Here is a 140,915-nt window from a genome sequence, read left to right on the forward strand (position 1 = left end):
GATGCTGCTGTGTTTGCCCTTGGACTGGTTTCCAATCCATCACCTCTTCTAATCAAGGATATGCTAGAGATGGCTCAATACAAGCCCAGCAAGCCCATCATGTATGCACTCAGCAACATTGTCAAGAGGTGAGCGAATTGACACAATCTCATGATCAATTGCTTTTGGTTATGATGAGATTTGTATACATATTTTTTTTTTTTTCATTTGAACATGTTATAAATTCCAATTTTGCATTGTCAGGTTCTACAAGGCTGAAGGAAAGGTTATCCCTGAGATTACATCTGTTGCTGAGTTCATGGCAGATCAGTTGGGAGACTGCACTGGTGACAAGGATAAAATGTTTTTGATCTTGAGGGTGAGTACATCAATCTCATTACATCGTTTGGCAAGGAGAAATTTCATAAGATGGCAATACAAACCTGTTTCTTCTTTTTAGGTTGTTGGAAACATGGGTGCAGCCATGGGAGCTTCCAGTCCTGCACTGAAAACTGCTGTTATTCAGTGTGTGAACCTGCCCACCGCAGACACATCTGTCCAGCAGGCCGCCATTCAGGTCTTCAGACTGACTACTGTCCCTGAAGAGGTTGGTACTTTTATTACAGGTCATGATCGAAACATTTTCCCTGTTTAGTTATTTTATAACTCAAGTTCTGTTGATTTGTCACAGGGTAGGGAAGTTCTCATGCAGGTGGTCCTGAATAGTGCTAGCCCATTGCAGAAGCGCATTGCTGCCTACCTGGTTATGATGAAGGACCCCCAGCCCAGTGAACTGGCTCAGTTGGTCGCCTCTTTGCCTAATGATCAAGACCAACAGGCCAGGAGCTTTGTCATCTCTCACATTACGAACATCCTGTCATCAACTCTTCCCGAGAATAAAGAGTAAGTGGAGCGTTTTTAGCTAATTTGCTACTGAGCTACTTCCACTCAACTCAACCTCAACGTATTTGTTTTTAAGTCAACTAGTCTGAGCAGCAGGGCCTTTCAACAATAACACCATTTTGGAGCGCTCTTAATTTGCTTAATTTGCAATAGCTGAAGTACCCAACCAGTCTGCATTTTTTCCAACAGACTGAGGGAGAAGATTCTGAATGCTCTGCAGGGCAATGAGATCGGAATGATCATGGATCCCACCAAGTTCTCCGGCAATTACAGAATGGGCTCTATTCAGGGAAACATGATCTTTGAGGCAACCAGCTACCTGCCAAAGGAAGTCATGCTTGAAATGACCCTGAAAGCCTTTGGTTATGACGTCGATCTGATGGAGGTACAATAAATAATAATCACTTTGACAATACTTTTCATGTGCTTAAATATAATATTAACTGGTGGTCTTCTAATTTAGATTGGAATGGAGGGCAAAGGGTTCGAGCCAACTGTTGAAGCCCTGTTTGGAGAGAATGGATTTTTCCCTGACACAGCCCTCAGGACAATGTACTTTGTATCTGACAACATGCCCATTGGAACCACTGAAATGCTAAGGAAGATGCTGCCTGCTCTGAGGAAGGACAGGAAGAAGAGACAGGTAGGAAAACAATGCTATTAGTTACATCTCTGTAAATGTACTTTGGAAGTATGAATAACTGAGTTTGTGCATCTTTAGGCATCCCAGGGACTGATGAGGGAAATTGGGCGCAATCTCAACAAACTGGTCAGGGAACTGAAGGCTCAAAAATCCCCTGAAGCAATGGTTTACTTGAGTCTTTTGGGAAATGAGCTTGGTTACCTTAAATCCGAGGACATGGCGGATATGGCCCTCTCTGCAGCCATGATGATTGACAACATGCTCAAGATGTTCCCAAGTGATGTTAGTACATGTTGAAATATAACCCATCAACCCTATACAAAGCACCATTGGGAAAAGGAAGTTGAATGAAGCTTATTAATTTCTCTCTTCCACAGATGATGATGTCCCTTATGACCACAACTGAAAACGAAATCTTTGCCCACTACCTCTTCATGGATAATGAGTTCTTCTTGCCCACTGCCAATGGAATCCCTCTGAGAGTTGCCCTCTCTGGCACATTTACCCCAGGAATAAAGGGTGGACTTAAATTTGCCAGTGACATGGTAATTGTTTTCCATGTTCTTTCCAGTGTATGGAAGGCACATTCGGTTATATTAGTGTAACCCTAATATATGTTATGTTTCTTAAGATAAAAGCTATTCTCTTGTTTTATCCATAGAGCGCCGTCAGCTTCATGCCCTCTGCTGGCCTTGAGTTTGAGTCTCTGATCGGTTACCACTTCCCTGAGTATGTCAACTCTGGACTCGAGATGCATACCACACTTTACCACGAGAGTGGGCTACAGGCCAAGATCTCCATGGGAGCTGACAGTATTAAGATGAGCATGCCTGCTCCCCAGGGCCCCACCACCGTCCTCAGCATTACGTAAGCATTAGATAACTATTCCAATGACCAAACTAGTAAAGGGTGGTGATTGGTGTCAGGCTAACAATCTCGATGTTGTCTAGAGATTAGTATGTGATGCAATTTCAGCAGCGGCACTGGAGCCTTTGATAATGGTACCAATTTCAACCAATATGAAGCCTAACCCTTTTATCCAATCATTACAGCAACAAACTGGTGGCAGTGACCGGTGCAGAGTTCAAGACTCTCCCACCGACCGTGACAGACAAAGTTGATACTAATGACTGCAATGTCTTCTTCGCTGGTATGAAGTACTGCATCGCCATGCAGTATACCGATGCTTTCTCTCAGAAGACATCCCCATATTTCCCCATCACTGGAGACAGCAAGTAAATGAGCCGTTATAAACCACAACAAGAATAGACAATTAAATACACAATTCAGTTTCAGTTAGTTATAGTAATGTTGTGGTTCATGAATTAATTATACTGTTCTTCAAGGTTTGCTGTTGAAATCCACCCTACTGGTGATGTGAATGAGTACACAGCCACCATTGCCTATGAACTCTTAAAGGAGGGCGAAGAGGGCCGCCAGAAGGTCGATGCTGTGACGGTGACCCTGAGAGCCGAAGGTATTTTAGAAAGGAAAAATAAATATTAAGTTTTAATTAACATGGAATCATTAGACATTTTTTCGGGTTTGAGTTTTTGAATTTGACTGTATTGTAAAAACAGGTGACGAGCCAGTGGAGGCCAGAGCTACTGTTAAGTACAACAGGAGGAAGAATGTCCTGACCACCGACATCCAGGTTCCTGACTATGATGTGGAGGCTGGATTCAGGCTGGGGGTCGCTGACGGTAGCGCTAAGAGCAAAGGAACTTACGCCATCACCCTTGACCTCATCAACAAGAACGTCCCACAACTCTCTCTGCTTGCCAGTGCCAAGTAAGAAAAAAATCTTATCCCCAGGACATGAAATTAACTATGCAATGTACCATGACTAAATTGTGTTTATTTTATTTTATTTTAAGTCAAAAGGCCATGAAGGAAGGTGTGCTGAAAGTCCAGCTTATTATCCCCTCAATCAAGGCTGATGCCACCCTCACAGCCATTATGAAACGCGGCGAAGAGATGGAATGTGAGCTTAAGAGTGACATTAAGTTCCTCGAGAGCACCTCAGAACAAAAACTTTCTCTTAAATATGGTAAGGTTTTTTGTACATTTAAGTAACCTTTGACAAAAGAAGTGACTTGGTGCAGCAGAGCTTTCCCACCGATTTCCCTTTTTGCTAATTTAGTTTGCACATTTTTTTCAGATGGAAGCAGAATTGAAGCTGGTGTCGAGTCGGACATGAATTCTGAGATAATTAAAATTCTTCCCAATGCTGACAAGATTAAAGAGTATGTCAATGCCATTCTCGATTCAAGTGTGATGGAGTCGGACATGAAGATCCGTCAAATACTCACCAAGTCTGTGGAGGTAACTAAAGTTACATAACAAATGGGCAGGTGATAATTTCATTTTAAGGATAAGCAAAAATCAACATTATTTATATTCCTCTAGGCAACCAACAACTACATGGAGAAGTATGCTTCAGATATCCCTTACATCATGAACATAAGAATCCCTGACATGCCTGAGATGTCTCTGCCAGAGAAACTCTTCCTGAACACGTAAGTTAAACAAAGCAAAATTCAACAACTCAAATAAATATATAATGAAAATATGTATAATTAATTGCCATTTGTTGTAATTTCAACAGTAAAGCCAAAGCAGTCTACAACTTCAACAACGAGTACTTCACGATTGCTATTCCAGTCCCTCTTGGAGGAAAGTCAACAGAAGAACTCAACTTCCCTGCCGCCCTGACCACACCAAGCCTCTCCATGCCCCAGCTTGGCCTACAAGTTCCCTCAATGCAAATTCCAATTCCAGAGCTCTTTGTTCCTGAGACAATTACTATTTCAGTGCCTCTCTTTGGTAAAGCCGAGGTCTCAGCTATGCTGAGGAGCAACATCTACGATTTGGAAGCCTCAATCGCTGCCGGAAAAGATGTTGTGCAGACACCGAGCCATTCAGCCATGTATGACGTAAAGGGAACATCTCCATTCGATATCCTCTCATTCCGGATTGAAGGTAATTTGTCCACAATTGTTATTGAAATGCTACACATCCATTTGTAATTGTACTTCATCTAAATATCGTTTCCATTCATGATCGATTTGATTGTTTATATGTATAGGTTCTGGAATGTTTACCAACCAAGATTCCATCAAGGCCGAGATGAAAAGTACTCTGGCCCACAAGTTCCTTGAAGCCAGTTTTAACATCTTAGAGGAAACCCTCACCGACAAAGCTGGTGTCAAATCAAGCAGCAAGATTGAAGCAAAAAGTACCTTAGGCCTCAATGTTTCCATTTCTTACATTGCCACAGTTGGCATGAACACTGAAGAAATGTCTGGGGATAGTAACCTGGAGGCAATGGTAAAGGTTGGACCATTATATGGCGACATGACTTCAACCCAATTTATTGCCTTCTATCCATCAAGACAAGAAGCCAAAATTGATTCTTCTTTGAAAGTTGACTCAACATTTGTTCAGGCCCAAAACATCTTCTCTGCAGCCTTAAATAATGGAGAACTTTCTGTTACGTCAAACACCAATGTCTTTGAAGACACCTTGACCCATGTGGCTGAGCTCTCTTTCAAGGAACAAAGGTTAACCCTAAAATCTGACACCAATGCCCTTGCCCTTGGCATGAAGATCCGCAACGAGGCTCAGGGCTCCGTTGGTGCCGGTGTAGTCCTCTTCAGGGTAGAAACCAATGCTGACCGATTTGAAAATCGCTTCTACTGTCTGCAAACCGGAACTCTAGATATCAATGGTTTAGTTTACAGCAGTGAGGGCAACGCAAAGCTTTTAGAAAATGAGGCCACTCATACAGCTACCCTGAAAATGAGCAAGGATGGTTTGGAGACAAGTGGAAAAAGCACACTCAAGAGCCCCCTGATGCTGGAGAACAACTTTAGGGCAGGACTTGATGCTGCCAGAGCTTCTCTTTTCATTAACAACAAAGCTATACTGAGTGACAAGAAGTTTGATAATGCAAACACTCTCACTGTAACTCCTTCTAGCTTTGACTTCAACTCAAATGTTGAGATCATTGTCTCTGAGAATGTTTTATACACTCAAGATATCACCATTGATTTAAAGCCATACATTGCCTCCTCCAGTATGAATAACAACCTGAAAGTACTTGGGGCAAATCTTGTTAGTGAGGCTCAGTTAAAGGCAGAGCTGTACAAGATGGACCTATCTGGTAGCATGAAAGCCATTTATGATGAGCAAGAGATTAAGCACACATATGAGGTCAATTATGCTGACCTGGCTGCCAATGCTAAATGCAGTACAAGTGGAAAACTGTTTGGAACTCAGATGAGCCATAATACTGAGCTTGAAGTGGTGGGGCTTGCTGCGAAGATTTCGAATGATGCTAGCTTCAACTCACAGCCAATGCGCTTTGACCACAACGTGAGAGCTAGTGTTGTACCTTTTGACTTCAACCTTGATACCGTCTTCAATGCCGATGGGGACCTTGCCCTTTATGGTATGCCAAGTGCTCAGATCTATTTCAAAAACCTCCTAAGGGCCCAGCCCCTGGTCTTTGCCAGCTCCCATGAATACAGAGCCTCAGTGAACCAAAAGATGGATAATGGATTCTCTTTGGAGACCACTATTGACTACAAGATAGATACTCTTCTGTCTCCACAAGTGCAGGAAGCTAAATATAGACTTAAGTCCAAGTTAAATGACCATGCCTACAATGAAGACTTTAACATGTTCAACAATGCAGATAGAATTGGCGTAGAAGTTTCAAGCACTGTCTTCTCAAATGCTTTTAACATGGACAACACGGAGAACCAGGAATTCACCATCTCTAGCTTCCTTAAATATGATAAGAACACCAACAGTCAACTGATTCAGATCCCTTACATAGATGTGGCTGCTTACCTCGAGAATATCAAGGTAGTTTGTGTTAACCTTCTGGAGGCATTCCGCAGCTACGCCAACAATGAGGAAATTGCTGCTAGGCTTGGGGCTCTTCCTCAGAGTGTCAGTGACTTTGTTAAAACACTGAGTATTGAAGACAAAACAATTTACCTCAAGCAATACCTTACAGATTTTACCAAAGATTATTCCATCTCAATGGAGGACCTTGAAGCATATCTAACACAAGTAACAGAGTTTGTCACGAAAAGGCTGTCAGATCTAGGTTCTTCCCTCCAAACATTTTTTGTTATGGTGAAAGAATTGATTGTCAGTGGCACCCTTTCTGAAACCCTCATTCAGAACATTGAACAAAAGCTAGTAGAATTGAATGACATTTTTGATATCAAAATACTGGTTGTGGCAGTAATGGATAACATTATCGAATTCATTGCACAGATTGATCTTGAAAAGCTGCAGGGCAGCAGCATGGCCTACTTGCAAGACATTGATGCCAAGTTTGAAATCAAGTCTACTCTTGAAATGGTTGTTAGGGATTTGAAGCAGTATTTTGAAACCTTTGACTTGTCCCAGTGTGTTGCTAACATCAAGAGTTACATTTCTTCCATTGATTTTGAAGCTCAGATTATGGATCTGATTGCTAGATTCCCAACTGAGATTTTCTCTGAAATAACAAGAGACGTTAGAGATATTGTCCAGGAATTACAAATCCTTGAAAAAGTAAATGCATTCCATGCTAAAATAAGAGATATTATGGTCAAGATGGAGATTGACCAAAAGATGATGGCTATCATGGAACAAATTTTGGTGCTTATCCAGAAATTACAAATTGACGAAACAGTCCAAGCTGTAATGAAAAAGCTGGAGAGAATTCCTCAAAATATCTTGTTTCTAGTAGAACTTGGCACCTCATACGTAAAAGACAATCACATCATGGAAATAATTGGGAACAATTTTAGAGCACTCAATGCTATTATTCGTGACTTTGTCCAAATGCTGAATACCATTGAGTATAGCGAATATGTCGCAGGTGCAAATAGAATGAAATCATTTTTCACATCCCAGGTGAATAGAATGATCAGGGAACTAGAGCTTTCTCAGAAACTTGATGCTACAGTAGAATTCATTAACTTTGTCATATCTTCCATTCAAGGCTCCTTGGAACAACTAAGAGAAATCAAATTTTCCGAAATGGCCAAAACAGTTCTTATTCAGCTGAAGGAAATACCAGAATTCCTCAAACAGGGAATCGACGGAATTAATGTTGAAGCTGTGCTAACTCCCTACCTGCGATTTGTTAGCAAATACTATAGTAAGGTTGTCACCATCTTCACTGACATTTGGACTAATATGTTTGAGGTCATTCAGAATGTTTTTGCTGAGCAAATGATTATCAGTGAGGTTAAACAAATGATTGAAGGAGTCGTCACTGGACTGAAGACAGCTGAGTTGGAAGTACCATCCTTTACCTTCCCAGGTACTGATCTTGTTGTTCCCTCAATGAAGATTAGCATGGATAACCTTTATGAGATCAAAACGTCAACACAGCTTGAGATCCCTCAGTTCACTATCATGGGACTGTACACTATTCCAGCCAGCACTATCTCCTTTGAGGAAATCAAGCAGAGGATCATTGAACTAATTAATTACACTGTCAACTTTGAGTTCAATATGCTCAGTTTGGACGATGTTTTTGGAGATATTTCCATGAACTACTTCCCTGTCATGCCTCAGTTCACCATTCCCCAAATCAGCCTTGCTGAGCTTTCCTTCCCTGAAATCCCAGTGATGGATGTAGACAAGCTTGTTAAGACTCTCCAGATCCCTGACCTCGAGCTGCCCGCCATCCCTAGTGAGCTCATGTTGCCATGCTTTGGCAAAGTCTATGGGGAGATGAAAATCCACACTCCTATCTACACAATTAAGACCACTGCTGAGCTGGCAAACACTACAGATAACGCCTTGAACCCTCGGTTCAGTGGCATTTTTAACTCTGAGGGGAAATCTCCCAAATCGGACAATCTCAACTTCATCGTTGAATTATCAGCTAATATTGCAATCCCCAAGAGAAGCCGTGTTGTTGTGGCAGAGGCTTTCAAGTTAACCCATCTTGCTTTTGAGGTTGAACATCAGGGATCTGCAAACTTCTATGGCCGATCAGCTCAGGCCCAGTCTCAGGCCCAGACTACAGTGAAGGTTATGACTACACCATACACAGCCAATCTTATCAACAAAGCTTCTCTTTCACTGGCTCGTGGCATTACTGTCTCAATTGAGACAAAGTATGACCACATGGTGAACCTCCCAAGCATTGATTTCACAAGTGACATTGTTGTAAACCAGCAGGGAACTATTGAACAGGAAGATTTCACAATCAAAGTAAAGAATATTGGTTCAGTCCAGGACAGAGGCGACAACATCTACAAGACCAACATGTTGATGAATATCGATCCTAGGCTTGTTAAGATGTCGTTCTCCGCTGACACCATCACTGCAATGTTGAAAAGTAAACAGCAAATGACTGCTGAGTCTGCTCTCTTTCAACACATCAAATTTAATATCCGTAATGAGGCAGAGGGCCCAGCAGTAAAGAATAGTCTTTTTGTGGCATCCGGACAGTGCACCCTTAATGACCTGAAAATTGAGTTTAAGGCTAACCATGATGCAGAGCTATACGGTTTAGTCGATGGAGTCTTTTCCAACGCAATCAATTTCATGATCCGTCCCACCGAGTTTGTTTTCGACTTCCAAAACAAGGGCAATGCTAAAGTAAACTTCTTTGAGGCTTTAATTGCCAAGATTGAACTTCAGAATGATTACTCTGCGATGTTCAATGCTGGCAGCCAACAAATGAACACGATGGCTCTGGCCCGCATCAACCAGTACAAAGTCTTGTACAACTTCACGGTTAACAATAATGATAAGGAGGCTGCTATGTCTGCTGCTATAGATAGTGTCATTGACCTAGGCTTCATGGATACCCCCATCTCAATCCCTGAGTTTCCTCTACTCTTTGCTGCCTTCGACACGCCAGCCATTACAAATCTGAATTTGTATGAACAAAGTGGATTGAAAGACATCCTGACTACCACTGAGCAGAATATCAATGTTGATGCTAAGATTGTTTACGAAAAGAGCCAGGAAATGCCAATTTACTCTTTTACCGAACTGATCAGAATACCATCTGCAGGCAACCTCGTTTCAGAGCTTTCTGTGAAGTCTGCCATCATTAATTTGAATATTATTAGTGGCCTGTCCACTAGTGATGACTTGGTGATTCGCATTGGAGCAACAAGCAACTCTGTTTTTGAGTCTTTGAAGGCCAAGCTCGATGGCACATCAAGCCTGACCATCGTCAGAGGAATCAAGTTAGCCAACTCCCTGTCACTTGAGAATCAACACATTATTGTCAACCATGAGAGCTCCATTGGCATGAAAATTGAGACCTTTGAAACTAAAATGTCTGTTACCACAAATGGAAGAATTAATACCCCAATTCTTAACCTAATAGTGACCCAAAGCCTAGTTGCAGACAGCAAGGTTAGTGCCCACTCTACTTTCCAGATGAAGGGTGATTTTAATGTGCCCAAAATTGAGGCTTCTGGAAATGTAGAGGCAGACCACAGCCTGAAATTTGAAGGATCCTTTAAGCAGATCTCCATAGAATCAACCACCAAAGCTAACATTGATGGCAGAGCACTTGAGCAATATGTCATTTTGGGAATACTGGACAATGATGCCAATCTGTACTTGAATGAAGAAGGTCTGCGCTCCACATCCAAATTGATTGCTGACTACAAACTTAATAGTGACTCCACCAAAGTCATTGGCATGGATGTGAATGAAAATGCATCAATTGAAGCCTCCTTGAGCCGTGTACTTGCAGTGCTGAAGTGCACTAGCAACAACGAGGTTAATATGCCTGCCTTCAACACCAAGGGAAAATATGTTGCCCAAGCAACCATGGATCTTACACAAATTTCATCCCTGGCTGATATGGAAATCAACCTATCTCAACAAAGCTCCCTGGGTGATCTCACCTTGTTCGAGAAGATTGCAATGGACATAACTGGCACCAAGCAGAAAATGTATCATTCAGCCAAGCTTGTGACACCAGTGATCACCACAATGCTGGAATCAGAGGTCCAGGGTGAGGCTCCTGTCTTCAAAGTAACATTGAAGTCTTCTGCTACCTCTCCCATTGTCTTCCTGGAATATGACATGGATGGTGAGTTACTCAACTTTCACAAACCCTTTGCTTTATAAAGTTATCTAATGCATACAACATGTTATTTATACATCTTAAGTAATAATTTCCCTATTCCCCTATAGCTTCATCTACTACCAACTTTGAAAATGAAGCTCTGATGATGACTAATAAAGCGGTCCTGACCCACACCGACGTCACCATGGATGTCAACCATGTCATTACCCAAGCACTCAGGTATGTGTCATTTTCACAGTTGTATGTAGAAATTCATATTTCATTTAACTCAACGATTAATGTACCACTTTGTTATTTATTTCAGGAGAAAACGCCAAGTAGATGGGAGGTCAGTGTTCAAGTTAAGGTCTCTTTTCAAGGAGACAGCTTATTTCAATTTGTGACAATTATAACAGATGTACTTTACATAATTTTTGTTTTCTTTGTGTTTATTAGTATTTCTCGCCAAACCCTGAATGTGGACATCACCAGCTCTACTTTCACCGATGCAAATTTCCGCTATGCTGCGGGTAGAGATGCAATCAGTGCCTCTGTGTCAACTCCTTCCACTGGATTCTTAGGTCTTCAGGTCAACACCAGGCTCCCCTCTCTGAGTGCTAGACTGTACAGTCGCTACGCTGTAAGTATTGAAGCAATATTATATTTGTTAGTATTTATACAATCACATATTGTTTTCGGTGGTATGTTAATCCATCGTGCTACTGCCTAAATTTAAAGATAAATTTGAAAATTGAGGACCAGGAGAAAGGGACAAAAAGTTAATGGGAGTTAATGTACACAACTGACCAATGAACTATTGGAATGTATTATAAATATACAAAAAAATTATAGATACATACATCCATTTGAAATTGCTGTGAATGGGCTCGTCTTCATAAAGCATGACTATATTTTTCCTTTTTGTTTCCCCCTTTCAACAGTCTGCCCCTGAAATTGATGTTGATGTATTGGTCATCAGAACCTCTCCCAAGGGCGATGATAAGATGACGCTGCAGGTTGCATACAATATGGACGCGCCCGCAGTCATGCTCTCTGCACTCAGGGATAGGCTTGCCTCAATCACTTCTGCATTCACTATGTTTGCTGAAAAGTATCAGATCACAATGTATGCCCAGAAGCTTATGACCGCAGTAACCACATTTGTTGGAGAGACCTACGACTTTGCCACAAACTACGACATGGACGTAAGCCAGTTGTCCACCTTCTTTAGAAATGTCATCTCCCTGTACCGGAAGACTGTCCAGGCATCCCTGGATGCTGCAGTCAAGGTGCTGACAGAGACCAGGTTCAAACTGTCTGACTCTGAGGAAATGACAACACTGCCTGAGGTCCTTAAGAGGCTGACCAGCAGCATTGGTGCCATGCTAGAGAGAGCCATGCAGATTATTAATAGGGAAACGGAGGTCTATCTCAACTCTCTAGCTGAGACCATGAGCGCTGTCGAATTCCGATTCGGTAATGGTGATCCCATGACCGGAGCCCAAGTCATTAATATCGTACAGACCAATTTCAAGAGCGCATCAGATATGGTTGTTGACTTTGTCAAAAATATGGAGAGCCTCGATAAGGTGCTCGAGATGATCAGGGACACGACACAGGTGGTCATCACCAAATCTCAGGAGTTTGTTGATTCCATCAAGTCTGATTATTTGGATGCTGTGCTTAATATCACGAATAACCTCTATCGTTATCTTGTTACTGTCATGAAGGACTTATCTGACCGCCTGGCCCTTATAAACATGGATAGTTTCAACAGTACCCTTGAGTATGTGATAGAAATGATGATCAATGTGGCGACTCAGTTCCAAAGAAGCATTTCCGACATTTTGCAACAGGCTTCCGAGGAGACCAAAGCATACATGAAAGTCAGTGATAGAAGGTTGGCCCTCGACCTTCCTTTCTCCTTCACACAGTAAAGAACTCTCACTGATACGTTTTTATAAAACACAACCATCCATTTTTATTCACAACTGCATAACTTCATAACTCTTTTTAAGCTTGAAAGTGAATTTCAATAAAGACCATCTACCTTATACATTGTTTGAAAGTCTTGTTCTTTTTCAAGGGGTAATTTAATTATTTAAAAAGCATTCACACACTCGCTTATAATAAACTTGTATCATATTTTGAATGATTTCAGAAGGCCACTGACTGGATATAACCATACAATATGTTGGATAGTAATTTGCAAGAATTAAACACACCTTATTAATGCCTAACATTAAAGTGTGATACCAAGGGAATCATCTCAAATCAAATTCAACTAGCACTTTTCGTGCAATACTGCAATACAAAGTGCTTAACAAGTGAACAAGTAAAACAACATAACAGTAAACAGGATAAGGATATATTAGTTAAGAAGAACATTCCAAATGAGAGTCAAGGTACAGTAATTTGAGCAGCGGTCGGGCACTCTGTTCCCTAACACGGCACGTTTAAGACGAAGTCAGCTACGGCTCAAACATATTGGCCTTTTGGACAGTACTGCATAGCGAGCCCTGTGGCAGACCAACACAAGGCCCTTCCCCTCCCTGATATTGTGCTTCTCCATAGAAAACCTATGGAGAAGGTTACACAGGGTGTCTGACCACGTCTCCATTGAACCCACCTTTTAACAGAGATACATTTGAGAGGGAGGAAGAAACATGGACAATTCCACATTAAATGGGAAATTACTGTGGCTGTTTTATAGAAGGAAGAATGTGGAAGAATCACAGTTTGCACCATCAACTCCTTCATTGTGACAAGGATGCATATGTTGGGGAATGAAGTCATTACATGCAGAATATATGAAGTGATGGGGGAAAGTCTCAGGACATCTGGTGGGCAGGTCGAGAAAGAACACTAACCAACATAAACAAGGTGTCAGACAATGACAAGGTTGTCGTGTTGATTATAACGCAGAACACAGTTGAAACAGTACTCTCTTATAATCAGAAAAAAGCTGAGGGTGACGGTACAATTTTAAGTGATTAGGAGAATGCTAATCCGTTTATTGACCAATTTTGATTCCCTCAGTTCATCTGAAAGACTGTTGCAGAGAATCAGATAGCAGAGTCTGGAGGCAGCCCCCTGTGCAGCTCAGTCCTCTGCTCCCAAATGCCATGCCATTGCCCCAGGACCTTGTAAGGTTACTGCACTCTTGCTGGACGATGGAGATGATGGATGAGGTATCTGTCTAACATTAGTTCGGGCCTCCTTGGGTGGACTTTAAAGAGAGCACTGCAGTAATCCAGCCTGCTAGTTATAAAAGTATGCAGATGTCTCTCTGTATCTGCCTGGGAGGGAAACAGTTGCACTCTAGCAAAGCTGTAAGTAGCCAGAAGTATAACGTGGTAGGATAATATGCCTGCTGATACCTTCTGACCTTAAACTACCATTTGTGTTGAGCTGACCAGTGTGTTGAGTTTTTTTCATTCAATTTCCAGAGACAGCGCAAAGAAACTGCTATCTCATGAAGGAACATTTCTAAAATGGTCATTGCAAAGGTGATGGGAACTACCGTATGGTTAAAGATAAGATATGAGAGTTAGGGTTAGGGTAGGTAAAGAGAGACAGAAGAAAAGAGCTGAAAAGATTTTTAAAATAAATGCTCCCTCCCCCCCTACGTATCTACATGCATAAACGCAACTGGGATTTGAAGTGGGCTTTAATATCCTTGGATATTAAAGCAGGCTTTAATATCCATGGATTAGGCCAGGTGAGGCTGCTTAACCCAGCCATCACACAATCCACAAACCCAAAACACAAAATTGAGGCTTTGGACAATTCTAAATCAAATCCTGCAACCTCCCCACCCATGAAAAAGAATACTAGAAACTGGACTCTAACAAGGATGACATACCTAACTAAAACAACCGCTTTACAGGGTAACCGTACCTTAAACAGAAACTGTTTTTATTTGTAGGTTGCTGGAAACATGGCTGAGTACACTTTACAATGAGGGGGGCAGTAAGTAAGGATAAGGGACAGCGAGCTCTAAACACAGACAGGGGTCGGGGTCCTGTGGGGTTTACCTTATCCAGCTGATTACTGCTCTCTAGAAAATCTATATTTTGACACAAAATAAAAGTTTTGTTGATCAAAGCAAGGATTTGATTGAAATGATACGGTTGGAACTGCATGCGTCCAAGCAACGCACACTCAGGAGCTTTCTTAAGATGAGCCTACCCTAATATGTGTAACTATAATTATTTTTCTGTGTGTTCTCGATCTCTTTTTCTATTCGGTACTGGGGACAGTGCAGCAAGGAACCATGAATTGAAAGTTTGATGCTCTCAAAATAAATAAATTAATAGAAGAAAAAGTTATTTTTCTGAATGAGCAATTTTTTGTGACTTCTTTCTGCAGAGTGAGATGATCCAGGTCCTTTAGAGTCTATGAAAAGGAAGAGCTACATCCATAGCAACAGTCTGTTATACATAGGAGTGGTCTGCTATAAAAGATAACAAACCTCAGAATGCTGTCGTTTACCAATAAGAATTGAGCATTCAACAAAGCTGTGTGATAATTAAACACTGGCGCATTTCCACTGCAAGGTGCGGAACGGATCGGATCGCAAAGGTGCGGGTCGGATCGCGTTTCCACCGCCAAAAGTGGGCGTGACCCGGACTTTGCCGTACCCGTTCCGACCCCATTCTAGGGACTCCTCCGTTGCGGTACCCAAAACGAGACCAGACGCCTGAAAGGGTACCCTGGAATTCTAGCTACACCCCCCCTCCGTTGATTGGTTGACAGAATCGTCACTTCCGGGTGACGCGGGGATAAAAACAAACAAACAGTAGCCTCAAGGTATTATTCTTTACAATTAACATGTCGCGTAAAAAGCTTGCTTGGGCGAACAAGGAGGTGGAGACGTTCGTCTGCATTCTTGCGGAGGAAGACGTTGTTTACGATGTTTACGTAGCTGCCGCGGCGATTGACATCCGGCCTACCACCAAGGGTACTGTCGGCAGTGGAAACGCGACCTCGGAACTGAGCTGGGCTATACTGCCCCCTCCCTACCGCACCTTTGCGATCCGATCCGTTCCGCACCCTGCAGTGGAAATGGGGCATAATGCAGACAGATACCGCTAACCCTAACCCTGACCCTTTAAAAGGCCCTTTCTCAGGACATTAGGCCTTTTATTGTTCAACAAAGGCCTTTATTGTCAATAAGATATGATGGCTTTTATTCCCACATTTTTTTAATTCAGTCCACTTACATGATTAACCCTGCATATTGTGTTGAGGTATTTGTTTCTGCTACAAAGGAAATTATTGTTAGTGATACCCTGTCTTAAAATGGGATCCGGAACCTGAGGAAAATCTCTAACTAACACGGATGCTGTGATTGCAATGCACACATTTAGTTGCAAAATGTAAGGCAATCTTATGCCGCTTTTCCACCACACATGTAGCTCGACTCGACACGACTCGACGCGACACGACTCGACACGGTAGCAGCACGGGTGCTTTTCCACCGCAAATAGTACCTCCTGGACGTGGGCGGGGTCGGCTGCGCGAAAGGGCCGTGACGTATTTGTGTACGCGACGCAAACAACACATACGCAACCCACACATGGACAGAACCCACATAACAACAATGGAGGACATCGATCGCATTACTATTATTAGCTGGCATGTTGAAGAAGTTGGAGAAGTGGAACATGTTGGCTGCGGCGCTGCTATGGATGTTACCAGCATGGTTGCCATGTCGCTCTCGTGACTTCGTCACACTCTCTGGCCAATCAGTCGCCGGCCGTCTGCCGACGTCACCTTTTAGCATCGGCTCAGCTCGCTTGGAACCTAGAGCGAGTAGGTACTAGAAAAAGCAGCCACTTCAGGTACCAGATACCATGGTACCGCGGTGGAAACGCAAAAAATGCGAGCTGAGTCGAGTCGTGTCGAGTCGTGTCGAGCTGGTACCATGCAGTGGAAAAGCGGCAGTCAGGGTTATGGAACTCCTCAATCAGTTCAAAACTGAAATGAAAATATACATGTAGATGAAGATTCTGAAGGATATGGACATCCCACTCAAGGCTATTCAAGCGATGGAAGATGTCATTCCCTATATGAAAGACACAGGTCATGGAAGATGTCATCTGCTATATTTGAATGACATGGCCGGTTTAGAGAAACGGATCCACATCTGAACACCTTCTGATGAAGGTCATTATGGACATCATTTACACTTCTAAGCCTACTTCCCATGTAAAAAAAAATGTCCAAGCATTGGAGAGCATGAAAGAGTTTATGAACCTTGTTCTGTGAGGGCTCGATTGAAGGAAACCAAAGTTAGACACACTCAACTATTTGAAGAGTTTGATGGATCACAAGACCGTGCGGGATAACTGAGGCCAGTAAAGGTAGATCATTAGCATTGAGCATTAACATTATTCCCTCGTGTAGTTGAGATTATTTTTAGAATAACTGTTGATCAAAGGATTGATGACAAGCATTTGTAACCGGCCAGCAAACATCTCCAATCTTTTAGAACTTTAACCTAGAGTCCACTGTCCAGGCTTATCTCTGTTCAATGCGCATCTTGTGCTTAAAATGTTATTTAATTATATCTGCTCATGCTGTTGCCTAACTTATTGAGTCAGCTTTGGGGGGTCAAACCATCACCAGGTTTCATGTAACTTTTAATCGGCTGGCCAGTAGCCAGGCTTCATAGCTTGACTGTTGTTCTTGAAAAAGCCCTTAGATTATTATTTTTTTACTTTTTCCATTAAACATTCCTACAGAGCATTTTTAGAAGTCCTTTGAATGGAGCTTTTAACGCTAGGTGGCAGTATCCACCACCTATTATCTCCGTGTGGGACAGACGTCCAACTTCGAGACCATGGCCTAAATTGGTCTAATTCAATGCATGTTTAAATCAAAGGTGAATTTATTGCATAGTTGTTATGCCCCTGTTCCTTTGTCTTTCTTTTCTTTGTTGTGAACTATGTATTCTATGTTGATTTTTGTTTTTAATAAATGCTTGTTTGTTTTCATAACTAATATTCACATCTATATATACAAACCTAGTCCTAGTCCTACTTTGAAAATATTTCTGAACTCCTGGTTGGCACCCATAAAATGAAGTTTGCACTGATAAATGAAACCACTGTAATGCAATATGTTGCAGAGTTACAACACAAATTGATGTGTTTCATTACAGGGCTCAACAGAGATACACTGGAAAAAATGTACATAGGGTTAGGAGCAAAGAATAAGAAATAAGAAGAAATAACTGAACATTATCCCAGTTTTTTGTTTAATGCTGCTGTTGTTCATGTAATCGAGTGACACATGCTGGATAATGCTACCGAATGTCTACCCACTATTGATTTGCAGTCTCACATTTCATTTCAAACAATGACCAATCAAGTGCATTGATATTGTTTGTCATACAGAGAATTCTGGTTCATATTTCTAATGAAATCATATCTTTATAATCTACTGATATACTTTAGTTAAACTTCCTTGTGTAATTTGTGTCATGACTGCTGAAATGCTTAAATTGTGACTTTGATTTCACTTATATGTTCAATTAAAACAAACTTTCATGGCCTGTGTTGTGTTGTGTGCCACTTGTATGTACTCACTGCGATCACATTTCTCCTCTGTGAGGACATTAAAGAATAAACCTGAATCTGAATCTGAAAATGCAGAGTAAGGATCCATTGGTTTGGGGTACACAGGGCAAGAAACAACAAGTGACATGACATGTCAGGATGCTAAAGAGCAGAAGACCAGACACATCATCTGCTCATTGTTTGATTATCAGACATGACACAATTATACTATCACTGCTGGAACTCCTTTTGATAACCAGAGCTTGAGCTGTGTGTTCATGGTGATACCGTAGAGTTGTAACTATTGGCAACATTTTGGAACAATAAAAATACTATTATTAAGAATACGATAATCATTTATTGCGATTCTTGTGGTTTTTATTGCAATTGTTTTTATTTGGTTGCCTTTGTCATTGTTTTCCTACCAAAATATAATTAATTATTATTTGTATTATTATTTTTATTGTTATTATTTGATTGTATTTGTTCTTTTGATATTTAAATAAAAAATAATGAAGTTACTCCATCCGATGCTCTTTATTAAAATGTGTCCAATGCTTTTTTTGTACAATTGACCACATAGATGGGTGGTTAATTAATCAACAACCCCACAGCCATTTTCCTTTGGTTATCATGGGTTTAGACCTTGTTGTTCCTTGTGTAATGCATTCTCTTCCTGATTAACTAGTTCTTTGCATTGACAGAGTGCATGACCTCATCCTGATACAGAGGTTTCTGAGACTTCCCTAATTAGGGTAAAAGGTCAGTGGCTATGCCTGAAACCCAAAGTGCAACATTATTCCTCTCAGATTATTGATTATTTTGACTATGCCAGGACATCTTAATATAGTACTGATTTTAAGACTAAACATCAAAAATATTGTTATCTGTTTTTATTAATTTTCATTAACTATTCATCAATGTATCTATCTTGGCTTCGTGTAACATGTCTTCAGTGAGGCACCATAATAACAGTACCATCGTTTCCTCTCCTCCCTTCTATAAAACCACACACATCACTTAGTATCTGTTTTGAGAACATCAATCATGGCTTCAACATGTATGTTATAATGTCAAAGAAGTTGTTGAATGTCCTTTGAAAGTTTAAATGATTGAATGTCCAACTTTTTGTTGAGTTATAGTGTTTCGGGCCTAGGGTTCAAAAGTGATCAATTCCATTATGACCTGAGTCCCATCTCTAGATAGGTGATGTCCTTCAAGTGTTTATTATGGAAATATCTTAAACATTTCTAATACCAGTGTTACAAATCTATTTCAGCATCCGTAGAAACCCAAGTATGGAAAAATACTCAACCTGGAATAATCAACCCCATGGTTTTGAAACCGTTCTTTAATTTGATGCAATCAGCCTCATCATCACCGAGTGCTGACAGATAAGTCTTTGTGAAATGCTTTTACCTTTGGCCTGCCACAAGGACGGCTTAGACTTTGGAACCAGGGCAGCACCGTTGCTGCAACTCATGCTGATCCCATACAGTAAGGTGGGAGAAGTATAAAAGACACAGAGACAAAGCTCAGAGATCAGTCTTGACGGAAACAAGAGGACTACCCTGTAGGACCTCAAAGAGCTCCTTCTAAACCCATCATGGGGGGTATTAAGATATTCCTTTGGACCTTGCTGGGAACATACGCATTGGCCCGTGAGTACCTTTTGAAGAAAAACTAAATGATTGAGGTCTACAATGCCAATACTAAATCCTTAGTAGATTAGGATTGAGGAGATTTCTTTTTATGTTTTTGTGAAATTGTATCTGTGGGTTGATTTTACTTTGAATGGCGTTTTGAAGAATTTAATGAAGAATACGGAGTAACATTAGATTTTTACGTTTAATTTTCATGGTAAAAAATGTCCCCAAATAGGAATTCCATTGTTGTTCTTTATGATCTCTTAAGTATAATATTATGCTTATTTCTGCTAAACAAAATATTTGGGAAATTTGAACGCAAACTGTGATTTTACATAACATTTTACGTGTATTGATGGTATGTTTGGAAGAGAATCATTGTTTCCTTGCTTTCCAAATTTGCAAGCATTCTTATTTTTTGACATTTTACAGAACAAGAAGCGGGAAATCTTGATGGATCATCTTCAACATGTTTTTGTAAGTTGTACAAAGTCATCAGCAATATAAGAAATACAATCGATGCTATTAGAACAATATAGTTGTGTAGTGTTGATTAAAGTAGGCCTAGTTAGCTTTGGGATTGAAAAGACAGTTTATATTCCCTGAAGTCATTTAGTTCAGATTGACTTCATCAGCAGCTGTACGCTGCCCGTTGACCCCGTTATGATGACATCACCATCATTATCAGATCCTTTTGATACCTGAGTCAACGCTACTAACTGTTGATTAGCAATTCATGATTGTACTATAGTCCATGGTTCCTTTCTTCTTGGCATAGGATTTTAACTATTTAAAATCTGACCTCACCAAACAGATCCGCCTTTTAATTAAAATAATTATTCTTCCAACTTTTTAGTGGCCAAAAGATTCAAGAACTTCAGGAGGTTTGCGTACGACTACGAAGTGGAAACACTCAATGGCGTCAAGGGAGCGACTCCTGTCCAGAACGGCCCCAAAGTCTCCTGCAAGGTAGGCGCCAAACTCCTGCCCCTCTCCTGCCAACACAAACCATTCCCCCTCAGTGTCTGGAGAAAGACAGCATACCTAAAAAACTCCTCACATCTGTGGCACAGGTTGAGCTCGAGGTACCCCAGACGTGTAGCTTCATCCTGCGCACCACGGACTGCTCTCTGACCGAGGTCACCGGCATCGATGAGCAAGGCACCCCGGTGTTTGGACCCGCTGCCGGTTCGGAGGCCTTCAAAGCTGCCATGGAAAAGTAAGAGATCCAGCATTCGTTTGAATCCAGTTGTTGTGTGTTACATAGTGGTGATCCAGATATTGATTTGAAGATGCTCCCATATTAATTAATGCATTTATTCCTAACATTTATTCATGAAATATATTATGTAAATAAATGAAAGCACAAATAAAGCAGACCACTATATAATCATAATCGAATAAAAAACACGATAAAACAAATCAGCAAAATCGTTTTTTCTTTGGAAGCACAGGTAATGCAGATTGGCTCAGTTAACCCTTTCCTTTTACCCAGGAACGCCCTGATGTTCACGGTGGACATTGAGAATGCAGTCTCCCTGTTCCCTGAGGAGGGAGAACCCAAGAGCATCCTGAACGCCAAGAGGGGAATCGTCTCTGCCCTGATGGTGCCTGCCATGGAGGAGGACAAGAGCCGAGGAATGGTAGGCTTTGAGTGTGTGTGCTGTGCGCGTGTGATTGTGTGAAGCCGTCTGGATTTTCAAAACATAGAATTCAGGTTTGGGAGTACGATCTGTTGTTTTTTAGACCCAGATAAACAATTTGCGTAATGGCAAGATAAGCAGCCCCAAACGCAGGTGGTAAATAGCATCCTGTAACATCATGTTCTCACAAAGGCAGTCCACATGCTGGTCAAAGTCCACCACGTGCTTATCTCTATGATGACATCCACGTTGCTGTCATAACAAGTAGTCTAATCTAATCTGGAATTCAATAGGGCAAATAATCCCATTAAGTGTGGATTATCTTTAACCGTAATCGCCTTTAACAAAAGTACCTAATGTTGGTAATACTGAATGAATATTATTATGAATAATTATTAATAGCAATATTTTACTATATTTCAATAACTACTACTACTACTACTACTACTCTACTACTTAAGATAATGCATTATTATAGTTAATAATAATAATATACAAATAACCAAAACCAAGCGATTAGCACTTCATTTCTTTCACCTGTCTTTCATGTTCTCACAACAATCCATGCATTTTGTTCCCCCCAGACCACCGTGCACGGAGAATGTGGCACTGACTTCACCGTCACCTCGGGAGAGGCAACCGATGTCACCGTCAGCCGGGACCTGTCCAAATGCAGCAGCGCCTCTCCCCAGAGAGAGCCCACCAGCCCCCTGGCCCTGATCTCTGGCATGGTATGGATGGTCCATTTGTAGATATTAAACGTAGAGTTGGTTGTTTTTTTACCCAAACCTGTTATGACTCTAGTTTGTTTTTCAAGTACTTTTTATTTGGATAGCATTTAATCACAAATTAATGGTTGTCATAACACTTGTTAATATTATATTAGAGATAATCCGTTTGCAAAAAAAATCTCAAAACATTCAACAGCAGCTCTTATTTGTATTTGTGTACATTAGGTATTTGATGTATACTCGTGGTGCTTTGATGCATCGAACTCTAACTCTTTATCATGTAGTGCTCTTCATTTTTTCCATTTTTCCAAACATTAAATGTCTTCCTCAAACCCTCAGCACTACCCTCTGAGCAAGTTGATTGGCAGCACGCAGACCTGCAACTACAAGTTTGATGCCAGCAAAAAACACATGGTGTCCGCAGTCTGCACTGAGAAACATCTCTTCCTGCCTTTCTCTAGCCAGTAAGTTTTGAACAACAACACAGCTCTGCTCTATTGATTCTCGGCCCTCTATTATGGTTGTACGTGAATTTATTCACGTGTATGTTCACGTTAACATTCATGTCAACATACAGTCCAATCCGAACAGTTCGAGAATAATTTTTGAGGTACGATGCCAACTATAATGATTAATTTGCTGAAATATGGACCACCTATTACCATCAACAGAAATGAGTATGGGATGTCCACCAAGGTGAGCCAGACCTTGTTCCTGAGGGAAAGCAACAAAATCAACGACAGGATCTTCAACTACAGTGAGTAGAAAGGCTTTAGAGAGCACATTTTACTAAAAGACACACAACGCTGAAATGTCCCTGTGGCCATTGTCTAAACCTCTTCTATCTCCTCCCTCTCTGAAGACGCCGACAACCTCCGCTCATTGCACATGGAAGCCACAGAGGACAAGGCCATCATCCAGACCAAGGAGGCCGTCCTTGCCAGCCTGAGGGAACTGAGCACTCTGGCCCAGGAGACGGAAGGCCAGCGGCGCGCCAGCATCTTCCACAAGCTGGTCACCGAGCTGCGGGGCCTGAACGATGAGGTCCTGACCACCTGCACACCCGAGATGATGGAGCTGTCCAGCAGCCTGACATGGCAGGCCCTGGCCCAGTGCGGCACCCCCGAGTGCACCAGCGCCATCCTGTCCGTCCTGAGGACCTTCGAGCCCGACGCCATCGAGGTGGACGCTGTCGTCTACGCCATGGGCCTGCTGCCCAATCCATCTGCCCTGCTGCTCAAGGACATGCTGCTCATGGCTCAGTACAAGCAGAGCAAGCCAATCATGTTTGCCCTCAGCAATGTGGTCAGGAAGTAAGTGAAGAAAACAAAAGAATCCAATAACTTCAGAAAAAAATGAAACAAAGAGAATGAGAGAATTGCAGGTTGTTATATCTTATCATTTGTCTGTCGTTTCCAGACAATTCCAGGCCGACCAGCAGGTCACCCCTGCTATCACTGCTGTGGCTGAATTCATCGCATCCCTTTTGAGCTCAGACTGCCCTGGGGAAAAAGATCTCACTTACCTGACCTTGAGGGTAGGTCGCCATTAGCTTTTCTTAAATCCTATCATTCCATGAAAACGTAAAATGGTAAGCTTAATTTCAATATTAAAACAATAATTATTGTTCATTTGTTTAATTTCCTTACTCACTTTCTAGGTTGTTGGTAATATGGGAGAGGCCATGGAAGCCGCAGATCCCTCTATTAAGAGCACCCTGCTCAAGTGCATGAGACAGCCTGCCACCACCTTGTCCGTTCAGCTGGCCGCCATCCAGGCTTTCAGACGCATGCAGCTCACTGATGAGGTAAATAGCACTCCCTTGTCGTCGTGCTTATATGTCTTGCCAAGGTTATACACACAGAAGTCCTCTTGCCTCTCAAGTCACTAGGGGACACAGGTGGATCAGCTCTGTGCTCTGTGTTACCATATAGGTGCGTGCCAACCTCCAGAGGGTCGCCACATACGCCAAGGGTGCAGTGCAGAAGCGCCTGGCCGCCTACCTGATACTGATGAGGAATCCCAAGACCAGTGACCTGGAGATGGTCAAGAAGTTGTTCAAGCAGGAACAGAACCCACAGGTCAAGGCCTTTGTGACATCTCACATCTACAACATTGTGTCCTCAAAGGATCGCAACTCCAAGAAGTAAGGATACCTACATGTGTACACAGAAACAAATGTTACTTGAAGTTATTTTTCAGATTTCATTTTTGTTCCCCTTCCCAGTGACTCAGCGCAGCGTAGGACAGTCATGGCGAGAAACAAACATAATAGTGTAGGTGTAGCAATTGTTTCACCATTATAATTATGTTTGCTAAGGTTCCTTCCATATTTTTTTCCCCTTAGACTTGCCAAGAGGATTATGGAAGTCCTGCAGAACACTGATGTGCCCACTCATACCGACTACACCACTCTGTCACGCAACTACAAACTGGGAATGGCACATAAATCCATGCAGGCCAACACTAAGGGTAACATCATCTTCGACGTCAGCAGCCAGCTACCCAGAGAGGTCATGCTGGAAACTACGATGGAGGTCTTTGGTTACACCGTGGATATGTGGGAGGTACGAACAGCAACACTTCAACGCATGGGCTACGTCATTAAATGTCTGCAAGTAATGAATGTTTTCTACATTACCTGACTGTTCCAATTTGTAATCGTGTCGCTTGCTTGTAGATCGGCATGGACGGAAAGGGCTTTGAACCATCTGTCGAGGCTCTGTTCGGAAAGAACGGATTCTTCCCTGACACCATTTCAAAGACGCTCTATTGGGCAGTAGACAAAATGCCATTCACCAAGGATAATGGAAATAAGGTATACTTTTGGTCGATACATTTTTGTGAACATGAATTTCCTATAAAGAAATGTAAAACTATCTATTTGTGTTTAAATCTCAATTACCGTTTTGACCTCCATAGGTACCTGAGAACCTCGTTAAGGAGGTTGTTGCTAACTTCAACAAGCTGGTCAAGGAGCTCCAGGCCCAGGAATCCCCTGAGGCCATGGCCTACCTGAGAATCATGGGCACCGAGCTGGGCTACATCAAGGCCAGTGACCTGAAGGGCTACGCTGAATACGCTGCCATGTACTCCGATATCTTGATGAGGATCATTCCAACAGAGGTAATTATTCCTCTTCATCCTGTTGTATGTACTACCTTTTATGTTGATTATGCTCATTTGGTTTATCAAACTATTTCCCCCTTTCCCTGTTGCATCAGCAAATGCAAAAACTGATTTCCAACACAGACAACGAGTTCTTTGCTCACTACATCTTCATGGACAACAAAGCCTCTGTGGCGACCGGATCCGGATTCCCTCTGAAGGTTGCCATGGCTGGCATATTTGCTCCTGGAGCAAAGGGAGGGCTTAGCATGACACCGAACATGGTAGGTATTCTTATTTTTCCCTGTAACCTTCTTGCCCAGGTTATAGAAATAGTCTTGCAAATCAAATGATTATGTTTGTTTTCGTTCCGTACAACAGGAAGTGTCCTTCAGGCCTTCTATGGGTATTGAGTTGGTGACCAAGATGGGAGTTCATGTTCCTGAGTTTGTAGACACCGATGTTGCGATGCATACTACCATATACCACGAGAGCGCTCTGAATGCCAGGATCTCCATGGAAAACAACCAAGTCAAGCTCTCTCTCCCTGCCCCACAAGGCTCCACCCAGCTCTTCAGCGTCAGGTACCGCTAACAAACCCCTCGTGAGTCCCCGCCTATAACATACATGTATGGGAAGAGATGATTTAGAACCCCTATTTTCCTCTTCTCCCTTTGAAACAGCAATAATGTGCTACTTGTGAACAATGGCCGTGAGGAAGTGATCTCAGCCAAAGACGAAGGCAGGACAAACGTTGTACAGTGCAAACCCTTCTTTTCTGGATTGAAGTACTGCACCACAGCCCGTTACTCCGCTGGCATCAACAACGCTCCTTACTTCCCCCTGACTGGGGAGACTAAGTATGTGCGACTCCTTTATCTACTTTAAGATCGTTTCGATCTGTTATGTTGGATCGTTTTACTGTTATAGATGGGTTTGTGGGAGTTAAGCATTTGCCCTCCATAGGTTTGCTGTGGAGATCCAACCTACTGGGGATGTGACTGAGTACACTGCCACCATCGCCTACAAACTCCTCACAGAGGGCAAAGGACGCCAGGTGGACTCTTTGAAAATGACCCTAAAAGCAGAGGGTACGGATGCATTGTTTTGACATTGATCATCAATATTTAGCTCATGTATTCTATGTATGCCCAGTTTTTAAAGAGACAAATTCTAACAAACTTTAAATATTTTGCTTCCCTTTGTGACTTTAGGCGCTGCGTCAACTGAGGCCTCTGTCAACATGAAATACAACAGGAACAGGAATGTCTTCACCACCAATGTGCAAATCCCTGATTATGAGGTGGAGACCGGCATCAGAGTTGGCATGGTGGACAGCACCACAAAAGGCAGATCTCTTACCTTTGACATCACCAACCAGAACATCCCCCAGTTGTCTCTGATTGGCCGTGCCAAGTAAGTCAATACGTTACCCTCAATCAAGCACTCGATTGTCTGTCCAAAACCTTTTGACAATTTGTTAAAGACAAATGTGACACCTACTCTCTGTTGAAATGAATTCAGTTGGAAAATTGCTTAACCATTTGTGGGGGGTTCGTATATATTGCAGACTTCAGGACCAGACCGATGCGATGCTGCAGATGCAGATGATAGTGCCCTCCATGAAGACTGACGCTTCCATCACAGCCATTCTGAAAAACTCTGAGGACCTTGTCCTGGAGATCAAGAGTGATGTCAAGCTCCCAGCGACCAACTCTGTCCAGGCAGTCGTCTTCAAATATGGTATGATATATGTCAACTATTTGGGACTGTAAACCATCCAAAGACTAATGTTGTTGTGAACAGTTGCTAAAATGAGAGTATTTTTTTGATTGAAGGTAAGGATCTGGCTGAGGTTACCCTTATGTCAAACATGAATTCGGACATCAAGACGCTCCAGCCCTACACGGAGGCTCTCCAGGACTGGATGGAGCAACTTATGAATGAAGTCCTGGACCAGCAGGTGGTCAAGACGGACATGAAATTACGTCATATCTACAACAAGGCTCTTCAGGTTAGAAATAATCATTATGTGTTTCATCATTTCACAATTTTAGAAAAGAAACATATATATTTTGGAATTATCAATAAACATAGTAGACCAACCTAACACAAAACCTTTTTTTTTTTCAAAAGACTGGCAATGTCTGGATGGACAAGCTCGCCTACGATGTTCCTTATGTTCACACTCTGAAGAACAGCCTGGCCGAGTTGGAAAAACCTACCATGCCTGAGAACCTGTTCATGAATCTGTAAGTTGTGATAGATATAATATATACATGATATATAAATAAATACAATTTAAACTTTTGCATGCAATATAAAAATGTGCTCTAAAATCATTTGTTTTTGTCTTTTTACTAGTGAAAGCCAGTTCAGATACCAGTTCAACAAAGACAGTGTATCCTTCACTCTTGCACTGCCTCTCGGAGGAAAGACATCCCAGGAGCTCCGGATCCCTCCCATGCTCACCACACCGCTCATTTCTCTGCCTCAGATGGGACTTGAGGTTTCTCCCAAGGAGATCAGCATTCCCACATTCACCATCCCCTCAGACTATGACCTCACCTTGCCTCTCATGGGAATGATGGAAGTGTCTGGAAAGGTCAAGTCCAACTATTACAACTTGGAGGGAACCATCTCTGCTGGCAACAACACAGTAGAGTCGCCTAGCTATGTGGCAAAGATCAAAGTCATCGCTGACAGTCCCATGGAACTGTTCTCATTCACATCTGAGGGTAAGTTGATCTTGTTTGATATGTTCACAAATGTTATTTCAAAAATAGAATGTCTTAGGGTAAAATAACTGTATTTTTACTGATGTTGTTCTGTTTTGATTTAAAGGAGCTGCGGAAATTAGTGACACACCCCAAGATGCGATCAAGGTTATCGTCGGTGGCTCTCTGAAGCACAGATTCATTGAGACAAGTTTTGAGGTCTTGGAAAAAATTGCCATCACAGACAAAGTGTTGTCTACTAGCAGCTACAATGGGAAGGCCTTCAGCCCCCTGGGTCTAGACACATCTTTGGACATCACCTCTCAGTACGCTCTGGCTTCCAATATGCTTACTGGAGATGCTAACATGGATGGAAGTCTGACAGTTGGATCCATGTCAGCCAGCACCAGCTATTCCCAAACCTTTTCTGCTGAACCTTTGAAGAAAGAAGCAAAAACTGAAACCACACTGAGAGTAAATTCTGCGTTCCTGGAGGTTTTCAACAAAGCCACAGCCACCTTCGCTAATGAGCAACTACTGATTGAATCCAACACCAACGTAGACATTGACCCACTGAAGCACACCACTAAGTTTACCTTTGGTTACCAAGATGCCAAACTTACAATCCAGTCCAACTCTGCCACGATGGCTGATAAGAAAATGATTCGTAACCAGGTAGATTTCACTGCCACTAGAGAAGGGGCCACTATCAGGGTAGAAAATCAGGCTGATGATACAGTGAACAATGTCTACTCTCTGCTTTCTGGTTCAATTAACCCTTCCAGCATTGAGATCAATAGTGATGCCTCTCTAAACATCTTTGGAAGCCGTGCCTCTCACAAGGCAACTACGAGCCTGAACACGATTGGCCTAATCAGCAGCTGTACCACAACTGCACAGAGCAACCTGTTGACCTTTGAGAACGTTTTTGCTGGCACAGTTGACATTTCGGGAGCCACCATGACCATCAACACAAAAGGGGCCGTTAAGGAAAACACAGTGGAATTGAATGTTGATGCCAAGGCTCTCATCTCAGAGGTCTATCTCAACAGTATACTCAAGAGCAATGTCTTCGATGCCAACACCAGGAATAGGTTGAACCTCAGATTGAATAAGGAAGGCTGCTCCTTCTCCAACAACATGGTGGGATCGCTTGGTGAGATGAAGACTGACAACACCCAATCCCTGGATTTAACACTCAGATCTCTGTCATTAAGCTCCAAGACAGACAACATCCTCAATACCGGAAACTACTACAAGCATGACATCACAGTTAACGTTGAGAGTTTCACCACTTCAGTCAACGTAAAGAATGATCTGAGGATTTTGGAAGTGAACTTTGAGAATGAGGCCCAGTTCGTAGCAAAGCCATACACAATAGAGATGACTGGCATTACGACAGGATTGTTGTCTGAAGAACAGCTCAGGCACACTTATGAATTCAAATTTGTTGATATGATCCTTTCTGCCAAGTGCAACACAAATGGTCAACTCCTGGGTTCTCAAATGACACATACCAGTGACATGGAGATTGCTGATTGGACCATGAAGTTCAACAACATGGCTAACATCAATACTAAGCCTCTCCGTCTTGACAGCACTGTGAAATCTATTGTTACACCATTCAGCATGTCTATTGATGCTATTCTGAATTCAAATGGAGAAATCCAACTGTATGGAGAGCAGAGTGGTGAGCTCTACAGCAAGTTCCTGCTGAAGGCAGAGCCCCTCTCCATGGTTCAGTCATTTGAATACAGGGCTTCAACCACTCACGAGCTACAAAATGGAGCCAGCTACAAGACAAACATGGACAACAAATTCAACAGCATGATGACCCTTAAAGAGCAGAGTGTCACAGTGGGCATTGCATCTAAAATGAACAACCATGCATTTGATCATGAATTAACTGCATTCAACAAAGCTGAACAAATGGGAATGGCCATTAAGGGAGCCCTCGCCACTACCTTCTTCAATGGAGCCAGTGAGAACCATGACTACTCCATCTCTGGTTCTGTGAATTATGACAAGAGCAGCGATACCCACTTCATTCAGATTGCATTTTTAGAGTATCTGCCAGAAACTATTGAAGAATTGAAGAATCTAGTTGTGAGGCTGGTAGACAACAGCATGGACATGCTGAGGAATATCGATGCCTCCTATGAAATTACTGCCCAGATTCGTGGAAAGATGGGAGAGCTTAAAGATGCCATAGATACAATTAATCCCCAGCAGCTCATGCAAGACCTGAAAGACTTTGTTCAATCAATGGAACAGTACATGAACAACATGATGAACAAGTTCCCAACTGAGGAACTTACCAACATGCTGAAATCAATCAAGGCTGATATAATGGAATGGATCAAGAAAAACAACATTGATAACAAGATCAATCGTATTTATGTACAGATTGAAGAGTTCCTGTCCAACTATGAGGTTGAAAAGATAATTGAGAAAATCATGGATGAGGCCATTGCAATTATGAAACAGTACAGGATCAGGGAAAGGATTCAGTCTGCATTGTCTGCTCTTAAAGCAATTGATGTCCAGCCTATGTTTAACAAAATAATGGCGCCAGTGAAGGAGTTGATAAAGGACATGTATGCCTTTGACTACAAGCAAATGGTGGAGGATGTCAGCATGTATTGTATCAGAATGATTGAAAACATCAAGTCTTATGATTATGAGACATTCACCATGGAACTGAAAGACAAAGTCTCTGAGATGACCAGGATTCCTTGCTTTGGAAAACTCTCTGGAGAGTTCAAAATTGTCTCACCTAACTACCAACTCCAGACCACTGCTGATCTGGCGAACACCACCACTACAGCGGTCACTCCAGAGTTCAAAATGAACCTTAACTCAAAGGCAACCTCCACTTTTGACATCCTTGCCTACACTTTGGATACCAGCGTATATTTGGCCATGCCCGAGAGAAGCCGCCTGGCTTTCTCTGAAAACATCAAGGCTGTACACACTGCATTTACCATTGACCACCAGGGCTCAATGAGTCTAATTGGCCTATCGGCTCAGGCTTCTGCCACGACGAATGCCAAGGCTACAACTGAGCCTTACGAAGCAGAGATCGTCAGCAAGGCAGAATTGTCCATTGATAGCGAAATGTCTGCCTCTCTGGATACAACATACAAACATGGAGTCAACATGCCACTCCTCAGCCTCTCCAGTGATGCTTCTGCTAACCAGAAAATGAATGCACAGATTAAGGATGGAATTCTTACTATTAATGTTAACAACAAGGGTCAGGGAACATACGCTCTCAAGGATCTCTCAGATGATGTAGCACACAAGAGTGACATGAAGGCTGTGATCGACATCTCCACAGCCAAGGTGACTTACAACGACGAAACCAAGAGTGACCTCTTCAAGTTGATGGAAAATGTTGCTGCTGATATCCACTTTACCCGCTTTATCATCGTTGAGGGCAAGGTTGAGACAGAAAGTCCTTTCATGAAGAACAGTATGGCTGTGATGAAATTCCAGGCTAAGACTGAAGACCTAAAAATTGCTTTGGATGCTTCTTATAATGGTGAGCTGGTCGGACCAGTAGCTGGAACTCTTGCAAACTCTGTCCTGGCTGTGGTCGCCCCATATGAGCTAATGTTTGACACCAAGAACAAGGCCAATGTCAAAGTAACCCTACCCATGAAACTCATCGGAAAGACAGATTTCCAGAATGATATGGCAATCAGTGCCAATTCTGATGTGCAGCAGGCCAGTTGGACAGGTCTTGCAAGGTTCAATCAATTCAAATACTCACATTACTTGACAATGGACAATCGTGAGAGGGAAATTCAGATCTTTGCACGGGTCAATGGAGATGCCAATCTTGATGTTCTTAAACAGCCTATTACAGTTCCTGAAATAAATGTCCCATTCTTTGGTCTGACAAGCCCCAAACTGGTAGACTACTCTCTGTGGGAAGACACTGGACTGAACATGCTCCTGGCAACAACTAAGCAGACTATCGATTTGGAGGCCAAGCTCAAATTCTCTCTTGCTCAAATGCAGACGGACATACTTATCCCGGCCCTGAGTGATGCGACATACGAGTTCTCCATGAAGTCAGCATTGATCACGCTTAAAACCGATGCAAGTATTATGAACCAAGGCGATATTACCATGAAGTTGAATGCCTCCTCAATCTCCACGCTTGAACATCTGAATGGACAAATTGAAGGAACTAGCATAATGAGCCGAGTCAATGGGATCAAACTGGCATCTTTGTATTCTCTAAAGCACACAATGGTGGAGGGAAACCATGACAGCACGATCAGCTTTACCGAGGGAGCTGTGGATGCTTCCATTAAGAATTCAGCAAAGATTGAGCTACCCATATTAAAAATGGAAATCAACCAGGAGATCCTTGGAAATCCACAGGAGGGAATCATCATCTCTGTGTCCTGCCCATCAAGTGGACTTGTTGGATTCCAGTTGCAGACTCAGGTTCCACAACAAGTGAGTGGAAGAGTCTACGGCCGTTACCCGGTAAGCCATGTTTCCTTCAATTTGCTGACTGACGAGTTGTTTTTTAACCGATGTTTGACATGCTTATACTGACAATAGTATGATACTGTATTAACATATTCTTACTTTTCCAGTCTGCACCCTCCGATGATGTTGAAATCTTGGCCATGAAGATGTCTGCAATGAATTGGGAAAAGCTGAGTATCCAGACAACATGGAACACAGAGATGCCTTATGAAATGATGCTGAGATTGAAAACCGCTGTGCCTGCAACCTTTCAAATCCAGGAAATTGTCTCTATTCAAATTAGTAAGACCTACAACAAAATGACCATGCTTGCTTCAAATCTTGCTGGTCCGATTGAAGAAGTTAAGAGACAGGGTACAGTAATGGTAAAGAGGTCTTATGACAACTTGAAAGATATGGATATTTCTAAAATGTCCAGCAGGGTCTCAGATAGCACTATGTTGATTCTCAGAGAATATCAAAAGAGCATCAGAATTATCCTTGATGCAGCCATTAAATTCCTCAGAGAGACCAAATTCCAAATGCCAGGATATGCCGAGAAAATTTCTGGCCTTGAAATCTACAGCAAAATGTCCACCTTTGTTGCAGAAGTAGCCGAAGACGTAATTGTAAAAGTTCCCGAATTAGTTGCCAGAAAGTTTACCGCAGTTCTTGAAAATTTCCGAGGGCTTCAATTCAGTTTCCCTGGCTCTAGTCGCATTGTCAAAGGAAATGAAATCCTTGATGACTTAGTAGTTGCAATGAAGAGAATCAGGAGTCAAGTAATTGCAGTGATAAAGAAATTGGGGGATATTCAATTAGAAGACATTCTTAAGAGGGTGTCTGTGTTAATAAATGCTTCAGTTGAGAAAGCTGATCAACTCTTTAATTCCCTTAACACTCAAAATCTAGAAAAGGTGTCTGCTTGGGCTTCTAATGTGTATGCTGATGCCATGAATTCCAATGTCCTGGCTGATTTCACCAAGCATATTTTTGAGGCCAAAAGAATAGTAATGGACTATTTCAATATTATCAAAACCAGGTGCCAGGATGTTTTAGCTGACATGTCTGTTGAACAGCTTCAGGCTGACATCCAGGCCTGGATTGACATCATGGTAAAACGGTTGAATGCTTTCCACAACAATGTCATTCAGTATCTTAAAATGAATACAAAAACAGTTGAGCAGTATGTGCGAGTAAGTGACAGACAGATGGATATTGACATTCCATTCCCGTCGTTTGCTTAAAAGCCACTAACTTGCCAACATACAAGTTTTGTTTTACTCAATAGCATGTCTGGAGTTAAATTATTATGTAGCAACATATAAAAAGGTTTTTCAACCACACACAAGTATTGTCCATGATGCCCATACCCCTGACCCTATCATTTTGGTTTATTTTCTCTCTGTAATGTGTAATCTTGTTGAAGATACTATACTTAAATGGTGTAAATTCCCCGGTAAAAATTCATCAATAAAGAAACTGTACTGCATATATACCAGTGTATGACTATTTATTATTATATATTTTATGTATCATATAATTTACAACAGGGCTGAATATCTAGGCCTATGTCCAGCCGACACAACATCACATTATTGGCTTAAAGCAAATTATTCTGCTGTTTTCACACAGTGGAAGTAGTGAGACAGAGCTTGTAATCTCAAATGATTCAATGTACTATTAGTGATCTTCTAGTCGAAGATTTAACCAAGTCAACGTAAAAAAAAAAAGATATATTAGAGAAACTTTTATGAAATGGTAGTTTGAAAAATTGTCTCATTAGAGATGCTTGCCTTTGGCTGAAAAAGCATTGACATAGTGGTTAAAATGTTGTGGTGGAAGGGCTTCTCTAACTATTCATTCTACTTGTATTGCGCAACAAATTGACTTCATGGGTAGGACTGAATTAAATACACAATTTTGTTGTATATTTATCAAGGTGTGATTGAACAGGCATGTGAAATCAACAGGCATAAATCATGTTCATGTTGAAATATAATAGAATAATTCCAAACAATCATATCACAATATTTGTAAAAATAAACATTTATTATGAATATTAAGTCTTAAAGCCTGTGTAGTTAAAAGGGTTATTTATTTTGATTTTGTTGATTTATTTTGTTGATAGGTGTGGGCAATAATCAGGGGAATTTGGGGGATTTTTATACATTTGGGGCTTGGTTGGGTGCATGGGTGTCGAGTAGTGTGAGATAAATTTACTGCTTGCTTGAAAAGAGGACCAAAATACTTACTTTTTTATCAACAATATCATATTCCAGGGATGTATTTTAATAAATGTTTACAAATTCTCCCTGACTGGGAATGCAACTAGATACTGCCATCATATGGGTTGTGGAAGAACCAACCACAGCCTGACGGCTAAAGGAATGGATCATGTGTTGCAGAATGTTTGTTCAATACCTGGCTGGAACTATTATTGGCTTTATTTACTTTTCACATTTATATCATATATTGTTCTATTTCATCTTAATGCTGGTAAAACTGATATGAAAATTGTATACATTTCCTCTGATGACTGAATTCAATATAGTTATATATTAGTTGGAGGTGACTGGTTTGGAGCTATTCATTTCTGTTGCTATTGAGTCAGAGGTAAAAGGAGGAATGTGCATGTCATTGGCACCACATTTATACCCACAGTAAATAAACTGAAATGTCGATTTGTTGCCTAACTAAAGTTTCTCTGTTATAAAAAAATGTCAAATGGCGTATTTTGCTCAATGAATAAATAACTCTACAGGCTGAACTCAAAATCGAATTACAGATCAAGTACAATGTGAAATTACTAGATTCTAATGAATGACCTGCATTTAAAAAGGAACTCCATCTTACATATCCATGGCTAATTTGCAATTATTTGGATTTGTCATTGTTCAAAGCCTACTCTATACCCTTCTTGCTTCCTGTTGGCTGTTTGCTTCATAATTTTTTCGTAGTCCGAGATTTAGGCCTACACTTTCAGGATATGGACATGAGCTTAAGCAGTCCTCTTGTTATGATGCATGTTTTCTTTTTTAATACTAGGCCAACTGCTTTATTGTGTTGTGATAGTAGCCTACCTGTCAGACTGTTGTACTTCAAACCTTGCAGTTTGGTATTCTAGGCAGACCATTGCTCAATCACACAAATGCACATTTTACTTTACATCTGCAAATTTCCTCACAGATAGCAAACTTGGACCACCCTTAGTGCATTTGTGTTTATTATTATAAACAGGCATAAATTCAAAGGATTATTGCCATCACCATTACTCTGCCTCTGATGCGTTCTTTTTTTTAATACTGTATTTTGTCACTATGTAATCGTGTCAGAAGGATTTGAATTCCCAGAGGCAAAAAATATTTATGGACATAATAGCCATATCAGAAAGTTGCATATGAAATCTCTCATTGTGCACGTGAAACAATCGATTTGAAACTGACCTCAGGCTAGCCTTCAAACCATTTCATGTAATTTTATCGTTGATTCCAAAAATAAATCTTCCACAAAAATGTTTTTAGCCTACTCATATATTAAGGGCAGAGTACTAAAGTACATATAATAGAATCATTTAACTAAGCAACACATGTTAGGCATTCATTCATCATGTGATAATAGAGTGTGTGTGCAATAAGAGTTGAACACACTGCGGCCTTGGCCATAACAAGTCCCACTTCATCTTGACCACAGCCCCAGTGTTAAAAAGCAGCTTTTAGCAAAATGTTCCCTCACAGCAAAAGGCAGCAGTTCACACAGCCACCCGGTCGTCTTTGTTTTAAGGATGCCTTGGTTGCGGTCTCAAACACTTCCCATATACCATCTTTGGTTTTAGCAGAGCACTCCAGATAGTCATACGCCCCGATGCGCATCGCCATCGCCCGTCCATCGTCCGCCTTCACCGGCTCTTGTTTTAACCTCGACAGTTCATACTTGACGGTCTCGTCGTTACGTAGATCCTTTTTGTTGGCGACCAAAATGATTGGCACGTTGGGACAAAAATGTTTGACTTCTGGGACCCACTTTTCCGAAATGTTCTCCAGGGAGTCTGGACTGTCCACTGAGAAACACATGAGGATGACATCAGTGTCCGGGTAGGACAGCGGACGGAGGCGGTCGTAGTCCTCCTGGCCGGCGGTGTCCCACAGCGCCAGCTGGACCTGCTGGGAGTCCACCTCGATGTCCGCCACATAGGTCTCGAACACCGTGGGGACGTAGACCTCCGGGAACTCGTCCTTAGAGAACACGATCAGCAGGCAGGTCTTACCGCAGGCGCCGTCTCCCACCGCCACCAGCTTCTTCCGTATATCTGCCATTAGGTTTCAACTTCGATAGCCTAACTATAGCCTGCGTATAACATTGGGAGCACTTTATTCTTCTTCGATTACAATGTAAAAGCATGTGATACTCAGACTAACAAAATGGGACTGTCTAAAGACGACGCACTGTGTTTTGAACAGAACATTGCCAGTAACTACTGCCCTTCGTTTATAAAGCACAGGCGTTTTCTAAATATAGCAATCCAATCGGAAGGGGGGAAGTGAGATCATTTTTGGTTAAAGCGAGAGGTGATTGGATCCCAACATTTTCCCTGATGTAAAGGAGGGTCTTGTCCTCGAGGTCCCACCCGATCCAGACCCAGCTCGGATCCGCACAGTCCCGCTACGCAGGGACGTCATCATATATTTGGATTCCCATTTTTTTTTTTACGTTTTCTTTTCTCCGTTATTCACAACTGGGACGACATCCCTAAACATCACGAGGTCTAAATGGTCTAGCATTGCTTTGTTTAATATGACCAAATATGTCTGCCTTTGGTTCTGCTGAATAAGACCAGCACCATACAACAATAAAAATAGCAGTTTAAATAACGAGGCCATCAAATATAAAAGACATGATTAAACATTATAGGCCTACATGAAGTGGGACATGTTACTTACTCGATTTTATTTTATTTGTATTATTTATTATTCTGATGCTGCTACTTATTTTTTGATATTTTTATTTTTACTTTGGCCGATCTTTATTTACTTTATCTTCAATTATTGCTGCCTACGAATTATACTCTTGTGGTACTTGTACAATAAGATGTAATAAAATCATCTGACATGTGTGATAAGGATTGCAGAACTCTCCTGTTTTTCACCGCTCTCACGACCATGCAGGTCTACCTAATGTTCAACATTACAATAAGCCCTCCCACTCTAATATCAGTATAAAACTACACAGTGAACTTGAGCTGAATATTTTTTTTTCAAATCGAATTAAAGATCCATTACAATTAGTATGTGTATATTCTAATGAATGGTCTGCAATATAAAAGGGATTCCATCCTTCTCTATACACTTCTTGCTTCCTGTCGGCTGTTTGCTTCATCATGTTTTCGTAGTGCATGATTAAACACTCATACTAAACATGTGTGACAAGAATTGCAGAACTGTGCTATTTTGCAGCGCTCTCTCCACCGCGCAGGTCTACGTTGGTTCCGATACATACAGGGAGGGGGCACTGGAGGGTGGAGGCACTGGAGGAGGAGGCGGACTACAAGCGCGGAGTTCACGTTAAAGCCTGGCTCAACCACCACCGCTCTCCACGGAAACAAAACAATAAAGACAACCGGCTACACTGTGCTCAAGGAACATAGACCCCTCTCTCCACACGACAACGCGTGAGTAGTGTTTTTATTTTTTGATGAAATCGTGCAATATCCCCTTGCAATCAAGGAGTGTTTTCAGCGAGCAAGGTAGTGTGCTCGTGTGTCCCTTTTGTTGCGCGGCGCAGGCCCCTCTGTTTGGACCCGGAGGGGGGCCATGTTGTTTAGCCAGCCACTGTTAGCCTAGCCCTAGACTGTAGCTTGGATGCTAAGCTAATCAAATTATGCCTGGATTCACCTTCTGTTAAAAACGGCAAACAGCCGAGGGTTATGCTAGACGGCTTGACTGCCGTCTAGCATAACACTCGGCTCTTTGGCTGTTTTTAACAGAAGGTGACTCTTAAAGCATGTATGCGTTGAAACGAGGGGTTGGTTAACGCACATGAACGTATTTGGTTGTTTCGACTAGGTTAGCATCGGCGTCTCCTCCTAGACGTTAGCTTCCCTGCGCTAATAATAAACTGAAATGATGGGCCTGCTTTCGTTTGCACGTTTCTTACCATCGTATAAATAAACCGTGGCCATGTTCTATTTAACATTGTTGTTGTTGGACTGTTCTTGTTTTAAATTGACATTTGCGAATCATTTGCAATGGCCGTTGTGTCTGAATATTTGTTTGCGAACTAGCCCGATAGCTGCTAGGTCCACTAGCATTCCAGACTACTGGCTCCGTCAGTTTGGCCAGAAAAAAGGGTCTGATCACTCAATGCTACACGGACAACTACGTGTATTCGTTTCAACCGTTTTTATTTTCTGGTCGAAAACATGACTGGGCGAGTATTATGTACTTGTCATCCACATTGAGTGAATATTTGGTTCAATTCCGCTACATTATATCGCTAGCTAGCGTCCACATTAAAAGCTGACATAATGCTAACTGTTAGCCGGGCCGTTAGCATTCTTCGGAATCATCAACCGTCAACCTAATCTCACGTATTGAGCTCTGTTACACCTGATCTGTAACCCAAACTGGGAGAAATGTCCCTATGGGTGTTCGTACGTGTTTCAGGCCAGGTCTCGCACCAGGTTCTGTACGTGTTCGTTAAATGCAGGATTCATGGCAGGAAGTGAAGTACCAGATATTAGCCACATCCCAGCGAGATATTTTAAAACCTTTTTTAATTCATTTATGTTTGACAATGTGTATCCATCCACTGATATTATTTTACGTGTCGAACTGATTTTACCCCCCCCCCCCACCAAATTGGAATAAGTTAATCTTAACCTGCACGTTTTAATAGTTTTATTGTATAACTTGACTTGAACTAGGCCTACAACATGCAGTTTATAATTGTATAAAGTCTACGACAGCGGCGCCTAAAATGGCGAAAGGATATCCAGGCTGTCACATCTGGTCTGACCCGAGTCTTGGGCTATTTGGCAGGAAATTTCGTTTTCACTAATTAAATTGGATTGTTATCATTTGCATTGAATAGTCTTTAAAGTCACTGCTTTGACTTCTTACCCCTTTCAAATACTAAATAACACAATGTCTTGAATAGCACTCAATCATTTTGTATTCTGTTTAATTTATTCTGATTGTACTCATGTATTCAATATAAACTCTTTATTTAGGTTTCCCGTGGAATGAGCGTTCCATGCAGCATCCTAGGTATGAATGACGTGGCCTGGCAGGAGACAAGAGGTGGGATGCTGCATGCAAATGGTGCTCCTGAGACGGGGGTAGTCCGGGTTCACGGTGGCGGCCCCCTTGCCACAGTGGGCGTAGCTGGACAAGGCCCCGGAGAGCCACATCTACAAGGCATGGACAGGGCATCTAACCCCACCCCCGGTACCCCTCAGCCACCACTGAGCGGGCGGTCCCAGGATGATGCCACAGTTGGGTACTTCTTCCAGAGACAGCCAGGGGAGCAACTCGGAGGATGTGTACCAAGCAAACACCGCTGGCCCACTGGCGATGGCAACCATATTGACCAGGTACTAAACTAAAGTGGGAATGGATTGCATGCACCACCAGTTGGGGAAAATAATATGTAAAACATAGCGGATATATAGTCCTGTGCCTGTCTTAAGAACATTTGAAGACTGTAATGTAATTATCTTTTTGCCTCATTGAATGGCATGAAGTTAAGAATTGGGGTTAATGTATAGCCATCCAACCCGTAACAAAGAAATGCATCATCATTTTGGTGGGGAAGTGCCTAAATTGGTGACTTCAAATGTTGCATATTGTACATTTTTGGCCACTTTAATATATTAGAATAAAGATTGTAACAGTATCGAATTGGAGATATAAGAAGGACTACATTCATCATTGTTCAATAATTTGGTCCTTGGTGCAATCCAGTGTTTATGTGGAAAGGAGAAAATGGTTCATCAGATAAGTAAAAACCAACGTTTTAGTACAACATAGTAAAGGCTTGTTAAAGCTAGACGAGGGGATTTGACATGATGGTCAGACATTGTAAGTATTTCTAATACTGTGATTTCCATTTGTTTTGGAAACAACAATTTCAATACTAACCACCAGATCTACCAAACTCTAACCATCATCAGAAACCTCACATGATGGAAATTGCAACCATGTCTTTATAAATACCTGTTATGTAGTCGGATGTCTGGGTCAACACCAGTGGTCAAACTAGTTTAAAGAGCCAGGGAACCCCAAACTGTTTGTTTTGGTTTATGTCAATGGTATGGTGGTTGCCATGCTATGTTTTGCCATTCTCCCTAAAACACTTGGTGAACGCTCCGGTCTGCTGGGAATGCATTCCGTGTTCTTCAATGCTTTTTGGCTTGATGGCCTCAGACGTCATGACCAAGGGGAGCACTGGCGGTGTGTGTGTGTGTGTGTGTTTCCACACTTGTGGACACTAAAACAACGGTGCTAAAACGACTGTACTAAAGTGTCTGGAAGTTTTCGTGGATTGAAACCATGGGATAAAACGGCCCACTCTTTCCTTAAACACTTATTTTAATCTGTATGAATTCCAGCTGAAATTGTGGAGTCACTGGCTCTTAAAGGCACCCAGTGCAACTTTCGAGGCTTAAAAATAAACATTCAATTTCTAGTCTTTTTTACACGTAGTAAGTTTCAATAACTCCATACCAATACATACCGACATTTAAGCAGCAAAGATGAGACGTCGTTGTGTGGTGAGAACTGATACAAAATCAACAACAATGCTGCCATTTTCTTTATTTTTTGTAACCTACAATAAATAAAGCAGGCTTCCAGTCAATGGAAAAATGGCTTCTCCCCACCGGCGATTGTTGTTTACGATTTTCTATCAGTTCTCACCACACAACAACGTCTCATCTTTGCTCCTTGAATGTCGATATGTAATGGTATGGAGTTATTGAAACTTACTACGTGTAAAAAAGACTAGAAATTGAATGTTTATTTTTCATTGAATGTTTACATAAAGTTGCACTGGGTGCCTTTTAAAGAGTTGTTAATATTTATTTAAATGCCCTTTTTAGTTAAACAATTAAACCAAGAGAAACTAGTCGATTTGACCAAACTTGTGATTGCAGATTCCATCCGTAGTCTTTCTTTAACATGACTTTTTTTTTTTTGAATTGTCTGGCCCCTGAAAATCATCCTGTTGTCTAATGTAGGCCTTTCGTTCTCAGGTGCGTGCTGCAGATGAAATGAACTATGACTTTCAAGCACTGGCTTTGGAATCAAGGGGCATGGGAGAGGTAAATCACCATACTCCTCAATGCAAACATCTTGTGCAAGTGGAGCTTTTGCGTTTTTTAAATTTTCAGTGTAAAGTTTGCGTCCATTCATTCTGCTCATGGATTGCATTAAAGTATGTTTCAACTGCTACTATTATTACTTATTTATTTACTTTTAGCTCCTGCCTGCAAAAAAGCTTTGGGAGTCTGATGAATTGGCGAAGGATGGACGGAAAGGAATGTTACTAGGAGAAGAATGGCGGGATAATGCGTGGGGAACATCCCGTGAGTGTCTTGACGCATCTATATTTTATTCAGGAACGGGAATTGCTGCTACACTGGATTTTGTTAAATTGACATAACACCACTACTAGGCCTGCACGAATCGGGGAAAAATCGTAATCACGATTTTTTTTTAGCTTAGAACTTGTACCACGATTCTCTGCCACGATTTTTTTCTAACAAAATGTAATTTTTATTGCACATGAACCTTGACAAAAAAAAATGGCAGTACCAAATATAGTTCTTTGGCACCTCTAGCACGTTGCGTTTCATATGGCCCTTTTATAACTGATTAAAGTGCAGTATCAAAAACGGATTGATTTATTTTGTACAGATAGCAGCACATTGTCTTTAATTGCTGGCCTTTTATTACTACTGAACAAACTCCACACACCTGTAAATGAAGGCTAAAAGTAATTTAAAACTAAAATCCACACGGGCGAATCGAGAGCAAGATTTTATAAAGATTTATCATGCAGGCCTATCCACTACCCACGTGGTATGTCTACCAAAAATGTACTGGCCTTTACATTGGATGTATTTTTGTTTTTTAATTGTCTTAATCAACTTTTTTTCACTTATTTATTTTTATATTCAGATCATTCAGTGTCCCAACCTATCATGGTGCAACAGAGACCAGGACAGAGTTTCCACGGGAATGGGGATGCCAACTCCGTGCTGTCCCCCCGCTCCGAAGGCGGTGGGCTGGGTGTGAGCATGGTGGAGTACGTGCTCAGCTCCTCTCCCGGTGATAAGATGGACAGTCGTTACAGGAACGGCGGCTATGTATGTTTCCATCCTTTATTCTTTTTCTGTCACCATTGCATAATTTGTGTGGCTTTTTACAGAATTGTCCTTTGGTATATTTGTTAACTCTATGATACTGACAGGGTACTGGAGACGTTAACCCAGACGGCAGAGAGAAGAGTGACGTCCCAGATAAGACGTCTCCGTTTGAGGAAGATAAAAACCCAGAGTTGAAATCTGGGGAGGAGGGCGACCCTTCAAAGGCTAACGGAAGAGGCCTTCTCAATGGCATGGACAAAGACTTCAAGTACGACTTTTTTGGCTTTTTTTCCAGGCCTTACGATTGTTTTCCGTTTCTTATAAAGGCATTTATAGTTTGTTTGGGCTTGGACATGAAATTAATTAAAGCAATTTTTACCCAATGAATGTAATTCTCATCGCCAATTTTGGATGCAGAGTTTTATAGGCTACATAATCTGAAACCCAGTTAATCATAGAATTTCTTCATTGGGCTTCCATAAACATTGCTCTCTATCAACGTCATCTAAACCTTAACCTTTCCTCATGTAGTCCTACCCCTGGTAGTCGCCAGGCCTCGCCCACCGAGGCTGTGGAGAGGATGGGTCCTGGTCAGGGTGGCATGGAGATGATGGGACAACATCCGCACCAACATCAACACCAACATCAGCATCCCCACCAACATCAGCACCTGCATCAGCACCAGCACCCCCATCACGCCCACGCCATGCAGCAGCAGCAGCAGCAGCAGCAGCAACAGCAGCAGCAGCAACAGCAGCAGCAGCAGCAGCAGAACGCTGTGCAGAACAAGGGCCCCAATGAGGACTTCCAGGGCCACGACGGCCAGGGCATGGGAGGCATGGAGCAGCAGCAGCAGCAGCAGCAGCAGCAGCAGCAGGCCGGTGTGGAGTCTCTGCAGTTTGACTACGTCGGAAACCAGATCCAGGTGGACTCCTCCGGGACCCCTGTGGGACTGTTTGACTACAACTCCCAGCAGCAGGTATGTTGATGAACAGGCTATACACCGGGAGCATTCACTAAAATCACCACAGGTGGAGTTTAGTAGGTGAACTGCCAACTATCTAATGCCCCTGCCCTTCGTCCCTGCTCAGCTGTTCCAGAGATCCAACCATCTGACCGTTCAGCAGCTCACTGCTGCTCAGCAACAACAATATGCTCTAGCTGCAGCGCAGCAGCAGCATCTGGGTAGGTCGCCTCGAAGCACATATTGCCTCTCCCTGGTGGCTTTTCCTGGTACCGCGGCTCTGTGTTTTAAATGCACACGATTCCATACAGACCGGTTTTGGAGCTATTTTGTGGAAGTGTGGGTTCTGAAGCATTCCCTGTTGCTCTTCCTGCAGCTGGACTTGCCCCTGCTTTTGTGCCAAACCCGTACATCATCAACGCTGGCCCTCCTGGGACTGACCCCTACACCGCCGCAGGCCTGGCCGCCGCAGCCTCGCTCGCAGGTTAGAGACTGGTCCTCCTGGATGCTTTTGTTTGATGTAAGGCATGATCAACTTGTAATGATGTAATTAAATAACCGGTAAATGTCTTCCTCAAGGGCCAACAGTTGTCCCGCCGCAGTACTATGGTGTACCGTGGGGCGTGTACCCAGCCAACCTTTTTCAGCAACAGGCCGCAGCAAATGCCAATCACTCGGCCAATCAGCAAGCATCCAATCAGGGACCAGGTCCGGGGCAACAGGTGTGTGTGTGTGTGGTTCGACCTGCACCAGAACAATTCTCAGCCTTCTGTTTTGATGGAATGCTTTCTGATGTTCAATGTGGAAGTAGTTTGCTCTTGTTTGGCAATATCTAATGTAATATCACTGATATTATTATTATTTGTGTGTAATATCCTGTTTTGCTCTAGGTGATGCGCACAGGTAACAACCAGCGGCCCCTGACCCCAGGCCAGGGCCAGCAAAGCCAACAGGAGAGTCTGGCTGCTGCGGCGGCCGCAGCTAACCCCGCCCTGGCCTACGCCGGCATGTCAGGTCAGCCACCGCCTCTGTAGTGCCCGCCGTTACACCAACACGAGTGCTCACTATAACTGATCCAAACCAACGCTAAAGTTACACTTTACCAAAAGCAACGGACCATAGTATCTTAGCACCTTACCTTGCTATTACATAGATAATTTGGGTTAGGTCTCACCTGGTCAAACTGTTGATATTAATACTGGTTCAAATGGCCCAGGGTGCTGTACACCCTGCAGACCCCACCGGTTTGATATCTCTATTTACACCATTATTTTTTTACACCAAGCTGTCCATTCAAAGTAGGGTTTTTATTCAGTTACTATTGCCCTTTTATGTACATCCCATAATGTGACCATCTGGCCATGTTAATGTCAAGAATCATATTTCGTAAAGTTCACAATGTAGCATGTAGGAAAACAGAATGAGTCTGACATACAGGACTAGCCCCAGACTTGGTTTTACAGTACTGTTAAGCAACCATCCATCATCTAAATGTTCATGGCTTTCATGAGACTCTTTTCACACCGCTAGTATAGTAATGATGAAACTATTCCATAGTGTCATATACTAAAGGACAAATTAATCAGACTTGTACTACTTGGGGAGAGTGGGGGGGAAATCATCGATTCACATAGGAGTCGTGGTTCTTACCTTTGTGCCCTTTCATTATTGCAAGATCGCCAGATTCACACCTGAATTTTCTATTCTTGGACTGGGCTCAGAATCATTGACGCACAATCACGCGCGTTTAAATAATAATAATCATCCACACTAATGCATGTTTAGGGTTGTGTTTTTATAATGTCTGTTATAGGAATCTAGTCTCATCCAAGGTTTCCCCTCTCTCAAACACTCCAGGCTACCAGGTGTTGGCCCCTGCTGCTTACTATGACCAGAATGGTGCCCTGGTGATGGGCCCCGGGGCCCGCGGTGGTCTAGGAGGCCCCATGCGTCTTGTCCAAACTCCTCTCCTCCTGAACCCTGCCGCAGCCCAGGCCGGTGAGTTCGGAGAATATTTCTGAACACATTCCAAATGAGGGGCGTGGCTGGGGCTAAACATCATGCTCCCGTTGGTAAAATAACCCTACCGTGGGACCAAAAGAGCGGATATGCTCTGATCATTTACACAATGTTAGTTAACTGATTAATTAAATCTGCACCCAAAACCAAAGGTGTACCAGCCTTACCTGCTGAATTAATCAGTTATTGTCTATTGATTTTAAATGCATGTTTTTTGAAAACGCATTCTATAACCACTGTGTGGCTGAGGCTAAGATTTAAGGGCTATATGAGGATAATTTGTAAGAACTGGAATTGCTAGTTGAGACTATCCGTTCTTGGTTTAGCAATTGCTTCGGTGTGAGACATCTTGGATATAAAACTAAAGAATGAATAATAAATTAGGAACTAGGGATGGGCGTGAGGAATCGATTACTCGAGTACTCCTCGTTACAAATTAACTCTGTTGGTGGACAGGCAAACTCGAGTTTGCATATACACACACAAATGCATATAGGCCTAAACAAGCAAATGTTTCAATTTTCTGTGAGGCGCCACTAACGCATGCCTTGGGCACAAAGCAAATTAAATGTATCAAATTTCTGTGTGGCGCGTGCCGTGCGCAGGCACGCCAGAATTCCAAAAGTTAAGAGATGGCGGTTAAAGCAAAGCGCAGCGAAGAATTGTGTAGTACTTTAACGAAATAGGAGATCATAAGGTGAAATGTAAAATATGCCTAGCGAAATCGAGCTGCCGGAGTACTAAAAGTACTATGCGGCAACATATGCTCCTGAAACACAACGGTGAGTTTGGGAAAGCAGACCCGCAGCAACCAAGTGTGTCGGCTATTTCACCGCCGCAAGACGCAGCTGTAATCCCGGCCGTGTAGAGAAGATCACAACGCTGAGTATTTCCATAGTCCATTTGCTGCCGTTTTATTTGCAGCTTTAAATTATTTGCAATGGTTAGGCTACTTGTTTCGTTTTTGTTTTTTTTAAACCGTTACAGGCCTTGGTTCGACGTGATTTTTAAATTGTGAGACGCATATTTTTTTTTTTAAAGGAAAATGTGTTTTGAACGTTTGCAAAAATATATAATGAATACTCTGATAACTCGGACTGTTTTGATGGAGAATAAGCATTACATGTTTGGTTGGTAATATTGCCGTTCATCATTAGGCCTATTCCTGCTGCAGATGCGTTGCATTCTAAAAATAGATTTGATTAAACGAGTATTCCTTCGATCACTCGAGTTTGGAATTTACTACTCGTGTCCATCCCTATTAGGAACCCTTTCATGATTGGTTGTGGTAGTCCATCTTAGGGATGTCCCGATCCGATATTTGGATCGGATCGGCCGCCGATATTAGCAAAAAATGCATATCAATATCGGATCGGCCTGCACGGGAAAATCCCGATCCGGACTCCCGATCCAGTTTGTTTTCAAAACTCCGGTCCGTGTTTTCGAGCGCACCAATGTAGGTAATCCATTCCAGTTTTTTTCAGCTTTCCCCCCCAAATCCGGTCCGCGTTGTTCAGCACACCTAGCGCACGCCTAGTGGCCTGTCCAGCATCCCACTTGTCTGTGCATGTCCCACTAAGGATTTAAAGTTATCGATAAAAATGCCAATTCAATGTGTGTGTGGTAATTTGACTATTTTCTACTCAGGTTTTGTGTGTGTTGCTTTTATATATAATGTTATATTGTTTACAATATTGTTTACACTCTTGTTGTTCAAGAACAGAGCACTGATGCCAATTCAGTGTGTGTGGTAATTTGACTATTTATTATTTTGTCTATTTTGTGTTTATTTAACCCTGAATAAACAGGTCAGCTTCTCATTACCAACTATTGTGGATTATTCAAACTAACCTAATTAAGTTGGCTAGTTGTTCTTAAGAGTAAAACCCTTTTCAACATGAGTAGTACAACAAAATAAGTAAATATCTTTAATCTTTAATACATGCTTGGATCGGCCGGTATCGGTATCGGCCGATGCTAAAAGCTACAATATCGGTATCGGATCGGAAGTGCAAAAAGCTGGATCGGGACATCCCTAGTCCATCTTCCTTTCAAACACGGATGTATGAATTCAACAATGGGGTGGGGGAATTTTTTTCGAGATTAGTTTCAATTCATATTTCTCTAAGACTTGAGTCTTGCCTATAGCACTTTTTCTTTTTTCTATGGTGTGTTGGGCGTCAATCGTTTTGTCCTCACGCCACTACGGCATGGCATTACATCACCTTTTTCTCCCCTTACTACAGCAGCGTCTGCATCTGGCTCGGGCAACATGTCGGGCCCTCAGGGGAACGCAATGTACCGCTCCCTAACCCAGCAGCAGCAGTCTCAGGCCCAGCAGCAACAACAGGCCCAGCAGCAGCAGCAGCAGCAGCAGCAGCAACAGCAGCAGCAGCAGCAGCAGCAGCAGCAGCAGCAGCAGCAGCAGCAGCAACAGCAGGGCCTGCCCTATGCCTCGGCCTCGCTGCCCCCCACCTCCCAGAGCAGCTCCCTGTTCTCCCACGCCTCGGCCGGCCAGCCCCCCCCCAGCTCCTCGCTGGGCTTTGGCGGCGCACAGGGCTCCCTCGGCGTGGGCTTGGCCTCGGCACTCGGGGGCTTTGGCTCCTCGGGTCAGTCTCCACACGCAAATGGTTATATATTTATTTTTGTAGGCTAAAGGATTTTTTTTGTGGTTAATATTAGTTATTATTTATTTGTTAAGGGTAGCATTGTTTCATGCCAGCTTGAGCTGGCTGTTTCTTCACAGCGAGGCTCACTGTGGAAAAACATGGAATTATATTTCTCTACGCTGCTGCAATTAACCTAGATCCCTGTAGCATGTAACTGAGTGTATACATTCAGCTTTTGGAGCATGAAATGGTTGCATATCACACCTAGACACATCATCCGCGGCCCTCCTCCCTGACGCCCTCCTCCCCCCCGTCTCCAGTGTCCAGCTCCAGCAGTAGCAGTGTCTCCCGCAGAGATTCTTTGCTGGCCAACTCCGACCTCTACAAGCGCGGCGGCAGCAGCCTCACCCCCATCGGCCAGCCCTTCTACAACAGCCTGGGCTACTCGTCCTCGCCCAGCCCCATCGGCCTGACCCCTGGACACTCCCCGCTCACCCCCCCGCCCTCCCTGCCCTCCTCCCACGGCTCATCCTCCAGCCTTCACCTCGGTGAGTCGGAGTGAATTTTCCTTCATATAAATCTCCCGGCATTATATTTTTAAGACGTACCGTCCTTGCATTTCTCGTCCTCAAATACGATATAGCAATGCTAATATAAGGCCAAGCCAATGTTGTTGTTTTTTTAATCATCGCTACATCAAGCTTGCTGTATTACTATTTGGTTAACTGGAATAAGTAACATAACCCCAGGGTGAGATGGAAAGTGATTTTTAAAAAGAAAATGCAGTATCGCAATGCTGCCGTTTGTTCCACTTGTCAACCCACCACTGTAAACTAGTGATGACACGCATACTGGATGCATAAGATGCATTCAAGCGAGCATATGGTATATTATACACTGCCATCGTGCTCTTAACTTTCAAGCTGCTTGAACATATTTTACATTTATGGCCAGACATAGTGGACTTATTCATGACGATCATAGTTAAGACGCAAATATGGGACCGTGGTGGCTTATCTTTTGATGCCTCATCCTAGTGACGGTTGTGGGCAGGCTAGAGTAAGAGTGTGTGCCTCATTGGCCGGGGGCCACGTTGACTGAAGCGGTAGGTTCACGATGAGCAACATTTGAATGACCCCGTCATATTCTGTAAAAAAAAACACAGCTGCTCCTGTTTGTCCCACACTAATGAGCCATTCCCGTTTCCTCGACGCTCTCTCTCCCCGAAGGAGGTCTGACCAACGGTAGCGGGCGCTACATCTCGGCGGCCCCGGGCGCGGAGGCCAAGTACCGCAGCAGCGGCAGCGCCTCCAGCCTGTTCAACTCCAGCAGCCAGCTGTTCCCGCCGGCCCGGCCCCGCTACAGCCGCTCAGACGTCATGCCCTCCGGACGCAGCCGGCTGCTGGAGGACTTCCGCAACAACCGCTTCCCCAACCTGCAGCTGCGCGACCTGCCCGGCCACATGGTGGAGTTCTCCCAGGACCAGCACGGCTCCAGGTACGACGGGCAGTACAGGAAGAAAACATCCTATTTATGTTTTTATTTAAGTATAGATGCATCACTATAGCTTTGAATTTTTCCTAAAGAAAGACCACCATGATTTATTGCAATTATAAGCCTCCATCCACCCTCTGCCCGACCAGGTTCATCCAACAGAAGCTGGAGAGGGCCACGCCCGCCGAGAGACAGATGGTGTTTGGCGAAATCCTGCAGGCGGCGTACCAGCTGATGACGGACGTGTTTGGGAACTATGTAATCCAGAAGTTCTTTGAGGTGAGAGACGGAAAGACCCCGTTCGGCGCCAAGAGTCGTTGATTCTGTCCATCCTGCAGACAAGTTGACATGTGGGTGTAGCATAACAATGGATGTCCTCTTTGTCCCCGGGCAGTTTGGGAGCGCGGACCAGAAGCTGGCCCTGGCCACCAGGATCCGTGGCCACGTGCTGCCCCTGGCTCTGCAGATGTACGGCTGCAGGGTCATCCAGAAGGCCCTGGAGTCCATCTCCTCCGACCAGCAGGTAATTGTAAGTGGCCTTGTTTTTTTTTTCTCTCCAAATAGGAAATAATTAACGAAGTATTCATTCTAAATGTACAGATAATGAAGTATATTCTTTAGAGCTTGTTCACTAATGTCAGTGTACATTACCCCTCGCTCTTTCCGCTTGACCCCACAGAGCGACATCGTGCGTGAGCTGGACGGTCACGTGCTCAAGTGTGTGAAGGACCAGAACGGCAACCACGTGGTGCAGAAGTGCATCGAGTGTGTCCAGCCGCAGGCCCTGCAATTCATCATCGACGCCTTCCAGGGCCAGGTGAGGCCTCATGGACCTCACCAGGACTTGACACCCGTGCCATCCTGATCTGGTTAAATGATATAAAGAAAACACTGGCCACTCAAAGCGCTTTCCGATATTGCGCTGCATTCAACCATTCATACACGTATTGACACACCAGCCGTGGTGTCCACCATGCAAGGCAACAGCCAGTTTGTCAGGAGCAGTCAGGGTTAGGTGTCCTGATCAGTGAAACATCGACACTCGCTAGGAGGCGCCGGGAATCGAGCAAGCAACCGTCCAGTTAACGGTAAACCTTCTCTGACTCCTGAGCCACATGCCACCCCGTACACCTACTGGGTATAGTGGGTTCAGTATGTGCTCTACTATACTGTCATGGTTGAGCTTATGCACCTTGGGTTTCTCAAGAATACTAAGTAGATGGCTCCGATTTTAATTATTTGCAATTATCAAGAAGTTAATCCAAAAAATGTGAACACGAATGTGTAAAACGAAACGGAAAAATCATTACAGTCAGTCGGTCTCGGGGAAGTACCAAGTACTCAAACTCTCCACTGTGATTGGTCGGCAGGTATTCGTGCTGTCCACCCACCCATACGGCTGCAGGGTGATCCAGAGGATTCTGGAGCACTGCACCCAGGAGCAGACCCTGCCCATCCTGGAGGAGCTGCACCAACACTCCGAGCAGCTGGGCCAGGTGAGCCCCCCTGGACAAACGCCACGCTAGTTTGGTATCCTCTGTGTATGCGTTTGCCCCGCCTGATTTTTGTTGCTGCGTTGTTCACATTCCCATTTTATTTTCTCATCTATTTTGTGTATAGTCTATGGTCTGCTGTTGATTCATTTCCAACGGGCAATGACTTTCTGCCAGTTGCACCTTTTTTTTTTTTTGTCTTAAAATTTGACCTGTAATTATGCTGATTTTTAAACCATCCATCTTGCCCCCACCCTTCCCTCCACCTATTCCCCTCCATCTAGAAGTATCAAGGCGTATCATTGGAGATGACGCCCAAAACATATTATACAGTGTCCAGCGATGCACTGTTCAAGGTCAGAGCACTTTGCCTCCCTCTTGCGGATGCCCCTTCCTTCTAAACTACCACCTTCTGTCTGTCTCCTCCTTTTCTCTGCTTTCCCTTCCCAGAGTCTGATCTAACACGGTCGAGAGACCTTTAACCCCCCCCAAAGCCCTTTCCCTCTCTGGACAGAGCTCACCCTCTAACCCACACCAGCCTCTCCAGCTGCTGCCTGTTCCTTTTCCTCCTCCTAATTTAACTCTACGTCCCCCTGTGCTCCCGTCGCCGTCCTTACCCACCCTGCTTCGGTGTCCCGCTCTCTTGCTATGGCTTTTTGAAAGGGTTGGGGAGGGGGGGCTCAATTCTCTCCTCTTTCTCTTAGGCCAAAGGTGTCTGCTGACTACCCCTTTTTTTTTTTTCTCTCCCCCTACTTGCAATTATCCTGCTTTCATTTCAGTTGCTTTGTAGAAGTGCCCTGGGGGCAGATTGACTCATAAAGTCAGGGCAACACAAACATGCTACAATATTCACTTTTGAGCACGGTCTTATTTTGTATGGAAATTGCCTTTTCTAGGCTATTTATAGCATTATGGCCAACTGAAAGGGCACACTTAAGGGAAGGCAATTTGAGCGCTGTGTTTTTCACCGGTCCAGGTGAGTTGCGGCGCCCATGTCGCTGCCCATCTGCTTCCAGGTGTAGGCTCCACAGCCAAAACCACACTACCTGCCACTTGATATCTGAAGAGCCAACGGTGCTTCTGGCCGCTCCCTGGGCTGCCAGCAGCACCTGTTGGGTCTGACCCCCTGTAGTGATGACATTATGGTCTTTGTTGTATACTGCAACATGGGGAGGGTGGGGGGTGTTGCCCATTTATCCATTCCTTAGTTAACTTCCCTTGCAGAAATGCATGATTCTATCACGTTCCAATACGAGATCAGTAAGAAAAGTAGTGCATGAAGATTCTTTTTTTTTTTTCTCTTTTCTTTCTGCAAGTCAATTTTATTTTTTCTTGTATGAATGACCAATTGTGTGCCTCTTGAATACCCCCCTCAGGACCAGTACGGTAACTATGTGATTCAGCACGTCCTGGAGCACGGCAGACCTGAGGACAAGAGCAAAATCGTGGCCGAGGTGCGCGGGAAGGTCCTTGTCCTGAGTCAGCATAAATTTGCAAGGTAAGCACGACGATACGTAAGTGATGTCAAATCCAATGCATGCTGAGCTTGACCAAGAGCCAACCTTGATTTGGTATAATTAGGAAAACGGTGACAAACAATATCCACAGCACGTTTTATGTTTTCAAGCGGATTATTAACACACAGTTTAGAAATGGTGAGTGAAACAGTTTAGCCATGATGCCAGAGGCCGTGTTCAATCGAGGCCCCTGCCTTGTTCCCCGGTCCTTAGCAACGTGGTGGAGAAGTGTGTGATCCACTCGTCTCGTGCCGAGAGGGCCCTGCTCATCGACGAGGTGTGCTGCCAGAAGGACGGCCCCCACAGCGCCTTGTACACCATGATGAAGGACCAGTACGCCAACTACGTTGTCCAGAGGATGATCGACATGGCAGAGCCTGCCCAACGCAAGATCATCATGCACAAGGTTGGTTCACTCATGGGGTGTGGTGGCTTTCACTTGTTACCAAAAAGTATAACAGTTAAATTGCCTGCACAGTGTTGGATGGTAGACTTGTGACTGGACTAAAAGTGTTTGCCAAAATGGGAGGGACAGGGGTAATGCAAAGGGGGAGCAGGCAGACCAGATGGATGGGTGAATCTAAGTTTTAGTTACGGGGGAAAAAATGAGGTTGGCAGGTTTTGGGAACCAATGGACTAGTCTGTCATGAGACTCAGGATGGCCCTCTTATTAGATCTAGCTCAAAGCTAAAGCACATCCAACCTTGCCTGGAGTAAGGGGATAAAATAAAAAAAAGCTTTGTGTCAAAGTTTCTGCAGAACAGTAACTGGTTAAAGATCGCCCCCTTCTGGCCGGCCAGGGGCAAGTTGATTCCAATTGTAGACAAGATGGCTACTATAAAGAGCGACATGACACCCAATGTTGATTTTCAGTATTTGTTAAAAATTGCATGTCAATGAAAGACTTGGACCAGGGCTTGTCTTAAAGATGAGAAAAGGACGTGCTTCCAATGTCTACCGAGCTTGCTTGTGTTGTACTTGCCCCAATGAAAATATAAAGGTAATTGTCAATGCAAACACTTAAAGGCTTTGTGTGGTTTTGCATCAAATTGTTCTCCCTCCCACTAGATCCGGCCTCACATCGCCACCTTGCGCAAGTACACCTACGGCAAGCACATCCTGGCCAAGCTGGAGAAGTACTACATGAAGAGTGGCGCCGACCTAGGGCCCATCGGGGGCCCCACAAACGGCCTCATGTAGATGCCTGTTGATTAACCCTGAAGCCCATAGAGGCCAGAGAAGGAGCCCTCCTAACCTATGACCCACTCCCTTGATTCATTTTAATGTTATTATTGGAATTGGAAAAAATCTATGATTACGCTTCGCCCAAGAATACTGTGATGTTAACCCAGCCCCCCTTCCCCACACGCACACACTCACACCCTTGTGGACGCACAGCCAGGCTGACAACTGGGGTCAAAGCACAACAAGCCTGTTGATGAAATTGCTGTATCTGACTGGTTTTCATATAATCTTGTAAATTTAGGTTTTAATTTTTACCTTGTAAATTCTCTGTAGAAAAAAGTTGTATACATTTACTGACATTTACAATTCTTACAATTACACCAGCACGTGACTTTGAATGGCCCATCTGATGGTTCCTTTAAATCGTATGGTTTTTTTTTTTTAATACCAAGACTAATGACGTCAGCCATTCCGATTTAAAAATATATTTAAACAGCTCTCCCAGGCTAAATGGACCCAAGGTGTCCGAAGTCGACCATGTTGACTGTTTTTGATTTCATTTGAAATTAGCATTGATATAAGAATAGTAAGGAGGAGGAACTCTTAAAGTCAACAGATTACACCATGTACCTCGCATCATGTTGGGTCACCCAAGGCCTTTTTGAAGACCCCCTTCGTGTGTGTGTGTGTGTGTGTGTGTGTGTGTGAGAAACTGCTTGTGTTTGGAGAGCTCTAATCCTAACATTTGGGGCAGTGTCTCGACATGCTGTTTTTTTTTTTTTTTTTTAACTGGTTGGGGGGTGGGGGATATTAGTTGGCTGAATACATGACTTCAACTATTGTGAGTTTCGGTACGAGATCCATTGATTTAAGCCAGTATTCTCTGTAGCTGAGCCTTCTCGCTCCTCTTCAGCTGGTACTTTTAAGGGATCCTTCCATGACGAGAGAAAGGCCATTGTCGTTCTTTTTTTTTTTTTAAGCTGCCCATAACATAATTAAAATGGTGGCGCATGAGCTGTGGTTGTACTGGTGTAATCTTAACATTAAATAAGCGGGGGGGGGGGGGGGGGGTTATGCATTAGCATGCAGTGACCTGTGACCAGGTTATGCATTAGCATGCAGTGACCTGTGACCAGGTTTTTTTTTTTTTTTTAATGCTTAGAATATATATTTTCTCTTCCTACGGTAAGATGTCACACAGAACCTGGTAGGAGATCCTCTTATTTTGGTTTTGTGCGACATCGTACTGATCTTGTAGTTTAAGATAAACACTGCCCTAGGAAACTTTTTTTTCTTCTTTCGTGTACTGAATATCACCTTGTCATAGAAGTAGTTTAGCGACGTATAGCATCTTTTATATATTCAAGTAACTTGTTGCTTAAGGTTGAAGGGTTGCGGGCTTGAAGCAAAGATGGTACCCATGAAGCCTGATGTTGGGAGAAGTTGGTCTGTTGTGTCTATAGGAAGGGGCGCATATCCCAACCGTGTACCTTTTTTGAAAGGAATAGGATACGTTTGGGCAAAGGAACATTTCTGGAACCTCTTGTTCAGATTTATTTTCTTTATTTATCTTTTGTCAGTTTTTTACGTTGGGAGCGCAAGTTGTGCTAATGGAGGCTAGTGGGGGGGGGGGGGGGGGGGGGGGCCAGGCCATCAGAAGCTGCTATATAACTCAACTGCAACGCTAGTCGTGATGGCTTTTTCCTGTTTTGTTTCTTCCGCTTCTTCATATGAATAATTGTAGATGACATGTAGTATATGTGCAGGTAATAAGTGTAAGTTTATTAGTTTAATTGAAATGTCTAGTTGTGTCTTGATGGGCCTTGCTGAATTTGTAGTGATGCTTTTACTTTGTCTGTACAGTTGTACATTTGTAAACGTTGATGCTGTAAATGGGATGTCTTTTACACTTCTAGGGGAAAGCAAAAAAAAATGCATTTTGATTTGTGTATATTCATCACTCCTTTCCCCTTTTGAATATAATGTATACAGTTTTATTTGATCAAGCGTTATTTTAAACAAAATACTTTTTACGGCTTCCCAAACTTTTTTTTTGGTGTATTCTACTATGGGATAATCCAGCCTCTTTGTACTGGAGCTGTAAAGTCCACTGTTAGTCTTTTTGACGTAATGACAGTTTAGGAGAGAAATACAAAACGCCACCAATGCTCTGTACTTAAAACATGAGGCTGCATTTAGTCCTCTGCTAACATGGAAACTTCACAGGAGATAACAATTATTTTTGTACAGAAAAGTGCTGTATTTTGAAACAGCCGCTACCTTGTAAGCAAAAAACCAATGTAAAATATTGTCAATTATATAAATATGAACATATGAGTTTTGTCACACTGTCAAAGTCATGTACATTTTCAGGTGGCCTTATGTACATTTCCTGATGTTGGATGAAGAAAAAAAACTCATTTTTGGAAGCAAAATTGTGACTATGATTAAACTGTTCTAACATATGTGTTTTTGTTTTATTATTTGAATGAAGCCTTTAGATTACATTGAATGGGTACAAAATTAACATTTGCTTAGCTCATGTTATCTAACTAGTTCTGTAAGTCTAGAAGGAGCAATGGGATCGCGTAGGCCTGTGACCATAACAACGGGTGTATGTGCTCTTCCGTAATCAGGGAATGTTATCCACCTGCTCCTGGAGATGGGTTGACAAACACGATCATGAGTGTCGTGCGCAACCTGGGCGTGTCTCAGGTGCGCCATGCCAATCGGACTCGAATTCCATCGAAGTGGGGAAATAAACAGGAATACTTCCTGCAACTCTGGGTAATGTTGCTCCTCTGGAATATATGGTTGTTTATGGCTATATGTCGAATACCTCCAAGTTTGTCTGTAAGTACCTCCTTTTGGAATTATTTCAAGGAAAAACAGGATCTATCCCTGTTGAGCTTTTGTTCTTGTCCATGTTGTTAACCATTGGTTTTTGAATGGCTGAGTGAATTTCAATACCTGCTTAGGGTTCTCAATCTTATGTCACACAAATAGCTTAATTAATTGAAGGCAGGTTAAGCTTCCATGTTTTTCTTTTTAAAGAAACACAGTGCCTTGTATCCTGATAAGCATGCACTGATATCCGAAAAAACAATTCGACCATTCTCTCATGTATGTAGTCCAAGTCAGCGGACATTTTGTACTTGATCTTGCCAAACAAGTCTGATAGTAAGTTGTATTGCACTCCGCATTCTGCTATAGATTAGATCTGCCACAGGGAATCTGATTTGACGTCATGATCGTGACGAAGGCAATGGAATACATTATTCATTGCAATCTAGTAGCAGGCTGTCATTTCAGCTGTCTAGGCAACATACCTTATGTGGGATTCCTCCATTTGGCACAGTAGAGTTCTATGACATAATTCATCAAACGTCTTGGAAGTTATTACCACAAAGTAAACAAAACCTCCTAGCACTTCCATGTGTGTGCCTTAGATGCCATATTGGTAGGAATTCGTAGAAAATCTGCTGACCAAAGACAATTTGCTTATCAAGTCCGGGAGTAAGTTGCTTGAGAGGACCTGTACATTATTATACGGTACAGTTCCCTTGTTTTAACGGAGCACGTCATGAGTGGTCTACAGATTATCTACACATTTGTTTGATTACTTATCGGGCAATTCAAAGACAATCTTCAATGTTTGGTAAAACGTATTGTGTTTTTGGGGCTATACACATAACATAAACCATTGTGAAAATATACTGTGACCACTCTTTATATCTACCTTGTTTCCCAACAGGACTATTTCGATTTGACAGTTAATTTGGAAAGTGCACACAGATCCTAATATTGTCGTCCGTTCCCCCCCCCACACACACACACACACACACACACACACACACACACACACACACACACACACACACACACACACACACACAGGACGACTCTGGAGGGTCTGGTGATTACCAGGGAGGATCTGGTTTAGATTCATTGGATCTCTCAGAGGGTAATATGGTCTCTCGAGCGAAGTGGGCCATATAGTATGCCCATATTTGTTTATATTTATCGAAACTATTTGTTTATTACATAATTATATATTTCCTTCTTTAAAACAGTGTGTGATGACGACAATCCAAAGAAGATGACAACTTTAAATATGAGCGATGACAGCAAAGCCAAAGTTGGAATCGTACCTCAAAATGGAGGGGACGCCAGGTTTATAATTCCTGTACGACAGCGGACTTTAAAATCGTGTGTTATCTTCAGCTTATCGAGCATGTGAGAATGCATAAGTTGTGATTGTGTCTGTGTTTCTTCTGCTCTTTATGCCAGGGTGATTCAGACCTGATCATTGACTATGCGTCAGGGCATGGGCCTACCGTTTTTTTTAGTGAGGAAAAGTTGAAGACCCTTCTGAGGAGCAAAGAGGTGGTTGCAGGTACAGCACAGTATATCACCAATGGGACTGCAATACTTACCTTGATCATGTGGTTAAGTTATTAATGTGTATTTTGTTTAGGTGCCATTGCAGGAGCAGCAATGGGTTTGATACTTGCCCTGGGTGTGGCCGCTGTGATGCTCTATAAGAGGAGGATGGAAGATGTTCGAAAAGGAACACTATAGTACATGAGCCGTATGGCATACATTGCTTAACTGCTGACCCTGTCAAAACCCCTCCCGGTTAAACAGTGCTTATACTCTTAAGTCTCTTATTATTTATTACTGCATGGATCAGTGTTGACCATCATCACTCATGAAGAAAACATACATGCCTGCTATTATTTTTTTGTGTTATTTTGAAATATGATTATAGTAGCCTAGGTTCAAATGCAATGTATAAGGGCCTTCTAATCAAGTGTCAAGTGGGGTCTGTTCTCAACAAATGTGTACATTTGTTTATTGCACTTTGGCAAAAGGTTCACAGTGTTGTGATCTCAAAGGTATTTGAATATGTACAGAGCAACACATTTGATGTAGCTTTTTCCATTCTTTCTGCTTAACTTCCATTTGCACAACTCAATAAGCAAATGAGGGCTACACGAGGGCTAAATGAGGGATCACATTTTTCATTGTATGATGCATATACTGTTTTCACGTTGTAGCCGAATCTAGCAATAAAACTTGATCGACAAGGAATGATGCCATTCGAGTACAGCTAATGGCTTCCGGTCCTGTCTGTCTTACTGGACACGCCTCCTTTTCAAAATAAATAATCCAAATGATATAAGTAAATGATCATAAAAATGTATATGCAATTCTTAATGTTTCAAGTATAAACAACAACTCAACTACATATGTATACAACGCTATACAAATAATACGGAGCGTCAGTGTGCATTAAATTACTTTTAATATCAAGTAAGCAAATGTAGAAAAAAAATGTATTTTGTCATATTATTACATCTCCACTTTACTAAACAGAATAGTGCATTCAAATTCGAGTACAGCTAATGGCTTCCGGTTCTGTCTTACTGGACACGCCTCCTTTTCAAAATAAATAATCCAAATGATATAAGTAAATGATGTTGAAAAGTATATAATCATACAAATGTATATGCAATTCTTAATGTTTCAAGTATAAACAACAACTCAACTACATATGTATACAACGCTATACAAATAATAATACGGAGCGTCAGTGTTATGTGCATTAAATTACTTTTAATATCAAGTAAGCAAATGTAGAAAAAAACATGTATTTTGTCATATTATTACATCTCAACTTTACTAAACAGAATAGTGCATTCAAATCAAAAGCTGTAAAGGCCTTTTGTTTTACCGGAGGCCTGAGCAACGTGTGACGCTCCGCTTGGAAATAAGGGGGCGTCCTCCTCATATCCGCGGTGTTGGAGGCTGATGGTGAGGAAGTTATTATCTCCACAACCACGACTGTCCCTAGATGTATCTCCCGACGGTAGAGGACGGCATGCAGCACTTCAAGCCGAGCCGAGATAGACTCTACTCCACAAGATGCTGCGGATGTTGCCATGTGAGGACGGGGACCATTATCCTCGGGACGTGGTACATGGTAAGCTACATAAAATGGTTGTCCTGTGGAGCAGGCTAACATCAGCTAGCATTGTTATTTACCAACCCCCCCCCCCCCCCCCCCAACCAAACCAAACCAACGGTTGGCCGTGGCTGTGGCCTCGACGTGTTTGTGTCCGTGACGGCAGCTAGCTCACCTTCGACCACAAACGTTGAGTTGTGACCGTTTGACTTCGTGGCGGTAGCGACGGTCAAGCGCTGCTGTCGCTGCTCCTTCGCTTCCTCTAGCTTGTACATCGCCATTTGCCTATCACATTTCAAACAGCCAAGCAAGCGAACTTTGTTGATGCAAGTTCGCCTGTTCGGCGGTTGAAAATGTGAAAGGTTAACGGCGTTAACCGTTTTAAACAGGGCTTGGTTTGCGCTCGGGCTATCAACCGTCTTTCTGTTGAACTGTGTTCTCCCCTCGCGATCGTTCGAACGTTGGTTGCGAGCAGGTGGTTCGTTGCTTTACGCACACCGATTTCTTTTTTTACGGTTGTTCCTGTTTCAAATAAAGTTGTGCTAACTAACTACTGAAGAGTTAATCAAAAAGAGAATCGGCAAACGTCTCGTTGTAGGGGTGAATAACTCAATAGTTGATTTGTAACGTTGGTTAGTGTTTTCACACGTTCGCTCAGACACGCCGAGCATCAGTCATCCCTTGTGCGCACTCTGGCCCTCATCACCCTTAGCGCTCCGCACTAATCCCTACTTTCAGTGTCGCGTTACGTAACATAGATGCTGCTGTAATGTTAATTACGTTGGAGTACCCATGCGTCCAAAGTAATGGCCTTTTCATAGTACATCCAAAAATGATGCAAATGTTTTTACTTGTTAACACTACCAAGCTTTTATAGGGGAAATATGTTAATTGTGACTGAATGTGTTGGTTATTATCTAAAATCTCAACACACTGTTTCCTTCCCACAGGTTGTCAACCTCCTGATGGGCATCCTGCTGACCGTGGCTGTGACCCATCCGGAGAACGTGCCCACTATCGACCTCCAGTATGAGGTCATCGACCACTACTTGGCTTCAGACCGGATGTCTGGTAACCAAACACTTATACATGCGTGCAAGCCTATAAGGGCATAGATTGCAGGAAAAATGCAGATGAGGAGGTTGATAGGATGATGATAAAAAAAGATTTCCCAGAACTTCTATTAAAACGCACGGATGCTCACTGGTGGTGAAGGATGATGTAATGTGTGTTCACAAGTTGCTTGTGAGGGGCGAGGTTTAATTTGAGAAGACTTAAAATGGTGTGTAGCGGAATGAGGAACTATGCAGACGAAAGCTTGTGGTGCTGGTGGCGTAGTTACAGTTTCGCTATATCTGTTACTTGTAGAGACAGGCAATGTATTTTAGGATTATGTTCAGCCTTAATAATAATGTAATGGTGTTAAAGTAGCATAGTCAAGTAGGTTTCAAATGTTTTTTTCCTGTAAACCAACCAAATCACAATTTAATGTTTTGACACTTGTCGCTAATGCTAGCTTCCCCCAGAGAAACATTAAACGTCATTGACCACAATCCATCCATTTTCCTAAATCTGCCGACTCTAATATTGTAGTATGTTCAGCCTGTAGCTGCTCTCGTGGCACAGCTGGGTTTAACCCAGAACTAGAAGCTGTACAGACTACTGAGTAGCAGCATGCTCCTCCAGCTTCGGGTAGCTAGCCACAGTCTTTGTGGTGGTGTTATTGTTGGATTTGCGGTTCTGTCCCTGCTTATGACGCAGCAGCAGATGAGAGGGAAGAGGCCCATCTAGACTAAACCCTGTAGCAGGCCTATGCCGACTCTATGTTTGTCCTCAGCCACAGTTGATTCTGTCTCTGAGTCTGTCAGAAATGCTTTATTCAGTGATTCCCTAAGATGTTTTCCAGCAGTGGTGTGGGGTGCACTATGTTGTTGTGTGTGTGTGTGTTAGGGGTGTAACGATACATGTATTCGTATTGAACCGAATCGGTATGGACGTCACGGTTCGGCGCATGGATTTACGGTGCGTGAGTACACGGTATAAAATGAAATAAAACGGGCGTGCGAATTAATTAATGTAATGCGGAAGTAATGTTGGATACGCAAGTTCTTCAGGGACAACTAATGGCGCGTTTCCACCGGAGAGTGCGGGTCGGCTCGCGTTTCTACCGCCCAAAGTGGGCATGAGCCATATTGAGCCGTACTTGTCTCGCTGTTCCGTTGGGGTACTGAGACGCCGGAAAAGGGTGCCGGCAAGTTGGAGCTACACGCGTCGTCCGTTGATTGGTCGACAGAATCGTACTTCCGTGAGACAGGGGGATAATAACAAACATACACATTATCCGCGAGGTAATTCTGGACAACGGCGGAAGATTATTTTATTGAAGAAAATGTCGCAGAAATGTTTGCCGTCCTACATTGTTGGACGTGGAAACGCGAGCTGTAACTAACTGAGCTCTGCCGAACCGCACTTTCACTACTACACCAAACCGCACCGAACCGACCCGCACCCTCCGGTGGAAATACGCCATACTTTATACTCCAACCCCCCCACCATAAGGGTACTGTCGGCGGTGGAAACGCGAGCCGTAACTGAGCTGCGCCGAATCGCATCTTCACTACTCCACCAAGCCGCACCGAACCGGCCCGCACTCTCCGGTGGCAAATGTGCAAATTCTGTGTACTTTGCACTTTCATAAATAAGAGTATGGAGTATGGAGAGGATGTGGGGTACTTATTGTTTACTGTTTACATCTTAGATTACACAGTTCAGGCTGTTGCAGCTAGCTCAGGGGAGAGACTGTATGACACTAGATGGTACAACCTGAGACATGCACAATAAAAATTAATTGCCTTCTGCATTTTAGTTTTTTCTTTTCCCTTCATTGTACCGAACTCGTACTCGTATTTGGTGTTTTATTGGTCCTTAATGTGCAATGTAAACAATGTGTAAGACAACCCTAAACTCCAACCTAGCTAGCCTGGCTCGCTCTCGTGCATTTGTGTTCGCGCTGGTGCATGATTGCCTGCCATGTACTTGGAATGGGTGGAGTCAGATTCAGCGTTAAAGGAGAGGGGGTAGGAGCATTTGAGTTGTGTGTTTTCAAAATCTGCTGGCGTTTCGCAAATCCCATACCCAACTTTTAACTATGAACCGTGACCTCAAAACCGAGGTATTTACCGAACCGTGACCTCAAAACCGAGGTATTTACCGAACCGTGACTTTTGTGTACCGTTTCACCCCTAATTTGTAGGCTTTGTTCTATTATAAAGCCACTTGTTGTGTTAGCTTTTCTCTTTTATGCTTCCCTCATTTAGTCTAAAGCCATTCATGAGCTTATGCCATCTACAGTATCCACATTTATATCAGGGTTTTTATTCCATCTATAGCAGAACACCAAGTTCCGGTCTCCAATGACAATGTCACAATAGAGGAGGGTGCAGTAGGGGGCACCTATGTTACATCTGTTTTAAAATGAACTAATCGCTTTTGTTTTGCCCAACATCCTTTTTGTAATTATTTTATTTGTATGGCTTATTGCAGTGGTGCATGCAATCCTATCACCTCGAGGTTATGTGAAGGTGTATTTAGAAAAATGGGAAATGCAATGTATAAATATACAGAAGTGTAGAATGTTGACACTCAACACTAGTTTTTGCATTGATGCACTCTCTCTCACATCTCTCCGATCACCATCCGGTCTCCGATAGGTCAATGGCACTGAGCTGTAACACGAGCAGGCTTCAAGAAGACGTTTAATTAGTCTGTGTTTCAGTGGGTCTCTGCTGATGTTGAGTGGCTCACCGTGAGTTAGCGAGTGCTCTCCATAACACAACCGGCATTAAAGAGCAAAGCTTTAGACTTCCCATAAGGGATCAAATGCAGATATTTTACCCGTTTGCCATCACTTGTTATCGTAATGGCAGACAAAAAGAGCATTGAGCCATACTTGAATCATGCTTTCAAGCCAAATGTACAAATGCCTAAACTTCTATTAAATTCTAATACTTTGTGCAGAGAACGCCTGCTTTGGATTTGCCATCTCCCTGCTGATGCTCACCATCAGCGCCATGATGGTGTATGGAGCCATAACAGTAAGAACACACTACCTTTTTCTATAGCACTATAACAGTGCGTTATTGGCTGTGATGACTACCTTCTTCAAACTCCTGAAAAGTCATGCTAATGTTTGTCACGATATGTGTGCGTGATCACCGGCTTTCAAGATGTGAACTTGCGTAACCCTACTGAATAACCTCCCCTCTCCATTGGAGGAACACAGTTTTCCCTGTGCGCCGTGTTATAACATGTTGAATCAATGCTTTACGGCAGGAAGAATGCTGCCTCAAGCTTTGTTTCTGAACACATTCACAATGCGTTCTGGTTCACTTTATCACGATTTTCTATGGATAATTTGTTTTGCTCCCAGGCCTGTCTGATGGCATCCCACATGAAAGGCTTGACGGCCCCTTTGATGTGTAACTGCATCGTAGCTACTGGCTTATAGATCTGCTCAGTTGAGGCATGAGATGACCTACCAGTTCACGTCGTTCAAGCACGTCAGCAATGTTTTGAACGGTTCTCTCTTAATTCTGCAAGGGCACATTTCATACAATGATTCTAGATCAGCTGCCCCTAGTATCGCAGCTGTAGCATAGCTGTTGTTACAGCTGTAGTATCTTCCCTTAAGGCGTTAAAGAATACATTTGTTTATTGGCTGCACTAGAAATCCCCTAATCGGAATAGATCCCTAAATGAAAGACTTGGTAGGGAGAGTAAAATTTGGCATCATCTGGTTTATATCCCAATCCAAAGCCGGGGTAGGGATAGATTTTTTACGTTGATGTAGTTAAATGTATCTCCTTTGCCTCCTCTTTTCCTCTATTTTCTGTAGCACCGCGACGGCTGGCTCATACCCTTCTTCTGCTACCAGCTGTTTGACTTTGCCCTGAGTTGCTTGGTGGCCATCAGTCCTCTGACCTACCTGCCCAGGATTAAAGACTATCTGGATCAGCTGGTGAGTACAGCCCTCGCTCCAATATGTTCTGATGGAGGGCACTTAGGCCCATGGGTTTAATGAATGAATGTTCATTAATTTATGAATGAACATTCATAAATAAACACTAATTCCATGTTGATACTACAGTTGAAAGCAGCCATATACGGCCTCTTATTCTATAGTATTTTTTTAAGAAAACGACTTGCCTTTTGAGGGTGGTGTATGGGTTACTATTAGCTTTGACCCTGGTAAACTGAGAAATTGTGTTGGGCTCTTAAGCCCAATGTTTTCTGTACGCTGACATTGTATTTGAGTTTTAAAAATAGAGCACGCAAACTCCCTTCCTTCTCATCTCTCTCCATATACCATCACAGAGTACAAGGACAGTGCATTCAATTTAACTGCAGCGTAGAGAAACGCAATTACACCACTGTAGCTTTATCTTCGATGTGTGGTCATACAAATAACACAGCCGTGCACACAAAATAATATTGTGAGCACTTTTAATGCACTCTATGCAATAGAGACCAGTAATAAAGCCTGTGAGGAGAAAATCATTAATTGAGCGCAAACATAAAGTGAGGCATAAAGCACGCAATAACCCCGGTGCGCAGAAATACTGTCTTTATTCTCATGCTCGCATAGTGTTTTCCTGCTTGCTCTGATCTTCTTTCTGCTGGTGTGGATATCTTTTGGGACTAAGTGGTTTTGAGCCAGAAATGGCCATTGTATCCAAGAACGTGATCGTTTAATCGAGGGGTTTTCAAAGTGTGAGAGAGTGAGCCCCCCCTCAGAGAAAAAAATTCAGCTGAGCCCCCCCCCCCTCCCCAAAAAAAAAGTTCTAAATACCTGTGTTTTGAAAGCTATCTTAATTATTTTACACATTTTAAACATCTCTGATCATAATTTTAAAACATTTGAAACATATTTTTGAAACATATTTTTGAAACATATTTTAAACATATTTCTGAAACATTACAACATGCGTTTTTAAACATATTTCTTAACACAATTTGACAACTTTATCTAAGCATGTTTTAGCTTAACCTTTTTTAAATTTGAACATCTTAATCTGTGTAAACTGCCAGTTTACACAGATTCATTCAGGGTCCCCGACTCTGAATTTTCAGAGTCGAATCAGATCTGCCTTTTCAGTCCAGAGATTCGACTATTCGGCGGGGTTTGTTTACCGGCGTTGCTATGGTGACCTCAATTATTATAAGCAACTGAAAACGATGCCGGTTTGAAACTAAAACTGTGATTCTGAAAAAAATATAAATGCTAGAAAAATTCTGTTTAGATAGTATTGAAGATACAAGTGTGTAGATTTGTTTAATGGTTTGAACGATGGTAAACGGTTGAAAAATGAATGAGTTACGATGTCTAGAAGTAGGTGTATCAGAATGGGCGTCTTCAATGAAAACAGCTGAAAACGAAGCGGTATGAAACTAAAACTGTGATTCTGAAGAAATTTTAAATGATATCAAAATTCTGTTTAAATATTATTGAAGATACAAGTGTGTAGATTTGTTAAATGGTTTGCACGAAGATAAACGGTTGAAAATTGATTTAGTTATGTTACTTCTACAGTTGAAGTACGACTTTCAGGTTTTTTTTCGTTTTTGTTTTTTTTCTCACGTCGCGCCCCCCCTGAAGAACTCTGGCGCCCCCCAGTTTGAAAACCACTGGTTTAATCTAACCCAGTGTTTTTCAACCACTGTGCCGTGAGAGATGGACAGGTGTGCCGTGAAAAATGATGCAAATTCACTTCATTGGTTAAAAAATATATATTTTGGTCTACTCCGTGTAAGCCAGTCTGAGCCGAGTGTGCGTGGTCGCGCTGTTGGTGGTATGCAACGTAAATACTCCCATATGCCTGTTGGTGGCGGTAGGCAGCGCAATTTATTGACAGATATGCAAACAATAAATAACAGATGAAGTGATTGATGTACACGTGTGTAACGCAACGCAAACATGGATAAATATTTGAAAAGAAAAGAACCCACTCCTGATCAAAGTGCCCCCATAACCAATCCAGTTGACGAGCCCACAACAAGTGGGGTTCAAAAGAAAGCAAAAACGGTGAGCTCAAGGCTGTGCAGTGACATGTATCTGCCATTTGTTTTTTCCTTTACTGGGGATCCTGTTGCACCAGGTCCGTGTAGTATGTAGGGAGAAGCTATCAAACAGTGCCATGAGCTCTAGCAAGCTTAAGCGACACCTGCAAACCAAATACCCATCCCTCCAAAATAAGCCTTCGGACTATTTTGTTCGTTTGTGTGACAGCGCTGGGTAACAGGCAACTTTGATGAGGAAAGCGACAAAGGTGTCCGAGAAAGCCCTCCATGCTAGCCATTTAGTAGCTGAACTAAATCAAAAAAGCCACACACTTTCGGGGAAACATTAATATTACCAGCCTGCAAAGCCATTGTCAATGCCCTTCTAGGCCCAGATGCAGAGAAAGAAGTGGCTAAAGTCCCCCTCTCAGATAACACCATAGTGAGACGATTGATGATAAGTCTGCAGCCATAGAGTGTGGTTTTGGAGAAGATACGTTGTAGTGAGAAATATGCTTTGCAACTGGAGGAATCCGCAGATATCAGTGGCCATGCGCAACTAATGGCCAACATGCGCTTTGTGGATGGAGAGACTATCCGCGAGAATTTCCTTTTTTGCAAAGCAATGCCTGATAAAACCACAGGAGAGGAAATCTTTCGGGTCACATCAGAGTACCTTGAACAAGGAGGACTTCAGTGGTTGTGTTGTGTAAGTGTGTGCACTGACGGAGCTGCAGCCATGGTCGGGCGCATCAAAGGCTTTGTGAGCAGAGTTCGAGAGAAGAACCCTAATGTTGTTGTCATGCATCGCGAGGCACTTGTTGCCAAAACTTTGCCAACGGAGCTGGCCAGCGTGTTGGATAACGTTGTGAGCATGGTGAACTACATTAAAACTAGACCCCTGAAAAGCAGACTGTTTGTCCGGTGGTTGTCCCGGGGTAAAGTTCTGGCCCGCGTATACGAATTGCGGGAGGAATTACAATTATCTTTGACTGAAGAGAAGAGGTTCGATGACGCAAAGCTGCTTGCAAGTGATGAATGTTGTGCGCGGCTTGCATACATGGCAGATACGTGCATATCTGAATGAACTCAATGCGCGAATGCAAGGTCGAAATGAAAACCTTCTTTCAAGCACGGACAAAATAAACTGATTCCGTTCATGGATCTCCGTCTGGCGACAGCATTTGGAAAGGGGTGACACTCTCGAAATGTTCCCCCTCGCCCAAAAATGGCAAGAACAGGTCAACACTTCAGCCCTGCGAGAATTGATCAGAAAACACCTGAAAACACTTATTTTCCCTCAGCCAACACCAACTCATTTGACTGGGTCAGGGACCCGTATAGGTCTGTGGTTGATAAAGACACAAATTTGACTTTCCAGGAGCAAGAACAACTAATTGAACTGAAAGAAGATCGCACATTAAAACTCTTCCATGCAGACCTACAGCTGGATAGTTTTTGGTTGACTGCTGCCAAAGAATACCCAATCGTGGCAAACAAGGCTATCTCAACATTGCTCCCTTTCCCCACAACATACTTCTGCGAGCTTGGCTTTTCAAGTCTAACTGCAATAAAGACTAAAAACAGAACGTCTGCGATCATCATGAATATTTGTACTGCTCCTGCTGCATAGACTAAAATGTAATTGTGGGCATCGATGAAAATAAATCTTTGTCCAATATGCAATGAAATATCTGAAATGAATAAAGTACCCTGTGTAAAATGTAAATGTAAATGCTCCTCTCCAGCCGGACTTCCCCTACAAAGACAACCTGCTGTCCATGGACTCCAGCTGCCTGCTGCTGTTTGTGCTGCTCTTCTTCGCCTTCCTCATCATTCTCAAGGTTAAGCCCTGCCTACACTTATGTGCTACACACCTGTATTTCAAAATCTTTCATCCAAAGGTTAGACCGCAGAGGGACTCTACGTTAAGTGGCAGAACTTGTTCCTTTTCAATGGTCCACTTAAAGTCTTATCTGAGGTATTGATTTAATTTGACCTATTTAATGTAATGAAGTATCCTGGGATCTGGACATGTTTTTGTTGATCATGACTTGGGCAAGCTGACGTTGGGTCGTTAATATTTCTAATGTCTCCAGGCTTACCTGATGAACTGTGTGTGGAACTGCTACAAGTACATCAACAACCGGAACATGCCAGAGATCGCTGTCTATCCCGCCTTCGAGGCCCCGCCACAGGTACCCCCAGATCCCCAGATTATTCACACACTTATTACAGACACAGAAACATTTGCGTAATGCTACCATCCACTGCCTCTGCATTTCCTTCTGGGTTTTGCAATGGATCGACTTTAAAGATGGCCAGGAGGTGGCGTCTTTCATATATTCGTAGTGTTCTTGTTTTCCAATATCTTCAACTTGGAAACTGTTCTTCTACTTGTCTCTCATTCCGGTGAGAAGCTTTGACCTTAAAACCATCAAAATATGAGGCTTCAATGGTCCGACAGTGAGGCCCAGCCATATTTAGTCCATTACCATACTTGAAAGATTGAAGTACATGAGCAACATGTGCAAATACTACCTATAGATGTCTTGTAAAATTCTTCCAGCACTACCTAAAATACTTTCTCTTTTATTTCCTCATCAGTACATCCTGCCCACGTACGAGATGGCAATGAAGATGCCAGACAAAGAAGCCCCTCCCCCCTACATGCCAGCTTAGATTACCCCCACAGACCACACCTCCTCCCAAGACAGTGTTAGTACATCTATTCACATTTAGTTGTTTGGCCTTGCCTGTGTGTGGGTATGTTGAGTGTACAAGTGGAACAGTCTGAAGAGTCTGTACGTGAGTGCTTGCAACGTGGCCCCAACCTCTGTCCTTTTCTTTTTGTTGCTAAGTGTCTTAGTAAAAAGGATTCTTGTGAACGAATCGACTCGCTTGAAATGCTCTCATCGATTCAGCACCACCATCACACCCTTTTAAAGAGTGATATGTAAAATAACAATGTTAGGACAATCCACAAATTATAAATATGATCTTAATGTTGAATTTGGCTGTTATTTAATTTCACCATTTTATTAAAAATCTAGTTTTTATTCCATTCTCCAGTTTTTTGGATGAGTACCTTTTCAGTGTTCTGTTTTAGTTTCAAGCATTGCTTTAGGCCTGTCCATCACCATGTGCGTTCTATTTAGTTTAAAGCATTGCTTTATGCCTTTCCATTACCCTGTGTGCCAAGCACATCTCTATCCATGGCCCTGTTGTGGTACGATGAGTGACCTCTCCTTTTTCAATGTGCAGCCTAAATTCAGAGCAACAGATTGCTCATCTGTAGTCGCATGCTGCTTTATTCCTCAACACCGCTCTTTACTTTTCATGACATGTTGACCCTGTTGTATAACATATTGGCTTCAATAAACGTTTCAAGAAAAATGATTGTCTCGTTGAACTCTATCCGAGTCTTGCACGATAAAAAGAACCCTATAACTGTTGATGAAGACTACTAATATATGATATGAGGCTATGTGTTTCTGCTTCTAAAATATGATTTAAGAATTAAGACAAACAATTTTGTCACCTAAATGTCATGCCATATAATTTATTTAAATCCACACGATCTTTACAATTAATCGAATAACCATTATTTTACATCTATCAATCACGGCTGTATCAAACATGGATGGCAGAACGACCCAGGGTTAGAAGTATTATACTCAATCCAACTAAAATGGATAGTACGTATGTAGCGAATGGGCCTTTTTCTCAAATTGAACCCATCAAAGTCGGACAACAAATTATTATGCACATGGTCTGTGATAATCCATCTATTTACTACTTCTTTTTTTCCACTCCACTCATTTCAATTATGAAGGTAGTTATTCTGGTAACATTATTTTCGTGATATTGTCTTAACCTTAATTTATATTAAATAAATCTGTCTACTTTTGATCATCCTTATCATTTGTTTGCTTTAAGCCCTTCATTTGTTGGGCGATTTGTGGGCAATTGTCACACTGTTACAATTTACGGCCACAACATCCAAATTGTTCTGAAATTAATAACCATTATTAGTTATGAATTGTTTGTATATTTGTTTATATAATTAATTAAACTAGAAAAAAATGTTGATTGGAGATACAATTGTTTTACTTTTTCATTAGAAATAGCTTTTATATATTTTTATAAATAAACAGTTCAAGAAGTTTTTGAGTAATGCCATGAAAAACATTTGGGTACCCCGAGGTGTCCCTTCTATGTTTGTTCTTCATTCTTAGCACCGTGCTAACAGGCAGGTTCTGGAGGAGCGCTTCACAGGACATGACATGACAGGGAAAAAACTAAGTAGAAATAAAAGACACCAGGGGGAGACATTGCAACTACAAAAGGACTCCAAGCAATGCATGGTATAAGTTGAGTTTTCGTTTCTTATTTGATGAATGTTCAAGGCCTATTTTCACATTCTTTGGAAAAAATAAATAAGCCAAAGTCCCATGTCCTCGCTACAGTGTGTGTGTGTGTGTGTGTGTGTGTGTGTGTGTGTGTGTGTGTGTGTGTGTGTGTGTGTGTGTGTGTGTGTGTGCGCGCGCGCGTGTGACGTTAGGGTGGTGCCTGCGCATCCCTGGAGCGAGGCGCACCTGGATTGGACCACATGTTCTGGTGGTCTGAGGTCACGACTACTTAAATCTAGACCCAACGCTAAAGCAGAACAGCTCTCCCAAACGTCCAGTTGGCACAGGAAAGGGTTGGAAAATCCATTGCCACGATAATGTCTTATTTTTCGTGCGTTTACTGCGTTTTGCTGTTGCTATCTGGGGTTTTGGGCACATACCCGCCGAGCGGACTGGATCTCCACCACATAACTGCGCAAAGTTATGCACAGACTAGAAATATAGCCCGACCACCGCATAGAACGCTGAATCCATCAAGTAAGTCTACATATTCATTCTCTAATAGGTTGTTTCTTTTTTTATTATAATCAAGTGTTAGAATTAAAAACCGTTAATTATTTGTATGATATGAATATTGTCTCGTATTAGGCCTAGGTTTGTCTTATACGTAAGCCTGTAATTCCTTTTATATATATATATATATATATATATATATATACACACAAGTAAGAAGGAAAATACTTTTTCTAGGTAAAGGCCTAATGTTCTGAAACAACTTAACTAAAAAGTTAGTTGAGTTAAGAGTTATTCAGCAAATTGTAATTTCATCTTTTAATATTTCCGGCTAACCAATAAGTGAAGCCTAACATTTCACGACACTTTTCAAAACATGATGTGCATGATATCTTCAATATGCCTACTGCAAAGTCCCTAAACATGTTTTAAACGGTTTAAGTGACTGTAACTACTCATGCTTTAACTAATAATTTGTTCCTGCTTGAACAAAACAAACAAATAATTTCACTCTATACAACTCGTATAAAGAAAACTTACACTACACTTTTAATTCTCCTTTCAAGCTGTTAATGTGCCCTAACGCTTCTCCTATCTGGTGGCCCATAGTTCACGGAAGTGATTACAGGTATAGAGGCTATCACTACCATCACCAGCCACCCAGGATCCCACCGCCGGTAGTGTATCATCCCATCCCTCTATCTCCCCCAGTGACTTACCACCACAGACACTCGTTCCCCATGCCACCCCCCTACCACCACTTCAATGGTGCCGTAGCCCCCCAGTGGCACAACATCCACAGAGCCCACTCACCCCCTGTAGTCCACCATCACAGGGCTCACCACCCCTTCCCCGCAGCTGGCTATTACAGACACCGAGCTGTGTGTCCGTCACCCCCGCCCACAGTGCAGCCAGACCCCACAGTAGCAGCAGCCACCTCTAGCCCCACCCCAGTGGTTTACCTCCCCACCACCACCTCCCGGCAAGAGTTGCCCTCTACAACAGTGGTAAGCCAGGCCACTGTGCCCCCCACACTACCGGTGACCACCCTTCCACCTGTGACCACTTCCGCCCCCATGTTGGTGACTGAGACCACAGAGGCCCCGGTGGGGACCCCCGCTCCTGTGATGCTACCGGTCAGTACCCCAAGCGGCAGCAGCACCAGCGTCAGTCCTGTGGAGACAGGTAGAATATTCCAAGTCAGGTTTGCTTGACATAACCCACATCAATGTTACCCAATGCTTTGAAATGTAAGTTCTTGTTTGTCTTGACAAATGATGGCAAAACATTTGCAATTTGAGTTTCGTCAAACGCCAAATTTGGATTATAACATAATGTAAAAAATCTCTGTTTGGGGAGAAATATAACATTGGATGAAGAAACCACACAAATATAGTTTGGGGTTTTCAGGCTTCCACGCTCTTAACCACTGTACCACCACTGCTCAAATAAATTAGCAAAGAACTCTTTCTGACAAACATCTTGGTGAACCATTAAAAGCTGGCTACAGTATGCCCTTTAAGACAGACTGTATAATTTTAATGGAAACTCCACAAGTTCCTGTCAATTGAGCCTAGTAATTTTTCAAAACATGCTTGTTAACACTTTATTTTTTAATCTTCTGTAGGCTGTTTGCCACCCTTTAATTGTCTTTAACATAATGGTTATTTTTTGTGAAAGATGCAATGAATAAGGGGAATGTTTCACAATGTTTGCAAACACAGTTCATAATTTCAAGCAATTCAAGACAATGCCTGTGATTGGTTGCCATAGAAACCGATTCTCAGTGCAGGAGCCTTCCCCTGGATCTGGTGTTCATCATCGACAGCTCTCGCAGCGTGCGTCCCGGCGAATTTGAGAAGGTCAAGATCTTCCTGGCCGACATGGTGGACACGCTGGACGTTGGACCCGATGCCACCCGGGTGGCCGTGGTCAACTACGCCAGCACGGTCAAGATCGAGTTCTTGCTCAAGGACCACCTGAACAAACCCGACATGAAGCGCGCCATCACCCGCATCGAGCCCCTGGCCGCTGGCACCATGACGGGCCTCGCCATCAAGACGGCCATGAACGAGGCCTTCACTGAGCAGTCTGGCGCCCGCCCCCGCTCCCGCAAGATCTCCAAGGTGGCCATCATCGTCACGGACGGGAGGCCCCAGGACCAGGTGGAGGAGGTGTCGGCCGCCGCCCGGGGCTCGGGCATCGAGATCTACGCGGTGGGGGTGGACCGCGCCGACATGCGCTCCCTGCAGCTGATGGCCAGCATCCCCCTGGAGGACCACGTCTTCTACGTGGAGACCTACGGTGTCATCGAGAAGCTGACATCCAAGTTCCGGGAGACCCTGTGCGGTAGGACTGTGTAGGGGGCGGGGGGCTGGGGTACGGAGGAGACCGTTCTCCGGTTAACCTTAACGCCGTGCTTCCTGAGGCAGGCTTTACAGGGCGGTGATCCCTCGTCACGGATCATCGAGGGAACTAATAATAATTGCACCTGGGATTATACACTAACTCTGTAACTGAATGTTAACAATGGAGCTAAATGCTCAGTGACCTCATGATGTGGAGCAGGAGAAGACCACATGTTGTCACATGCACATGGAGTGCAGATGTGTGAGCTTGCACTGGTTTGTAGTTGCTAACTCAAGCCCAGCGGAAAGTATCACGGCCTTAAATGGTCCTCAACTTTCACCTTCTTTTACAACAGCAGAAAAGAAAGAATGGTACTCTGTCATTATAAACACAGAGAAAGCTTCAAAGGACCGAGCCCATCAAAGCATCTTCACCAAGGAATGCTTTAAGAATATTCTATCTTAGCATACAGTGATCTAACTCCATAGAACTTTGTATATCCAAACTAGAAATAGCTGACAATTGGAGAGACCAAAATACTCAGAAACATAGACAAAATACATTGAAGGAAACTTACAGAGTTCAAATTCCCACTGTTGATATAATATTGCAACCTATACGTTAACAGCTGTACGTGGCTAGGCAAGGTTCTACTGAGTTATTTCTTTAATAAAGCAACTGATGGGTCAGATTAATCAATGTATGTACACCGTTCCATAATGTTTTCTCTGTGTTTTAGCTTGTGTTGTCCAACACACGGTGAGCCTAATCAGTATGCAAATGAGATGTGGCTGAAATGTGGTGAAGGTTTCTATCCAGAGACAAGAAATGCACCTTCTGCCAGCCACGCTTAGACCGCTGCGTAGATAAGAGGCTTGCTTCCTAAAGATAACGCTTGATGGCATGGGAAAAAAGTCCCATAACTATGTGCATGAAGAAATATGTTATTCGAGTGCAGCTCAGTAGGAATACATCAAAATATGGATTTCTACCGAATATCAATCTTTCATGGGATGGCACCGAGGTAACCAAGGCATGCCTTATTGACATCCGTGGAACATTGGATTTGTTGATGGTTACAAATGTATCCCCAAATTTTATATTAGAAACGTCTCATCATCCACCTTAATCTCGCCAAGGCGCCCCCATCTTGGTGGCGCCTCCTAATCCTGGCTTATTCCAGGTGTGGACCCCTGCGCCATGGGACACCACTGCGATCACATATGTGTCAACAGCAACGCCTCCTATTACTGCAAGTGCCGGAACGGTTATATCTTGAACACGGACAAGAAAACATGTTCCATGAAACGTAAGAACCTAATGGGGCCCTGCTTATTGGCGCCATGTTGTAGAAATGATCATAAAAACATTGAACGACGTCCTGAACTGCTGATGTTATATTCATGCCATTTAGAGACGTGCCCATTACAGCTTTAAATAAACAACAACAATGCTTTAAATTAATATTTCATTTATTTGCCTAAATGGAATTGCGTCCCAACATCCCATCCGATTGGAGCAACACAGCTTGACTCCTTTGATTGACTGTTGTGGTTTCCCATTTGTTGGACAATAAGCCATGTGGCACTCACACGATATGTGTTAAACTTAGTTGAGAACGCATGAGAAACAGCAAGCTTTTAACAACATGTCTGTTCATCCGGGACAAAGTGCAGAATACTGATGGTGAGTTGGTAGTTACAAAGTCATTCTGGATTATACTACCGTACAGGATATATGACGGGTTATATTGTTTCGCATCTTCTTTGGAGAAAGAAAATAATAAGATGTTTATCTAAAGTATGCATTTTTGTGCTTGATCAGGCATGTGTTGTTAAAAAAAAGTACTAGTTGTATTGCTGACTGTGTGTGTGTGTGTGTGTGTGTGTGTGTGTGTGTGTGTGTGTGTGTGTGTGTGTGTGTGTGTGTGTGTGTGTGTGTGTGTGTGTGTGTGTGTGTGTGTGTGTGTTTTCGTGCTCTCGCCCTGCGTACGTGACCATTCTCTTGCATGGATGTGAAATGTGTGCTTCCCCCTACTGAAGAGGTGAAGGCTGCGGTGGTACAGGACCCCTGTAAATGTGAAGCCAGGCTGGCGTTCCAGAGGCAGACGCAGAGCGCCATCCAGCAGCTCGCTGCTAAACATATCCTTCACCCCGCTGTCCACTGGCTTATCCCACCCACCTCGGGCTCAATCCCCAAGGTCCTCAGCCGTCTGGCAGGCATCCTTGAGCAAGAAGTTTTATTTTAAAACAATCACATGATTTTAACACAATCACGCACAAGCATGGTCGCTCAACGCCCTAACTGTTCTTCAAGGACGTGTATCTGAGCTATCACTAGAAGTCGCTTTGCGTCTGTGGCTGAATAGCACTTTGTGGGAATGAATACTGTGTTGGGATAACCCCAATAAAGTCCTCTAAATTCAAAACAAGGTGAGGCAATAGGAGTAACCATAGAGCATGTTAACATCGGCATCCATTCCCATCAACATTTTTGTAACATCCCACAGAGACTGTATGATGGCCTTGACTGCTCTCACTCAGTGACGTCACAGGGAGGGTGAAGCAGCTGGAGAGCGCATTGGGTCGTGCTTAGGGGGAACGGTGAGCAAGGCTTGTTTCTCTTACGGATGATTGGTGGGCTAACAAACAAAAACAAAACAGGGCCCACGGTTTGACCTGGTGTTTATTTGACATCCACAGACCCACCAGACTGTGTGCATCCTGTCGGAGTCACAGACATGGACCATTGCAACACTGGCACGCAGTCCCTCTCACGTCCTGTGTCTATGGATGGCATGTTATACAGAGCTATTGTTTGGAAACAAAAGGCTTTTCATTATTTGCAATTTATACATTTTGTTCATTTTTGGCTATTCATAATTATTATTTTGTAATGTTGATGTGGAAATATAGATAAATAAAACGATTTGTATGGCGTTTCACTTAATCTCTTAAATACACACATATATTATGTATATATGCATACTTATAAATACATATATATATGTATATATATATTAGTTTGAAAAATAAACTAGTTTTAATAGTTACAATTGACAAAGATATATTATTTCTGCTGTTAGAATTCTTGTTCCTTTACTACAAAATTGATATACAGCCTTTTCTATTGTAAAATATATATGAATGATTTTGGTTAACGAAAATGTGGTTAACTGTTGCTTTATTTACAACTTTATAGATGTTTTTTGCATTTATTTATATTTTTATAATTGCAAGATATTATTCTCTTTCCTGTTCCCTGTTATCTTGTTTTAAAATAAGTAATTTAATATGTTGTTAATCAGCTCTTCTAAAGACATAACACTGATTGGTTTTCTGTCTTTCCTTTTTTATTGATATTCTGAAATGTTATGACATTAAACATGTTTCGTTCTTCAACTTAAACAGCAGAAGAGTTTGTTGTGTATAATTCAAGTGAACAAAACAATTATACAGTAGTCTACCAGACATTGATGTATCTATTGTTCATGGGATCCTATGTGATGGATATAATGAAACAGCTGCAGCTCCTATTTTTAACTAGTATTACTATATGCTTTAAAAAGCTCCAACTGTTATGCTCTTCAATTTCCGAGAGTTTCTATCCCATACCAAGCTGAATACCTATGTCCCTGCCATGTCTTCCTATAGCCTGAATGTCAATATTTAAAGTAAATATCCAGCTCCAGTGCAGAAGTCTGTCCTGACAACGTGTTAAAACGGACCTGGACCTCCAGTGAAACCCTCTCAGAGGGCCAGGGGTCAGGGAGACAGATCAATGTTGCTGGCGGACGACCAGAGTCTGGCCTTCTCTTCGGACCTAGGTGTCACATGGGTCTGCTTCCGATACCATGATAACACAACCGCTCCTGAGTCAAGAGCCTTTACACATGAGAGTCAAATCCAGTTATGTTTCCGACACTGAGCCCCTGCCGCACTGATCGGAGAAATCTTAACTCTTATATTCCTAAAATATGCACAAGAGGAATGTGCATGTTCATATGTGCGTTTAAACACCACAGACAACAGAACTATAACTGAACTGCCCCCCCCCCCCCCCACGCGCTTACCATCCGGACAGCGGTTTTCTGTCTGTGTGCTGGTGGCTTTATTGACTACCACACACAAAGGTTACCTCAAACCAGGGGATCGAAGAGCAATGGAAATGACGCGCCTTCACTATGGTGACAAGTGAACTCATTGACTTTATTGACTGGCATTGTCCCCTGTTTTATTGTGAGTACGCCTAGTAAAATGTTGACATTGCATGGTTTACGGTTACACAAACACTAGTGTAAAAGAATGTCTTTTCATGCAAAGGTAGATGTAAAACATGCTTCCAGTTGTAATTAAAGTGTTTTCTCCAGATGCAGGTATTATGCTTTGAGAGAACACCTTTCAGCCATACAGATACTGAATTACCATAATTAAGCTTTTTTAAAGAGGTGAGCGGTTCATATCCCACTGATATCCTCCCATATATCGGCCTCATGGAGATATAATTGGAAATATCGTAACATTCGATACAATAAATGTATCTTTTTTTAAATCTGTGTCTTTAGTGTTTGGTCAAACACAGATGGAACACTAGAAACGGGAGATTCGTACTTATTGTGGCAAGGAGACCGCATTTTGGGAAGGTATTGCGTAGAGTGCACATGTAAGTAGTGCTACTAGGGTGCCGCTATGCAGCTTTAAGTCCATAAGATGAGAGGCTGGGGGTACAGGACGTGATAATGAATGTTTGGTCACACCAGAGGACCTATCCCCTGTGTTAAGTCTCTCAGCCATCCGCAATGTTTGAACTTACAGAAGAGATGCCAACTACTGGGACTATGAGAACAAGATTCAGACGAACAAGTCATATATGCCAAATTATAAAGGTTATTTTTGCTTTTTACAATAGATACGGTTACCTAGATCTGTTTGATGGAGCATGTAAGGAGAAATCTCCATCAGCAGCTTTTTATCTGTCTGAATATGTTATGCTTTGGGATGCAGCATTAACAACATACACCTAAATGTTAGAATCTCCAATTCTGGCCTATGATATTTGCTATTAAGGAATACTTGTCTTCAAGAACCTGCATCCTTATGCAGGTGGAAAGCCTTAATTTCGTTCAGACATAATTTCAGCAATGTAACGTCTACTACAGAGAATGCAAGCCACATTCCCTCTGCGGCTCAGTGAATATAAAGGTTCCAATGTTATTCTCCCGTTTGTCCCTCTCAGTAAATAGCTTGCTGCATGGGTCGGCTGGTCTTCCTTTGATCCAGAGGGCAGTACACACGCACAAACTGATAAGATATGTGGCGGGAGGAAGTAGATCTAACCTATTGCTCCTCTCAGGGGGCATTTTCCACCAGGAAAAATTAGATACCTGAGAACAGACAGGAATTGCTTGTAAGCTTATGGAAAGGTTTCCTTCTTTTCTATTATCTGCAGTGTATCATTGAGATTTTAATTTTCTGGTGGATTTGGCGCCTTGGAATTCTTTCCATTACCTAACAGGCGCACTGTAGGTCTGAACAATGCGACAAACAGCCAAATATTTTACAGATAGACAGAAGGAATCTGCATGTTAAATGTGAAATATTTCCTTGAAAGGGAAGCTTTGGGGCCCCAGTTTTCCAACACATCACTGTTAAGATTCCCTTCCAATGTAAAGCTCAATGTTTTTTTTCAAAGGAAATGTCAAGCTAGGCTATGTCTTTAGACGTGTGTTTTGCTTGCTTTGGGGATTAATCATGGTTTAATGTAAAAAAAAAAAAAAAAAGAGACAAATATCAATGGTGAATACTGGTGAGCCATCACTCAAAGATTGGAAAAGCGACAGAGAGAGAGAGAGAGAGAGAGAGAGAGAGAGAGAGAGAGAGAGAGAGAGAGAGAGAGAGAGAGAGAGAGAGAGAGAGAGAGAGAGAGAGAGAGAGAGAGAGAGAGAGAGAGAGAGAGAGAGAGAGAGAGAGAGAGAGAGAGAGAGAGAGAGAGAGAGAGAGAGAGAGAGAGAGAGAGAGAGAGAGAGAGAGAGAGAGAGAGAGAGATTCTGCCACCATCTGGTTGTTTTTAGAAACGACATAGTAACAGGGCAAGCCATCATCATAGTTCAGATTGTTTATTTTATTGTTTGGTCCATCAATTATTGAACCTAATCAATAACCTTTATGCATGGTTTATTTAGTATTTAGGCCCATAGCGACGTTTGATTCTCAGAAATGTATAATGACGCCGACCTCTCTTACGTCACATCCGCAACGACGTGACAACACGACCAACGCGACATGGAGAGCGAAGGTGTTTATGTCGAAAATAAACCGCAAATACTTGCCAATGCTCATTCGGAGTTTGGAAAACGTAATTTTGAATTGGCAGAGGAACTTTATACAAAGTTCATTTCATCGTGTTTGCATAAGAGGTAGTATTAGTGATCGTTTTAAGCCTCCTCGGCTGTCCTGTAGTTAGAAGCTTGTATCTGGCCAAGAGAAACAGTTAATTTCCTGTGATAATAACATTGGTGTCTATTTTAAGCAATCATTGTTAAAATATTTGTTCAATGTATGACTTCAGGAGAAATTTGTTGCATTGAAATAAAGTGACAACTATTCATAATCGTACACCAATAACTCTATATACATAGCCTACTAACTCGTAGCTTTAATTTGAAGTTGGATCCCCACAGCCAAAGTCACTGTGGGGCCGCACAGTCTTACTTTAAACCAGCATCTAGGGAAGGCAAGAGTACATTAGCTCCAGTAAATAGAGCAACTTGCGAAGTCCATAGAGCAACAACCAAGTAAATTGCTTTACTTGGCTGTTTTCCGATGTACCTGCGACGAATACTGCCACCATCAAATTCAATAATACGGTGTGAATATCTGATCCATGTTTGCAGGGAATGTGCGGCAGGTGACCTAGCCGCCGCATACAACAGCCGTGGACAGATCAGATACCTGAGGGTGGACTTCACTGAGGCAATGGAGGACTACACTGAGGCCATAGGGGTCGACCCTCGTTTCGAAATACCCTTCTACAACAGAGGACTGATCCACTATAGATTAGGTATTACATCGTTAGTTCAAAAGTTGGACCATATCGTTGTTTTTGCTGATGGGGTTGTAATACTCCATGTCCAACAGTAGATGGAGCCAACGGAAAGATAATGACATGACATGTACTTTAGAATGAAATCATACATGAGCAGCAGAATAATTAAAGACTGCAGCTGTTGCTGCACGCATATGCAAATCATGCATATGAATTTTATACATGATTTGCTGAAACTTTATGGGACACTGCTGCCAACATTAATACCGGTACGCCATTTATTCATTCATGGTCATCATCATTGAGCATCGCTAAAATTTCTTATTATACAGGTTTTTTCGAAGAAGCCAAGAGAGACTTTCACCAAGTCCTGAAGATCAATCCAGACTTTGAAGAGGCCAAAGTCAGTCTCCTCCAGACGCTTCAGGACCAGCAGCACAGAATGACCCGGGGATACTGACCATGATGGATCAGCAGCATAGAATGACCCGGGGATACTGACCATGATGGACCAGCGGCACAGAAAGACCCAGTGGCTTGTTTGGCATTGTGATTTGCTTTCTCTTTTCGATGTATTTTTTGATTTGTATTAAATTATTGTCAAGTTAATGAAAATGTGTTATTATTTTAATGTTCTTTTTTGCTTGAGTATAATGTAGATATTTGATTTATCCAAATGAAGGCCTAACTTGGTGTAGAACCGATAGCTCAGTGCATCTATAAGCAAAAATATATAGGCCTAGCCTATATATAGGCACAAACATATCTACCCAAAATTGTTAATTCTGCTCAATAACCTACGAAGATGGCGTTTGGGTAGGGGGGCTATCTTTGCAATACAATAGGTCATACGCCTATTACAATAGGCTTGCATTGCTTGCCCGCCCTTTACGGCTATGGGTTTTGATTGGCTATTGTGCGGGATAATAATGAAGGGTGTTTTTATACAAACTAGTGCCAGCTTGCTGCCGGATTGGACTTAATTGATCAGTTGTTAAGCATGCGCAGCGCGTAGCCACGTGCTGATGACTGCAGGTTAAAACAGCTGTTTGAGACGCATTCTCATCACCTGTGTTTTCGTCAACAGCCTTGAACTACTTGGGGTTGTGTAGGCTTGGATTTTATTTGCCATTATGACGATACACTTGAGTTTGTAAGTATTTATTTAGACTATTATTTGTGGTTAATGTTTGGATACTTTTTCATACATTTTCATTTTCAATCCAGCGTTTTATGGATTTTGATGGCAGTAGTCGTCGCAGGTCAAGCAAACCCACATTGGAAAACGAACAATCAGCCAAGTATAACAATTTCTTGCTCCATATATTTTCTTGGCATGTTAGTCTATGGATTGGAGCTAATGTAGCCTACTCTTGGGTTCACTAGATGCTGATATAAAGTCAGACTGTGCGGGCAGCCACATGACGCTGACTTTGGACGAAGTTTTGGCTGTGGGGAACCAACTTGAAATTGAAGCTACGAGTAAGATGTCTAGAGAATTATTGATTTATTATTGGTTGTCTCATTTAAATGAACTAATTTCTACTGAATTCTTATTCTGCTAGATGGCTCCGAACATATTTTACTGACGCCAGGCTTGGCTGCTAAATGTGGATATAGCATGGAATCTGACCCATGGGGCAACACCAGAATCTATACATCCTTGTTGGGCTGCTATGTTGACAACACAGTATGTCCACATAAACTTGTGTTGAAATGCCACACTGTGGGTTACAATGACAAACTCTAAAAGTGTTTTATTTATCCCTAGGATGATAAATTTTTTAATATTGGATTAAGACTCAAAATGTATAGTGACGGGACATCGGATGTGGTTACTCGTGACGTGACCAAAACATGCAGCTACTCTGCCTGGGCCTCCCAGGAGATCGTTTGTGACAGAAACTACATGGAAGTAGGTCCCTTGTTATGTGAACAACTGTTTCTGTTTTTGAATTGGCAACCTTATATTAATCGACTTGATTAGATCTCAAAAGACCTGGGGCAGAGAGACGCAAGCCCTCACACCAAAGGACATGCTGGGAACATAAAGGATGACTTGACCAACAACGCAATGCTAAATGTATGTTAAAGTTCAATATTATTATTTTAGTTTGACCATGCTTTCATATTATCTACCTAATAATGTCTTGTCCTCAGGTCAATGACACGGCATATGGTATCTGGAAGATGACCTTTTACACCCCTGAGCCAACTGTGATGATGCTGGACGAGGTTCACGAGGCTGGCTATGGCGCTATGACTAGCCCTAATCGACTGGTTGTGCGAAGCCCATACAACACAGCACAGACCTACTCAGAAGATGTAGGCGTTGATTGGATACTCGTCACAAGATTTTGCTGAAGCCAGATTCTGTTTTTCTTAAATCCTCCTCTTGTAACTTTCAGGTGGCTGGTGTCCCAATGGAGGTTGTCAAAGTGGGCACTTACTTCACCACGCCACAGGGTCTGAGAATTGTGGATTTAACGGCTGCTTGTCCTACTGGTGAGTCTCCTGTCAGTGGTGGAACATGTTACTACCCTCATCTGGATTGTGGAAAGCACTAAAAGGCCCCACTAATGAGTTCACCATGTTCTGTCTAACAGGTGGTGTGACAGTTAATGATGGCATGATCTCATGGAACATTCCACGCTACATTACACCCCTGTTGACTGGCAGAGTGAAAATACTGGAAATGCACATGGGCATTAATGGAAAAAGGTTGGATAAAGCTCAGATGGCTTCCAGGGGCTACACGCTGTCTTCCACAGAATATCACCTAGTCATTGAGCTTCCGATTGGCTCTCCTGATGGTTACTTCAAGGTTTGGCTCGACTCTAATAAGAAATGAATCATAGCGGGTCAGTGGTGCTTTAATTAAAACTGCACAAATTATTTCAGAGCCATGCCCCAGATTACCAGTACCATCTCGCCTACACTGTGGAACCCATGCTTGAGTTGCTGTGGATTGCAAAGGATACTCAGTCTGATACAAGATATAAGGTTCTCTTCCCAATCACAACCCCTTTGATGCCCTGGTATCCAGATATTGCTGATGGTAAGTCTACAAAAACATAAAAATTAAATACTAGAACCATAATTGTATGTCTTACGCATGCCTGATCCCTTCTATCTAGAAACTATCCCAGAGGAAGGGGTGTTTAAGGTTAAGTTTGGCACTCTGCTGCATGATGTAAACTTGGTAAACATCACCTTCTCAACTGGGGTTCTATCTGCTGCGGAGTGCAATGCCAAAGGGTTCCTTCAAGAACAAAAGTACTCCAATGGCTCAAAGGTTTATTTGCTGCAAGTGCCCTTCTCTGACGACGTTGTTTTAAAACATGTAAGGTGGCTTGAAGACTTTGAAAGATTCTAAATTCATCCAGGCTGCTGTCTTAACTATCCCTTATTTCTTCAGAATCCAGAGCCCTTGCTTACTGCCTACTTCCTGCCACTGACCTACGGGTTTATGGTCATGCCGGAAGAGACACCGTTTTCCTACACTCTTGCGGTGGATGCATCACTGAACGATGTTGGTAAGCTGATAAAATAAAAAAAACTAGACCTGTGCTCTCAATTTGAAGCACTCCTTGTTATTGCAATGCTGTTGGGGTGACAATGATTTCTCTTTAGTTCTTCCCAGTGTATTTGGCACATGCGACGACTCTACATTCTTCATAACTGTGAAATATGGGAGTCAGGGACGCAACTTTGAGACGATGCTAGGTACACGGATGCTTACCCCTGAGCTCGGTAGAGTCTATGGTCAAACTGAAAATGGAACACACCTCAGCCTTTCCTTGCCATACACTTCCCTGGATGTAGCTTTTGAGGTAAGTTCAAGTGCTGTGAAGCAAGATCGCTCACTATCAATACAGTAAATACATCTGCATCAAGCTTTCATTTGTCTTCCAGTTGTTCGATACGTCTTCGGTCAAAGCGAGGCTTGACGTGCTACTGTGGGAGCCTATCAACAACTGGAGCCTCAGTGAATTATCCCTGGCCTGCAACTTTCCTTTGACCACAACAAGTAATATGTCTGCCACATTGTGTCATTGTTTAGTGTTTGTCAGGTTGACACCCAGGTGATATTTGGTTTATTTGTATTCTCAGAATGTTACTCAAATGGGACCATGACTGCCCTCAGTGTGAAGTTGGAATCTGTCCCCAATCTTGTTCCACATCAGCTCACCCTCAGAGACAAGTCGTGCAAACCATATTTCAGTGATGACCGGTTTGCACACTTCTCTTTTAATGTAAATGCCTGTGGGACTAGTAGGGTGGTAAGTAGATTGAACTCTTGACAGCATTGATGTTAAATGTTGTAATGCTAATGAGTAACAAGCTTTTTCGATCTAGTTCTTTGGAAACTACTTGCTGTATGAGAATGATATCTCCCTGGATTATTCAGCGAAGGCCTACACGTCACCAGTTGAGCCAGACTTCAGGTGGGTCGTTTACGACAAGCCATAAAGTTCCCTAACCACAAGGTTATAGGAAGCATGCCTAACCTTTATAATTGCTTCCTTGCTCTTCTGCAGGCACACTGTATCTTGTTACTACTTGGTCAATGACATGGCAACACTGGAGTTTGATAATAAACCATTAGTCAATATTCCATCAGCTGAAATTGGTACAGGACAGCTGATGGTTGAGATGAGACTAGCCCTGGGTAAGTCGTATTGCAGCAACATTTAAGAGCTATTGTAACTACTGTTAACTTTTGGCTAACCCCTTTTTTTTATCTTCACCCAGACGAATCATACGAGCTGTTCTATCAAGCACAAGATTATCCTGTGCAGAAGTACTTGAGGCAACCGGCTTATTTTGAGGTGGCACTGCTGCATTCGGCTAATCCCCAGTTGGAGCTCATCTTGGACAACTGCTGGGCCACACTACAGGAGGAGAGGACCTCTCTGCCTCGTTGGGACATTATAGTAGACGGGTAATGTTTAATTTGTAGTGTGAGCAGCACGCGTCACTGTAAGCCCGAAGGTGACTCTGTTGTGTACGCTTCCTGTTTAGCTGCGAGAACCTGGAAGACCGCTACATCACCATCTTCCACCCGGTTGTGAGTGACCAGAGGGTTGTGGTTCCGTCGCTCTTCAAACGCTTTTCCGTCAAGGTTTTCTCCTTTGTGAAGGATAAGGAAGTCTTGCAAGATGAGGTAGGCTATATGTGAGCTAGCAGATCACACCATATTCTCTATAAAGGTAACTTGTGTAACACCAGTATTGTCAACAGATTTATGTCCACTGTGATGCTGTAATCTGTGACTTGAATGCTGGCAACAGAGTCTGCAGCCAGTGCCGCGGTTCAACGGGTGTCAGACAACCAGTCGCTGCAAAAGGACAAAGGGGTATGAACAACTTCCTTGATGTAAAGGTGCATCCTTTATTGCAGCCCTTTTTTATATGATTTTAAATACCTCTTCCTCCCTCCCTTTGGTTGCAGTGCAAAGAAGTACTACTTTACACGAATGGCAAATCTCCTCTGGACCGGTGCGGATCAACTTCCTAAAATAAAAGAGTCTTCATTTTATTTAATAATTCATTTATAGTATTGTCAAATAACCCGCAAATACTTGCCAATGCTCATTCGGAGTTTGGAAAACATAATTTTGAATTGGCAGGAACTTTATACAAAGTTCATTTCATCGTGTTTGCATAAGAGGTAGTATTAGTGATCGTTTTAAGCCTACTCGGCTGTCCTGATTTTGGAAGCTTGTATCTGGCCAAGAGAAACAGTTAATTTCCTGTGATAATAACATTGGTGTCTATTTTAAGCAATCATTGTTAAAATATTTGTTCAATGTATGACTTCAGGAGAAATTTGTTGCATTGAAATAAAGTGACAACTATTCATAATCTTACACCAATAACTCTATATACATACTAACTCGTAGCTTTAATTTGAAGTTGGATCCCCACAGCCAAAGTCACTGTGGGGCCGCACAGTCTTACTTTAAACCAGCATCTAGGGAAGGCAAGAGTACATTAGCTCCAGTAAATAGAGCAACTTGCGAAGTCCATAGAGCAACAACCAAGTAAATTGCTTTACTTGGCTGCTTGCAGGGATTGTGCGGCACGGTACCTAGCCGTCACATACAACAGCCGTGGACAGATCAGATACCTGAGGGTGGACTTCACTGAGGCAATGGAGGACTACACTGAGGCCATAGGGGTCTACCCTCGTTTCGAAATACCCTTCTACAACAGAGGACTGATCCACTATAGATTAGGTATTACATCGTTGGTTCAAAAGTTGGACCATATCGTTGTTGCCGATGGGGTTGTAATACTCCATGTCCAACAGTAGATGGAGCCAACGAAAAGACAATGACATGTACTTTAGAATGAAATCATACATGAGCAGTAGAATAATTAAAGACTGCGGCTGTTGCTGCACGCATATGCAAATCATGCATATGAATTTTATACATGATTTGCTGAAACTTTATGGGACACTGCCAACATTAATACCGGTACGCCATTTATTCATTCATGGTCATCATTGAGCATCTCTGAAATGTACATCTTATTCTACAGGTTTTTTCGAAGAAGCCAAGAGACTTTCAACAAGTCCTGAAGATCAATCCAGACTTTGAAGAGGCCAAAGTCAGTCTCCTCCAGACGCTTCAGGACCAGCAGCACAGAATGACCCGGGGATACTGACCATGATGGATCAGCAGCACAGAATGACCCGGGGATACTGACCATGATGGACCAGCGGCACAGAAAGACCCAGTGGCTTGTTTGGCATTGTGATTTGCTTTCTCTTTGCGATGTATTTTTTGATTTGTATTAAATTATTGTCAAGTTAATAAAAATGTGTTATTTTTAATGTTATTTTTTGCTTGAGTATAATGTAGATATTTGATTTATCCAAATGAGACCTGTGCTCTCAATTTGGCCTAACTTGGTGTAGAACCGATAGCTCAGTGCATCTATAAGCAAAAAAAAATATATAGGCCTAGCCTATATATAGGCAAAAACATATCTACACAAATTTTTTAATTCTGCTCAATAACATACGAAGATGGCGTTTGGGTAGGGGGGCAATGGCTGTTTCCCAAAGTGAAGGCTGCAGCCTTGCTAGGACGCGTCCTTGCTAGTCGCGTCCTATGGAGATGAGACTAGAGTGCTAGCTCGAGTGCTTCCTAGCGTTTGTAACGTTCAGACTTTGGAACGACTTGGTAGTGTGGAAGCGCTTCCGCTTTTTAATACTGCGTGTCCGCTTGTAAACACGTGCGCTTATGAATAAAACATGGCAGCAAGCTGATCGATATTTATTTGACTTTTGTCTGTTATGAATGCGGTCATGTCTCCTTCGCATGGAGCCTCTTTGGGGAAGTCACAAAAGCTTTGTTGCGGTTGATAGAATCGTCTTTATCAAAAGGAAAATCCATTCAATTTTTATAAAACTAAGTGAAATTGTCTGAGAACTTAATTCATGCATCACATTTACAGTACGGTTGATTACTATTATGCAGGGGGGAAAAGACAAAGAAAGAGATGATAAACATGTATTTATTTGGATATATTATTTAACTGATCTGATTCATTCATTCATATATGCCTACAATCTACCAGTGGTTTGAACACATAAGTATATCATATAAAATACAATTATATACATTCTTAAAAATTACAAACATTGCAAATGATCGGTTGTGCATTAATTTTACAACATTGGATAGTGGCACTATCCCTTCCACCGGTAAATGTTTGCGCGCCACTCGGCGCACAAAAAGTTTGCTGGGCTGACCCTAAAAAAAACGATTCAACACAAACATAAATAGGTATACATAAATAATGTAATCATGTGAGCGAGTAAATTGACATTGGTGACAGTGGTGTTTAACACCAGCTACGTCCATGCAAAATATAGCAACGTATCATTAAGTTGCAAAAACGTTTGAAAAGTGGCACAGGTCTTTAGGCTTGATTATTTGCGTTAACATGATGAATCTATAAAAAGCAATACGGCACAAAATATTTCTGAAAACGAATATAACTTCACTTCATTGGAACGTGGACTGCGCTGCCATTTTCAAGAACCCGCCCAGTGAACGCAGAGGATTGTGGGTCGTTTTGGCTCGTCTAGGATGCAGCGATGCATCCTTGAAAAATCTCGTTCTATGACGTAGCGTCCTTAAAAGGGCGGCCGTTTAACGCCGTTGACTATGCTTCCTTGACATTGGGAAACAGCCTATCTTTGCAATACAATAGGCCATACGCCTATTACAATAGGCTTGCATTGCTTGCCCGCCCTTTACGGCTATGGGTTTTGATTGGCTATTGTGCGGGATAATAATGAAGGGTGTTTTTATACAAACTAGTGCCAGCTTGCTGCCGGATTGGATTTAATTGATCAGTTGTTAAGCATGCGCAGCGCGTAGCCACGTGCTGATGACTGCAGGTTAAAACAGCTGTTTGAGACGTATTCTCATCACCTGTGTTTTCGTCAACAGCCTTGAACTACTTGGGGTTGTGTAGGCTTGGATTTTATTTGCCATTATGACGATACACTTGAGTTTGTAAGTATTTATTTAGACTATTATTTGTGGTTAATGTTTGGATACATTTTCATACATTTTCATTTTCAATCCAGCGTTTTATGGATTTTGATGGCAGTAGTCGTCGCAGGTCAAGCAAACCCACATTGGAAAACGAACAATCAGCCAAGTATAACAATTTCTTGCTCCATATATTTTCTTGGCATGTTAGTCTATGGATTGGAGCTAATGTAGCCTACTCTTGGGTTCACTAGATGCTGATATAAAGTCAGACTGTGCGGGCAGCCACATGACGCTGACTTTGGACGAAGTTTTGGCTGTGGGGAACCAACTTGAAATTGAAGCTACGAGTAAGATGTCTAGAGAATTATTGATTTATTATTGGTTGTCTCATTTAAATGAACTAATTTCTACTGAATTCTTATTCTGCTAGATGGCTCCGAACATATTTTACTGACGCCAGGCTTGGCTGCTAAATGTGGATATAGCATGGAATCTGACCCATGGGGCAACACCAGAATCTATACATCCTTGTTGGGCTGCTATGTTGACAACACAGTATGTCCACATAAACTTGTGTTGAAATGCCACACTGTGGGTTACAATGACAAACTCTAAAAGTGTTTTATTTATCCCTAGGATGATAAATTTTTTAATATTGGATTAAGACTCAAAATGTATAGTGACGGGACATCGGATGTGGTTACTCGTGACGTGACCAAAACATGCAGCTACTCTGCCTGGGCCTCCCAGGAGATCGTTTGTGACAGAAACTACATGGAAGTAGGTCCCTTGTTATGTGAACAACTGTTTCTGTTTTTGAATTGGCAACCTTATATTAATCGACTTGATTAGATCTCAAAAGACCTGGGGCAGAGAGACGCAAGCCCTCACACCAAAGGACATGCTGGGAACATAAAGGATGACTTGACCAACAACGCAATGCTAAATGTATGTTAAAGTTCAATATTATTATTTTAGTTTGACCATGCTTTCATATTATCTACCTAATAATGTCTTGTCCTCAGGTCAATGACACGGCATATGGTATCTGGAAGATGACCTTTTACACCCCTGAGCCAACTGTGATGATGCTGGACGAGGTTCACGAGGCTGGCTATGGCGCTATGACTAGCCCTAATCGACTGGTTGTGCGAAGCCCATACAACACAGCACAGACCTACTCAGAAGATGTAGGCGTTGATTGGATACTCGTCACAAGATTTTGCTGAAGCCAGATTCTGTTTTTCTTAAATCCTCCTCTTGTAACTTTCAGGTGGCTGGTGTCCCAATGGAGGTTGTCAAAGTGGGCACTTACTTCACCACGCCACAGGGTCTGAGAATTGTGGATTTAACGGCTGCTTGTCCTACTGGTGAGTCTCCTGTCAGTGGTGGAACATGTTACTACCCTCATCTGGATTGTGGAAAGCACTAAAAGGCCCCACTAATGAGTTCACCATGTTCTGTCTAACAGGTGGTGTGACAGTTAATGATGGCATGATCTCATGGAACATTCCACGCTACATTACACCCCTGTTGACTGGCAGAGTGAAAATACTGGAAATGCACATGGGCATTAATGGAAAAAGGTTGGATAAAGCTCAGATGGCTTCCAGGGGCTACACGCTGTCTTCCACAGAATATCACCTAGTCATTGAGCTTCCGATTGGCTCTCCTGATGGTTACTTCAAGGTTTGGCTCGACTCTAATAAGAAATGAATCATAGCGGGTCAGTGGTGCTTTAATTAAAACTGCACAAATTATTTCAGAGCCATGCCCCAGATTACCAGTACCATCTCGCCTACACTGTGGAACCCATGCTTGAGTTGCTGTGGATTGCAAAGGATACTCAGTCTGATACAAGATATAAGGTTCTCTTCCCAATCACAACCCCTTTGATGCCCTGGTATCCAGATATTGCTGATGGTAAGTCTACAAAAACATAAAAATTAAATACTAGAACCATAATTGTATGTCTTACGCATGCCTGATCCCTTCTATCTAGAAACTATCCCAGAGGAAGGGGTGTTTAAGGTTAAGTTTGGCACTCTGCTGCATGATGTAAACTTGGTAAACATCACCTTCTCAACTGGGGTTCTATCTGCTGCGGAGTGCAATGCCAAAGGGTTCCTTCAAGAACAAAAGTACTCCAATGGCTCAAAGGTTTATTTGCTGCAAGTGCCCTTCTCTGACGACGTTGTTTTAAAACATGTAAGGTGGCTTGAAGACTTTGAAAGATTCTAAATTCATCCAGGCTGCTGTCTTAACTAATCCCTTATTTCTTCAGAATCCAGAGCCCTTGCTTACTGCCTACTTCCTGCCACTGACCTACGGGTTTATGGTCATGCCGGAAGAGACACCGTTTTCCTACACTCTTGCGGTGGATGCATCACTGAACGATGTTGGTAAGCTGATAAAATAAAAAAAACTAGACCTGTGCTCTCAATTTGAAGCACTCCTTGTTATTGCAATGCTGTTGGGGTGACAATGATTTCTCTTTAGTTCTTCCCAGTGTATTTGGCACATGCGACGACTCTACATTCTTCATAACTGTGAAATATGGGAGTCAGGGACGCAACTTTGAGACGATGCTAGGTACACGGATGCTTACCCCTGAGCTCGGTAGAGTCTATGGTCAAACTGAAAATGGAACACACCTCAGCCTTTCCTTGCCATACACTTCCCTGGATGTAGCTTTTGAGGTAAGTTCAAGTGCTGTGAAGCAAGATCGCTCACTATCAATACAGTAAATACATCTGCATCAAGCTTTCATTTGTCTTCCAGTTGTTCGATACGTCTTCGGTCAAAGCGAGGCTTGACGTGCTACTGTGGGAGCCTATCAACAACTGGAGCCTCAGTGAATTATCCCTGGCCTGCAACTTTCCTTTGACCACAACAAGTAATATGTCTGCCACATTGTGTCATTGTTTAGTGTTTGTCAGGTTGACACCCAGGTGATATTTGGTTTATTTGTATTCTCAGAATGTTACTCAAATGGGACCATGACTGCCCTCAGTGTGAAGTTGGAATCTGTCCCCAATCTTGTTCCACATCAGCTCACCCTCAGAGACAAGTCGTGCAAACCATATTTCAGTGATGACCGGTTTGCACACTTCTCTTTTAATGTAAATGCCTGTGGGACTAGTAGGGTGGTAAGTAGATTGAACTCTTGACAGCATTGATGTTAAATGTTGTAATGCTAATGAGTAACAAGCTTTTTCGATCTAGTTCTTTGGAAACTACTTGCTGTATGAGAATGATATCTCCCTGGATTATTCAGCGAAGGCCTACACGTCACCAGTTGAGCCAGACTTCAGGTGGGTCGTTTACGACAAGCCATAAAGTTCCCTAACCACAAGGTTATAGGAAGCATGCCTAACCTTTATAATTGCTTCCTTGCTCTTCTGCAGGCACACTGTATCTTGTTACTACTTGGTCAATGACATGGCAACACTGGAGTTTGATAATAAACCATTAGTCAATATTCCATCAGCTGAAATTGGTACAGGACAGCTGATGGTTGAGATGAGACTAGCCCTGGGTAAGTCGTATTGCAGCAACATTTAAGAGCTATTGTAACTACTGTTAACTTTTGGCTAACCCCTTTTTTTATCTTCACCCAGACGAATCATACGAGCTGTTCTATCAAGCACAAGATTATCCTGTGCAGAAGTACTTGAGGCAACCGGCTTATTTTGAGGTGGCACTGCTGCATTCGGCTAATCCCCAGTTGGAGCTCATCTTGGACAACTGCTGGGCCACACTACAGGAGGAGAGGACCTCTCTGCCTCGTTGGGACATTATAGTAGACGGGTAATGTTTAATTTGTAGTGTGAGCAGCACGCGTCACTGTAAGCCCGAAGGTGACTCTGTTGTGTACGCTTCCTGTTTAGCTGCGAGAACCTGGAAGACCGCTACATCACCATCTTCCACCCGGTTGTGAGTGACCAGAGGGTTGTGGTTCCGTCGCTCTTCAAACGCTTTTCCGTCAAGGTTTTCTCCTTTGTGAAGGATAAGGAAGTCTTGCAAGATGAGGTAGGCTATATGTGAGCTAGCAGATCACACCATATTCTCTATAAAGGTAACTTGTGTAACACCAGTATTGTCAACAGATTTATGTCCACTGTGATGCTGTAATCTGTGACTTGAATGCTGGCAACAGAGTCTGCAGCCAGTGCCGCGGTTCAACGGGTGTCAGACAACCAGTCGCTGCAAAAGGACAAAGGGGTATGAACAACTTCCTTGATGTAAAGGTGCATCCTTTATTGCAGCCCTTTTTTATATGATTTTAAATACCTCTTCCTCCCTCCCTTTGGTTGCAGTGCAAAGAAGTACTACTTTACACGAATGGCAAATCTCCTCTGGACCGGTGCGGATCAACTTCCTAAAATAAAAGCGTCTTCATTTTATTTCTGTCTTGCCTTCATGGAGCTTGTCATAGTGGAGGTATTTGTAAACAATGCAATACTTTCAATAAAACTGTAAACCCTGTATTGAGTGATTGTTGTCACATTTGTGCTGTTTCTGGGCACTTCAGCCTAACTACATTATCTCCTCACCAACCTTGTCCCTGAATGTGGATTTTCATCTCTCAGGCTGGCTGACTGAGCTTATGTGGGTTATTAAGCTTGAGATAATAAATGTACACCTTAATGCTTGAAGTAGCGGTGCAGGGTGTCTTTACTTTGAAGACTGTTACCTCTCCTTTGCCCTCCTGGATTATGATCATCTCATGCATGATGACTAGCAGTGTGGTTGAAGATGCAGAGGCAAATTGTATGTACTCGCCGTGAGTCTTCATCACTTGGAATTTCAATGTCCCCATTGTCAAATGTGCAAGAGATCCAGAATGAGAACTCGTCAAGAGGAATTCTGTGAAGATTTGGGCAAGTTATTCTACTGAAATGCACTTGGAATACATGGTACTCCTGTTTACAACAATAGTTTAATGGGATTTTATTATGCAGTATTAGTACAGTATACGGGCACTAAAAACAAAACGTTAAACTTCTCACCTCGGTGGATCTTGAATGATTATATATCCTTAAGGATTTTACTATCCAAATTCATCTTGTATGACGCATGCTTTCACTAAGTGGTGCCATCTACCTTTTGCTCGATGTACATCCATTGTGGAATCTTCCTGATCCTGGAGAAGCAGATACTGCAAGAAATTTGCCAAATTCAGTTAACCGTGTTCCACACATCAACCTGAACCATCAGTCAAAATGACCAAGTGTCCCAGGAACACTTTCTAGTGGTAGAGGGTGGAAGCAGTTTACTAGTCGGTTCTCCATACCATCACAACCTACCCAGCCAGTTCATGAAATAAAGGTAATCATATTCAATAAAAGGTTAACACATGCGTGTTCCTCACTGCGTTGTGGACAATGATTTCACAATTTCTCTTGCCCTAATATATTTTTTGCATTTTGTTTTACCATTTCTGACTAAGGACAACACTTTCAATTCTTAAAAGTTAGATGGTCTAATCCCAGCTCAAATTCCCTATAAGTGGGTGGACTATCAAACCCCTGCATTTTTCTGCTTCACACTGATTGTGATGTTTGTAGTCACTTGACTTATGGTTCAGTTTGTGTGGGGCTTTCTAACAAACACCAAACCTTGACAATTATTCCAGTTGTATTATTTAGGAATTACTTGAAATAAAGAAAATATCATTCACAAAATTATGAATGTAAATGAAAATTTGAAACTATAGTGATTTAGGAAAAACTGCTTATGGGCTTGTTTGCAGACAGTAGATATCATTCTGTCTACATTATGTATCGGAGGGACTGTGGACCATCTGTTCAGTTCTCTTGCTCACCAGTCTACACACCTGTCTTCATCACATATCTGAATTCATCACATTGAGTATGTTTTCTGGGCCAAGTGTTTACCAGGGCAAGGTGTTGAGCAGGAGACTCCTAGCTACGTCTATCTTAACCAGGAGGTCCCTCCTAGCTACTGTCTATCCTTACTATGAGGGCCCTCCTAGCTACTGTATACTTAACCAGGAGGTCTCTTCTAACTACTGTCTATCTTAACCAGGAAGGCGCTCCTAGCTGCTGTCTATCTTAACCAGGAGGGCCCTATTATCTATGGTTTAACTCTACCATGAGTGCCCTACCGTCTGGTCTATCTTTAGTAGAAGGCCGTCCTAGCTACGTTTCATCCTTACCTGAAGGGGCTGTTCTAGCTACTGTCTATTCTTACCAGGAGGGCCCTCCTAGCCACTGGCGGTTCTAGGTGCGGGGCTACAGGGGCCCTGGCCCCTGCTGAAATCTGAGTGGCCCCTGACGTTCCCCTGTTCCGACAATTAATTGACGAGAAGAACTACCGGAGAATTTAGCGATCACAGAAAGAATCAATCCATCCATCCAACTTGAAGACAATTCATGGTTAGTCACAAATCCTCGTGTTGGTTGTCTTTTTTACAAATATTTTTTTATTTGTAATCTTTTTGGATTATTTGTGTGCTTGGATGTACCCAGTACTTGGCCCACTGCTCCTAGCTATGGATTATCTTTACTAGGACCCCCCATGGTCTATCGTTACCAGAAGGGCCCTTTAATCCCTTTTCTTTTAAAGGGGAACTATGCAACTTTTTTGGCTGAATTTACCTTAACATAACAGGTTAAGAGTCATTGTGATGGTTCTATTACACTTTATGGGTCGATTGGTCGCTGTTTGTTTCGACTCCCCCTAGCGCATCTTGGCGGAAAAAAGGGAATATGCAAGTTTCTGCCGGCGACCCGCCGCCCACTCTCGCGGGAGTCTCGGGTCTCGCGAAGCACTGAATTGCTTTACGGCACTACAGACCCACAAACACAAGTAGCGAAAGGATTGTTACATTCATCATGGATCAGCCGACTAAAAAGAGACAGAGAAGCCCAATGTCGGAGAGAAAAAAGGGAGACTGATAGTGAGGCCAGACACGAGTAAACGTTGGGCGAGCTTCTCAGGAATAGCGTGAACTGAAAGAAAAAGAAGACGGCAAATCGTATGCCGACTTGCCATGGCCGTGTTGCTCTTGAAATTGTAAGTACCCTTGGGTGAACTTTGTCCTCTTTGTATTGTGGTTTCTTGATGTTGATAGTCTCTGTAAAAATGTGTTTGCTTGACCGTTTTGTTGTGAGCCCTGTATGTTTCTAGCTTGCTTGCTTGCTGGGGTGTTGGCTACTTGCTACCAAACAGTTTGTTTTCATGGTTGTTTTGCTGTTCGTCTGTCTCGTCCCGCAGATACAGGCTAAATCCCCGAATCCAGGTTCTTGTTTATTAAGATCACTAGACCGAATGATAGGTAGATTGTTTTCATTTAAAAACGAGAAAATTCGCTCATCCTTGTACAGAATGAAGAGATGCTGTACAAAAACGTAATTATAGTTTGCATTATTATTATTTTATTTTTTTAAAGCTCATAAAATATTTTTTTTGTTTTTGTTTTTGTTTTTTAGGCCCTATGACAACTCTCCTGCGGGGACTAGCGACAGCATACCGTCTCGATCTCTGAATCCATTTCCCTTTCATTCCGTACACAAGTGACGTACTTGAGCAGATACATAAATGCACGATTGCTGCCCAAATTGTTCATGCTATCGTTATTTATTATGTTGGCCAACACTCTTACACTGAAAAAAATGATGGGTTTATAGTAACACATACACCCTTTCAAAATGTATAACCTTGTCTACTCTTTATGAACATCTACCTCGGACATGACGCCACGCATTAGCCGGCTTCTTTGAAAACAAATGCACATGGCTAGCGTAGAAGTTTTTGGGGAAGGGTCGTCAACGAGTTGTTACGATAGTGTTGTGAGATATCTCCTCCGAGCTGTAGGGGGAGCTCATTGCGAGCGCAAACCAAGAAAACAGCGAGGATGTTGCCAAAGTTGCATAGTTCCCCTTTAAGGATGAGAAAAAAAGAGAGAAAAACTAAATTAAACTGTTAACTAAATCTGTTATGTATTTTATATCATGTTTATATAATAGAATAATGTATTGAATATAATAACCTTATTACATTTTATTTATTGTAATTCCGTATGATGAGTCAACACAGTCTCACTCCGAGAACGTCAAATACCGACTGTTGGCAAAGGCCCTTTAGCGTCGGTGACTGACGGGAAAGGTACCCTTTTTAGTCGGTCGGTGACGGTAAGGGCCCTTACATAGTCGACGCAACGCTACGCTTACGCGTCCAAAAGGCTACGCGACGCGACGCTTCGGCCGCCATTAAACGTCGAAGCGTAGCAAAACGCGTCCTCCAAATTTTTGATACGCGACGCGCCGATCCATGCAATACCAAGCGTAGTCGGTGGGGGCGATACTGCAAATATTGTACATTATTACTACTATAGGTTATATTTACAGAAGAACATATGAGAGGATGCGGGAACGTGATAAGAATGACTTGACCAAGTCTCTTTTACTAATTATCTGTGCCAATTTATGCGAACCCTTCCACAGGGTCAAAGTGCTATTTTGATGCGCGACATCAAACAGCTGATGCGGGATTGTGAGCCATTTTAATGATCTTCTTGTCACCCGATATTCGTTCTATTACTGGCCTTATTTGTTTTACTGTTAGCCTATTTGAATTAATTACGTAATGTTTTGTGTTCACGTTCAATTTGAAACATAAATTCAGTAGCCTCTTTGAGTGAATGAAATTTGAAAGCGTGAGTGTGTAGTGAATGAAAAATGTGTGCGTGTATGGTGGGACTATTTTCTGTATTTGATAAATAAACCCCTTTTCTCTAATAATGTTGGCTACCATATAATTTCTGTGGACATTATGCGCTATAGCTTAAAGCCTTTGGCTATAGGCCTACACTTAAATAATTCATTCATCTGTCAAGGCAATAGCTCGTTGTATAAACATTTTATATGGATATGAATTAATGAGTTTGACGTAAACCAAATTAGGTAACTTGTGTAACATAACTAATGAATCAAAAGTCATGCTTCCAAGTGACCAATGTATATACATTTATTGGTCAGTGCGCATACCCAATCGTAGCACATTGTACTGGTGGGGAAACACGCCAGCATCTGACAAAAAATAATCTGCCAGCTGCTCCCTGACAAGGGCCGGTTTTGGTGAGAGTCGGGAAGATATCGGATGACTCGCGAAAGGAGATCATCAAACTTTGGTGCCGACATCCGAAAATACTGGAAATGCCTCTCCTCGTCCATGCTTCGCATTGGAAGCACCAGAGAAACAAATTCCCCATCCTGATCTCGTGTGGTATTTAAAGGGGGCACATACCACCGCCTATCTCTGCGCTTCATCACTCTTCTTCCGTAGCCACTTTGATCGGAACGTCACCTCGAACGTCCCCCCGCGAAAACACCGGTGACTCTGCTGCCACCCATGGCGTGAGTGGTGTATTGCATGTCATGCATTGCCCGCGACGTTCGCGTATGCTGTGTAGACTAAAGGAAGCGCGACGCTCGCGTCACTCACGTCGTTTACGCGCGTCGCTCGCGTCGACTATGTAATGCCCCATTTCCACTGCAGGGTGCGGAACGGATCGGATCGCAAAGGTGCGGTAGGGAGGGGGCGGTATAGCCCAGCTCAGTTCCGAGGTCGCGTTTCCACTGCCGACAGTACCCTTGGTGGTAGCCCGGATGTCGATCGCCGCGGCAGCTACGTAAACATCGTAAACAACGTCTTCCTCCGCAAGAATGCAGACGAACGTCTCCACCTCCTTGTTCGCCCAAGCAAGCTTTTTACGCGACATGTTAATTGTAAAGAATAATACCTCGAGGCTACTGTTTGTTTGTTTTTATCCCCGCGTCACCCGGAAGTGACGATTCTGTCGACCAATCAACGGAGGGGGGGTGTAGCTAGAATTCCAGGGTACCCTTTCAGGCGTCTGGTCTCGTTTTGGGTACCGCAACGGAGGAGTCCCTAGAATGGGGTCGGAACGGGTACGGCAAAGTCCGGGTCACGCCCACTTTTGGCGGTGGAAACGCGATCCGACCCGCACCTTTGCGATCCGATCCGTTCCGCACCCTGCAGTGGAAATGCGCCATAAGGGCCCTAAAGGTACCCTTCGGCGTCTTCTGCATACGGAATGGGGGGTGCCTCACTACGTCTCTAATAGACGCTGTGAGCATCTTTCCTATGGGATAGTTTTTAGGATATTCTTCTGTGAAAATGGCGGACATACTTTTTATCCTGGGTGGAAAATATGATATTTTAGCATAGTTAAACCATTAAAAGTGTTTATGTAAACATTTTTAGCGAGAAATGTGCATTTTACTTTCATAATCGTCGTTCGGCGAATGTGAAGGATGTTTGGTTTGATAGATATGACGAAGAATATTTCATCCCGGGCTCACGAAAATAGGTGACACTGTCACGTTATTTAATCTATTGAAACGTGATCAAGTACACGTATTTTCTAAATGTTCGTGTCAAAAAGCACAATTTTCAAACTCATGCATATCAATTGGAAGTATTTGTCGTGATTTGTCACTAAGCACGACTTCCATCTAAGGTTCGGTCCGGGAGCTTTCTCCCTATTGTCCCTTAAGGAGCTCCGTACAGAACATTTATTGTTAAAAATTGTCTGTGATAACTAAGAATATGACAGCTTTTCCAGTCTCACCAATATGCGCACAGATCGCACGGTTTGACACTTTCAAAATGCGTGCAGTACATACGCCAAATGACCATTTCGTGTGCATACGATACGCACACACACACACACACACACACACACACACACACACACACACACACACACACACACACACACACACTGCATTTCGCTGCCAAATAAATAAATACTAAGGCAGAATAAAGAATAAATTAATTCATTATCATTCAACTTCAACATGCGTTATCACAGTATAGAGTGGCGAAGTCACGCCCCTTCCGGTAGGGCTCATGGGACCTATGAGATCGAAAAATATGAATGGGTGTCAATGGTCCCAGTCTTTACATGCCCTGGATTACACATATGTTGTTTATGGATTTAAATGATAATTTTTCATGCAAAGAAAACTAAAAATGTTCGTGAAGAAGTTTGATAATATTAGGTTTTATGTGAGGCCGCTTTGTGAACTACAGCTCTTCGCTGCTCTCGACGCATATGATATACGTCACCACACCCGCCCTTGGAACTCGGCACAGAGATGGCGATCTCTCTGCCCCACTTCACCGCTTTTTCCAAGGGGAGGATAAAAGCATCGAAAGAGGTGAAAACCATTATAAGTCGGGGCACGTGCAGAGTTTCAGTTATGCCGATGGGAAGATTGTCGGTCTTCTCCACGCCAGTCGCAGGGAGCGTGACGTCACATACGAGCCGTGTAGTCTTTCTCGTTGTGTTTTCTCTACAGCCTTTATCTGAACAATTGCACAATAAACGGTCGAACTCTTTGCATGAAAAATTATCCTTTAAATCCACAAACAACATATGTGTAATCCAGGGCATATAAAGACCGGGACCAGAAAATAATTATTTTCTCTCCATTGACATCCATTCATATTTTTCGATCTCAGAGGTCCCATGAGCCCTACCGGAAGGGGCGTGACTTCACCACTCTATAGTGGTGGAGGGATTACGTATGTTGGCCAACCCGGAAGTGAGCGTCGCCCTGGGTTCCCTTGACAAATAGCCAACGGGTTTTTAGGGGTCCAAGCCAACAGGTTGGAACCCTATTGTTTTTGTAAGGATTATTAGGGGTCCAAGCCAACAGGTTGGATCCCTATTGTTTTTGTAAGGATTATTATTATTTTTATACTTCCCGCCCTAAAAGTGGGCCCACAGCCCAAACCGTAAATGGTGCGGACATGCCAATAGCATGACTAGATCCAGGTCCGGCACCGCTACTCAGATAACAAAATCCAGACACGCCGGTCACTAGGTGGCGCTATACCAAGGAATACGCGTTTGGGGCTATAACTCCCACACCGAACCTCCCACAGTTAAAAACTTGTACGCACATATTCACTGGAGTCTGCTGCATCTTTTGGCATAGGCCACGCCCATTTGCGTCTATAATTTTTTTTCGCAAAATCGCGTAAAACGCAAAACTGCCTTTTCCCTACTCCTCCCACATTTCTTGACCAATCAACACCAAACTTTGCACACGGCATCTTCAGACGCACACGCAAAGAAATAATAGACAGTTTTTTGATCCGACCTTCGACGACGAAACGGTAGCGTTTTGAATATTTGTCGCTTAGCTACGTTTTAAGTCGAAAATCTAAAATCCAGAAACAAAAGATATTAGACGTCGGATCGAGTCCAAATCTTAGACACATGTTAGCGCTACCCTTTATGGCGTTCGATAAAAAATTCGGAATATTTCGCCATTAGGGGGCGCAATAAACGAGGAAATTGTATATCTTCTAATTGGCCTGAGGAATGTTCTTCAAACTCAAGGGAAACCATCAAGGGGCAATCCCGAGTCTATATAGAAAATATGGCCAAGAATTATTAATGTGGGCGGGAGTTATTTGGAAAAGGAAAATTGTCTTCGGAAATTTCGCCACAAGGCGGCGCCAAAAAACTAAGACATTGTATGTCTCCTAATTTGCCAATGGAATGTTCTGAAAACGCGTTTTGGGCTATAACTCCCACACCGAACCTCCCACAGTCAAAACCTTTATATCCACAGATTCACTGGAGTCAGCTGCAACTTTTGGCACACGCCGTGCCCATTTGTTTTGAACACATGCTTCGCGTTGTGCCGGCGAAATGCACACTTCTTGGACCCCTGCATAACTGCTTGCAGTTCTAGTTAGGGGTCCAAGCCAACAGGTTGGAACCCTATTGTTTTTGTAAGGATTTTTCCTATTATTATTCTTCCCCCCGTACTTGTTGGACTACAGCCCAAACCGTAAATGGTGCACACGCGCCAATTGCATGACTAGATCCAGGTACGGCACCGCTACTCAGATAACAAAATCCAGACACGCCGAACACTAGGTGGCGCTATACCAAGGGAAAACGCGTTTGGGGCTATAACTCCCACACCGAACCTCCCACATTCAAAAACTTGTACCCACATATTCACTGGAGTCTGCTGCATCTTTTGGCCTAGGCCACGCCCATTTGCGTCTATAATTTTTTTTCGCTAAATCGCGAAAACCGCACAACTGTTTTTTCGCTACTCCTCCCACATTTCTTGACCAATCGACACCAAACTTTGCACACGGCATCTTCAGACGCACACGCAAAGAAATAATAGACAGTTTTTTGATCCGACCTTCGACGACGAAATGGTAGCATTTTGAATATTTGTTTATTAGCTAAATTAGACGTGAAAAATCAAAAATCCAAAAATATCAAAGATTAGACATCGGATCAAGTCCAAATTTTACACACATGTTGGGGCTATCCTTACTGTCGTTCGATAAAAAAATCGGAAAATGTCGCCATTAGGGGGCGCAAGAAACGAGGAAATTGTATATCTTCTAATTGGCCAAAGGAATGTTCTTCAAACTATAAGGGAACCATCAAGGGGCAAACCCGAGTCTATATAAAAAATATGGCCAAGAATTATTAATGTGGGCGGGAGTTATTTGGCAAAGGAAAATTGTCTTTGGAAAATTTCGCCACAAGGGGGCGCAAATAAACGACGAAATAATACATCTCCTAACTGGCCAATGGAATGTTCTGAAAACGCGTTTTGGGCTATAACTCCCACACCGAAGCTCCCACAGTCAAAACCTTTATATCCACAGATTCACTGGAGTCAGCTGCATCTTTTGGCATACGCTGTTTCTCAATTTTTGAACACATGCTTCGCGTTGTGCCAGCGAAATGCACACTTCTTGTTATTCTTACCTCCTTAAAAGTGGGCCCACACCCCAAACCGTAAATGGTGCCGACACGCGAATTGCATGACTAGATCCAGGTACGGCAAAGCTACTCAGATAACCAAATCCAGACACGCCGGTCACTAGGTGGCGCTATACCAAGGAATACGCGTTTGGGGCTATAACTCCCACACTGAACCTCCCACAGTCCAAAATGTTATACACACAGATTTTACTCGTTACATCTTAAATTCCTGCAGCATAGCCTACTAGCTGCAGTATGTTCCAATAAAGGCTTTTGATAACATGCCTCTGAAGTTTGACTTTTTGCACCATTCCAATACTTACAGGGAACTAGTTATCATATCTTCCGCTCCATGAAACACATGTTAATGCTCAGTAGTACACATATTCGCATTGTTCTAATATGCATTCATTATCAATGTGTCTGAAACAGGTGCATCCCAATTTTAACATTAGTCATTAGATGGCCTTTAGAAAAATGTTTTTGGGGGTGAAGTGGCTGTGTGTGTCACAGATGGGATAAATGCAGTGACCAAATTCCTTGTATGTGGAAAAAAAGCTGATTGTAATTCTAGCTTCAGTTGATACTTCAACGGAAGTATTTTTAAACGCTAGTATCTATACTTCTACTTGAGTAATGAATGTGAATACTTTTGACACCTCTGGATGTCAATTTGTGTAAATGAAGTGTAATAAACAATATGAAATGTTTTTCATTTTTTATTCACGCTTAACACATCACTCTTAACACATCACTCTATTTACACTCCATTTACATTGTCCTCTGTTTATGTTTTCAGGGGCTTGGTAGTAGATCTGCAAAATGTAAAGAGAAAAGTATCAGTTTTCCATATTTTTTTTAAAAAAATGAGCAAAGTCATGCAGGTTACATGGACATAAAGCCTGCATGGATTTTTATAACCAATTTAAAAGAAGAAGGTGTACCTCCATTCCCGTTCTCGTCCATGATGTCATCGTTGTCTCTGGTTGAACACAATTGCGGGGTATCAGTATCTGATGGGAGGAAAGATTGTTTTGATTATTTTTCACATTTGGCTAATAGGTGTTATACATGACAAATCAAATCCATATTGGGAGGAATCAGTATCTGATGTCAAATTCATATTAACAACATGTATTGTCATACCTTGGGAGTCGGTCGTGCAGTCCAGGTCGTTCAGTTCTAGATAGGAATTAAAACAAATGTTATTAATTAGTCATTTGGACTGATCTCTAACCAAATTAAATCACATAGCCATAATATAATTATGGCTGTTTATCAATATTAAGTATTGTCATACCTTGGGAGGCGTTCGTGCAGTGGAGGTCATCAAGTTCTAGATAGGAATGAGAGTCATGTTAATATTCAGTTTGTAATCGTCATTTGGATTGGGATGCACATTTTGTAAGCTAGGTTAATAAATGAGTTGGTAAATATAGTCTAATGGGTAAAATCATAAGACTTGAAATCTCCAACCAAATTAAAACACATAGGCATAATATAAATATGTCTGAGTGTTCTGTAGTTGGGAGTTGGCTGAAGGCCTTCATGTAATTAGTTGTTTTGGTTGGTAATCTGCATTCATTTTTACCGTTTTGTGTGGCAGACAAGCTGGCCTGGGATGTCCTGAGATCCTGTCCAAGTCGTTTGACCTCCCTCCGCAGGTACTCAAGCTGCTTCCTGTGCACTTTCTCGGATTCCTTCGCCTGCTCGGTGTACCGTATGGTCTGGTTGCAGACCATCACCCCAAACGCGTAGGCGTGCTCCATTTTCTGCTCCTTTGTGTAGACGTCATCTACACAAATGTGCTATTATAAAAAAAATGCTATGTTAGTATTAAATGGAATTTTCTTCATTCAGGCTTGCAAAGACGCAAATCTTGATAACTTACATAGTTCTTGGAGGCCAGATCCCTCATGGCAATGGTATCCGGGTGATCGGAGGATGCAAAGTCTGCCGGGGACTCACGAATACCTGTTGTCATTATTCTGTTGAAAATAAAAAACATTACAATTAAATATTAACGCTAGTATACATACAAAACGGGAAGACTGAATATTACAGTTGCTTGTTTAGTTTCCGCGAAAGTTTGATAAAACCGCAATGCATGCCGGGAAAAGGGACGTGAATTCAAATAACGATGGACAAAGAGGCAGACACGGAGTTCTGCCTCTCCGTTTATTTGAATTCGTAGATGATCGCTAGGCTAGCTATTATTCACAATCCAAATCATGAAATAAGGTATTTCCGAATCCGTGTATGGTTTGTTAAATTGGAATATATAACGAACCATACACGGAGTTCTCTGCCTCTATGTCCATTGTTTGATTTGAATTCGCGGGCTTTTCCCGGCATTCATTGCGGTTGTATCACGCAAACAAAACAAACCAACTGTATTATTCAATCTTCCCGTTTTGGACATCCGCCAATTCGTTTATTTGAATTCTTACAGAAATTTCAATCTTACCTTTTTAACTGTGAGAACAAAAAAGCTGAGACGAGGCGAGTCGAGACGGGACGAGGCAAGAAGAGTGTAGGGGTGTTGTCCAGAAGATTGCTCAGGGCAAGTGAGGTTTCATATAGTAGTCTCCTGATTATATCTGTTCAGGTGTGGGCAAGGTTCAGGTGTGGGCGTGGTGTACGCCCTTCAGTGCGTGACGAGGTACACACAGTAGGCTAGCTATTATTGAAAGCCACAATCCAAATCATGAAATTAAGGTATTTCCGAATCCGTGTATGGTTTGTTAAATTGGAATATTCATATGGAATACCAACTGTATTATTCAGTCTTCCCGTTTTGGACATCCGTCAATCTTATCTTTTTTACTTTGGCGAGCAAGAAGTCAGGAGATGTTGTCCGGTATGAAGAGCAGAGAAACACATCTACAACATCTGTAGAGGTGTGGGCGTGGCATACTCCCATGGTGCTTCGCGAGTTGAATGACTATCGTCAGCGACGCACGGCACGGCTCACTCTGTTCGGATTTTCTCTGCTTGAGACATCTTTGTTCAGATTGACCCTTTTGCTCTCCTTTCCACGGATTAACATTGTGAGCGGATTCATTCGAGTACGTTCTGTCTTTCAACTTTGCGGTTCAACCAAAGAAGTTCGTTGTCAAGGTAAGTCCTTATGAAATGGATAATTATGTTTATTGTATTACGTTGGCATGGTTGCTTTGGCGGTTTGCTTTTGATGCAGTAATGGCAAGCAAAGGATTTGCGACAAAACATTAAAGCCCGTGGGTCTAGGTCGCCATTTTGCCACAGAAAAGCTTTGTGGTGGAATCTGTTGTTAGGGACGTAAGTCAGTGACGCTGTATGTATAATACAAAACACACTGAAGGCATGATATTTTGTCGCAAATCCTTTGCTATATAGTGTTCATTATTTAATTCTCGAAACGAGAAAACGTGGGATCATCTGAAATTGTTATTTATGTTTATTGCCATACGGCGGCGTCTGCGCCGCCATTTTGTCACAGAAAAGCTTTGTTGTGGAATCTGTTGTAGTGGACGTAAGTCAGTGATCTGCACAAACGCTAATACTCTTATCTCGCTGAAATCTTGACGGATTTACAAACGGTTTGGTTTCTTACAAACGCAGCTTTTCTCTTCGGCCTACATTGAAAACCTTGATAGGTTTTCAATGTAGGGTTGTAGTTGTTTTGGTAGCGGCTAAATTAGCATGTCGCGATACTACAGTGGATCACGTCTGCGCCGAGTAGATGCGCAGAGGGTTGAAACAGCGCTTGTCCGGTTTGGTTTCTTACAAACGCAGCTTTTCTCTTCGGCAGTGATGTTGATAGGTTTTCAATGTAGGGTTAGGGTTGTAGTTGTTTTGTTAGCGGCTAAATTAGCATGTCGCGATACTACAGGGGATCACGTCTGCGCCGAGTAGATGCGCAGAGGGTTGAAACGGCGGCGTCTAGGCCGCCAGCCATATTACCACAGAAAAGCTTTCTGGTGGACTCTGTCCATACAATGCAATGTGTTTAAAATGCTGCAATGTCGTGTTACATTCACTTTTTACACGCACACATCCGCCCAACAGTCTAAACTCTGTCCACCATATGCAATGTGTTTTAAATGCTGTGCTGTTGGTCATGAAACGGGAGATCGTCCGCCGTGCAACTCAAGGTGAGGTGCTGGTTAAATTTCTAATGCTGGTTGGGTTTTGACTGTATTTGCATTTTAGTTGTCCATCAATAGATTTTTTTGGAAAATGGTTAGTGTGTGTGTGTGTGTGTGTGTGTGTGTGTGTGTGTGTCTGTGTGTCTGTCTGTCTGTCTGTCTGTGTGTGTGTCTGTTCTGTGTGTTTGTGTGTGTGTCTGTGTGTGTCTGTCTGTCTCTGTGTGTCTGTGTGTGTGTGTGTCTGTCTGTATGTCTGTGTGTCTGTGTGTGTGTCTGTGTGTGTGTCTGTCTGTGTGTGTCTGTCTGTGTGTGTGTCTGTCTCTGTGTGTCTGTGTGTGTGTCTGTTCTGTGTGTTTGTGTGTCTGTCTGTGTGTGTGTGTGTGTCTGTCTGTGTGTTTGTGTGTCTGTCTGTGTGTGTGTGTGTCTGTGTGTCTGTGAGTCTGTCTGTGTGTGTCTGTGTGTCTGTCTGTCTCTGTGTGTGTGTCTGTGTGTCTGTCTGTGTGTCTGTCTGTGTGTCTGTGTGTGTGTCTGTCTGTGTGTGTGTGTGTGTCTCTGTGTCTGTCTGTCTGTCTGTCTGTGTCTGTCTGTCTGTCTGTGTGTCTGTCTGTCTCTGTGTGTCTGTGTGTCTATGTGTGTGTCTGTGTTTGTGTGTGTCTGTCTGTGTGTGTCTGTCTGTGTGTGTGTGTGTCTGTGTCTGTCTGTGTGTGTCTGTCTGTGTCTGTCTGTCTGTGTGTCTGTGTGTGTGTGTCTGTCTGTGTGTGTGTGTCTCTGTGTGTCTGTCTGTGTGTGTCTGTCTGTGTGTCTGTGTGTGTGTGTCTGTGTCTGTCTGTGTGTGTCTGTGTGTGTCTGTCTGTGTCTGTCTGTGTGTCTGTCTGTGTGTGTGTCTGTGTGTCTGTCTGTCTGTGTGTCTGTGTGTGTGTGTCTGTCTGTGTGTGTGTGTCTCTGTGTGTCTGTCTGTCTGTGTGTCTGTCTGTCTCTGTGTGTCTGTCTGTCTCTGTGTGTCTATGTGTGTGTCTGTGTGTTTGTGTGTCTGTGTGTGTCTGTCTGTGTGTGTGTGTCTGTCTGTCTGTCTGTCTGTGTGTCTGTCTGTGTGTCTGTCTGTGTGTCTGTCTGTCTCTGTGTGTGTGTCTGTCTCTGTGTGTGTGTCTGTCTGTCTCTGTGTGTGTCTGTGTGTGTGTGTGTCTCTGTCTGTCTCTGTGTGTGTCCGTGTGTGTGTGTGTCTCTGTCTGTCTCTGTGTGTGTCTGTGTGTCTGTGTGTGTCTGTCTGTGTGTGTGCCTGTCTGTGTGTGTGCCTGTCTGTGTGTGTGTCTATCTGTGTGTCTGTTTGTGTGTGTGTGTCTGTCTGTCTGTCTGTCTGTGTGTGTGCCTGTCTGTCTGTGTGTGTGTGTGTCTGTCTGTGGGGCTGTGTGGGGCTGTGTCGTGTGTGGCTGTATACTGATTTTCAGATTGTCTAAGCAAGGTAGGTTTGTTGGTCATGTGTTGAAAGGAGAAACAGGAGATCGTCCGCCGTTCAACTCAAGGTGAGGTGCTGATTTTATTACTTGGTGTTGGTTGGGTTTTGACTGATTTAGCATTTTAGTTGTCTATTAATAGATTTTTTTTGGGAAAATGGTTTCTGTACTGCCTATGTCATTCTATGCAAATATTTGGCTTTAAATTTGTCCTGGGATGAAAGCTTTATAAGTTGGCTGTGATTAGGAAATTTTAAATGCTGCAATGTCGTGTTACATTTCCTTTTTACACGCACACATCCGCCCAACAGTCTAAATTCTACCTCTGTCCACCATATGCAATGTGTTTTAAATGCTGTGCTTTAGCCCATATATTGATTTCACATGAACACCTTGTGCGTGTGTGTATTTATTGCACCTATCTGTTCTGTTTAATGTTCATTTCATATGAAAACACATGGTTATAATTACATAAATACATCTCTGTACAGGGTGGGGTTTTCAACATGCAGCCTTTCTTGATGTATATTTGTAAAGGGAAATCTTGTACCTATTTTGAAGCATTCTATTTTTCTTATTGTGAAATCATTAGATGCCTCGTGCCTCGCGCGCTTCGTCTGCAGCCAGGATGAGGATGAGGACGATTCTTCCGATGGCAACGACTCTGGCTAGCGGCTTCCTCCCTGGTATGTAGTCGTAAAGATACAATAATGTTTTCAACTCATTTATATTCCTCAGAATTCTATTGCATGAATGTGTGATGTTTGACTTTTAGATCAACAGCTCGAGATAAGTTATTCATTTTAGTTTTGCGTTGAATTTGTCTCTTTATTAGTGCGTGGCACTGGAGCACGTCACCGTGTCAAGCCGTGGCCGGTCTCTGCCCACACTGGGAAGTTCAACCGATTGGATCTCCCTCCTGAGTCTCCAGATAAGCAGGTAAACTTGTCAAATACCTTTCAGAAAATAATGTATAATTTAGCTGTGGAATATGTTTGGAGTGGAATGACAACTTTTTATTTGTCCTTATTTATAGTTTGTGCTGTTTGTGGGCGACTCGCATCTGCGTGCGTTGGTTGACCGTTACGTGAGGATGCCAGACGGTTGCCTTTCGTTTGGGTTCCTGTCTACGCCTGGGGCGTCTGCCGCTGAGCTCCGCACTGAGTTGCTGAACGCAGACATCCCCAGAACCCCCGACATCGTTTGCTTGCTGGCTCCAAGCAACAACCTCACCGCGACGCCCGGCATCGAAGCGGCTGGAGTTGCCTTCGATGGACTTCTGAGAGCTGCCCGCAGTCGATGGCCTAAGGTAGTTTTTGTGTTACAAAATAAAGTGTATTTTCAAGGCAGACTATTTAACAGAATTGTATAGTGTGTAATCCAAAACTTTTGTGCGGATCAGGTGTTTGTGCTCGATTTCCCTCCCCGGCTGGCGAGTGAATTGGCACCGCAACAATTCCTTCGAGAGGAGTTTCGTCGCGTTGCAGCAAAGAACGGTATGTAAAAATGATTAAGAGATAATGTCAGTATAGAATGTCTTTGTAGGAAAGCTTTTAGTGTATCAACACCACCTCTTGGTACCACGTGTAAAATATGTATATAGTGTATGGTTTAATATTTGTTTTCTTCTGCAGATGTAAAGTACTGCGTCACAGCTGACCGCTTTCCGCTGGACTCACGTGCCTTGTGGAGTCGTGATGGGGTAAGTCGTGTTATAACTTGGCACGTGAGAAATTCATGTAATGTCATTTTTATATGGCAAAAGCAGTTTATTTCAATAATAACCCGTGCTTCTCATTATAATAGATCCACCTGAGTGACGATCGGGGGATGCCGCTTCTCGCGAAGCTTCTGTGGCACTTCTCCTTTCGGCAGCTACAGTCACCTCTGCCTGTTACACCTCCGCCTGTGTCTCCTCCCAAGTCACCCCCGACTGTGAGACCCTTTGCTACCACCGTGGTTGTGAAGGGAGAGGTTTCCCGTCCACGTCCCCTTGACCCCTTCAAGGAAACTGTCGTCGGACGTCGCGGAAAGGTAAAAGTTATACAATTTTGAAGAGCTTTAGTTTTAGTTAGGCCACATTTATTGAATACTAATTCCCCCTATGTGTTTATAGCGCAGCCAACCTGAGTCCTGGGATGTGCCTGAGGACTGGGATCAGTCTTCCGTGCGGATCCTTCCTCATGAGGTTTGTACATTGGTATGATAGCTGATAGGAAATTAAACCGTAATGATGCGTACATTTGTTTCATTTAAATGCTATTCCTATAAGACAGGGCAAATGGTCAATGGCTCAATTCTGTTTTTTATTTCTAGGTTTGTGTGCCTCCTCTGGTCCTGAGGGAGTGCTTTGTCGTGCTAAACCCTATCCGGTTTAGCACTGACAAGTTGGCTGCAATGGATCGCATTGTTCCATCCAACCTTGACGTCCCCATGGGGAATCGCTCAAAGGTAATTTGTGTGATTTTAATATTAACCGTTTGTGAGTGCATACATATTAATAGCGCCTGTATGACAAGCAATATGACAAGCTTTACATTGTATGGTACAGATAGTTGCATTGATAACAAATGTGTTATATTTCATTAACTGTTATCATTTCTGTTCTCTTCCATTATGATAGAAACGGAAGGTGGCACATGGAACCACGGCTGTGGTCTCCAAAGGAAAGAAGGCCCGCCTTGAGGTTGGTAATTTCTCAGTGAAATATGTACTTGTTTTTTGGTTGAAACACAGGAACAACTATTTTCTGATTTTGCCTTTAACACAAGAGATAGTCCAACATTCTCTGTGTCGGTATTGTTTTGCCAATGATTTACAATTATTTTCCAGGCACTTCCAACTCCAGCAAGGATTGCTAAACCTTCGAAGCTGGTACCTCCCCCTCGACCTGTGCCAGAAGCGGCTGTGCCAGCCACCCTGGAGGGCTGCGTCTTTGTGCCTTCGAGCAAGGTAATTTGCATACAACATGTGATGATTACACACATTCAGTGAATAGAGTGCGGTTCTCTATTCTTTTGATTATTTTTCTAAGTTCCCTTTAAGAAAGTGTAGTTTTGTGTTTCCATTTCTCAATTGTATTGTACATATAATTCTTACTATGTCATTACAGTTTGCTCAACCGGAGGGGGATGACCAGACTCTGTGTGTTGATGAGTGGCCGTTTCTTCAAACAGACTTTTGTGAGGTAAAGGAATGGGGGAAAAAAAGAGCATCTTGTAATATTTGGGTTTTGTTGTTAAATCTGTATGTAGCGCCACAAAATACAGGCGTGCACAACACTGTTTGTTACTGTTTTAAATAAACTACATTAGCAGTAAGTTCTTTGAACTGCCCACTTTTCAATTTTCATACAATTGTATCTCTCATGATAATTTTGCTCCCTTACCTCATTGTAGAAGGTGAACCAGCCAGCTGCTCGGGTTGTCTCTGGACAGAGAAAACAAGAGGAGCCAACACCTTGGGGGCCAAAAGTTGTGATGGCCCAGGCTGATAAACCAACAGCCAATGAGACCAGCTTCTTGGAATGTTCAACCAAGGTAATGACAACAATATAAAAAATGATTTGCAAATAAGCAATCAATCTGTTCCAGGATCAGTATCTAGTAACATTTAAATTTTTACTTCATAATTACAATCAACATAGTTTAACTGTTTCTAACATGTTCTTGGTAATATCTACACACTATGAATTGGAAATGTCAAGAAGGTTGGCTGATGAACTTGTTGTGCTCATTTTAATTATTTAAACTGAACTGAAAGAAAAGTTTTCTTTGTCCTTAATTCTGTTCACCACAATACACCAAATGTCCCCTTTTTTATGGCTTATGAGTTTGCATGTGGGGGTAAACCTAATTTTTTTTAACATTCGTAATGTTTGTGATTGCAGATGACACACATTGAGGACCATGAGCCGTTTGAACCAGCACCTGAGGTCACTGCGAGCAGTCAGCAGGTATGTAATTACTAGTGGAAAAATTGTATACCAACGGGAAAAGCCACAGCTTAAGAGACCCATTTTGTTTTGATGTGTTTATTCTTTTAAAACATTGATATGGTGTAAGTGTGCAGATCTGACTAATTTGCCTATACTATGTACATTTTCAAATTACTTACTGGGAACCAACATGCTTTTAAAAACACTGAATTGTCATTTCAGCAGAGCCCGCCTGAGGACAATGGCCAGCTTGAAGATCCTTATCTAACACTTGGCAATCAGAAGGTACTTATTTTTAACATGTTATTCCCTGTTCCTTGTGAGTTTTCCTGCCATTTATTAGATCTTGGAAATTAGTTAAAGTAATGTTAATATCATGTACAATTCCGTTTTCCCATTATACACAGCCATGAACTACAGCTGATTGATTCCTAGCCTTTTTTATGAATTCCTTGTTAATTTCGATATAAACTATTGGTTACACTCCTTTTTGATTGAACTTCTGTTGTGTTTTTAGGCACCCTGTGATTTTGCACCTGCCAGAGCTGCTACATCAAGTCATGTGACTTATGACAACCCTGGGTGTCTTCAAGGATCGTTTGACCAGAGCAGCCACATATTCGGGGAAAATGCAGGTAAGCAGTGTGCTACAAATGGCATAGCGGCGATTATGACCCACACCACCCATAGCGTTCTCAAATGGAAAAAAAAGAACATTCATCATATTCTAAAACAAGGTAATGGCTTGTACACATCTATGCTAGAAAATAAGGAAATCAGTGCAGCCAAAACCAGTGGGCATATTTTCATTTCCGAGTTACCCAGACACTGCAAATTAAACAATAAATTATTTAGTTTGGAATATTTTGATACACTCACTGGAAGTCTTGATCAAAAGGATGATTATGACGCTTCTTTGCAAAACATAGCCATGCCTTTAGAAGAGGCTATTCAGAAGACACTGCTGCAGACAGACACATGCTTGCTCAACATCCAAGGAAGTGTCTGTGTCGTTTTCAAGGTCGAAACTGCTTTTGCAGTTTTCGATCCTCATTCTCGTAGTACTTGGGGTTCGGTTGCACCGGATGGAACCAGCATAGTAGCGCACTATGCTACTGTGTATGAGTTATATGACCATATTGAGAACCTTGTCAATTCCTTATATCAAAATCATCCACATGCTTTTGATATCCCAAACAAGGTGTTTGAAGTCACTGGTGTGAAAGCTGTTGAGGTAAACTCACCATTTACTGCTTTAACTGCACAGCCTGAAGCCAGCACTTCGGCACATGACGGTACTTTGGACACTGACAGTGACTCTGATCTCTGTGTCCTTTCGGTAACAGATAGAAATTCCCTTGCAGTAAACGCGTCTTTTTCCCTTGAAACTGTGCAGCCTGTAGCAAACACTTCTACATGTGACACAACTGTAAACATTGACAGTGATCCTCCAATTCACACAGTGGGTGCATCAGATGTCTGTTTAATTTCTGTAACAGATAGCCCCAATATAATATTTACTGGATTGACATTAAGGGAAAAAAACAGGATCTGCAACAAACTGAATGTCGTACCAAGTTTAGATCAAAATATTGTTGTACAAACCTTCGATATGGCACAGCCTGAGCCATGCCAAACAACATCCATTGAAGGTGACGGTAATTGTTTCTTTCGTTCTCTTTCGTCTGTATTGAGTGGTTGCGAGTCACATCACACAGCCTTTCGAAAGGCTGTAGTGAATCACATCTCAAATAATCCACTTAATTACATTACTTGTCTAAGACGGCAATTTGATTCTGTGGAGCAATATCTCTGGGACTCTAAAATGAAATATGTTGGATCTTGGGCAACAGAGTTGGAAATACAAGCTTCTGCAGATTTGCTCTGTGTTGATATTTACACATACAGTCAACAGAAATGGATTACGTTTACGGCGAACATTGAGCCGATTTCAAGAAAAGCTATATATCTGAATCACTGCAATGAATGCCATTATGAACCAATTGCATGTGTCAAAGAAAAAACCTCTCTTACATGCTTTAATTTAACTAGCTTCTGTGAAACGTCGCACAAAATGTCCAATGCAGAGCTTGTTTCACCACGTAAAATTTTTACTGATAAAGTAAATAATCTAAGAAAAAAGAGAACATATGCTGAGGACAAAGAATATAGGCATGTAAAAAAGCTACAAACACAACAAAGATATAATTGTGATGAACAGTATCAAGCAAATCAGAAAACTAGCAGTATCAAAAAATATGCCAATGATGAACCGTTCAAACAACAAGTCAAAAACAGCAGTATTGAAAAATATGCCAATAATGAACCATTCAAAGAACAAGTCAAAAACAGCAGTATTGAAAAATATGCCAATAATGAACCATTCAAACAACAGGTTTTAAAAAGCGGAATTGAAAAATATGCAAACAATCCTGCCTATCGTAACCAGGTAATACAAAGTATTGTAATCAAATACAGAGAAGATCCGGCCTATAAACCCTCTGTAATTGAAAAAAACTGTCAAAAGAGACTTAATCTAACCCTTTTAAAACACAATATTGACTTTGTAATTGAGCTCTTCCAAGAAGAGGTCAAACATGGACCAGAACATGTTTGTTGTGTATGTCACAGATTATTGTTCCGTAAGCAAGTTCGATTATGTGACATAACTTCATATGAATCCAAGGCTTCAACTGTGTCAGCAATTGCAAAACAATGCATTACTACAACATATCTCCATCAATGTGATAACTCATGTTTATCGCCATGCACACCGAAACAGACAGTTGCTGGGAAATTGTGGATATGTTTCAGTTGCAACTCCAAGTTACTCAGTGGTAAGGTTCCCCAGGAGAGCGCTGTGAACAATATGGCATTGGATCCAATTCCGGACGAATTAGGCACACTGAACTCATTAGAACAACACCTGTGCGCATTGAATATTCCCTTTATGCGACTTGTGGCATTGCCACGAGGTTCTCAGAATTCTGTCCATGGGCCGGTGACTTGCGTTCCATCAAACAGCGATGTAGTCACTTCGGTTCTCCCAAGGCTAGAAAATCAAGATTTAATGATCCGAATAAAACTGAAAAGAAAACTTACTTATAAGGGGCATTATCAGTATCAATATGTGCACACTCAAAAAATCCAAAATGCGATAGCATGTTTAAAGGACATGAATAAATGGTATAAGGACATAGACTTTAACGCAGAATGGGAAAATCCCTTGCCAGAAGATGCATGTTCTGTTTTGAAAGAATGCAACCCAGTTAATGACACTCCATCTGCACCTGAAAGCAGTGACATTACAACTCAATCAGACCAGGTGTCGGATGATGAAGAAGCTGACCACATATATGAAACTCAAACACACGGGTTACTCTTGGACACATGTTTGCAACCAATTGATATCGCGCAAGAAATATTTGATCAGCATTTTGAAAGTGTTTTATCGATAGCTCCAGCTGAGGGCAACAGTCCTGTTAGGCTGCTGACAGATAAGGGCAATGAAGCAAAATGTTTCCCAACTCTTTTCCCCAAAGGGACAGGTACATTCCATGATGCACGGCCCCACAGGCTCACTCTCAGTAGATACATCAACACACGCATCCTAAATGCTGATGGGAGGTTTAGCAGCAACTTGGACTACATTTTCTATGCTCAATATTTATCCGAGGTCAATCAGGTTGTTTCCAAGGTGTCCATAGCATTGAGAAAAGGTTACCATGCAGGTGAATCATTGGCTATAACTTCCGCCATGCTTTCAAACAAAGACTATGTACAAAATGTCTTAAAAACCGATCTCGGTTACAAGTTCCTTCAACCGATCCGAGGGACTCCAGTTTTTTGGCAAGGTGTACAGAAAAATCTATTTGCTATGGTTCGTCAGCTTGGTGTCCCTACTTGGTTCTGTTCATTTTCATGTGCTGATTTACGCTGGACTGAACTCATCGATGTTTTCATGAGACTACAGAAAATACAGGGAAATGTCAACGACCTGGACTGGTCACAGAGGTGCAATTTACTCAAAACTAATCCGGTTACCGCGGCAAGAATGTTCCAACACAGGTTTCAGACTTTCCTAAATGACGTCATCAAGTCACCAGCTAACCCCATTGGTAAAGTTATCGAGACATTTTTTAGAGTTGAATTCCAACAACGCGGCTCACCCCATACTCATTGTCTGTTCTGGGTGGAAAATGCACCGAAAATAGGCAAAAACACGGACCAAGAAGTCACACAATTTATTGATAAATACATCAGTTGTGAACTCCCGCCAGCAACCGACACATTGCATGAAGTTGTTTCCAGCGTTCAAAAACACAGCTCCAAGCATTCAAAGAGTTGTAGGAAAAAAGGCACAACATGCAGATTTAACTTTCCACGTCCTCCAAGCAACCACACCTTTCTTTGTAGAAGTAAAACAGACGAGAACCAGGATGTAACAGACGCTGATCCGATAGACGTCTCTATATTAGAAATGCGAAAAGAAAAAGAGGTGGCTAAAAGTGTCATGACAAGGGTCAAACATGCTCTTTCAAGTCCAGACCTAACCTTCGACACTGTGGATCAGCTGTTTGCTTCCATTAACATCACCCAGGAAATGTTTAAAGATGCCTACCGATTGACAACCAATAAAAACGCGGTTGTACACAAACGCAACCCATCAGATGTTTACGTTAATCAATACAACAAAGACCTTTTGCGTTGCTGGGATGCCAACATGGACATACAATATGTCTGCGATGCTTTTGCTTGTGTAGTATACATAATATCCTACATCTCAAAAGCAGAACAAGACATGGGCTTATTGTTACAACATACTCAAAATGAAATGAAAAAACATGGAAATTTAGATGCAAAACAAACACTCAATAAGTTGGGAAGTGTCTTTCTCCACAATCGCGAGGTCTCAGCTCAAGAAAGTGTTTATCGAGTCACAAACATGCATCTCAACGAATGCTCAAGACTGGTCACATTTATCCCTACTGGTGAAAATACCGTCAGAATGAGTTATCCTCTCAGTGTCATTCAAAGCAAAGCAGAACAGGGTGACACATCAACAGACTCGATATGGATGACGAGCATAACGGACCGCTACAAAAACCGCCCCCAGGGCGCAATTTTCCATGATATTTGTATAGCCACATTTGCTTCAAAATACAGAGTTCTGTACGGGAAAGAGCAGCACAGCCAGGGCTCTGTTAAACTGGAAAATAACACTGGCTTTGTTAAGATGAGAACTAGGGGACCTGATGCTGTTGCTAGATACGCTCGTTTCTCACAAACCAAATATCCAGAAAAACACTACCACAGTTTGCTACAATTGTTTTTGCCTCATTATTCAACAGATGAGTTAAAACCTCCACCGTACAACAGTTATGAGCAGTTTTACAGGACCGGTTCCATCACTAACAGCAGCAATACAACGCAAAGTGTTAAGGAAGTTGTAGATTTCAACAGATCCCTGTTTGAAGTAGATGCAGATGAGCTCGACAGATGCCAAGAGGTTGCAGGGCACCGCGGGGCTCACGACGAGGCATGGGCAGACCTTTGCCCTGAATCTGAGTTGGAGCGATTAGAATGTCAGGAGGAGATGTCTAACAACAACGACACAAATCCAAATGAAAGAGAAGCCATACCGGACTTGCAGTCGGACGCAAAGGCAACGCTGTCTAAAGAATTTCCCACACACTCGATACAAAGAGCTGAAGGTCTGTCCATTATGCGCACGTTAAACGAACAACAGACTCAAATTTTTTACAAAATCCGCGCATGGTGCCTTGACAAAATCAATGGCAAAAACCCAGACCCGTTTCGCGTATTCATTTCAGGGGGAGCAGGCACGGGAAAGTCCCACCTGATTAAAGCTGTGTACTACGAGTCATGCAGACTCTTTGCAAGAATGTCCATTAATCCAGACGACACTCATGTTTTGCTAGCTGCTCCTACAGGAGTAGCAGCATATAACATCAACGGAAGCACCATACACAGCACCTTTGCTATTACTACCACTGCCAAACTGCCATATCAACCTCTAGGAGATGAAAGAATCAATTCGTTAAGAGCCACCATGAAAGACTTACAAATACTCATTTTGGACGAGGTGAGTATGGTTGATCATAAAATCCTGACGTATGTCCATGGCAGACTACGACAAATAAAGCAACAAGGAGATTATGCATTGTTTGGGAATGTATCAATCATGGCAGTTGGTGACTTCTTCCAGCTCGGCCCTGTAAAGGGAACACCTCTTTACCACGAGCAATTGGTGACCGATCTGTGGAACAATCATTTCACTCACATTGAGTTGACCAAGATAATGCGACAAAAAAACAAAGAGTTTGCTGAAACCTTGAATCGTCTTAGAAAACACAGAAAAGGAGACAATCTTTACCAGCGAGATGAAGTCTTGCTAAGACAACGCGAGACCGGCGAGGGGGAACTGACACAGGACCTTCACATTTTCGCCACAAACGATGAAGTGGCAGCCCATAACATCGCCATGTTACACAAGACGTGTACGGATTTGGTGCAAATTAAAGCTCAAGATAGTCAGAGAAACCCTACCACAGGACAAGTAACAAGAAAAAATAATCCGAAATTTGATAGTCAGACATGTTTAAGCAGAACGTTAATCGTTGGTCCATCAGCTCGCGTAATGCTCATCAAAAATATAGATCTGTCAGATGGATTGGTCAATGGTGTATTCGGTACCGTTTGCAAAATCACCTTTGAAGGGAACGTTCAGTTTCCCAAAACCATTTTGGTTAAGTTTGACAATGACACAATCGGCAGGAAACTGAGGAGTAGGTCTATATGCTTTGAGCCTCAATTTCAACAAGCAACACCCATAGATGCTGTGGAAGACAAAGTAATGACTGGTGGATCTAGACGCCAATTCCCGTTACGCCTAGCATGGGCCTGTACCATACACAAAGTTCAAGGTTTAACTTTAGAAAGAGCTGTAGTGTCCCTTAAAAGGATATTTGCAGCTGGCCAAGCATATGTAGCATTAAGCCGAGTAACGTGTGAGGAAAACCTTATCATTCAAGACTACGCAGCCAAAGCCTTCTATTCGAAACCAGACATCGACATTTCCCTGCAAAAAATGGAACCATTCATTGCAACTCCACCAGCAGAAAGAACTTCAACCCTCAAAATATGCCTCCACAACATTCAAGGTCTATGTCAACACATGGAAGACCTTAAACATGACCAGAGAATCTTGAGTGCTGACATCATTTGCGTGACAGAAACATGGCTGGAACAAAGCACATCAGTCAGTTCCATTGAAATGCCAGGTTGGACTTTTAATCACAAACTCCGGTCCCAATCCTACCATAACATGACCCAATTCCAAGACTTGGTAAACAAACGGCACGGTGGTGTGGGCTACTATCACAAAGACCACATCACTTGTAACATTATACACATGCCGTGCAGTGACTTGGAAGCCATCATGTTTAATGTTCAGCCTTTGAATTACAATTTCATTGTGCTGTACAAACCGCCATCATATCAACTCGCCTTATTCAAACAAAATCTCGCTTTGGTAATGCAACAATTTAACCAACTTTCAGGAGGAAAGGTAATTATGGGTGACTTCAACGACAATGCCCTTGTTTCTAAATCTGCAGAAAATTTCATGCAACAACAAGGTTACACCCAAATTGTCTCTTCGCCAACAACAGAAAACGACACAACAATTGATCACGTTTACATTCGTGACATTAGTCCCACTGATATCAAAGTGCAAATTCTGTCCACCTACTACTCCGATCATGAGTGCCTCTGTTTAGATTTCCTTCGGTAACTGGTTAGCTCGTTTAGCTCGCAGGTTTTAGCACTACCCAATATTTTAAATGTTTTGTCTGTCTTTTCTATTAATTCAAATAAATAATAAATATTAAATATTATATATTTTTTATTTTTTTACATTTTCTATTTTTTCTTATAAATCATGAATTTTCTCCCCATTATTTTTTTATGGATTTGCCCCTCTAATGAAAGCCATAGATATGTTTTTATTTTTTAGCACTACCCAATGATTTAAATGTTTTGTCTTTGTCTTTTCTATTTTTTCTAATCAATAATAAATATTATCAATTTTTACCTTTTTTTTTCAATTTTTTCTAATAAATAATACATATTAACCATTTTTTACTTTTTGGATTTTAACTTTACATTTTCTCCCCATTTTTTTTTATTTGCCCCTCTAATAAAAGCCATAGCTATTTTGGCCCTTTTCAGCATTTTTTTCCCTATTCATCTATAACTTACAATTTACAATAAGGGTACATAGATAAGCTATTTGTTAATGCTTAGTTAATAACTCATAGCTAACTAACCATTTCTAAATACTTGTGTAATGCTTGATTAGCATTAACTAAGTCAAACTAACTGTTATCCTTAGTTAATGCTAATCTAAGCATCAACCAAGTGAAATTAACTGTAATGCTTAGTTAATACTTATCTTAGCATTAACTAAGCATTACAGTTACTTTTACTTAGTTAATACTTATCTTAGCATTAACTAAGTAAAACTAACTGTTAGGCTTAGTTAATACTATGGTAAGTATAGTTAACTAAGCATACTTAATGCCTAACCAATCATTACTTCACATTAAATAGTGTTAAATACGCATTAACAAACCATTGATAACATTACGTAAGTATTAGTCCACATATATATGATGTACCCTCATTGTAGTATGTTAACCATGGATTTAGGTTTCCTTTTTATTCAATCTTTAAAATACCATTTGAATTTTTTTGATTTTTCCAAATTTATTTGCCTCTCAAAACCCAACCCCTCGTCCACGTCGTGAGAGGCGGAAACAGTGTGTCTGTATTCCAGGTCCATCCAAGACGCTGTCTGGATGGACCTGGAAACATGCTGGCCAACGGGGCTCTGGTAATGCAAACCAATCAAAACGGTAGCGGACAAGGCGTTTGGGGCTACAACTCCCACACCGAACCTCTCACAGTCAAAACCTTTATATCCACAGGTTCACGGTAGCGTTTTGAACACATGCTTCGCGTTGTGCCGGCGAAACGCACATTTCTTGTCGCGTTGTGCCGGCGAAATGCACACTTCTTGGACCCCTGCATAACTGCTTGCAGTTCTAGTTATACTTACCTCCTTGAAAGTGGTACCACAGCCCATACCGTAAATGGTGCACACACGCCAATTGCATGACTAGATCCAGATCCGTGTAGACTACGCAGACGACAAAATCCAGACATGCCGGCCACTAGGTGGCGCTATAACTAGAAAATCGCGTTTGGGGCTATAACTCCCACACCGAACCTCCCAGAGTCCAAAAACTTGTACACACAGATGCACTGGAGTCTGCTGCATCTTTTGGCCTAGGCCACGCCCATTTGCGTCTATGAATATTTTTCGCTAAATCGCGAAAACCGCAAAACTGTTTTTTCCCTACTCCTCCCACATTTCTTGACCAATTGACACAGAACTTTGCCCACGGCATCGTCAGACGCACACAAAAAATAAAATTCGAACACTTTTTTGATCCGACCTTCGACGACGAAACGGTAGCGTTTGGAATATTAGTATATTAGCTAAATTAGACGTGGAAAATCCAAAATCCAAAAAAATCTAAAAGTACACATCGGATCGAGTCCAAATTTTACACACATGTCGGTGCTAACCTTAATGTCGTTCCATAAAAAAATCGGAAAATTTCGCCATTAGGGGGCGCAATAAACGAGGAAATTGTATATCTTCTACAAAATTTCGCCGCGAAAACGCTACACTGACTTCTCGCTACTCCTACCACAGTCAAATCCTTTGTATCCACAGGTTCAGGGTAGAGTTTTGAACACATGCTTCGCGTTGTGCCGGCGAAATGCACATTTCTTGTCGCGTAGTGCCGGCGAAATGCACACTTCTTGGACCCCTGCATAACTGCTTGCAGTTCTAGTTATTATTATGATTCCTACCAAGAAAGTGGTACCACAGCCCAGACCGTAAATGGTGCCGACATGCCAATTGCATGACTAGATCCAGGTCCGTGAAGACTATTCAGACGACAAAATCCAGACACGCCGGCCACTAGGTGGCGCTATACCAAGGAATACGCGTTTGGGGCTATAACTCCCACACCGAACCTCCCACAGTCAAAAACTTGTACCCACATATTCACTGGAGTCTGCTGCATCTTTTGGCCTAGGCCACGCCCATTTGCGTCAATAATTTCTTTTCGCAAAATCGCGAAAACCGCAAAACTGTCTTTTCGCTACTCCTCCCACATTTCTTGACCAATTGACACGAAATTTTGCACACGACATCTTCAGACGCACACGCAAAGAAATGATAGACACTTTTTTGATCCGACCTTCGACGACGAAACGGTAGCGTTTTGAATATTGGTTTATGAGCAAAATTAGACGTGGAAAATCAAAAATCAAAAAAGATCCAAAATTAAACATCGGATCGAGTCCAAATTGTACATGCATGTTGGTGCTACCCTTAATGGCGTTCAATAAAAATATCGGAAAATTACGCCCTAAGGGGGCGCAATAAACGAGGAAATTGTATATCTTCTAATTGGCCAGAGGAATGTTCTTCAAACTATAAGGGAACCATCAAGGGGCCAACCCGAGTCTATATAAAAAATATGGCCAAGAATTATGAATGTGGGCGGGAGTTATTTGGCAAAGGAAAATTGTCTTTGGAAAATTTCGCCACAAGGGGGCGCAAAAAAACGACGAAATAATATATCTCCTAATTGGCCAATGGAATGTTCTGACGGGTTTTGGGCTATAACTCCCACACCGAACCTCCCACAGTCAAAACCTTTATATCCACAGATTCACTGGAGTCAGCTGCATCTTTTGGCACACGCCGTGCCCATTTGTTTTGAACACATGCTTCGCGTTGTGCCGGCGAAATGCACACTTCTTGGACCCCTGCATAACTGCTTGCAGTTCTAGTTCCATTTGATTTTGGATTATTGCAGAAGCACCTTGAAGCACCTCCTCAAAAACTGAAAATAAATAAAAATAACTGTGCTCCAAAGAAAGAAATGTAAACCAATGCATTCCGAATGGGAGTGTTTCTCCGATTTTTCCATGCTACACAAAACGAAATGTAAACCCATGCAAATAAAGACTTCATGGTCATAATCATTTAAATATCATTAATCTCCTGAGGGTGGTATTCTATTTTTTTCAACGGGGCTGAATCCAGTCACTTGACCGTCATGGTTGCTATGGTGGTTGCTATCCACCAGCCCCTCTCATCCTTACATGGCTCTAAAAACCACGCGGCAAATGAGCTGCCGTAAATTGTGTTGTTTTTGTCGTAAACTAGGGTCCGATGGTTAAAAAATAGACGGATATTCCAAGGTATCCTTAAAAGGCAGCTTGGATGTTTTTATTTTCTGCAGTTTAGACTTCTTCTATAACCTATTTTTGAAAGCAAAACACCAAGCTCATTGATTTAACGAGGCAGGGTTATTTGAAACAATTTATTAAATAAATATTTATGAGAGGTCATTCCTTCTCCTGAGTTTTCTTCCTATTTATGTCTAGTGTACAACCCTACTGTCCACAAGCATCAACCCCCCCCCTCCCCATATGGATTTGGAGAATTGTTGCCACGTCCCAGTGGTGGAGGTATCATATATATGAAAGAGGGCATTCAATTATACTGCAATGATCAATTAGGATGCCGAAGCCCTAAAGGAAGTGATGCAATAGGTGACTGGGTCGACGACATTTAAGTAAGCTTTACTTTGAGGTCTCTTATATATCAAAGGGGGTCTCAAAGGACGCATACGCTTCAACCTGTGGCTCCAGCCCTACAGGAAATGACTCGGCAAGTGCTCCATCTCGTTGCACCTGCACCCAGCGGCTCGCTTGCAAGATTTTGGCCTGAAGTTATTCCCAGACCTACACCGTAGCCATCCAACCTGCATATCTGAGAATCAGGCCTCTCTTTAATAATGACAAAATGTATGAGAGAAATACACATTAACTTTTGACTCATAAGCGGCGTGGTGCCGGCTCCTTTTGACCTTTTGACCCCAGACTTCTGGGGGAATAGCTGAATCAATTCATTAGTCAATCAAAAGCATTTAAATATCTTCCCGGTGGCGTCCTTTAACATCTACGCTTCCAGGCGATTGCAACGGTGCCACACATGAGCATATTCAAACATGTTTAATGGTAGTAATTAGCTGTCGAAATTGGAGGCCTTAATCAATAATGAGCAGCTATTGATTTGCTTCCCGATAGAAATTTGTGACAAATGACATGTTATTTAGCCTCTACACGTTGAGTTGAGTCCAATGACACCAAGCATGACACTCTAGAAAATGGTAACATGTATTTTACATGGTACACCTAGGTCTAGGACATGATCTCGGTGTAGCAAGTGGGCGAGCTTGATCTCATTGGACTCAGCTTAACGTGTAGATGCTAAATAATTTGTCAAAAATCTCCATCGGGAAGCAAATCTATAGCTGGTCATTATTGATAAAGGCCTCCAAAATCGACAGCTAATTACTACCCCGAAACATATTCAAATATGATCATGTGTGGCACTGTTGCAATCGCCTCGAAACGTAGATGTCAAAGGACACCTTGTTTGCCCCGTTACGTAACCGGGAAGATATTTTCATACTTCTAATGAATTGATTCATATTTTAAGGTTCTCGGAGTAAGACTTTAAGCGGCTGCAGCAGAAGTGTTGAGACGAAAGATGATATCAAGACATTTATAGAATATTCCCATTCACATTATGATTCTTCGTCATAACATCCGACCAAACATCCTTTACAGTCACCAAGCGAGGATTATGAAAGTCCAGGCCCCTTCCGGCACTCGGGGTCCGACTGGGCCAAGTTTAGGGCAGGAAGGGCCCCCCATTCCGGCCCTCGGGGTCCGACCGGGCCAAGTTTCGGTGCAGGGGTCCCAGTTAGGCCTTAGAATAAGGTACTCAAATTTCAGGGCGGTAGGACCTTCCTATCTCAAAAACTGTTTTTCCACCACATTCTGAACCATTAGGTCTTGCAGGTAACACTTCGGAGGGGCTTTGTCCAAATGACGGTCCATTTGGGAAAACTTTTTTTCTCTAAGGGCTAGAACTCCAAATCTCGGATATGTCGTTCTCGGGGCCCCGGGAAATGTGTGTAAACATTTTAGCATCCCTAGCTATCTCGAAAAGGCCGGAAAAGGGGCGTGACCTCCCACAGTACAGTAAATGTACATAAGACAGAGGTTAGTTTCTAGTCCCCATTTTTTGTGGGATGGAGGTGTACATTTGTGGCTTAAGGTGTGTAGTCACAGCTGGCCTGTGGCCACGTTTTTGAAGTCTGGGGTCAAAAGGAGCCGGCACCACGCCGCTTATGAGTCAAAAGTTAATGTGTATTTCTCTCATACATTTTGTCATTATTAAAGAGAGGCCTGATTCTCAGATATGCAGGTTGGATGGCTACGGTGTAGGTCTGGGAATAACTTCAGGCCAAAATCTTGCAAGCGAGCCGCTGGGTGCAGGTGCAACGAGATGGAGCACTTGCCGAGTCATTTCCTGTAGGGCTGGAGCCACAGGTTGAAGCGTATGCGTCCTTTGAGACCCCCTTTGATATATAAGAGACCTCAAAGTAAAGCTTACTTAAATGTCGTCGACCCAGTCACCTATTGCATCACTTCCTTTAGGGCTTCGGCATCCTAATTGATCATTGCAGTATAATTGAATGCCCTCTTTCATATATATGATACCTCCACCACTGGGACGTGGCAACAATTCTCCAAATCCATATGGGGAGGGGGGGGGTTGATGCTTGTGGACAGTAGGGTTGTACACTAGACATAAATAGGAAGAAAACTCAGGAGAAGGAATGACCTCTCATAAATATTTATTTAATAAATTGTTTCAAATAACCCTGCCTCGTTAAATCAATGAGCTTGGTGTTTTGCTTTCAAAAATAGGTTATAGAAGAAGTCTAAACTGCAGAAAATAAAAACATCCAAGCTGCCTTTTAAGGATACCTTGGAATATCCGTCTATTTTTTAACCATCGGACCCTAGTTTACGACAAAAACAACACAATTTACGGCAGCTCATTTGCCGCGTGGTTTTTAGAGCCATGTAAGGATGAGAGGGGCTGGTGGATAGCAACCACCATAGCAACCATGACGGTCAAGTGACTGGATTCAGCCCCGTTGAAAAAAATAGAATACCACCCTCAGGAGATTAATGATATTTAAATGATTATGACCATGAAGTCTTTATTTGCATGGGTTTACATTTCGTTTTGTGTAGCATGGAAAAATCGGAGAAACACTCCCATTCGGAATGCATTGGTTTACATTTCTTTCTTTGGAGCACAGTTATTTTTATTTATTTTCAGTTTTTGAGGAGGTGCTTCAAGGTGCTTCTGCAATAATCCAAAATCAAATGGAAAAACCCGTTGGCTATTTGTCAAGGGAACCCAGGGCGACGCTCACTTCCGGGTTGGCCAACATACGTAATCCCTCCACCACTATGTAAGGAATAATCACCGAGAGGCCGGGCAATAAACAGTTTGATATGCCCGGCTCGTGGACGGCTTACCGCCCGAGACGTAGTCGAGGGCGGTAAACGCTAAAAATGTTTACATAAACACTTTTAATGGTTTAACTATGCTAAAATATCATATTTTCCACCCAGGATAAAAAGTATGTCCGCCATTTTCACAGAAGAATATCCTAAAAACTATCCAATAGGAAAGATGCTCACAGCGTCTATTAGAGACGTAGTGGGGCACCCCCCATTCCGTATGCAGAAGACGCCGAAGGGTACCTTTACCGTCACCGACCGACTAAAAAGGGTACCTTTCCCGTCAGTCACCGACGCTAAAGGGCCTTTGCCAACAGTCGGTATTTGACGTTCTCGGAGTGAGACTGTGTTGGATGAGTATAATGGAAAGAAATCCTACCCATATGAAATGGATTTTTATTGGCTGTAGAGCTTGTACATCATGATGTCACATCTAAATGTTATTGGTAGTTATGGTGTTTTGGCCAGTATTTTAGCCTATTCAATATGCACAGAAACTAAATGTTGAAATATTGGTAATGTCTATTCCAACCATTTCTTCTTCAACTCTTCTTTCTTGGCCAAAAGATGCAACGTTCATATGTTTTCGCCCCAAATAGAACAGGAACAAACTTTTTCTGCATGTTCTGCCGAGATGTCGCCTGGCCGCAAAATCAATACTGTCTTCCCGTGGGCCGTCGCAAGCCAAGATGGGCGAGGCCATGAATACTAATTAATGAAATCATTTGGTGAGGCTTTTCTGATTCGCTCGTTTATGTGTCTATTTTCTTTCATTTGATAATGCAGGCAATTGAGGTAGAAGAACATTTTCACGTTCAGCATGCATATGCAACTCAGAGTTGATGTAATACACTCCTCGATGTCAAATTTCGTATTTAATGACAAAGATGAATAAGCCCTGCAGCAATACACAAAATAACAACAAAAGCTACAACCAGTAATTCCTACATGAACATGTCTAACATAAATATCTTCAGGAACTTAACCGACCTTGACAATGACAATACCCCTGTTGACTGGCAGAATGAAAATACTGGAAATGCACATGGGCATTAACAGCTAAAGGTTGACTAGAGCGCAGATGGCTTCCAGGGGCTACACGCTGTCTTCAACAGAATATCACCTAATCATTGAGCTCCCAATTGGCTCTGTCACGTTAAAATTGTACCGGGGGCGAAAATTGTACCGGCCTACGTCATCGTTTGTTTACATCCTGACAACCTGCCCGGCAACAGACTACGCGATGCAGAAAACATGTTTCCAAACGACGAAATAACATAATACAGATAGCGGATCGCTATCTGTATTATGATAGATAGCGATAACAATTGTTTTTACTTTATATTTGTATTGTATTTAATTGTTTAATCGAAACAATAAAAAAATTTGCCCGCGAAACGGCCGAACGCGTCAAATGACAAATGTTTTGCCCGCAAAACGGGCGATCACGTCAAATGACGTAGGAAGGTTCTTGAAACATAATACAGATAACGGATCGCTAGATAACACTTGTTTTTACTTTATTTACTAGCTAAATTCGATTAAACAATTCAATACAATACAAATATAAAGTAAAAACAAGTGTTATCTAGCGATCCGTTATCTGTATTATGTTTCAAGAACCTTCCTACGTCATTTGACGCGATCGCCCGTTTCGCGGGCAAAACATTTGTCATTTGACGCGTTCGGCAGTTTCGCGGGCAATTTTTTTTATTGTTTCGATTAAACAATTAAATACAATACAAATATAAAGTAAAAACAATTGTTATCGCTATCTATCATAATACAGATATCGATCCGCTATCTGTATTATGTTATTTCGTCGTTTGGAAACATGTTTTCTGCATCGCGTAGTCTGTTGCCGGGCAGGTTGTCAGGATGTAAACAAACGATGACGTAGGCCGGTACAATTTTCGCCCCCGGTACAATTTTAACGTGACAGCTCCCCCGATGGTTACTTCAAGGTTTAACTCTTTACTGCTATGAGAAATGCTTCATAGTGGGTCACGGGTCATTGGTGTTTAATTTGAAACTGCATGAATTTTGATAGGTACACAGATGCTTACACCTGAGCTTGGTAGAGTCTATGGTCAAACTGAAAATGGAACATGGGATGTGAAGCAAGATCCCTCGCTATCACTACACTAACTAAATCTGCATCAAGCTTTGCATTTGTCTTCCAGTTGTTCGATACGTCTTCGGTCAAAGCAAGGCTTGACGTGCTACTGTGGGAGCCTATCAACAACTGGAGCTAGTGGAGGATTCATTGATACTTTTCCTTGAGTCAGTTCGCCAAGAAGTGTCGTTTAGAATCGTTCATTCGTTCGTTCGTTCGTTCGTTCAGTCGAGTTTCCGGTAGCGGTGAATCGAATCATGGAATGTCAGGTGAGTCAGTCAGACTCAGCTCCTCCCTCGTTCTCATTCTCAAACGATTGTGGAAGTCGGTCATCAATCAATGCTACAACCAAACGCAGCGGGATGGGGGGGGGGGGGGGGGGGGGGGGCGGGGGGGTGTAGGTGATTATTGGATGTTTAACATATCAGCAAGTTAATATATTTGATAAAGCAATGATGGTGGGGGTCCCGGGTGGAGAACGAACCATGAAAGAATGAGACAGATTAAAGACACATGCAAATATTTCATTAATCTGGCATGACACAGAAAGTACAAAGAGAGCATGCATTTATCATTTCACTGATTGAATCACTATGCACTATTGATCGTATTATCGTATAGTTCGCTCACTAAGCCTCTTCCCTCTTCACCACTCACAGTCAGTGAACGAACAGCGAGTCAGAGACTAGTGGGTCTGGAGGAGTCGAGTCTGAGAATGAACGAGTCGAACAAGAGAGAAGAATCAGTTTGATTCGTTCGTGTTAAAGATTTGTTCATTTGAACTGATTCGGCCGCGAACGACTCATCACTAACTGGAGCCTCAATGATTTCTCCCTGGCCTGAAACTTTCCTTTGACTACAACAAGTAATATGTTCGCCACATGGTGTCATGGTTTAGCGTTTGTCAAGTTGACACACTGGTGATATTTGGTTTATTTGTATTCTCAGAATGTTACTCAAATGGGACCATGACTGCCCTGAGTGTTAAGGTGGAATCTGTCCCCAATCTTGTTCTACATCAACTGACCCTCAGAGACAAGTCGTGCAAACCATATTTCAGTGACGACCGATTTGCACACTTCTCTTGTAATGTATTTCCTGTGGGACTAGTAGGGTGGGAAGTAAATAACCTCTTGACAGCATTGATGGTAAATGTTGTAATGCTAATGAGTAACAAGCTAGTTCGATCTAGTTCTTTGGAAACTACTTGCTCTATGAGAATGATATCTCCCTGGATTATTCAGCGAAGGCCTTCACGTCACCAGTTGAGCCAAACTTTAGGTGGGTAGTGTACGACAAGCCATAAACTTCCATAACCACAAGGTTTTAGGAAACATGCCTAACCTTTATAATTGCTTCCTTGCCCTTCTGTAGGCACACTGTATCTTGTTACTACTTGGTCAATGAAACAGAAACACTGGAGTTTGACCACCAACCGTTGGTCAATATTCCTCCATTGGTAATTGGTACAGGACAGCTGATGGTTGAAATGAGCCTGCGGCAACCGGCTTACTTTTAGTCGGCGCTGCTGCATTCGGCTAATCCCCAGTTGGAGCTCATCTTGGACAACTGCTGGGCCGCACTACAGGGGGAGCGGACCTCTCTGCCTCGTCGGGACATTATAGTAGACAGGTAATGTTAGATAGTGTGACAGCAGAATGCGTCAATGTGAGCCTGAAGGTGACGCCGTTGTGTACCCCTCCTGTTTAGCTGTGAGAACCTTGAGGACCGCTACGTCACCACCTTCCACCCAGTTGTGAGTGACCAGAGGGTTGTGGTTCCCTCGCTCTGTGACTTGAAAGCTAGGGATGGCAGCGGCAAAAGCCAGAGGCATTAAAAAGCCACGCATCATGAAAGGACACAAGGATACGGGCCCACTGTTCATGTTTTAACATGTAGCTGTTGACACAGCTTTGATGCACTTTACATCTTTATTTTTTTGGTTACAGTGCAAAATGCCAATACAAACCAAGGGCAGACCTGCTCCGGACCAATTCTGTTAAAAAAATAAATGTATCTCTGAAATGAAATGACGCTAGACGTGTCTAGCCAGACCATTTTGCTGAGCTCCTTGAAGGGGATCCACACATCATTGCCTTTTCTGGCGTAAACAATAAAATGTTTCCTTTATCGGAAATCTTGCTGTGTAAATGTTTTTAGTTCATGTTGCCAAGAGCGGCTTTTAGTCTTGGGTGGGCTTATACAGTGTTTAAATACTCAACCCTTTGGCTCACTTCAAATTTGGCCATTCAAATCTGAAGTTCACAAAGTGGAGCCGTTGGCTGACAACTGTGCATTAGTTAAACTACAAAATGCTGGCATGCCTTCAGACTGGGGGGAAAAGGCCTCTCGTTTGCACCAATGTAATGGCGCCAGCTTCAACAGAACTTCTCGGTTTCACATGCATTTTATTTTAAGACAACATTGCTGCTGCAGACTGAACAGTTTCAAACCCTCCACTATAGACTTGTACGATGAACTTATTCTTTCACAAAATAACTTATGGAGAGTGCTGTAAGGGTCCCTGTTCTAAATGGGCTCTCAATAGACCCCAAAACAGGTTGCTTATAAAACTATGTACCAGAGCTCTGGTAAAACCCTTTGAAGCCTGGGGACCATCCTGATCATGTGACTGTATTGTACATAGATCTGTCTGGACCTCTCGCTGCCCACATCAATTTCCTGAAATGGCAATGTTGACGCGTTGTGGGCGCCTGCTCTGTGATGCACAACAGAGGAATAACCAATCGGAACAGAAACAGGCAGAAACAGGGTTTGCGGTGAAATCAAACTTGTGGCATTTATTTATAAAGGTGCGGGGGAAAGGGCAGGGGGCAAAAGGCAACTTAAATCTTCACCGGGTCAACAGCTGACGTCAGGGTGCTCTGTCTGGCTCTTCCTGTGATGGGGGGCAGAGATAGAGAGAGACAGAGACAGGCCAAGCTTAGTGGGGTCTGTGATCCCACTCTTCGCCCTGGCTCTTCGCCCTGGCTCGGCTTTGGGTTCCTCTTGGGAGTTTTGGGGGTTCCTCTTCAGCTGCAAGCCTTCTCTCTTGCAGCTGAATTTACACATGTCAAAGAAACAGTTCTTCGGTCCACTTAGACATAATTCCACTTTAAGGGTTCAGTTGGGTCAAGAGGGTTTGCCACAGGCCTCTTACCAGGAGACTGGCCTAGTGCGTGTCTGGACTTCACACGCTCCTCCAGCCAGTCTGGCTTCAGCTTGTTCTGGTGGATTCAAAAGGCCTCCTGATTGCCAGGCTAAAGGCCCATTCACACCCTATGGTAAATACGGATATGGACCGTTTCATCCGGTCCCGGCGGTGTTTCGTCCGGCAATGGGTCCGTCGCCTCTGAGCTTACGAATCCGGAGTGCTCCGGGAGAAACGGAGCAATACCACCGGAAATCGAGGTGAAAGTATAGAGTCAGAAGTCAGACCATTCGCGAAAATAGATAAAGTAGTATAATATCTGATATGTATATGTATTGTATTTCAGATTCAGATTCAGATTCAGAAAACTTTATTGTCTGTCGTAACAGAAAATCATCTTTGACGTGGCTCGACATACAAACATGAAAATGTACTGATAGGCATTCATACAACAACATTGATCTCTGAGAGCACATACAGTGTGTATAGATCTTAAAACAAGTATAAATATTAAAAACTGTAAAAATAACTAAATAAAAGCTGTGGATATGTGTAAAGTGTAAAGTGACAGTGCGTCAGAGTTCCTTTGTCCATAGTTCATTGTTTATTTAAGCTGTTTATGGCAATGGGTATGAATTAGTTTTTGTGTATGTTTTTCTTAGATAGGGGTACTCTATACCGGCGGCCTGATGGCAGAAGTTGGAAGGACTTGTGCAGGGGGTGGGTGGGATCCTGTGTAATGAGGTGGGCTTTCCTTTTAACTGCCTGGCTGTGGAGTACTGATAATTGAATTTGAGTTTTGCCAGTTATTTTGCTTCCTTGATTGACGATCCGGGAAAGCTTTGATTTGTTTTTGACAGAGGTGAGGGTGAACCAGGATGTGATTTGATTTAACGTTTTATACTTATATCATACTATATACCTGACCTTTTTATTTTATTGTCCCCCTGCTTTGGCAATGAGTTGTAACTGGTCATTTAAAAATGGCGCAACATTTTGAGGAGATAATCTGAGGGTTGGTGAGGGGTGTCACATGCCACCGCTGCCTAGGCCTACACTTTTTGCACTTTTTTTTGCCGATTTCAGATGGCACAAAGCAAAATCATCTCCTCTACAGATGCCATGTTTGCGATTGTTGATGGCGTTATTTGTGACACGACAGTCACGGCCCTCTAGAGGATGTATTGCGTAACATCCATAACAACGCTGAAACCGGACAGAGTTATGAAGGGTAGTCCTGGAGACAACGTTTGGTACGGATGGATGAATTTTGTCCGGTTCCGGAGGAATGAATCGGCCTTAACTCAGCACACCTATGAGTGATAGGTAAGACACCTGAGTAGGGTGGCCTCTCTATGACACAGCTTTTAGGGTAGTACCTCCCATTCAACACAACACCCATTGGCTGCCTTTGCCTTCCTTTGTGGCCACCATTTGGCCATGTGGGGCACTGCACACCGGCTGGGCCATCACAGTGTCCACGGCCTGTAATTGTATAATGCAGGCCTCTGCAGGCAAAACTAATAGTATCTCTTGAAGCACCAATGGTAATGTTAATATTTGTAGAGTCACAGCCGTAAGTGCGTTTTTTGCAAAAATTGATAGACGAGAGCATGAACTTGCAGAATATATTTTTGCCATTCTGGGGTTTGTTTCCCAAAGGCATAGGTGCTAACTTCCTCCCCTATCCTAACCTCTAAGGTTCCCCTATCCTGCCTATGGTCCTCCAGTAGCTAGAAATGGCGTTAGGTGTAAAACGAGCACTAGGTATCCTGCTCTGCCTTTGAAAAAACAAAGCTCAGACGCGCCGATTTGGAATTTCCCTGTATTTCGTCATACGGGGACATGTTACCTCCCCTTTCTCTGCTTTTCCCACTAAGAGAATTTGGCCGGCCAATGAGACAATGAGGTACGACTGTGCGAGCGCCACGTATGTGTGAGTGTGTGTGAATACACTGTAATGTAGTCTGGCTGAGTGGAAATGGACAGCGTCTCTAGTGCTAATGTCGGATTCCACCGCTACTCCTCCCCTTGCTGTTGCTGGCTTTCCCGTATTGTGCTCCCCCTCAAACTCGGAAGCTAGTCAGTATGGCGAGTTTTGCAGAGGACTTTGATCGCGCTGTAAAGCTAGCATGTTTGGCTCTTTCCGTCGAAAAATTGCAAAGAACTTCAAAAGATTTGCTTACAGCATTTGCTGAGGAAGAAAGATCGTCTTGCACTATTTCGGATGGACACCGCTGCTGCTTCCCGGGGTTTGCCCCGCCCTAGACGATTGTGATTGGTTTAAAGAAATAAAAACAGGCCAGCCCAGTTTCCCCCCAGATAGACGTCTCTAAATAGCGTGGTTCCAGACCATTCTACTTGCTGTCGTTTGGTCTGCTAGACTACTGTAATGTTACGCAATTAAGCGTTGTACACTTTTTTATATGGATAAACGTTCTGCTGTTGGTATTATGGCGCATAACACGTCGGGTTCTCAGAAATCTCTGGTATTTCCTCAACGAGACTGATTATCTCAGCCATGGTTGAGAAGAAATTGGGGAAAAGGAAATTTGGCTTTGACTCCCTGTAGTACATGAAACCCGACGTGGTGGAGAAAGGAATCTCAAACGACTGCGTCATTTGAGATCCATAATATTGTCTGGAGGCGCACACAGCTTTTGGCCATGATAATATACGTTATTTGATATAGATATCTATGTATAATATGATATTATTTAGATATAGAACTCCAGGATTCCCGCTGGAGCATCCGGAGTGCTGTAGAATATTTACAGAACACGGCCAAAAGATGTGTGCGCCTCGCCATTGCGATACATCCACTGTAAACTAGTGTTGGCTCGTTCGTTCGCGAACCGGTTCGAATGAACGAGTCTTTGGGACGAACGAACCGAACCGGTTCGTCTCTCTCGTTCGTTCGGTCGTCTCGTTCACCATTCAATTCACCGGAAACTCGACTGAACGAACGAACAAATTTCCGGTAGCACTGAGTCTGACTGACTCAGCTGAGAACCGTGCAATGGCGTGCATTCCATGATGCGATTCACCGTTACCGGAAACTAGGCTGAATCGCAAACCACTCCTCCACGTTCAGTCGAGTTTCCGGTGAATCGATTCACCGGAAACTCGAATGAACTGGAAGGAGTCGTTCACGAATCGTATGTTCGTTCAGCCTGGTTTCCGGTAGCGGTAAATCGCATCATGGAATGGACCCCATTGCACGGTTCTCACCTGAGTCAGTCAGACTCAGTGGAGTTAGTGCTATCGGAAACTCGACTGAACGAACGAACGAACGAACGAACGATTCGCGAACGACTCCTCGTGGCAAACTGAATCACGCGAACTGGGTGACGGAAACGAATCATTAAATCCACCACTACTGTAAACACGAGCATGTACCAGGGCCACACCCCCAGCCTCCACCTTGACCCGCCTCTAAAAAACGTCACCTTTGTGGAAAGCTCATTGTGGGATTGGCTCGTAGTGGCTGTAATTCTACACCAAGACGTCTTCAAGTACTGTATTAGGGGACCACTAACAGCTATATAAAAGCATTCATAAAGTAGCATGCCGTGGGATCTTTGAACTCCATAATACTAGGTAAGGTAAGGCTTCCTGACTGTTTCCCAACATAGTCTGGCTGAGTCCTTATTACTCACATGGTAAAAAGGCCAATTATTTACAACGGGTCTAGAGCTGTTGGTCCATATTATACCACATGCTAACTGGATATTCATGGTCACATGACCGATTTCAGTCTTGTCTCTTTTGCACAATTAGCATTCCAAGTTAGTCCAGTAACCGCCTCCAAATGTTAGGGTGTGGAGGCGCATCGCTGGATATAAAATGGCTCACAAATATTTTCATAAACAACCCTGTTACTTTCACATGTGTGATAAGATTTAAAATAATTTAAATTTAAAATTAAATTAAAAAATAGGCTAGGCTTGTACCACACTTTAGGTATAGCATTTATTCACACACAGGGAGGGGCTTCTGTCCGATAAGTGCCATAAAGGATGTCTTCCAATCCAAATACTTTAAAGGGTCACGGACCGGTAAATGTGGAGGGTTCTGGTACAGGCAGACGATTAAGAATAAGTGAGCTTGCAAGTGCTTGGGTTAGACTCACCTCCTCTTGATTTCTCAACATCTCAGGGGATTTATGATGAAATTGAAATGGCAGGGCTCTTGGATTTAGTGGAGTTTGAAGGTCAGTATTTTGGTAGTCGGGCAGTATTATGTTGTCGATCTTTTGATTGCAACTTTCAACATTATCAAAGGCATTGTATGCTTTCACTCGTGCTGCTGCTACCTTGACTTCCTTTGTCGCTTGTAGCCATTGTAGCTTTGTTTTCTCCTCCTCTTGTCTTGATTGAACCTCTGCCTCTTTAAGCTTCCATTCACTCTCCAGCCTAGTGAGTTTTGTTTGTTGTTCATGCATTTCTTCCATTGCATTGGCCTGTTCTAGCTCAGCTGCAAGATCTGCTTCTGCGTCTGCACGTTTACTTGAAGACCTGACTGGAGGTGGCTTTCGAGTTTTTGTCTGAGCTTTCTGAGGGGGATGAAATGAATGTTTCTGTTTTTCCAAAGACAGGCTCATACTCAGTCTTATTTAGCGTCATCCTCACTCTTTCCTTTTCCTAACTTTCATTAAATGTATTTTATTTGTTCAGATGTTTGTTTATGAGCTCAAACATTTAGTCTGTTAGAGTGCCACGTGCATCCATTCTTTGAACAATAACTGGGTGATAGTATGGTTGCGGCGAATTGGCTCATAATGTTGTTGCACTATGGCGTGTTCAGCTTTAACGTCCCTTTTCGATTGTATCAAGATCTTCAGGTGAGCAGAGAGCCTTTAATTTTACTCTTGTTTCTCTTGCCAACTGCTTCCACGAGTAATAGGCTTTGTTGAATGCTTTTTCGTTTTTCTTTGCTTCCTGTTCTTGCATCTCTAGGCCCTAGAGATGCAAGAACTTATTTCTTGTGAGCTGGACCTCACCTCCTTGTCTTCTGGGGGGCAGTCTGGTTCTTCAGCAGGTGATAACATTTTGATGGTCTGATATATTAGTTTGCTCCTTTAAGTGTTTTAATGTCTTGACTGAAATTTGGATGAGTGGTGGATTTAACTTTACGTAAGTACTACTAAACAACACTCAAACTTAGACATTTACACCTTATAAACACCTCAAGATTAGCAAACAATATGCACAAAATGGGAAAAATGTTATGGATGAAAATACTGCTGGTACTTCACAATCAGACAATTTGACCCTTGAATAATGACTTTCAACAGTTAAGGTTTCATGAGATAACAATTATTTCGGACTTGCTCATGGACATTAAAGCCTTCAAATTAACAACATTCAAACCACGCATTTAACCTTTACAATGAAGTTGGTGGTTTAACCGGCCTTAAACTCTCAGGTTGCCAGAGTGTGTTTTTTAAGTCCTCTTACCACATCACCTTTGATCATGTGTACAGTGTATGTTATTCTCTTGATACAGCTGAGGCGCCTGAATCGGCACACTCGGGACTGTTCGTGACGAGAATCACGGAAACTTGACTTCACTCGCTCGTTCTGGACACATCAGTACAGCTGACTAGCCACACCATGCACCGCCTTGACAGAACCAGCAGCTCTCTTAAGAAGAGGGGAGGAGGTTTGTGTATTTACATTCATCAAGGCTGGTGTACGGACTACGGACAGCAGAGTTATAAACACCGACTGCTCTTCCGAACTGGAGACAATGACTGTTCTGTGCAGAACCTGAGGAGAGGGATCAAAGCAGCCAAAGGGGACTACAAGAGGAAGGTGGAGAACCATCTGGCTGACAACAACCCGAGGAAAGTGTGGCGGGGTTTACAACACCTGACAAACTACAAGGGCACCCCATCGGAGGCAGTAACTGCTGACACTTCGCTGGTGGAAGAGCTGTACAACTTTTTAGACCGCTTTGAAGTTCAAAAACCCCACCTTGCTCCTGCTCCTCCTCCTCTTCCTCCTCCTCTGTCCACCCAGCCCCTGAGCACCCACCAGCTTGAGCTGCAGGAACATCAGGTGAGAAGAGTCCTGAAAGCCGTAAACCCACGCAAAGCAGCAGGACCAGACGTAGTACTGGGAAAAGTACTGAAGGCCTGCGCGGACCAACTGTCAGGGGTCCTAACAAGGATATTCAACACCTCCCTGGAACAGGCTACGGTCCCACCCTGCCTCAAAGCAGCCACCATTGTCCCAGTTCCAAAGAAATCCACCATAGGAAGTGCTTCGAGAAGCTCGTCCTCCACCACCTTAAGTCCTGCATCCCTCAAAACTTTGACCAGCATCAGTTTGCTTATAAAGCGAACAGGTCAACAGCTGATGCCATCGCCACTGTCCACCACACTGCAGTGTGTCACCTGGACAAACAGGGGAACTATGTCAGGATGCTTTTTGTTGACTTTAGTTCGGCGTTTAACACAATCTTGCCGAACATTCTCATCAGGAAGCTGACTGACCTGGATTTCCCTGCCCCAACCTGTGAATGGATTTACAGCTTCCTGACGGACCGTTCACAGACAGTGAGGATGGGGACACAAACATCTTCTACCCTGACACTCAGCACGGGCTCCCCTCAGGGCTGTGTGCTGAGCCCCTTCCTGTATTCTCTTTACACGCATGACTGCGTCCCCGCCCATCACTCAAATATCATCGTCCAATTTGCAGATGACACTACAGTGATGGGTCTCATCTCCAACGGTGACGAGACAGCATATAGGGAGGAAGTCCAGAGGCTCACAGCCTGGTGTTCGGCTAATAACGCCAGCAAAACCAAGGAGATGATATTTGACTGGAGCAGGACGAGAGGTGAACTCGCCCCAATCCAGATAGACAGGGTCTGCTTTGAGAGGGTCAACTCCTTCAAGTTTCTGGGGGTGCAGGTCAGTAAGGACCTAACCTGGCACACCAACACGGCTGCGGTGGTCGGAAAGGCTCAGCAGAGGCTATATTTTCTAAGATTGTTGAGGAAATGCCAGGTGGGGACAAAGCTGCTGCAGACCTTTTACCACTCTGCTGTTGAAAGTGTACTGGTGTATGGCATTACGGTGTGGTACGCAAACTGCACAGCCAAAGTCAGGAAAACCCTGCAGGGGGTTATTAAGATGGCAGGAAAAATCATCGGCTGCCCCCTGCCCTTCCTGGAGGACATTGCAACCTCCCGGGGGCTGAATAGGGCAAAAATAATTATGAGTGACCCATCAGACCCCGGCCATGGCCTCTTCCAACTCCTCCCTTCGGATAGGAGATACAGGTCCCTTGGGAGCCTGACAAATAGGCTGAGGAATACCTTCTCCCCCTGGGCAATTCGTGTACTTAACGCCTGATCCCCCCCCCCCCCCCCCCCCCCCATGGACATGTGGAATCCTCTACCGTACTTTTTAAAAGACACTTATATTTTATCTTTGCATATTTATTGTGCCTATTGCTGTTGTTTGTGTTTGCATTTTGCACTGCTTTATTTTGCACCGTTGTACAAGTTTGCACGATGGCAGATGGCAATAAAGTCTGACATCTGTGGGTATGTGAGCAGGACATCGAGCGATGCCTTATTTACAGTATTGAAGATGCCCGCACATCGAAGGTGGACGTCCAGATGCAGCGTTGAGGGTCCGTGGAAGAGGATTCGTCATGGCCTAGTTTCACTGTAGCAGCCCTTGACATCAAAATTACCGAGAAGGGTCCATCTGCAGGCTTGGGAGTTTCCGTCTTGCTAACGAACGCCCTTTAGGCGTTCCTGGTAGCGTTTCATCAACCAATCACGAGGTGTTTCGAAAGGCATACT

The 140,915-nt window shown here is 42.7% G+C and overlaps 12 protein-coding genes across 28 annotated transcripts in view; 11 read left to right on the plus strand and 1 right to left on the minus strand.

The window, feature by feature from the left end:
- Nucleotides 1-12,637, plus strand: part of apobb.1 (apolipoprotein Bb, tandem duplicate 1) — a 16,340-nt gene extending 3,703 nt beyond the window's left edge. Inside the window, exons 9-29 of the mRNA XM_060041442.1 lie at nt 1-128; nt 244-358; nt 440-586; nt 671-882; nt 1,072-1,267; nt 1,346-1,525; nt 1,604-1,807; nt 1,903-2,070; nt 2,187-2,392; nt 2,578-2,760; nt 2,872-3,002; nt 3,106-3,316; nt 3,403-3,575; nt 3,687-3,850; nt 3,935-4,044; nt 4,134-4,507; nt 4,614-10,607; nt 10,712-10,823; nt 10,909-10,932; nt 11,040-11,223; nt 11,525-12,637. The exon at nt 1-128 is cut by the window's left edge and continues 320 nt beyond it. Coding sequence (XP_059897425.1) covers nt 1-128; nt 244-358; nt 440-586; nt 671-882; nt 1,072-1,267; nt 1,346-1,525; nt 1,604-1,807; nt 1,903-2,070; nt 2,187-2,392; nt 2,578-2,760; nt 2,872-3,002; nt 3,106-3,316; nt 3,403-3,575; nt 3,687-3,850; nt 3,935-4,044; nt 4,134-4,507; nt 4,614-10,607; nt 10,712-10,823; nt 10,909-10,932; nt 11,040-11,223; nt 11,525-12,520 — 10,212 coding nt within the window. The 3' untranslated portion in view covers nt 12,521-12,637. The remainder of the gene's footprint in view (nt 129-243; nt 359-439; nt 587-670; nt 883-1,071; nt 1,268-1,345; nt 1,526-1,603; nt 1,808-1,902; nt 2,071-2,186; nt 2,393-2,577; nt 2,761-2,871; nt 3,003-3,105; nt 3,317-3,402; nt 3,576-3,686; nt 3,851-3,934; nt 4,045-4,133; nt 4,508-4,613; nt 10,608-10,711; nt 10,824-10,908; nt 10,933-11,039; nt 11,224-11,524) is intronic.
- Nucleotides 12,638-19,649: 7,012 nt separating this feature from the next.
- LOC132449591 (apolipoprotein B-100-like) lies at nt 19,650-33,977 on the plus strand. Its single transcript, XM_060041299.1, has 26 exons — nt 19,650-19,809; nt 20,227-20,271; nt 20,651-20,763; nt 20,868-21,013; nt 21,290-21,437; nt 22,022-22,168; nt 22,508-22,632; nt 22,840-22,925; nt 23,031-23,481; nt 23,588-23,705; nt 23,829-23,975; nt 24,103-24,314; nt 24,516-24,735; nt 24,849-24,986; nt 25,091-25,294; nt 25,393-25,560; nt 25,658-25,860; nt 25,960-26,136; nt 26,243-26,367; nt 26,491-26,692; nt 26,847-27,019; nt 27,115-27,290; nt 27,413-27,528; nt 27,641-28,014; nt 28,121-32,496; nt 32,610-33,977. Exons 1-26 carry the CDS (start codon nt 19,755-19,757, stop codon nt 33,726-33,728), a joined length of 9,564 nt encoding a protein of 3,187 aa, XP_059897282.1. The 5' UTR covers nt 19,650-19,754; the 3' UTR covers nt 33,729-33,977.
- A 1,712-nt stretch (nt 33,978-35,689) lies between these two features.
- On the minus strand, nt 35,690-36,980 carry LOC132449594 (rho-related GTP-binding protein RhoB-like). Its single transcript, XM_060041313.1, has one exon. The coding sequence runs from the start codon at nt 36,795-36,797 to the stop codon at nt 36,213-36,215; it is 585 nt and encodes a 194-aa protein (XP_059897296.1). The 5' UTR covers nt 36,798-36,980; the 3' UTR covers nt 35,690-36,212.
- Nucleotides 36,981-37,970: 990 nt separating this feature from the next.
- pum2 (pumilio RNA-binding family member 2) lies at nt 37,971-56,593 on the plus strand. 11 transcript variants are annotated; one of them, XM_060041302.1, is made up of 23 exons: nt 37,972-38,149; nt 39,710-40,072; nt 41,732-41,800; nt 41,959-42,064; nt 42,660-42,847; nt 42,952-43,115; nt 43,379-43,826; nt 43,939-44,032; nt 44,188-44,295; nt 44,391-44,533; nt 44,702-44,825; nt 45,669-45,809; nt 48,077-48,460; nt 48,760-48,987; nt 49,669-49,936; nt 50,083-50,212; nt 50,328-50,462; nt 50,613-50,750; nt 51,304-51,429; nt 51,714-51,782; nt 52,803-52,924; nt 53,157-53,349; nt 54,012-56,593. In XM_060041302.1, the coding sequence occupies exons 2-23, from the start codon at nt 39,722-39,724 to the stop codon at nt 54,141-54,143; spliced, it is 3,861 nt and encodes a 1,286-aa protein (XP_059897285.1). In that variant the 5' UTR covers nt 37,972-38,149; nt 39,710-39,721; the 3' UTR covers nt 54,144-56,593. The 11 variants fall into 11 exon arrangements, with proteins under 11 accessions (XP_059897291.1, XP_059897285.1, XP_059897286.1 ...); XM_060041303.1 differs by having other exon boundaries at nt 50,328-50,456; nt 51,711-51,782; XM_060041305.1 differs by having other exon boundaries at nt 48,077-48,439; nt 51,711-51,782.
- Nucleotides 56,594-59,905: 3,312 nt separating this feature from the next.
- Nucleotides 59,906-70,548, plus strand: laptm4a (lysosomal protein transmembrane 4 alpha). The gene is made up of 7 exons (XM_060041312.1): nt 59,906-60,114; nt 61,047-61,167; nt 64,114-64,190; nt 64,991-65,113; nt 68,901-68,996; nt 69,252-69,350; nt 69,760-70,548. The coding sequence occupies exons 1-7, from the start codon at nt 59,986-59,988 to the stop codon at nt 69,832-69,834; spliced, it is 720 nt and encodes a 239-aa protein (XP_059897295.1). The 5' UTR covers nt 59,906-59,985; the 3' UTR covers nt 69,835-70,548.
- A 1,195-nt stretch (nt 70,549-71,743) lies between these two features.
- matn3a (matrilin 3a) lies at nt 71,744-77,773 on the plus strand. Of its 6 annotated transcripts, none has more exons than XM_060041549.1 (7): nt 71,746-72,041; nt 72,627-73,202; nt 73,791-74,366; nt 75,550-75,675; nt 76,409-76,498; nt 76,897-76,969; nt 77,069-77,773. In XM_060041549.1, the coding sequence occupies exons 1-6, from the start codon at nt 71,882-71,884 to the stop codon at nt 76,959-76,961; spliced, it is 1,593 nt and encodes a 530-aa protein (XP_059897532.1). In that variant the 5' UTR covers nt 71,746-71,881; the 3' UTR covers nt 76,962-76,969; nt 77,069-77,773. The 6 variants fall into 6 exon arrangements, with proteins under 6 accessions (XP_059897533.1, XP_059897532.1, XP_059897530.1 ...); XM_060041547.1 differs by having other exon boundaries at nt 71,748-72,041; nt 76,409-76,505; nt 76,904-76,969; XM_060041550.1 differs by lacking the exon at nt 75,550-75,675 and having other exon boundaries at nt 71,744-72,041; nt 76,409-76,505; nt 76,904-76,969.
- Nucleotides 77,774-80,610: 2,837 nt separating this feature from the next.
- On the plus strand, nt 80,611-82,041 carry ttc32 (tetratricopeptide repeat domain 32). Its single transcript, XM_060041573.1, has 3 exons — nt 80,611-80,781; nt 81,259-81,425; nt 81,743-82,041. The coding sequence occupies exons 1-3, from the start codon at nt 80,648-80,650 to the stop codon at nt 81,868-81,870; spliced, it is 429 nt and encodes a 142-aa protein (XP_059897556.1). The 5' UTR covers nt 80,611-80,647; the 3' UTR covers nt 81,871-82,041.
- A 411-nt stretch (nt 82,042-82,452) lies between these two features.
- Nucleotides 82,453-88,248, plus strand: LOC132449755 (uncharacterized). 2 transcript variants are annotated; one of them, XM_060041571.1, is made up of 22 exons: nt 82,453-82,563; nt 82,638-82,711; nt 82,797-82,892; nt 82,976-83,100; nt 83,182-83,325; nt 83,398-83,493; nt 83,571-83,735; nt 83,819-83,915; nt 84,017-84,234; nt 84,312-84,468; nt 84,548-84,753; nt 84,829-84,946; nt 85,044-85,243; nt 85,326-85,440; nt 85,524-85,693; nt 85,770-85,858; nt 85,952-86,082; nt 86,166-86,355; nt 86,436-86,577; nt 86,655-86,769; nt 86,865-86,911; nt 87,959-88,248. In XM_060041571.1, exons 1-22 carry the CDS (start codon nt 82,544-82,546, stop codon nt 88,082-88,084), a joined length of 2,841 nt encoding a protein of 946 aa, XP_059897554.1. In that variant the 5' UTR covers nt 82,453-82,543; the 3' UTR covers nt 88,085-88,248. The 2 variants fall into 2 exon arrangements, with proteins under 2 accessions (XP_059897554.1, XP_059897555.1); XM_060041572.1 differs by lacking the exon at nt 86,865-86,911.
- A 1,551-nt stretch (nt 88,249-89,799) lies between these two features.
- Nucleotides 89,800-94,337, plus strand: LOC132449929 (uncharacterized). The gene is made up of 21 exons (XM_060041827.1): nt 89,800-89,949; nt 90,024-90,097; nt 90,183-90,278; nt 90,362-90,486; nt 90,568-90,711; nt 90,784-90,879; nt 90,957-91,121; nt 91,205-91,301; nt 91,403-91,620; nt 91,698-91,854; nt 91,934-92,139; nt 92,216-92,333; nt 92,431-92,630; nt 92,713-92,827; nt 92,911-93,080; nt 93,157-93,245; nt 93,339-93,469; nt 93,552-93,741; nt 93,822-93,963; nt 94,041-94,155; nt 94,251-94,337. Exons 1-21 carry the CDS (start codon nt 89,930-89,932, stop codon nt 94,319-94,321), a joined length of 2,739 nt encoding a protein of 912 aa, XP_059897810.1. The 5' UTR covers nt 89,800-89,929; the 3' UTR covers nt 94,322-94,337.
- Nucleotides 94,338-107,840: 13,503 nt separating this feature from the next.
- LOC132450256 (uncharacterized) lies at nt 107,841-112,373 on the plus strand. Its single transcript, XM_060042333.1, has 12 exons — nt 107,841-107,874; nt 109,314-109,327; nt 110,127-110,258; nt 110,356-110,628; nt 110,722-110,815; nt 110,954-111,021; nt 111,126-111,353; nt 111,436-111,507; nt 111,636-111,770; nt 111,943-112,005; nt 112,152-112,271; nt 112,365-112,373. Exons 1-12 carry the CDS (start codon nt 107,841-107,843, stop codon nt 112,371-112,373), a joined length of 1,242 nt encoding a protein of 413 aa, XP_059898316.1.
- Nucleotides 112,347-121,391, plus strand: LOC132449738 (uncharacterized). The gene is made up of 5 exons (XM_060041545.1): nt 112,347-112,506; nt 112,718-112,858; nt 113,209-113,274; nt 113,479-113,541; nt 113,774-121,391. Exons 1-5 carry the CDS (start codon nt 112,420-112,422, stop codon nt 121,070-121,072), a joined length of 7,656 nt encoding a protein of 2,551 aa, XP_059897528.1. The 5' UTR covers nt 112,347-112,419; the 3' UTR covers nt 121,073-121,391.
- Nucleotides 121,392-130,395: 9,004 nt separating this feature from the next.
- On the plus strand, nt 130,396-131,777 carry LOC132450365 (zona pellucida sperm-binding protein 2-like). Its single transcript, XM_060042454.1, is given in 5 exon segments — nt 130,396-130,411; nt 130,889-131,054; nt 131,123-131,221; nt 131,315-131,572; nt 131,651-131,777. Coding segments are annotated over 5 exon segments (666 nt in total).
- The last annotated feature ends 9,138 nt before the right edge of the window (nt 131,778-140,915 follow it).

The sequence above is a fragment of the Gadus macrocephalus genome, chromosome 21 (genome assembly GCF_031168955.1).
Source record: "Gadus macrocephalus chromosome 21, ASM3116895v1".
NCBI lineage: Eukaryota > Metazoa > Chordata > Actinopteri > Gadiformes > Gadidae > Gadus > Gadus macrocephalus.

Excerpts from the sequence above, each read along its gene's own strand:
- LOC132449738 (XM_060041545.1), top strand. The coding sequence starts at position 112,420 with ATGTCATTACAGTTTGCTCAACCGGAGGGGGATGACCAGACTCTGTGT. Across the intron at positions 112,507-112,717 it reads TTCAAACAGACTTTTGTGAG|AAGGTGAACCAGCCAGCTGC; the intron begins GTAAAGGAATGG and ends ACCTCATTGTAG. Across the intron at positions 113,542-113,773 it reads TAACACTTGGCAATCAGAAG|GCACCCTGTGATTTTGCACC; the intron begins GTACTTATTTTT and ends TTGTGTTTTTAG.
- LOC132449755 (XM_060041571.1), top strand. The coding sequence starts at position 82,544 with ATGACGATACACTTGAGTTT. Across the intron at positions 83,326-83,397 it reads GTGACAGAAACTACATGGAA|ATCTCAAAAGACCTGGGGCA; the intron begins GTAGGTCCCTTG and ends CGACTTGATTAG. Across the intron at positions 86,578-86,654 it reads AGGAAGTCTTGCAAGATGAG|ATTTATGTCCACTGTGATGC; the intron begins GTAGGCTATATG and ends TATTGTCAACAG.
- pum2 (XM_060041300.1), top strand. The coding sequence starts at position 39,722 with ATGAGCGTTCCATGCAGCATCCTAGGTATGAATGACGTGGCCTGGCAG. Across the intron at positions 44,033-44,187 it reads AGCGCAGCAGCAGCATCTGG|CTGGACTTGCCCCTGCTTTT; the intron begins GTAGGTCGCCTC and ends CTCTTCCTGCAG. Across the intron at positions 44,296-44,390 it reads CGCCGCAGCCTCGCTCGCAG|GGCCAACAGTTGTCCCGCCG; the intron begins GTTAGAGACTGG and ends GTCTTCCTCAAG.
- LOC132449594 (XM_060041313.1), bottom strand. The coding sequence starts at position 36,797 with ATGGCAGATATACGGAAGAAGCTGGTGGCGGTGGGAGACGGCGCCTGC.
- ttc32 (XM_060041573.1), top strand. The coding sequence starts at position 80,648 with ATGGAGAGCGAAGGTGTTTATGTCGAAAATAAACCGCAAATACTTGCC. Across the intron at positions 80,782-81,258 it reads TCATCGTGTTTGCATAAGAG|GGAATGTGCGGCAGGTGACC; the intron begins GTAGTATTAGTG and ends CCATGTTTGCAG. Across the intron at positions 81,426-81,742 it reads ACTGATCCACTATAGATTAG|GTTTTTTCGAAGAAGCCAAG; the intron begins GTATTACATCGT and ends CTTATTATACAG.
- laptm4a (XM_060041312.1), top strand. The coding sequence starts at position 59,986 with ATGTATCTCCCGACGGTAGAGGACGGCATGCAGCACTTCAAGCCGAGC. Across the intron at positions 61,168-64,113 it reads GGCTTCAGACCGGATGTCTG|AGAACGCCTGCTTTGGATTT; the intron begins GTAACCAAACAC and ends TACTTTGTGCAG. Across the intron at positions 65,114-68,900 it reads AAGACTATCTGGATCAGCTG|CCGGACTTCCCCTACAAAGA; the intron begins GTGAGTACAGCC and ends GCTCCTCTCCAG.
- matn3a (XM_060041549.1), top strand. The coding sequence starts at position 71,882 with ATGTCTTATTTTTCGTGCGTTTACTGCGTTTTGCTGTTGCTATCTGGG. Across the intron at positions 75,676-76,408 it reads GAAAACATGTTCCATGAAAC|AGGTGAAGGCTGCGGTGGTA; the intron begins GTAAGAACCTAA and ends CCCCTACTGAAG. Across the intron at positions 76,499-76,896 it reads GAGCGCCATCCAGCAGCTCG|TGCTCTCACTCAGTGACGTC; the intron begins CTGCTAAACATA and ends GATGGCCTTGAC.
- LOC132450256 (XM_060042333.1), top strand. The coding sequence starts at position 107,841 with ATGAAACGGGAGATCGTCCGCCGTGCAACTCAAG. Across the intron at positions 111,508-111,635 it reads TGCGGATCCTTCCTCATGAG|GTTTGTGTGCCTCCTCTGGT; the intron begins GTTTGTACATTG and ends TTTTATTTCTAG. Across the intron at positions 111,771-111,942 it reads CCATGGGGAATCGCTCAAAG|AAACGGAAGGTGGCACATGG; the intron begins GTAATTTGTGTG and ends CCATTATGATAG.
- LOC132449591 (XM_060041299.1), top strand. The coding sequence starts at position 19,755 with ATGGGGGGTATTAAGATATTCCTTTGGACCTTGCTGGGAACATACGCA. Across the intron at positions 20,764-20,867 it reads GCCCCAAAGTCTCCTGCAAG|GTTGAGCTCGAGGTACCCCA; the intron begins GTAGGCGCCAAA and ends TCTGTGGCACAG. Across the intron at positions 22,633-22,839 it reads TTCCTGCCTTTCTCTAGCCA|AAATGAGTATGGGATGTCCA; the intron begins GTAAGTTTTGAA and ends TACCATCAACAG.
- LOC132449929 (XM_060041827.1), top strand. The coding sequence starts at position 89,930 with ATGACGATACACTTGAGTTT. Across the intron at positions 91,855-91,933 it reads GTATCCAGATATTGCTGATG|AAACTATCCCAGAGGAAGGG; the intron begins GTAAGTCTACAA and ends CCTTCTATCTAG. Across the intron at positions 93,470-93,551 it reads TGAGATGAGACTAGCCCTGG|ACGAATCATACGAGCTGTTC; the intron begins GTAAGTCGTATT and ends ATCTTCACCCAG.